This window comes from Miscanthus floridulus, chromosome 19, assembly GCF_019320115.1.
Source record: "Miscanthus floridulus cultivar M001 chromosome 19, ASM1932011v1, whole genome shotgun sequence".
NCBI lineage: Eukaryota > Viridiplantae > Streptophyta > Magnoliopsida > Poales > Poaceae > Miscanthus > Miscanthus floridulus.
Window position 1 is genome coordinate 62,785,624 of NC_089598.1, and position 144,179 is coordinate 62,929,802.

General features: G+C 45.9%; 3 protein-coding genes and 1 long non-coding RNA gene across 6 annotated transcripts; 1 reads left to right on the forward strand and 3 right to left on the reverse strand.

The window, feature by feature from the left end:
* Positions 1-40,575: 40,575 nt before the first annotated feature.
* LOC136528272 (uncharacterized) lies at positions 40,576-70,639 on the reverse strand. Its single transcript, XR_010777038.1, has 3 exons — positions 70,526-70,639; positions 41,821-41,961; positions 40,576-40,742 (listed from the first exon to the last, which is right to left on the reverse strand). It is a non-coding gene; the product is annotated as an uncharacterized lncRNA (long non-coding RNA).
* A 10,305-nt stretch (positions 70,640-80,944) lies between these two features.
* On the reverse strand, positions 80,945-104,625 carry LOC136528011 (uncharacterized). The gene is made up of 5 exons (XM_066520901.1): positions 104,342-104,625; positions 104,068-104,226; positions 83,840-84,100; positions 82,004-82,636; positions 80,945-81,312 (listed from the first exon to the last, which is right to left on the reverse strand). Exons 1-5 carry the CDS (start codon positions 104,432-104,434, stop codon positions 81,220-81,222), a joined length of 1,239 nt encoding a protein of 412 aa, XP_066376998.1. The 5' UTR covers positions 104,435-104,625; the 3' UTR covers positions 80,945-81,219.
* Positions 104,626-107,243: 2,618 nt separating this feature from the next.
* Positions 107,244-118,089, reverse strand: LOC136529248 (spermine synthase-like). 3 transcript variants are annotated; one of them, XM_066522337.1, is made up of 12 exons: positions 117,954-118,089; positions 116,640-116,857; positions 116,452-116,496; positions 116,038-116,114; positions 115,830-115,952; positions 110,365-110,469; positions 110,201-110,273; positions 109,983-110,054; positions 109,417-109,612; positions 108,684-108,810; positions 108,317-108,397; positions 107,244-107,764 (listed from the first exon to the last, which is right to left on the reverse strand). In XM_066522337.1, the coding sequence occupies exons 1-12, from the start codon at positions 118,031-118,033 to the stop codon at positions 107,687-107,689; spliced, it is 1,275 nt and encodes a 424-aa protein (XP_066378434.1). In that variant the 5' UTR covers positions 118,034-118,089; the 3' UTR covers positions 107,244-107,686. The 3 variants fall into 3 exon arrangements, with proteins under 3 accessions (XP_066378434.1, XP_066378436.1, XP_066378435.1); XM_066522339.1 differs by lacking the exon at positions 117,954-118,089 and adding an exon at positions 117,475-117,859; XM_066522338.1 differs by lacking the exon at positions 117,954-118,089 and adding an exon at positions 117,409-117,858.
* Positions 110,857-111,809, forward strand: LOC136529249 (uncharacterized). The gene has a single exon (XM_066522340.1). The coding sequence runs from the start codon at positions 111,065-111,067 to the stop codon at positions 111,797-111,799; it is 735 nt and encodes a 244-aa protein (XP_066378437.1). The 5' UTR covers positions 110,857-111,064; the 3' UTR covers positions 111,800-111,809.
* Positions 118,090-144,179: the final 26,090 nt, after the last annotated feature.

Below are 144,179 nucleotides of genomic sequence, written 5' to 3' on the forward strand. Positions count from 1 at the left end.
TGCAGTACACATATTCTAACTTAAGCTCTATTCAAATCACTTTAACTTACCAAGTTTAGACAACCTAATATACAATTGCTCATCTTCAGTTAAGGACCTAGCACCTACACCTAAGCATTTTCTCAAGTTAGCCTATCACCTAAACAATCAACAAGAACAATGCTACAAAGCATTCACACCATCATTCATATTTTAGCAAAACTGGGAATTTACAGAAGCATAGTAAATTGACCATAACTGAAGATTTACAAATCCAAATGACATGCAACAAGACAATTTGGAAATCTTATGAAATTGCCAAAAATTCATTTTCAGACCTCAAGGCATGATTCCAACTTTTCCCAGGTCGAAATCACATAACAACAGAAATCTATCATCACAAGACAGAGAGCGGCCAAAACTAGACTCAAACTGAGAACAGCCATATCTCCTAAATACCACCAAATTTTAACACAAGCTAGTTTAGTAAGTTAACTACAACTTTAGTATTCACATGATTCCCAGAAAACCAAATTATCATGGTGAACTTTGCAAAGTTCCCAGAACTGTTCAGAAAGACATAATGCAAGAAAATAATTATTAACTTATGTTGCAAACATATAAATGGACAAAACCAACTTTACTATCTCATCACACATATCTAAAGAACACCAGAAAGTAAGGTGTTCACCACCAATTTATTTCTTTTAATGCCTTTCTTAATTTATTTAATTATTTAAGAGGAATAATAAACTCATATGAAAACTGCACCATTTAATCTACAACAATTACAGTAGGTACTACATGCTCCAGGTAGGCTACTGTAAAATTTTCACCCAAAGTTGCCAATAGAAACATCCTACACAAAAATAACAATGCAGCAAGACTGATTTTAGCCTAAATTAATAACCCTATTGAAAAGTGTCAAACAACAGAAAAAATATTTTTCTTAGCATTCTTAAGGTACCAGGACAACCTCCAATAAATTTCATGGGCATTGGATTCATAGATTAATTATTAAAATTCACACAAGGATAATCTAATTATAAAAGGGAAATTAATAACTCAAAAACTATTCATGCACTGACTCTCAAATTTTTACCAGAGCTTCTACTCATCAAGAAGAGCTCACCATACAAATTTCATAATTTTGGATCATAGGAACTCTAGATATGAGTTAAGCAAGTTTACATCCATTTAAAAACACATTTTAAGTTACAATTTAATTCTCCCAGAAACATTACTACAAGTGTTCATTTTATATTTTTCCTAAATACTACACTTCATGAGGAACACCACAAAATTTGGTTCACCAAAATTAGACCTCTAAAACTCCACTTATGATTTTCCAAAGTTGCATGAAAATCTAGAATTAAATGAACTATCTTCAGTCCTTAAGCCACTGACAGCCGGGGTCCATGCCTCAGGCGGGCCCGCATGTCAGCGACGGTGAAAACAGAGCACGGCGCGGGACGACGTAATGTCACCGACGGCGAGACTCTCCGGCGACGTCACCGGCATGACCATGATCCCCAAGTCCTCCTGAACCTATTGAGCTACCAAGCTAGACCTATCGCTGGAGCCAACGATGACGACGACGTCAATGGCAGCACGATGGTGCGGATCAACGGCGAGACGCCGGCGCTGGTCATGATAGCTCGATCTACTGCTACGTCGAGCTTCTACATACTACTATGAAACTAATGCACCCACTGTCACGGCTAGAGGCGGTCGGAGACGTCCCGGCCACGGCATCGTGGCACGGCGGCAAAACTCCGGTGAGGCCGTGCACGACGCTGAGACCTTACCAAGCGTAGCTAGCGAGCAATGCAGGCACGGTGTTGTGGTAGGAGTATGACGACGCTGCTGTGGTGGTGAAGGAACGATGAGACGCGAGCTGGCACCGGTAATGGTGACGACGGCGAGCTGCGCTGCTGCTACGGTGAGCGAAGGAGGCGAAGGAGAAGGCAGAGAAGGGAAATGCGAGCGCGGACGGTCATGGGTGAGTGCGGGGCTTGAGTTGGCGCTCCACGGCCCGACGTGGCCTGACCGAGCACGCCGACAGTGACGCGTGGCCTCCACGTGGCGCTAAAACTTTGAACCGGTTGGTTACTGTAGCATGCCATTAGAGCCTCGATTCTAGCCTGACAGCGTGAATTGGTGACCTTCAATCTCCTAATCCGTGATGATCTAGGTTGAGGTGTAGTTGACAAAGTTGTAGTACCAAGTGAGATATTCAACTTTGCCAATTAGAGCTCAAGCTAGTTCGGCTTGGTTAGGGAGATACAAGGCTCCAAACATCGATACTTGAAACTAAAAATTAGTTCTCAGACTTAGAAAATTTCTATGTCTCCAAATAGCCCCCAAAACTGACTTGTAGGCCTTTTTTGAGCATGTTCTGCACATTTTCATGAGATGGTCATAAAATAACTTTTGTTCCTTATAAAAATTCCTACAACTTTACTTAAGGGTACACAGCCATGCAAACACGCTAAGCTGTACTTTTTAAATAGTCAAACAAAAGAGCTCTAGGGGTCAACACAAGTCAAACTATTACTTGGAAGCATAATTAGGCAATATGGTCAACATGAACATTATTCCTAATGACATTCTAAGTGTAGCTAAGTTGTTTAAGAGGACATTTTACACACATTTGCATAGACCACACACAAATGCTAGCATAAAACCAAGCAATTCAAATAGAAACACACATGAAATGATAACATTCATCATGGTATGATTCTTATGAATGAGATGATGATGCACATGCTCATGTGATGCAAGTGTTTTAGTGCAACCATAACACTGAGGTGTTACACTTAGCACAAACTTCTTTCGAAGTTCTGTTTTTGCCAAAATTTCCAAAGATCACACCTCATATTATTTGTAGTTGTTAATTCTCACAATTTGATTTCCTTCAAATTTTACCTTTACTTAAAATAGATTTGCTAAGTAGGGCAACTTTTATTGGGGTTTTTTACAACAAAAAAAATATATTAGCAGCATGAAGCTGACAGTATGGTTATAGGCATGTTTACAGAACTTAGTGCAGCCAATAGCGGGCATTGATGATGGTGATGCAAATAAGAGCACGCGGGCTCAAAAGTGGAACCCGAAGTAGAGAGAGCCTGTCTAGCCAGGCTATCCGCAGTTGAGTTTAGGTTCCTACTAATCTTGAACATCTGTGCATGATTCCGAGTGGAGCAGTTGTTGAATAGTTGAGTGTAGTACTTGATTCTCCAATCTGGAGGGTGAGTGTGGTCATTTTGGTTGAGGAAGTCCACCGACTGCTGACAATCTGATAAGAATGTCGTATTGGCGAAGTTGAGGGCTTCATTCAAAACTATAGCCAGGCCTAAAGCAGCTGCCTTAGCCATAAGTACAGAATGGGTCCCTGACATTTTTGCCTTGATGTAGATCGTGTGCGCCGGCTGTGCCTGCGTGTTAACAAAGAAGATTCACTATTAGAAATATCCACTTCTATGATGAAAATCTTAATGATGAATCCAAAACTGTCATAGAAGATCGCTATCTATGATGAATATTTATGTTTTGTCATAGATCAATGGTGACGATCCTCTAGCCCTCCCTATCTATGATGAAATCAGGCACCGTCACACAAAACCATCATAGAACAGCACAGGGTTCACAAAAAAAACCCTCGAGTGACTGTTCCTACTCATCTATGACGATCCTCTTTATAACTGTAATGACTAGGGCTTCGTCATTGAACTAATTACACGTTTGTGATGAAGTTTTCGATCTGTAACGAACGACACTTCGTCATAAATCTCCACACGGTCCTACGTGTACTTGTGGGACCTGCAGTTACTCATCCGTGACACTTGCAATTCATCATAAAAGTCTCCGCTCGGTCCTTTCTCCATTCGACGTGTACCTTGGGGACCCTTCTGCATCCGACCTATGGGACTAGACGTCTGATGTGCATCCGACCTGTGGGGTTAGATGTCCAAAGTGTACCTATGGGACCTGCAGTTACTCATCCATAACGCTTGGAATTCATCATAAAAGTCTCTGCTCGGTCCTTTCTCCATCCGACGTGTACCTGCGGGCCCCTTCTGCATCCGACCTCTGGGACCCGATGGCTTACATGTCACGTCTACCTATGGGACCTTTCTCCATCTCCATTTGACCTATGGCACCCGACGCTTGCGTGTCACTTGTACCATATGTGTTGTTGGGGTTTAATAATTTCTCAAAAAAAGATCTGATACCTGGGAGTTGAACCCAAGATCTGGACCAAGGAATGGAACGTCTTTACCATTAGGCTAGACGTCTGGCTATGCTCTCTTTGAAGTCGCTATAGAATCCTATTGGCTATGCGGATGCCCTATAGGTTTGACCTAAATTGGATATTCCTTGCAAGTGGAAACAAATCTATGCCCGCTGGTCTTGTGGCGGCTGTAACACCCTAGGTGTTAGTCATGAGTTAAGCAGTGAAATTGGACTTAAGTAGGATATGTCAAGCAATGATTATGATCTCTAGTTTATAATTTTGAAGTGATGATGAAGGTGTTGAGGTCCAATCTATGAAATTGAGTCCCAACCATAATTAGCCATGTAGCCCGAGCCTGTCGGCCCGACCCAAGCATGGCCCGGCAAGGAGGCTAGTGGGCCTAGGCTGGACTAGTCCAGAGCAGCAGGCCGTGCCTGGGCCTAACCCTAGGCACGTGGGCTAGCACGACACGGCCTGCTATAGAGCAGCCGGCCCGCTAGCGGCCTGACCTGCCAGCACGCCCCCGGGCCCCCCGCGCCGCGCCCTACCCCCACCCTCGCATATAAGCGAGCAAGCGGCTCCCCCTAGCCCCCATCACCTCGCCTCCTTAGTCAGTTAGTCCTCACCTCTCCTCGCCCGCTCCGCAGTCAGCAGTCGCCTTGCCAGCTCGCCTCCTCGTCCGCTCCGCTCTCTGCTCCAAACCCTAACCCTAATCCCTAGTTCCCCACTCGCTCACTGCCGCGCAGCTAGGCCCCACTCGCCTAGTCGCCTCGGCCTCACCAGCAACCAGCTCCGTAGTCTACTCCCAACCCTAACCCTAATCCCCACTCGCTCACCAGCTCGCCGCGGCGCAATCTCTGCTCTCTCTCGCCCACATTGGCCGCATCCACGATCTGGTGAATCTGAGCTCTCTCTCGTGATCTACTAATCTTGTCTGTTGTCCCCAACTCCGGTGACCTTGATCTGCCTCTCCTTTCTTCTCCCTCTCTCCTCCCTTCTCCCTCTCTCTTCTCTCGCTCTCGGTGAACTATGTGAGTTTGTGACCGTGTTCCCGTCCGTCCCTCCTCCGCCATTCTCCATTGTTTCTAATCGGTCTCTCTCCTCTAGGTGGCCCTCGTCATCTTCGACACCGGGCTCTGGTTGCATAGGTACTTCGCTAACCCTAACCCTAACCCTAAACCTAGATCTATCTTCTCCACTTCTTGTGTCTCTTCCACTGACTCTAGATTCATGAAGAATAAAAAAAGTGGAGAGGGAGTCAAGTTCTGTCCGCTTTACTTTAACTCGCTCCATCTACAATAATAAAAAAATGACACATGCATTTCATCAAACACCATACATTCATGAAGAATAAAAAAAGAGGAGATTGCAGACGGCCTTACTGTGCTGAGGCAAGAAGGCAATCTATCGATCTCGGCCGGCTTGCTCGTAGGAGGAGTGGCATGCTGACAGATGGCGGCGTGGTAGATCGCCATGGCTTAGTAGATCCCCACGGTGCGGAAGGATCTAGGCAAGAGGTTTCGTTGTGTGGGGGGAGGGGGATGGGGGAGGGGGGAGGCGGCGTAGGGTGGGTGGCGCTAGACGGGGTGAACGGCAATGGAAATGGCGCGCAAAAGAGGAAAAGTTACTAAGAGAATGCGTTTAGCGGCGGACTTTCCCACGTGCCGCGTAATTGCATCACTAACACATAAACGGTGTCAAGGAGTCACCGTCCACCGAAACATTGGGGGTCCACCGAAACTTGGGGATTAATATTGGTCATCCGACGGTTAATACACATAGTAATGTATTATATATCATCATCATTATCATTATATATAAAATTCGGTCTCTGCTCACTAGACGGGGCGGTGATCTACCCGAGCAAAATTTTGATTTTGGGCAAAAATGAAATCCCCGCGCCCAGCAGTGCCGCCAACATGCACCTAAAAATTAGATCTCTCTCTCTCTTTTGCCCTCCACACAAAAATTGGTTTACCACGCCATCGATTTTAGACAAGGGTATTTGTGGTATTGTGATGGACACATAAAAGCGCAAGGAGTTGCCATCTCCGCCTCCATCACCATTCTCTCCTCCTGCTCTAGATCCTAGCCCCCTATACCACCCTGATCCAAACCCTAGCTAGGCGCATCGGCACAACAACTTGACTCCCTCTCCACTCTCCAGCCACACCATCTCTCATACCTTTTCAAACCCTAGCTGGAGCTAGAGCTGAAGCCAGATCTGAGCCCCTTCATCGATAGTAGGTTCACTGATGGTAGAAGGACTATCGTCAGGGGCAGTATAGGCTAGACATAGATGCCCTACATTGGCACCTATCACAATCGAGCCGCAACATCATCATTGATGACCGCCACACTAGATCTATTACCCCTTCATCGACGCCGACTCACCACTTCCATGACCAGTATGACAAGAGGGTCATGCCAATGACGTAGCGTAGCTAGGAAAAGGAAGAGATACCCAAATTCCTTTTAGGCATTGTTTGGATGCATGTGTATCCACTTCAATCCACATGTGTTGGAGTGGATTGGAATGGAACTTAGTTTAATTCCACTCTAATCCACTTCAACACTGTGGATCAAGATGAATACATGCACATCCAAACAATGCCTTATGACATGTGTTGTACTCTAGTGGTTGAACATGGGACATGTAGATAGTGATGGGGTTACATGTTTCTTAGTTGATTGTAGTTCACATGTGCTTTACTCGAGTAATAGCTTCCATATAAGATGTAGTTCACCTATGCTTTATTCAAGTAATGGCTTCCGTATAAGTTGTAGTTTAGGTGACTAATTTGCATGCTCTTGCTCTGTTTTGTTGACATTTGCCTTTGTAATCTACATGTTGACATCCAGAATATCTCCCTGAAGTAGGGGAGCGTGTTTAGGGATATGGTGATACATATACAGATTCAGAAGAGTCAGTACTCCTTGCAATTGAGGTGCTTGTTCTATCTTGTCAGGTTGGGATGGGAGGGGGGTTGGTTTAGGTAGTAGCACAATTTAATTCTTTGCTATTTGGATAGCAATGCAATTTTTACATGCTTGTCGCTTAAGTTTGTTTCTTTGATTTCAGGCTATGGGTTGAACAAGCTATAAAGAAGTCCCTGCCAGTAGGTCAAAAGGTAGCACCAATATGGGTCCTGGGGGATGGCAATCCAAGAGAGTGAAGCCAACTAGTCTAGCAGAGTTGCAGCATCTTGGAGTTCTAACTAGGTCCAAAAGTGAGCTTGCACAGGGCGAACAAAGCCCTATGAGGGACTGGTCATGTGAAGATGACCTTAGCCATGCTGAAGAGGAGACTCCACCTCCCCACCCACAGAATGACCGAACTTGCGAAGGTTGGTATTACCTTAGACGTGTCTATAAATCAAGTCACACTATTTGATATCCATGTTACTTTTCTAACAATCTGAATGTATGAAAACTATGTAGTACCATTGCAGAGAAGAGCGAGGAAGTTGAGGCAAGCAACTAAGCAAGTTTGGCTTGACAAAACCACTCAATCAATAGGAACAAGGATGCCCATCTCAATTGTCAAGTGGAATAGAAGGCCACATGATCCATTGCAAGCTGCCAAGTTTGCCTCAAAGGTAGGCGTAGTAGTCAGGTCTCTATTGGTATTTGTTAACATAAATAGAGAAATTCGTAAGCGCACAGATACTATTGTAGCTTTCACCCAGGAGTATTCTAGGGTATTGTATTTATCCTCAAGGAAACAATGGTTAAAGAAGTTCCATCATGTATCTACTACCTAGTATACCGACTAGACTGATGTGGGGGTAAGTGATAAAGATAGTAGTTTTTATATGAAGACACACAGAGGAGAACTCTATGGTAAGATAAAAGAGCAGTTAAGCTCAGTTAGGAGGACAATGGGGGATCATAAGGTTCCTTTATACTTCTCTATTCCTATGGTTCTATTCTAGAGCAAACCAAAGGGATTAACTAAACAAAGGGTAAAGCATAGTGATCACACCACAACACTTCGGAGCAGTAGTTCTTTTCCTATCTCAAAAAGACTAGGAAGGGGTGATCAGGGTTAGGCTACCAAAAGCTCTACGAAAACACCAACCCGAACATGGTGGACTACAAAGGCCTGGTCAAAGCTGACACCTCTAGGGCTACCACAACTATCCATGAGGTTAGGCGCAAACTCAGGTAACCTATAGTCTAGACACCATGTCTACACTATCGATTACTACTCTAGTCTCACGTAAAAATTGGAGCACTCAATCGAGTGGAGATCCCATGCCAAGGTGTAAACCACTATACTAACCATGCTTAGCTAAACCACTAAGGCAAGAACTAGATAATCATGAACGATATTTAAGTAATTAGAGAAGATAAGTATAAAGTACTTGAGTCTTACAAAGAACTGATACAAGATTTACCGGACCTTTGAGGGCTCTTCCAAAACTTGCACATCTCTCCATAACTCCTATCTTTGAAAATAGAGTGAAGAGACTGCTTGTGGTGAGTGTTACAAGTGAAGGAGAGAGGCTTTATTTATAGTTTGTCACTGGTGGAAATCAATCCTAGCTAATCAATATGGTACTAAACATGTGTTAGCTACTTCTCATTCTCCCACACCGACCCATCCAGCGGGCCGACCACCACCCTAAACCTAACCAGCAACACTAAGCGGCCGCGGGAGCAGTGGGGACTCATAGGAGAGTGCAGCCATGGCACGCAACCGCCCATGATGGTGACGCAGCCACTCCAGCGACATAAGACCACTATGAGATCAACCATCCAGCGCATGAGCACCAGGAACTTACTATGGACCTAGTCATAGGTTCAGTTGAAACGGAGGAAGGCTATGATGGGCCGGCCACGAACGACCGAACGGTCACGGTGGCGCTCTGCAGCGAGCACGACCACGACAGCGGCGTGGGGCAGCAACAATGGTTGAGTGGGAGTGCGCGCTGCGAAGGGGGTGCTAATGTGGTGCTAGTGGCATAACTGGAAGAACCGAGGAGGCTGCGTTGAAGGAATAATTTGGGGCGACCCCAAATCGGCCATAATATGGTCGGAGAAGGGGAAAGCTCCGATTTAGCTTGGTGGCTTCCCGAATCAAGGCGAGACACGACTGGGCGGATTGAGGACTTCAAGGTGATGTTAGAGGAGACAGGCAATAGGTAGAGGTGACCTCACCCTACTGAATGGTTGTGGCATCGCGATGGCGAGTGCGACAAAGGAATTGGAAAGGAGGGGTGGCTCGTCTCGACACGATGTGAGTAAAGGCGGGTGGTTGGGGGAGCTGCAACTAGGCGATGGCGCGGTGCACGCAGAAGCGCAATAGCAGCCAACATGGCCTTGTGCCATCGCAGTGAGGGCACACATGCATTCGTGGCAATGCCCACAGACCGATGGACATGATGGCAATGAGTAGCCGCGCATGCAGCATTGGCCAGAGCTGCAGCGGTGGGTGTGGCACGGAGGCAGAGGCAGCAGCAGCATCATAGCGAGGGAAGAGGGCGATAGGGCACGCACAGTGCAGTGGTGGCTAGGGCTAGCCCAGCTAGTGGCCACTAGCAAGCAGCTACGGCCGGCTGGCCAGCGGTAGCAGCTGGCCACGGTCGGCCAAAGCCAGGCCAAGCAGGCCCAAAGCTACTATGCACGAAATTTAAAGCGTGTATAAAAACTAACCTAACTCAATTTAGGTTTCCCCCATCCAAACCATGACATAGGTGATCTATAGGGCTATCAACTAATGCCAAAACATGGTACCCTCTTTTAGCCAAATTAACATGAATTAACTCTCAAAGATAGCATTGCCTTTACATTACTAGATAGAGAAATTCTAGAGTTTGAAGCTAGATTTAATTTCGAATTCAATTTCCAAACTATTACCAATACTAGCTAGAAGTATTATTTTTCTAAAGCAAGAGTTGCATTATCATCTACAAAGTTTGTACCTCAACTTTATTAAGGTGCCACACATATGTTTTATAATATTTTTGCTCAATAAAAATTGGTTTACAACCCTACTTGATAATTACGTGAATCATGGAACGACTTTCCGATTAACATTCTATTGATCCTTCTACGTTATGACACTTCATCTACTCATTTCACCACATGCATTAACACACAAATATGATGCTCATGGCATGTTTTAGTAGATGCTTTATGGTGTAACACCAAGGGTGTTACAAAAAGAGAGGCATACTTGCATCACATAATATTTCTAAGTCAAAAACCAGATCCAAGGAGATGCAAGCCATACACTTTAATCAAGAAGTGCAAGTGTGTGGAAATTAAACTCATTTTAGTGTAGACTCCTTTTTCATGACCCTCTCCCTCTTTGCTTTTTTCATTTTAGAAACATGGGCTATCTTTTCTTCTCTTTTCTTCTTTTTTTCTCTCTCATGCCTTTTGGCATGGATATTATTTGTCTCTTTTTTCCTCACATGCTTTTTTAGCATGGTTTTCTCTTCATGCTTTTTTTAAGCATGACTTTTTTTTCTCTATTTGCATAGCCCACATTTTCTTTGGCAAAGGAGGATTTTTGAGACAGAGGGTCGTTGTTGATGGTCACTAATATCAATTATAAACCACCAACATAACCAGCATTTATATTTAATTTCATCACCAAACATGGGTATAGGGGTTTGAACTAGTGAATTAAATGACCTTTGGTAAATATTTGTATGTAGGAGGATTTATCCTGAAAATAGCTCTCGAGACCACTGTCATACACTCCAATCAAGCAAATTGACTACAACAAGTGATTCAACCCACGAAAATTACGAAAGACAACTCTAGAGAAGGTTCCAGAAGACACCACACCAAAGCTTGGGCCAAACGGCCATGAAAGTGGGCCAGCCGGCCCAGTCCATAGGCCAGCCGGCCTACCACAGAGCCTGCTCACCCTCCACCGCATCATACTCCTTCCTACGATCTACACCATTGATTTTAAGGCAGTTTTAGGTCGGTTTATCCAACGGTGGTCGAGAGAGTTGACATGGATTGATGATTTGGCGATTCCTTGCCCCCTACTCCACCTCAATTCCTTGTCCCCAACTCCACCTCGGCCTATATATAGCAGCCCCTACCCCCTCCCTAGGAGCTATCTTGGAAACCCTAATTCTTATCTCTCATTCAGATCAACACACACCAGGAGGATTAGATCTAGAGCTCTCCAATGTAGTAGATTAGTAGCTCGGCAAAACCTTGTATCTTCACTTCTACATCTTGTAAGACTTATTATCAATTTATCATATTCCTATCTATATGGCTATGCTTACTTTGAATATATATCTTGATTAGTTGAGGTTATCTTCACTTTTGTGTGCGAGTTCATAGAGCGCTTAGCCTGCTAGTTTATCGTTTGGGCTAAGTAGCCGAGCCTCGTGTAAGCATGGTGCTTATACGATGCTCTACCTATGAGTACACCCTATTCTCTGGTTGTGTGGTAGGACCAGGAGGTGACAACCCCATCTATCTTTTGTAGTCCATGCTGAATTGAACATGGTCTTAAATTGTAGGACCATAGTCGTGTCAGTAGAGTTATCTTTTGCGGTGCTCCACCGTCTAAGCGGCGACCCAAAGTGCACAAGAGTAGAGTGAGTCTTAACTATAGTTAGGTATATATATATATATACTATGATCCTATAATAAGAATACCATAGGAATCTATCTCACCCTTTGTTATCCTGAGTTAACTAGTTTACATTATATTAATGATCTATCCCCTGAGTGTCATTATTCTTAATTCCTATCATTACCTTTATCCCTTGCTCTAGCTATGATGGTATGTTGACTGATAGATACTCCTTTGATATTCAATAATATTTACTCCATTGTTTCCTTGTGGTAAAATATAAATAACAATACCTAAAAATACTCCTAGTAAAATGCTACAATGGTATTCTGTGTGCTTACGAAATCATTCATATTCTATTTGTGTTCATATACAATGGTATTCTATGTGCGCTACAAGCATTTTTGGCACCGTTGCCGGGGAACAATTGGCGTAAAGATTTAGATCATTAACATACCACTAGCTTTAGTAGGATTACCCCTGTACTGTTGAATTGTGAAATATGACAGGACAACAGATGTCGCTTCGACCTTCCGGCAAGCTTCCACAAGAAAACAAGAAATATTGAAGAACCCTAAGGTGCCTGAACATTCAAAGATCCATCAACACTAGAACTCTGCCATCTCACAGGTTTGTATAGACATATATATATTCTCTAACCATGTGTAGATTGGAGAAAAGGTCGACGTCACAAGAATTCAAATCATATCTCAAGTGACGAATACAAATGTTGCACTACTCATAAATTCCATCATGTGAGTCATAGTAAGTATGATCAAGAAAGGTGAGATAGTCTTGCTCATGGACTTAAAACTTAATGAGTAGTTATTTTTTAAACTTTTTGCATTCCATTGCATGTTTACTTTGAATAATCCATGCATCCACTCTGTTTAGTCTAGATTTTCCCATATCAAATCCACAACATGTTTAGTTCCGTTCAATATATCCATCCCACTTGCATCTTTATTAAATAAAGAAAAAAATATAGACACATGAAGGTCCAAGTATAAAAAAGGGAAAAATGTGAGCACATGAAGGCTCATGCTTGGTAAAAAAGTCTCTAACCATGATCATGCTCTTTTATCTCTATTTCTATAATGCTTTCATTCGACCTTTGTTTGCTATAGTATGTTTAGGTTTGCAAGTATATTTATACATCTTTTAAAGTAAGCATGGTGCTTAGTTTAAATCAAGAGGTGTGTGATCTTATTTCCAAAGGCTTTTTAAATTAAGCATGGTGCTTAGGTTAAAATGCCTTCCTTAATCAAATTAGACATGGAGTTTAGTTTGGTTATTGAACTAAAACTTGTTGAAGTAGATACTAGTTATTTTGTTGGACTAACCCCTATAGAAAACTCTCAAACTCAAATTAGGAAAGTCCTAAGATAAATTCACACCGGAGATGAAGCAAGGCATATGATGAATCCAAATAGCTTTGCGCAAAGAAGATCCAGCTCATTCTTCATGGAAGGAAGAATTATGATTATCAAGGTTTATTCACTTATCTTTTGTTGCAAGTTATCTTTACCTTAAACCATGCTAGAGTGCATCAAACACATAAACCATGATAAACAAGATCTATGCTAAGGTAATAATAGAAACTATTTTTTTCATTAGCATAGATGAAAATCACAAAAATTATGGACAACGACCCGTGTTTGAAATTCATTGTATTCCCTCGAGTATGTCTCCAATAATATTTTGCAGGAAGAATCAATAGAAGCTATGCATCTTCATAGTTTGGTATGAACCTGCAAAACCAAACCAAACTGCCACTTTAGAAATGGAACAAAAAGGAAGAAGAAGAGTGCCATAAAAGGCACTCATGCATAGGAAGTGGATAGAAAAATCAACGGGCGATGAGTAACATCAAATACAACTTAGCTTTGAGCCTTCCTAAGACTCAAGCTAGGATGCTGATGAGAAACAGGATGCAACTCACCTTTTATTAGCCAAAATATGCCTATTTTCATCATCTTTGAAAAGACTGGCTCGCACATCCATAGTAAGGACTAGGATGACAAATGCCACTACCTCATGGCATTCATCCTCATATCAATAGACTTCAGTAATCAAGGGTGGTCTACCGATAGTATCTTGTGGAATCATGAACAACAATGGGCACAAGAAGACATCCTTAAGTCATTAGAGATGAAGCTTCATGGAAGTTCCAATGAAGTTCCTTCCTTGACCATCAAGACAGCTAGCGTAACAAAGAAGAACAACTCTCTGCCACACGTTAGACAATCAAGGAAGAACTTGAGTTTGCATCTCCAATAAACCCCAACTCGTCCACCAAGAATTAATAGAAATCCAAAAAGGTTGATGGAAGAAGAGCATGCAATGGTCTATATCCTCATCTCTAGGATCAGATGGTGCAAAGAAAAGATAAAAGGAAAGATCCTGCTCAATAGACCACAAGCCCTTACTGATGTGTAAATCGGGCCTCCTTCAAGAATACAATAATGAATGGAGCAGAAGGTCCAAACAAAATGCCAAGATTCACAAAAGAAAGAATAAAAAGATGGCATGATAAAAAGATGAGAAAGGAGTGTGATATAGGAGACAAGATGCTCATAAACAGTGAATTGCCCAAGCAAGAAATGCTTCAAGCAGGAAGAAAAGAACCACCACAAGTCATCTACTCTTCATCACATGGTGTCATCATACTCCAATGATGAAGGTAACATCTTAAGGTAAGTGGTCTTTAGTTAAAAGCTTTCCTTTGATCTTGTTATTTACACAAATGAAGAAACAAACATGTTTGAGTTACAACTTTGCTTGATCTAACCTGATTAACTCAACATGTCTTGTTCCTTAAGTTTGTTCATAGCACCACTTTCTTGATCTTAGTCTTAACCAAATGAGCTAAAATGCTGCTTAATTTATCCTTGGAAGATAGTTATAGTCATGTAAAGTTTGATTCATTATGGACAGTTCTTCCATAGGTTAAGCAACTCAACTCTTTTTGTCTAATGTATTCAAATGCCACATTCATACTCATCCTTTTGATCTTATCACCCATGTTATAAGAATGAACAATGCACATAACATCAACCTTAACATAATTTGATGTGCCTAAGGTTAGAGAAGAATAAATGAAGTTTTTCGACCAACAGAGCCCATGCACTTGATCTCTACCTTGTCTTTATGAATAGAACACACTTTGAGCAAAGTGTAGGGGAATCAATCCCTCAAATTCCACAAGTTCTGAACCGGCAATAACGATGCACACAAGATGTTGCTAGCTTCTCTATTGATGATTGAATGTGAAACACTGAACAAGGAGGAAGAACAAGCTAAGAAGGATGAACGTATCAAACCAAAATCAAATTCAAACCCAAAATGGATTTGGCAGAAGAAGGTAGCACTACCACTAGAAGCACCACTACTGGAGGCACCACCACAAGAGTCCTCATCCTCAAGAGCGAACCAAGGTACTTGATCAATAAACAAGACTAGAGAGAAGTCCTATCTGGAGAACTCAAAAATCCGAACCCTCATCGGGAGGTAACATCGGTAGTTATCCATATTTACTTTCTCGCATTGCATGGATTCTTTTTCACTTTAACATATTTACTTTTCTACATCTGCATTGCATTAATGAAAGAAAAGAAAATAAAAATTCCATCATTACATTATAAAAATACTAAAGCCCCATGTGAAAAAACATTCACTGTGGTGGCATAAAAAATAAATAAATACCATGCATATATTTATTTCATTTCCTACATGCATCACAAAAATAGAAAATCTAAAAATATTAGATAGACATCCTATTAAAATTGTGCCAATAGAAAAATTTGTCTAAACCCACCGGAGCAACTAATCTCCCGATGGCTGACCACTAACCCCTTATGTTAATCCGTTCCACGAGTTTTGGTGTTCTTGTTGGTATTTTGCAGGATGGTACACAAAAGATCAAGAGTTAGTTCACCCGATAGTGTTCATCTTGCTCCATCCATGGCTAATAAGGACATCCACTGGCAAAACTGCTCTGAGAAGGATCACTCAACTTCAACATTCGACCACGACAACATCCAGCTTGGGGAAGAAGGGCATCCCCCATGTATCTAGATAAGTATTTCTTTCCCTTTTGTTTTATTATTAGTGAGTTTGCTTCATGATAGTTAAAAAAAGAAAAGATGCATAACAAACTAAAACAAAACAAAAAGAGTGTGTCTTGTTTGTTTTCATTTATATTTAAGAGCTGTATAAAATAAAGAGGAATCAGAATAATCTCTTGAATGGAAATAATGAATAGTTGCTCTGTTGTAATTCCTTTCAAGTACCTAGTTTTCAGCCTTAAATTCTCCTGAGTTTTGGATAAGATTGTTTTGATATAAAGATTTACTCTGAACTTAAAACTCGGGGTAGCAAATGCTTGATCTAAGTCTAGGTAATTGACAGATATGATATGAGAAGGTCTGAGCTACTGTTTATCTTGTTCCTAGTAACACTAAAGTTCTAGAGATTTACTTGTTGAAAAAACACATAAATACTACATGATGAGTTCCTATATGACAAAGCTTGAATTCCTACCAAAGACATACATGTTATTTAGGCTAGGAAAACTTCCACATATATGTTACTTGATTGTGCATTGAGTTTTATCAAGCTTTGTTGACCCTTATGAGAGGTTTGTCATGCTTTTAAAATGAAGATCACATATACACCACCCACATATGCACTACTCCTACATTGGGAGTAGGCGCAAAAACATGCCATTCCACCTAGATCCACTTAAAAATGTTTTACTCCTACACTAGGGGTGAACACAAAAACATGTTTGTTAGGTTTTCCATCCACCAAATAAATGCTCTAGTTCTTGTTGCTATCTCTCAAAAGTTCTGTTGCAAAAAAGAGACATGGGGCTATGCAAAAGTTATTCATAAAAAAAGAAAAAAGGAGTTGAGAAAAAATGGAAAGTGTCTGAGATATTTAAAACAATGGGTACTTAGATGCCCACCTGAAAAGAAAAAAAGAGATAAATAAGATAGCCCCTGTTCTCTCGCAAAAATATTTCCAAGTTTCAAGAGAGAGATATGTTTTCAAGGAGCATAGTAGAATTAGGTTAGCCACCACATATATCCACCCCATACATCCACACACATGCATATCTTGATTTAATTGTATGACTCATTTCTCTTTGGATCCGAGGTTTGACTTTACAATATATGCATTGCAAGTATGCTCTAGCTTTCTCCCTACCTATGAACTCCACATAAGCTTTAGTTGTAGGAAGAGAAAGGCACAACATCTTTATTGCCTTGGTGAGGATCCACAAATACCACATATATTGAGAGGCTTGAGAGTGTCATACATAGGAATCCCTAAGTTTTAGTTTGAAAATTTATAAAAACTCTAGAACAATGGTGGAACAAAGAACTTGAGACATAGTGCTTGACTTGATCGATTTGTCTTTCAATTGCTCAAGACCCAAGTAAAGGCTAAGATGCCCCATGGTTGAACATAATATGGGTATGTTTGAAAGTCAGATCACTTTATTCTAATCCGGAGGAGAATTCTTGATTGAACGCATGTGTACTTTTGAGGTGTGAAAACATTGTTGCAACTCATGATCCATTGCTGAGTTTAGCTTTGCTCAGGGACTGGCAAAGGTTAAGCTTGGGGGAGCTTGTTGACAGTCAATAATATCAATTATAAACCATCAACATAACCTACATTTATATTTAATTCCATCACCAAACATAGGTATAGGGGTTTAAACTAATGAATTCTACGAGCTTTGGTAAATATTTGTATGTAGGAGGATTTATCCAAAAAATAGCTCTTGGGACCACTGTCATACACTCCAAACAAGCAAATCAACGACAACAAGTGATTCAACCCGCGAAAACTACAAAAGACAACTCTAGAAGGTTCTAGAAGATACCACGACGAAGCTTGGGCCAAATGGCCATGAAAGTGGGCTAGCCGGCCTGCCACGGAGCATGCTCGCCCTTTGCTGCCATGTACTCCTTTCTACGATCTACACCATTGATTTTAAGGCAGTTTTAGGTCGGTTTATCCAATGGTGGTCGAGAGAGTTGACGTAGATCGATAATGTGGTGATTCCTTGCCCCCTACTCCACCTTAATATCTTGCCCCCTACTCCACCTCGGAGTATATATAGCAGCCCCTACCCTCTCCCTAGGAGCCATCTTGGAAACCCTAATTCATATCTCTCATTTAGATCAACACACACCAGGGGATTAGATCTAGAGCTCTCCAATGTAGTAGATTAGTAGCTCGGGAATGAGGGTCGAGTTGAGATCATGCTCAAGTTCCGGATCTAGTCTTGGAGGCTCGGCAAAGCCTTGTATCTTCACTTCTACATCTTGTAAGACTTATTATCAATTTATCATATTCCTATCTACATGGCTATGCTTACTTCGAATATATATCTTGCTTAGTTGAGGTTATCTTCACTTTTATGTGCCGATGCATAGAGTGCTTAGCTTTCTAGATAATCGATTGGGATAAGTAGCCGAGCCTCGTGTATGCATGGTGTTTATACAATGCTCTGCCTATGAGTATACCCTATTCTCTGGTTGTATGGTAGCAGCAGGAGGTGATAGCCCCATCTATCCTTTGTAGTCCACGCCAAATTGAACAAGGTCTTAAATTGTAGGACTATAGTCGCGTTAGTAGAGTTATCCTTTGTGATGCTCCACCGTCTAAGCGGCGTCTCAAAGTGCACAAGAGTAGAGTGAGTCTTAACTATAGTTGGGTATATATATACTATGATCCTATAATAAGAATATCATAGGAATCTACCTCACCCTTTGTTGTCCTGAGTTAACTAGTTTACATTATGTTAATGATCTATCCCCTGAGTGTCATTATCCTTAATTCCTATCATTACCTTTACCCCTTGCTCTAGCTATGATGGTGTGTTGACTGATAGATACTCCTTTGATATTCAATAATATTTCCTCCATTATTTCCCTGTGGTAAATTATAAATAATGATACCTGGAATACTCCCAATAAAATGCTACAATGGTATTCTATGCGCTTGCAGAATCCTTCATATTCTATTTACGTTAATAAATACCAATAGTCATGACATGAATGGAGTTTTTTATATATATTTGGTGGATGAATGGCATGTTTTTGCACAACTCTCAGTGTAAGAGTCAGCATATTATATCTAGGTGTACGTGAATCTTGATCATGGGTGCATGACGAGAATCTCTCAAGGGTCACAACAATTTGACAAAGCTCAACTTGATAACAAGCAGCATATGTTTCAAGGTTTTTGCAAAGTGTAATATCATATGGCTTTAGTAGGATATTTCACCATTGAGGATAAGTAGTGTTATAAATTTTGAAGTTATAGCAAAAACAGAAATTCTCCAAGAGCTTACATAGAAAAGATAGGGTTTCTTTAGTCTTTGCCATATCACACTTCACAACAACTTAATTGACATGTTTTCCTAACAGAGATGTATCCACAAGTAACAAGTATATGAACTAGGAATAAAGTTTATGCTGGCCAACCTTTATAAAGTCAAGTTCATAGTTTGGCATGATTTTATTTCTCATTTTAAGTCTGATTGGCATATTTGAATTTTTTGGAAATAATCAAATTTATAGGATCATGGGTGAAAAAATAGAGTGCAAATCAGCATGCCCAAGAGGTTGCATGGACTACTACAAATTGACTTATCACTATCGCCACTTTCACTGCCGTAGCAATAGAAGCGACTGTGTTTTACTTCCACCACCGGTTGGACCGATAGCGAGGCCTCCTAATGAAGGAAACTGAGAGTTGAAACTTCTACCACCCATGGGTTAATAGTAGATGTGATAGTGGTATTTTCTCCATCTCATGAAAAGTCAAGCCGACTGGATAGGCATTCTAGCCACTGGCCCTACAGCGTGAGTTATTTCCCCATTTCCCAACTACCCACAACACAGTTGCATCACCATTTCACTTCTCCACCTTCAAGGTTAGTGCATTGTTCCTCTCTCCATTGCATGCCTTGTGTCGCGCCACCGCCACCTCCAGCACGGCTAGTGCATTGTTCCTCTCGCAATTTGTGTTAACCATTGAACACCTCACGCCACGCCATCGCCAGATCCAAAGGCAAGGGTATGCTTTCGCACTTCATTAATGGATCTTTATCGGATTATTTTCCTCTTTAGTGATCTCATTACTAAGGAAGCTCTCATCCTACTGCACAATGACGATCGTAGGCTCTTTGAAATGGAGGCGACCCCCAACAATAGGAACACGCTGGCTAGCCTCATAGAGGATCTTGTTGTAGAGATCCTCTGCTACCTCCCTACCTGCTCCTTGTTCTCTAGCAAATGTGTCTATCGCTCCTGAAAGCGCCTCATCTCCACAAACATTAGGTGTTGCCCCAGACTATGGCTGGCTTCTTCTACGATAGTGAGAATGGCAATCAAAACTTCACCAGCGTCTCTGGTGTATGCCTCCGCTCCTTTGAATTCTTGCCCTTCAACCCTGGCATGTAGCTATCTCAGATTGTTGCAATGGCCTCATCCTATGCTGGTGCCTTGGGGCTGATGGATACCACTATGTCGTCTATAATCCAATGACCTAGAAGTTTAATATACTACCGCCTAGCATCCATGATGTTAGCCATTCTATTGGTGAGGCTCACTTGGGATTCGATCTAATAGCCTCCTCACACTTCCATGTGATTGAGTATGTGGATATTGACGGTTTGTGCACAGGTGTGGAGATCTACTCATCTAAAACTACAACATGCATCTATAAGGAATCTGAATGGAGCAAGGATATTGATGTGACATTTTATAGACAACCAAGTGTGTTTCTTAATGGTTGTCTGCACATTATGGGGCACTCTGGGGGTACTCTATGATACTTGTTGTGGATATGGAGGGAAACACATAGAGGAAAATTGATAGACCTAGTGGTCTTCAACACTCCATGCATCAAGCTCAAGGTCACTTGTGTGTATGTACTGTTGCTGGTTCTAGTGATTTCAAGCTTTCAATCTGGATCCTTGAAGACTTTGGTACTAATAATTGGACATTGAAGCATACAGTCAGCACGTGGATCCAATTTGGAAGGATTAATATTAGATTTATTTTTGTGGATTGGGTTGCCGAGTACACTGTGATTATAGTTCACCCAGAATGGAATATGATCTTCTTTGTTGGGGAGGATGGAACAGTTATCGCATATGACATGGACCGTAGAAGAGTTCATGTCATCCCTACCCGTGTCTTTTAGTATGTTAGACGTAGCATCAAAAAAGAGTTCAACTGCAAACCATTCTATCTTCCTTATGTTCCCTTGTTCTTAGAATCATTAGCAGAGCAGTAAATAAAGCTACATTTGATGTATCTCTTTATCATGCATTTTAAATGGACCAATGTTGTTTGCTTGTCAATGGAGATGTTAGTTTCCTCAATGATGGATGTTGTCATTATTTCAGATAAACTAGTCTGTCATCTTTGTTTTGTTTGTAAATTGAATTATTTATTTGGTGCACACATGCGTTATGGTGGTGTTACAATAACATTTCAACACCAATGGCTCCACTGCTTGACTTTTAATAGACGGACATGGTCACGTGTACTATCTTTTGCTTGGCTTTTAATTTAATTCCTCACAAAAATGTGACGTGAGACTTGATCGGATGAACTCTGCTATGCGATGAATATAGAATTAGACATCAATTCTCCGTGGTGTGATAGCTCCCGTTGCCATTTCATACGGTGATTCAGCGTTAGTAGCGCGAAGAGTACTGTAGTAGAACACTTATATTGAATTATAGAGTACTTTTCTAACTAATTCATAGTAGAACACTTATATATTGAATTATAGAGTACTGTAGTAGAACGCTTATATTAAAGAGTATTGTAGTAGATCACTTATACATAAAATCAAAACCTAACTAATAATTTACTATTGCATGTAAAGAGTGAATTAGTTTTCTATTCCAATTGCATTTTTGAACAAAATAATTTTGTGGTGAAGCCTACAGCCCTCGCTGCAAAACAGAGTCCTTTGTTCCCATCCTTTTGGAATACCGCAGTTGCCGCCTGGGCATGGAAGATTGCCGCGCACCTATGTCGGTGGCGACGGTGGCCACTTGTTACGCCACCACGTCGTTTCATGGATCACGTTCGTGGCCACCTCGTGGCACATCTGACACCCCTTGTTGCTTAGCCACCTACTTCTTGGTCCGCCGCCGCCACCACCCTTGATTCTTCCTCGCCCTTGACCTATCTTATGTACCACCTTGTAGTGTTGTCGTTGTTGGCACCACCATTGTACCTATAGAGGAATATGGCAACCAGATAGGCCACCACATTATGCCCGCCATTGGTGGCGTGGGTGAGATAGTCGAGGCATGGCCGGGGGCTATGGTTTTCCATGAATATGGTTTGTATCCCAGTGAGCAAGCAAGCCTCTAGGTTGGTGACTTGGGTCAGCCTAGCAAGGATGGCGAAGTAGTTGATATGGTCATTTGACGACCTTGCCCCGTGTCTGCACCAATCCACTATCATGCACCGACCGATGGCGAGGTCACTGTAGATGCGGCGCATGGACGAGCACATCACCCATAGGCTACAGAGATTGTCCAAGGGCCGCTCTGAGCTCACAGCGAGGCGGCCGGCGATCTCAATTTGCACCTCGGCAGGGAGCGCCATCAGCGACGTGGGGTGCCGCTTCGCCACCATGATTGCCAGTGTGGATGGAGGTACGACGTGTGGATGCGTGCAACGTAAATTGATTGAGGAGGATTTTTTGGTGGGCAATTTGTTTGAGGAGGAGTTATTGTGATGAAACTTTGTTTCCCGGTTATTTAAAGAGTATCGTCTAGCCATATAGTGCATTGTGCCACTTGATCTTGGATGTTGGACGCGATCTCGATGGCACGTAGCCCACAACATCGTTGTTGGGTACGACGTGTTCTTACATGTGAATCACACTCCTAATTAATGACCATTGTGGTAGTTCCTTTTCCAATGTTTTGGAACGCTTTGGGTACGCTGCCAGGACAAACGACATGAAATACATGCCTTGGGAACTTGACACTGCCATGTGAATGGTTGCCATTGAATGGACGCATTGGGTATGCCGCCAGGTGAGGCGATAGGAAATATGCGCCTAGGGAAGTCGACGTTGCCATGTGAATCATCGCCATTGCTTCGTATAAGAAGGGGGTGTGATGTGTTGCTTTCTCTATCTGAACTTGCAAAATTTTGTAGTTGATCTTTCTCTTTCTTTCTTCCACTTCCTGCACTAGCATGGCAGGCCATAGTGACTCCGAGAGCGAAAACTCAGATTCAGACAAGGCTGAATTCAAAGAGAAGGAGAGCGAGATCCTACTCGGCCTCTCCAATGGAGGCATCAGGTTTCATGGTCATGGCGAGGGCACCTTTTTGTGTCCTTTTTACTATGGCAAGAAAGTGCCATCATGGAGTCTTCACGAGTTGCTACAACACACCAATGGGAAGTCTCATAGAGGCGAGGGGATCTCTAGGCCAGAGCATAGTGCTATGGCCAAGTAATCCTGAGCAACAACGCCATGGCCTATGGCCGCGCTTGGTGGAGTTGGGGACTGTGGCGTCAATGAGGCAGTGAAGGCTAGCAGGGACCAGCGCCACGCAGCCAATAGGGCTGACAAGGAAGCGCACAAGGAGAAGGTACTAAAGAAATAAGTCTATGTGATGATATTTTTTGTGATCGACCTTCTTTCAATTTTTTATAAGTTACTATGTAGTTCCTATCACCAATCAAAACTAACTATATATATTTTAATTAACACAGTGGACCACGCGTTGCATGGGAAAGGGCCCCTACTACAATCCTGGCAGAAGGCCCGATGGACGGTCATCCACATCCCGCTAAAGCTAGTTTTGTAGTAGAATTTTATTTTATGTACTAAATTTTTAGGGTAGAATATGTATGTTTTATTTACATGAAATATGAAATGTTCTTAACTTATGTATTTTTGGGATCTTCCTTATCTTTGCTGTGATGTTTATTTTGTGTGATGCTGAAGCGGTCTTCTACGACCGGTAGTGTGATGGTAGCCCCTGAGCACCTTAGATTTCACGACCGTATGTCACGTTCGTCGTTAGGTGATATTCATAACACGCAACCACCATCGCTGGCATACATTACCGCCACTTCCAGATGGTCAGGATGGCACCGCTATCGTCAATTTCCATGCCTACCCAAGTCTCCCATGCGTATTTACAAAGTTTCTCTCAAATTTGCATTGCCACTGCCCTAACTTTAGCTTACAAAGACCGCTTCCCCATCTTATCTGCCTCCTCCTTAGTTCTACTATTCCCCATCATCGTTGCTCACCACCAACAATCTAGTGCTCCACGCCATGGTGCTGGTATGCCTCACCGCCCTGCACAGATAAACCGGTGACCCAAGGTGGTACTCATCACCATGCCCGCTCGAGCTCAATACTACAAGATCCAAACGCAAGGATAATGCTTTCACACTTCCCTTATCCATGTTTCTTGGATTTTTATTCCCCACTTCACTCTGTCGCTCTAGTAGATCCTTGTCAAGATGTAGGAGGTCCCCAACAAGATGAAAGGAGTGGGCATCCTAACAGACCATGTCTTGGTCCTCATCCTCTGCCGCCTCACCACCAGCTACAAGTGTGTCTGCCGCTCCTAGGACCACCTCATCTTGGACACTGAGTACCGAAAGGAGCTACCCTAGATTGTTGTTGGATTATTCTATCACACCTGAAAAGGCAAACACCACTTCACTAGTGTCACTGATGAACACCCCTCCTTATGCTTCTTACCCTTCCCCATTCATGATGTCATCGTCTCAGATTGCCGTAGCGGCCTCATCCTCTGCTGGTGTTTTGGGTGAAGCTATGTTGTCTGCAATCCAACGACTAACAAATGGTTGCTACTGCTGGATAACCTCTGTTCTTGTGGAGAGGCTTGCTTGGGGTTCGATCCGATAGTCTCCTCGCACTTCCATGTGTTTGAATATGGGAAGATAAGGGAGGGTGAGTCTGTAGGTGTGAGCATCTACTCATCTAAGAGTGTAGCTTGGATCTTTAAAGAATCTGAATGGGGCAATGGTATTATAGTATCCACATATGCGAGAAGTGTGTTTCTTAATGGTTTTATGCACTAGCTCGAGTTCTCCTAGATCGTTGCTATTGATTTGGACAGAAAGACATGGACAAAAATATAGAAGCCACATGGTGATGCAATCTCCATCCATGAAGCCTAGGGTTAGTTTTGTTTATGTACTGCTGATATTTACACTATGACTCAGCTTTCAATCTAAATCCTTGAATACTATGATAGTAATAGATGGACATTGAAGCATACGGTGACCACGCTGGAGATATTTGGATAGAACAATATTGAATTAGGTTATGAGGTTTGTGATGCGGAGTACAGAGTGCTTGAGTTCACCTTGAATGGAATTTGATTTTCCTTGTTGGGGAGGATAGAGTTCTGCTTGCATATGACATGAACCACAGAAAAGTTCGTGTCCTCCCTACATGGGTCATCCGCTATCCTAGACCTACCTAGAGTCTATGTATCAATGGACCTCACTATCTTTGTTATGTTCCCTAGTTCATGTAGTCATATGTAGAGCAGTAAAGGTGCATATGTGGTATTGTTGTTAGGACATGTCTTTGTTCAGGTAGGGAGTAGTTTTGAGTCTAAATATAGTCCAATTTTGGCTTGGTAACTAAACCAATGGTATGTTGAATATTATTAATTCTGCTGCTTTGCATTGTGTAGGTTTTGGAGTCTCAGTGCTTTTGAACAATTTTCCTGCAATGGATATGGGAGGAAGAAGAGGGGTTCCATCATGCATTGGCTGCCAAGCTGATCAAGGAGTGCCAATCTGAAGGAGCGGAGAACATCTACCTTACGTAAGTCTATAGGGAGCAGAACCTTTATTTTGCTATTTATGTACCGCTTGTGTTAATTCATCAGTTGACATAGTTGTTATGTTAATGTAGAGCATTGTTATTATAATAAGTACACTTCATTGTGGATATGATGAATGATGTGTAATGATTATATCTGTATGGTGTGTGTTTAGTAAGTTATTAAGGCCCAGCGGAACTAGTAAATACATTGTGAAAACTAGAAGCAATTCTGTCACCGTCGGATGTACGGGTTGTTGGTTGTTTTGTCATCACTGTTGGCGTTTCTTAGCGTCGCCACCAGGATTGTATCCCTGGCAATGGCGCAAAAATCCTTGTTGATGGTTCGTATGTGTGTATATAGGAAAGGGGATTCTGCAAGCGCACAGAATTATCATGTAGCGCTTTGCTTGGTAAGTACCAAGTGTCGAATTTATATTTCCCAAAGAATGGTGGGAGGACGTGTTGGGAACTATGGTTAGGTAGACTAGGTAGGTAGGTTTAGAAATACAAGGGTGATGAGGGTAGTGTCGGGTATCAGTATTAGGGATACCTAATAGAAGGAGGCTGATGGCTGTGAACACTAACTCACCCGGATGGTCAAGAGCGTATTTTGGTCTCGTTCAACCCTGAGGGTACGAGCTCCATCTTGCCTGACCCCAAAGGTATGGGCTTCGTGTCACCTAATCCCAAGGGCACAGGCTTTGTCTCAGGAGACCCCTTAGGCATGGGCTCCATCTCGCCTGACCCCGAGGGCATGGGCTCCATCTATCTAGACCCGTCGGGCGCGGTCTTCACCTCTCCTGGCCCTGAGGGCATGGGCTCCTTATTACCCGACCCTGAGGGTGCGGACTCTATCATGCCCGACTCTGAGGGTGTGGGCTCCATCTTGCCTGACCCCTCGGGCATAGACCTCGCCTCGCTAGACCCCTCGAAGGGGGTTTCCGCCTCTCCCGACAGGGGTCCATACCGTCTCCAACCACTACAGGTATAAGAGTATGAACCCAGAGTCAAACTTCTGACATCAGAAAAGGAGTGGGCGCATCTTGATGTGACCCACGGCCATGATGGGCCATACCTAAGGACTCACTTCACCAATAGTGTCAGGCGTGCCGACGCTGTGCTACCTAATCCTCACATGACTTCCGTCAGAGATACCTATTGACCATGTTGCCCGTTGGGATGGAATGGGGCGCCATGACCAGCTAACGATGCCTGCATGTTGCACTAGTGGCAAATAGGGTCATGACATGGAGCCATCCCTATCATCATCCATAGGACCAGCGGGACCCATGTGAAGGACATGAAGGGCACCACGACTCCGGAGGCCTTCTTCTCCCTTGTTTTTCTGCTCTTTCTCTCATGTAACCTGCGCCTTCCCCTTCATCTATAAAAGGGGAAGCAGGATGCCCCATGAAGGCAACGAAAAAAATGGCTCAATGAGTTTGACTAGACCCAACTCCATTCAATCCTTCCATCAGAGACTTGGGACCTTCTCCCTGTCTCGCCCGTTTGTAACCCCTACTACAAACAAGTGTCGGTAACACGAGTAGCCTAAAACTAGACGTAAGGTCATTCCGCCTGAACCAGTATAAACCCTTGTGTCCTCCAAGCACACCATCCAGGCCAGACATGCAAACACAAAATTACTAGTCGGTGATTCAAAACACCGAGGGTTGGCACGCTAGGTAGGGACCTTTTGCGTGTCTCGTCATCCACAATAGGCCATGCATGGCTAGCCACAACATTGGCTGGGTCCTGGGTGCGCACGTGCGCTTGGAGAGCCTAGATTTCTTTGTCACCACGGAGGGAGAGCTGGCATGGGATCCCACCCCTATCCAACTTCTTTGCCCCACCAGCCTCGACACAACCATTGAGGCCCTCGAAGAGCTATAGCTGCACGCTTCGGAGACCCATGCCCCTGGCAGCGACCAGCTCCTTGGCTTCGATTATGGGAGGCTAGAGTACCAGCTTAGTGCCTTCCTAGGACCCCAACCATCCAAGGAGGACCTATGCTGCCTCACCTTTTCATTCACCAATTTCATGATGTAGCTTGCCAGAGGGGAACCGCTCTCCCCGGAATACCTCACCTAGAGCGCTTCGACAGCATTCCCGTTTGGTCTGCGCAACGCTGCAATGACCATTGGTCACCTTGCAGCATAGCGCATGCACCCGTCCCCCACGAATGATGAATTCATGGGGATGATAGACTACGTCATGGAATCTTTCCATGACCTTCTCATAGGAGATTCAGAGACGATCTCCTACTCTAACTCCAGCAGGCGAAGCCATCACCCCTCACAAGAATGCTTCATGGTAGGCACCCCTAAGGGACGTGTTGAAAGCATCCACAAGGGAGGGATTACTCTTACGGATGACCCTGATGATGAGGTCGAGGGAGATGTCAGGGCCCCGCCTTGCTTGCGGGTGGAGTAGCTAAGGGCATGGCATTAGGAGATTGAGGATGCACGACTCCAGCTGGAGTAGGACCATGTGGAGCTCGAGCGTGAGATCGAACGCCATGGAGACGGTGGTCGTGCGTGCACCATCGCCCATGACATAAACCAAAGGATCAACGGTGACGGCGGAGGCCTCCCACACTTCATCCGGACAAGCCAAAACATAGCTACCATGGTGGCCTTGCTCTGAGGGCTCCCGAAACCCATGACACCAGAAGATCATTGGGTCCATCGCGAGATCTGCAAGCTACTATAGTGCGCGGCGATGCAGCAGGCGGAAAACTCGCTGTCTTGATGACACGAGCTTGATGCCAGTCAGCGCATGTCTTGGGGATGACATGGTCAGGATGTACCCATCCACTAGGCATCTCACGACTGTGGAGGGCTTGCCATGGTCCTAGTGCATGAGTGTCTTGGCCCCAACTGTGATGCACATAACACCCTAGATGCCCGTAGGTGTGGATGGGGGGAACAACAGAGAGGAGGCCAGCCACGACTATCACCCTCATTGTGGCGAACGCTACGATAGTGGCGAGGACTGGAGCCTAAGCCATGATTTGCTGGGGACCCAGGCTTTTGTCCAGCACATCCTCAATGCGCCTTTCCTGCCGTGGTATCGACCACCAACCAACATCCCAAAATACTCCTGGGAAATGAACCCTGGCCTGTGGTTCGAGGATTACCGGCTTTCTTGTCAAGCCGGTGGTGCAAATAGTGATTACTTCATTATCTGCAACCTCCCCTTGTTCCTGGCCGACTCAGCACGGACATGGCTAGAGCACCTTCCGCCCAACTAGATTCAAAGCTAGGCGGACCTAAAGGAGATCTTTGTGGAAAATTTCCAGGGCACCTACACATGCCGTAGGAACCCCTGGGATCTGAAGAATTGCCAACATAAGTCCAGGGAAACTCTCCACGGGAACATCTGACTCTTCTCCAGGCAATGCAACGAGTTGCCCGATGTCACCGATGCCGACGTCATTAGAGCCTTCCTGTCCGGGACCACCTACAAGTCCCTAGTCCACAAGCTAGGATGTAGGGGCCCTTGGACAACTAAGGAGCTCCTCCACATCTTGACTAGCCACGCCTTAGGTGAGGAGGCGATCAAAGCTATTTTTTACTGCCCCAAGAGCAATGTTAAGCGAGACGAGGACACCAGCGAGGGTGCCTCCAACCGCTAAATAAGAAGAAGAACAGGTAGCGACACAGGGTGTCACAGAACCGACCAATTTATAAGAGCACAAGTACAAAAAAACAATCACCGAAACGATCAAATTCTCGCACTTGAGCCCATATAAACCCAATAGTCAACTGAAACCACAAAGGATTTCAAACCAACTTGCATACAACCAAGATCACAGTAATTCAACATATCACATCACACGTTACAATATTTCACAAATAGTTTGCAGATAGATTACAACACATCAGAGTCATAGTTATTACAAACCAAGTCTTGTAAAGTAGAGGAAGCAAATAGTTTAACTCACACACATGAGTTCAAATACAAGTACCAGCTGGACAACCACATCCCACAAAAGCATTCAGATAAGATAAACAGAGATCATGCCCGTGATCTAGTCTTCGTCACCCGCCAGGTGGAGACAAAACTTACAGAAGCCCTGATAAAGAAGGTCATCTGCAAAAAGAGGGAATAAACCCTGAGTACGAGAATGTACTTAGCTAGACTTACTTGTCGGAAACCAAAATAAATGACACCAAGGATCATGCATAGCTTAATTTTGTGGATCTGGCTGACACTTCCTTTTTGGCGGAAAAGCATAGGAAATAATGATTAACTTTTAACCTAAGCTAGCAGTGACTTTAAGCCATTAACATGTCATCTATATTAGCACCTGTACTAAGCAATCACTTGAGTAAGATGCAAACATTATGAACCATAGCAGGTATAGATCGTGGCAACATTATCATCATTAACTATTTAACCATATCGTTAAATTAATTGAATCTACGTTGCCGTTGCTCAGTCAAGTTCTCACTATCCGGGAGAGATGACGATTCGAATCGATTCCTATCCAGCTGGAGGGGTATTCCTAAACACAAACCCTGCTTCCCTCATCAGGGTCTCAATCAAATCACCTTTGGCACAATTCAGGAGTCGTGAGTCCGAACAGATCGGCATTCTTAAAGAACCACTCTGCCAAGGGTAACTGGGACTCTAACCCACCTTGGGCTTACCCCAATGGTTCTCTGCACATCCTTACTACCTCTAGAATGCGCACCACTGCTCACGTTCCCGTCCTGAGTCGAGCTACTAGGCTTTGTGGTCAGAATGAGTTATCTGGCCAGCTAAGTGTTAGGTTGTGTTCAACATGACATGAGGACGTACAGCGTATCGGTCCTTAAACGACACAGACGGAGTCACTATGTCCAACCCTACACAAGACTCCGCCCGGTCTTCATTCATTATTAACATGGTTCTTTTCCACGATAGCAAATATAGCCAACCATGATCCACCTGATCCTAAAGCTCGCAAGTGATAGGAAATCACCTGACTTCTACCGCACTAAGCATGGCTAAGCATTTAACCCATTCCTGAACTTAAATAGGATTCAAGTGCGATATCTGGACAAGGATAGATCTATAATGCAACAATTGGTTCCAACCAATTCCTATACTTAATGCATCATCAATAATAAAAGATACTCAAGATATTTGTAAAAACATGGGAGACTTAGAATGCTCTAGGGCTTGCCTTTCAGGAAAGAGGATGGGCGGTGGTCAGGGCACTTGGGCAACTCCTCCTCGGCGGCTGCTTCGTCGATTGCCTAAACCTCGGGCTCCTCCTCCTGGCTCGCTCCCTCAAACTCCAGAAGCGTCACTCCCTCCGGCACACCTATTGCATGTATGCACAAGATAAATATCATGGATGCACATAAACGAAGTTAGGAATGCTTGGGGAATGCACATGCTTACTGCAGTCTGCATATACTAACTTAAGCTCTATTCAAAACACTTTAACTTACCAAGTTTATATAACCTAATGTACAATTGCTCATCTTCAGTTAAGGACCTAGCACCTGTACCTAAGCATGTTCTCAAGTTAGGCTAGCACCTAAACAATCCACAAGAACATTTCAACAAAGCATACACACAAACATTCGTATTTCAGCAAAATAGGAACTATGCAGTGGTACAGTAAACTGATCATAACTGGAGATCTACAAATCAGAATGATAGGAAACAAGACAATTTAGAAAGCTTATGAAATTGCCTACAATTCATTTTCAGACCTCAAGGCATGATTCCAACCTTTACCAGGTCGAATTTACAGAACCACATAATCAGGTCCAAACAAGACAGAGAGCAAGCAAAACTGTGATCCAACTTTGAATGACTATAGCTCCTAAACTACTAGGCCAAATGCCACCAAATTTTGATAGGAGCTAGATACATAAGTTATCTACAACTTTTGTATTTACCACTTTCCCAGCAAACCAAATTTTCATGGTGAACTTTGTAAAGTTCCGAGAACTGTCCAGAAAGACGTAATGCAAGAAAATATTTATTAACTTATGTTGCAAACTTATAATTGGACAAAACCAACTTTACTCACTTATCACACATATCACAAGAACACCAGAAAGTAAAGTGTTCACCACCAACTCATTTCTTTTAATGCCTTTCTTAATTTATTTAATTATTTAAGAGGAATGATAAACATATATGAAAACTGCACCATTTAATCTACAAACATTACAGTAGGTACTACATGCTCCAAGTAGGCTACTGTAAAAATTTCACATCATTTGAACAAGCATAACATTCTACACAAAAATGACAAGGCATAAAGGCTTAAAATGACATAAATAGGAAACCCTAGTGAAACATGTCAAGCAATAGATTTTATATTTTTCTTAGCATCCTTAAGGTACTAGGACAACCTCCAATAAATTTCATGAGCATTGAACTCATAGATTAATTACTAAAATTCACACAAGGATCACCTAATTATAAAAGGAAAATCTATAACTCAAAAACTATACATGCACTGATTCTCAAATTTTTACCAGAGCTTCTACTCATCAATAAAAGCTCACCATCAAAGTTTCATAATTTTTGGAGTAAAGGAACTCAAGATATAAATTAAACAAGTTTGCATTCATTTAGAAACACATTTCAAGTTTCAATTTAATTCTTCCAGAAATTCTACTGCAAGTGTTCATGTTATATTTTTCCTAAATACTACACTTCACCATGATCCTAGCAAAATTGGAACTACCCAATTTGGATCTACAAAACTAGAGATACAATTTTTACAAAACAACACTCAAATCTGAACAAATGAACTATCCTTCAAATTTTAAGTCCCTGACAGGCGGGACCCGTTGGTTAGTAGGGCCCGCATGTCATCGGCACCAAAATAGGGGAGGCGGCTCGGGATGGTGCGGAATCGGCAGAGCTCGACGACGGCGGCGTCTCCGGCGACGAGGAGGGTACCTCCGTGTTCACCATGATCTCCCGAACCGATTGACATCCTAACCCTAAATCCTACTAGCCTCTAGGTGTGTCGGCCATGGCGCACGGTGGTGCTCTGGCGAACCCCAGTGCTAGGTGCCCGAACAAGGTGTGCATTAGCTTCTAGGGACCAAGGCAGACCTTCCTACGCTACTGCTACTGGCTGTGGTGAAGCGGTCGAGCGTGGCCGCGTGAGGTCACCGGCAGCGGCCATGGCACGGCGGTGCGCGGCCATGTTCCAGCTCGGCTGGACCGGCAATGTTAGTAGCATCATCACCAGAGCATCTACACATGATGTGGAAGACAAGACGAGATCTAGGGAAGGAAGAGAGGTGGCTGTGCTGGCCATGGTGGACCGCGAGCGTGGCGGCGCTCTAGTGAGATTTTGCCGGGGCAGAGTCGGCAATGCCACTTACCTAGGGCTTGGCTGGCTCAACAAGAACATCACAGAGGTCCGTGAGGTGCTAGCGGAGCTATGTGAGGGGTAGCACCAGCTATGGTGCAGCGGCGAGCTCGGCGGAGCAATGGCAACGGCGGTGCTGCTGTTGCGGGTGCTGCGCTAAGGTAAAGGAGAAGCGAAATGAACTGGGGCGCTGGGAGGCTCACGGGCACGTGCTGGGGCTTGACGTGGCACGCGATAGCCCATCATGGCCTGACTGAGCAGGCCAATGGTGACGCACGGCGCCACGCGGCGTTCAAGCTCTGAACGCGGTCGGGTACTGTAGCGCCGATTCAGAACTTCGATCGGTCGACTGACAGCAAGACTTGGCGATGAAAATTCTCCAAATCCGTTGATCATTAGTGAAAACAATCTAAATGAAAGTTGTACACCTACATACTAGCTACAAGTTATATTAAAGGATCAAAGTCTAACTCTTAATGGATGCAGAGTAAAATCACGCCAAAGTGGAGTACATGAAACTAAAATTTGCTTTGTGACTTAGAAATTTTTTAGAGTCTCCAATTAGACCTCAAAACTGACTTGTGGGCCCTTGTTGAGCATGTTCTGCACATTTTCATGAGATGGTCATAAAATAACTTTTGTTCCTTATAAAATTTGCTACAACTTTGCTTTAGGTTGCTCAGACATACAAACAATCTAAGCTATACTTTTTAAATAGTCAAACAAAAGAGTTCTAGTGGTCAACACTAGTCAAACTATTACTTGAAAGCATAATTAGGCAATATGGTCAACATGAACATTGTTCCTAATGACATTCTAAGTGTATCTAAGTTGTTTAAGAGGATAATTAGCCACACCACACATTGATCACACAAAAATCAAGCATCACATGCATTGAAACAAGGAAAAACAAGTGAATTGCTACTTTTGTTTCAAAGCCATGTTTCATATGTTTCATGAGTTTGTTGCGTGGTACTAGCTAACCATGTTTCACTAAACTGAGTTGCACATGTTGCACTTGAGTGTTGCACACTAGTCATTTCCTAAAACAAACCCACATAGAATATAACAATATGTTGCAAGTTTCAAAAGCATGTTTCATACAATCTAAGCTCATGAATGGATGAATGATGCTCATGTTTATGAAACGCAAGTGCAAATGTGGAAGCCAAACACCTAGGGTGTTACAGCCCTCCCCCTTATAAAAATCTCGTCCTGAGATTTGACAAGCGTACCATTGTTGATAGAATTCCTTATAACCTTCCCTCAAATAATCTTCTCTTTCCCATGTTGCATCGCGTTCACTGTCTTGATTACTCCACATGACCTTGTAAAACTTGACCACCCAACTCCAAGTCACTTGCTCACGAGTGTCAATTACTTGAACCAGTTTTTCTTCAAAAGTCAAATCAGATTTTAACTCGATATCCCCCAGTGGAACTCTCTCTTCAAGGACGCGAAGACATTTCTTCAACCGAGATACGTGAAAAACATTGAAGATAGCACTCATCTCAGGAGGTAATTGGATCTTGTATGCTACCTTACCACTTTGTCCAATGATTTGAAATGGACTGACATATCACCAAAGCGTTGGACACTTTTCATGGGTGAGACTTTCAGATAAAGGAAGTCTCCAACTTCGAACTCGATAGGTTTTCTACGATGATCAGCATAACTTTTCTGCCTAGCTTGAGTTGCGGCCATATGATATGGGTTTGGATAGTATGGACTTGTTCTTCGGCTTCTTGAACAAAATCAATTCCATAATATCTCCTTACCGGCTTCAACCCAATTCAACGGGGTTCTACACTTCCGGCCGTACAAAGCTTCAAACAGTGACATCTTGATACTCTCTTGATAACTATTATTATAAGAGAATTCAGCTAGGGGCAACCACTTTTCCCACAAACCCTTAGATGAGATGACACATGCTCTCAACATATCTTCTAAGATTTGATTCACTCGCTCAGTTTGCCCATTGGTTTGCGGATGATAGGCAGAGCTTCTTACTAACTTAGTTCCCAATAATCCATGTAAGTGCTCCCAAAAGCGAGTCATGAACTGTGGTCCTCTATCAGAGACAATAGTGCAAGGTATCCCATGGAGTCGGACTATCTGATTGAAGTACAACTCTGCATAGTCAGTTGGACAGAAATCTAAGCGGACATGAATGAAGTGTGCAGACTTGGTTAGACGGTCTACAATCACCCAAATAGAGTTAAAATTCCTCTGAGTAGTAGGGAGTCCAACAATAAAATCCATACTTATCTCCTCCCATTTCCAACTTGGAATAGAGAGTGGCCGAAGCAATCTAGCCTTCATGTGTACAGCTTTAACTCGACAACAAGTGTCACACCTAGCCACATAAGCGGCTATCTCTATCTTCATCTTGGTCCACCAAAACTGAGGCTTCAAATCATGATACATTTTGCTACTACCAGGATTAATAGATAATTTTGAGGAATGTGCTTCGGATATGATTTGATTTCTAAGCTCTCTATCCTTCAGAACCACTAACCTATTCTTGAATCATAACACATCATTCTTATCTACCCGAAAATGCTTGGTTTCTTGCTCTTTCATCTTGCGCTTGATGTGGAACACACCTAGATCTATCTTCTATAGCTCAATAATTCGACTCTGTAGAGTACAACTGACAGTGATGTTGTGAAGGATGGCAGGATGTAGGAGTTTTGACAAATGGAGATCACTTTCAATCAAAGAGTGGCAATGAGATTTTCTGCTTAAGGCATCCGCAACGACGTTTGCCTTGCCAGGATGATAGTGCACTTGGAGGTTATAATCCTTGATCAACTCGAGCCATCTTCTCTGACGCATATTCAACTCAGGTTGAGTGAAGATGTACTTAAGACTTTTATGATCAGTGTAGATGTTGCACACATTGCCAAGCAAATAATGTCTCCAGGCCTTCAAAGCATGAACAACTGCAGTGAGTTCTAAGTCATGCGTCGGATAGTTCACCTCATGCTTCCAAAGTTGGCGAGAGGTATAAGCAATGACTCTACCCTCCTACATAAGAACACCTCCTAAACATGTGCCTGATGCATCACAAAACACATCAAAACACATCAAAAGGTTTCTCGATATCTGGTTGCGCTAGAACCGGAGTCCAAAAGACATAACAAGATACTCATACAGACCGTATCTTGTAGAGAATGCAGTTTTTGGAACATCCTTAGGCCAAATTTTGATTTGATGATAACCAGATCTCAAATCAATCTTGGAAAAGACTTTTGCTTTAGACAACTAATCAAATAAGATATCTATGCATGGCAGAGGGTACTTATTCTTGATTGTGACTACATTCAAAGGCCTATAATCTATACACATGCGTAGTGATTAATCCTTCTTCTTCACAAAGATAGCTGGACACCCCCATAGAGATGAACTAGGATGGATAAGGCCTTTCTTTAGAAGTTCATTCAACTAGGTCTTAAGTTTGGCTAGTTCATTGGGAGGCATTCTATAAGGCCTTCTAGAGATGGCCGCTGTACCAAGTAGCAATTCTATCTTGAACTCCATGTCCTGATCCAGGGGCAACCCTGGCAAATCATCGGGAAAAACATCTGGAAAATCACACACTACAGGGATATCTGCCATAACCTTTGCTTGCACCGTATTAGTCGCACAAGAAAGATTGATGTCCCTAGGTAGCTACACTAGAAAACCTTCCTGATTACAAGGATCTCTAAGCATGACTACTCTAGTCGATGTATTAATAAGCACCCCATGACTGCTCATCCAGTTCATTCCCAATATCACGTCGATACCCAGCCCTAATAAAACTACCAGATCAACCTGATAACTTCGTCCCTCTATCTCAAGTTGCACGTCCCCGACTATGAGCTTGGTTGGGATAGTACCACTATTAGTCCTAATACAATAACCTTCACCCTCAACAATGTATGTTTTCTACATAAACTTGGATGCAAATGCGGGACTAATAAAAGAATGTGAAGCACCCGAATCAAATAGTACAACTGTAGGGTGTTGATCAACCAAAAACTTACCAGTAGTTACTACCTCGCCTGAAGGAATATTAGCAATATTAGTGTGGTTCACCTGCCCCTGACGGCCACCTTGGTAGTTATTCTTCTTAGGGTAAGGACACTCCCTTGTCCAGTGACCTGTCTTGTTGCAGTTCCATCATGGCATGTTGCTTGGAGGAACCTTGGAGCTGCCTTGACTAGTAGTGCCCTTTGGAAGAGCAACTGTAAAAGCCTTGCGAAATCTAGTCATGCCTGGATTCTTCTTCTGCGGTGGGCAAAACTTAGCAGCTGATACTGGAGGATGGAATGGAGCCTTATGTGTGACTAGAGCCTTGGATTGTGAGGCACCCGCCTCATAGGCTCTCTTGTGATTCTTTGAAGCAGCATATACAGCATTGTTGTTCTCTTGAGATAAAGCATCACTAACAAACTCATTAAAATGAGCACACTTACAATTCCCATAGTCTTCATCAATTTGGGGCTAAGTCCCCGCTTGAAACTAGCGATCTTCTTGGCATCAATGTCCACAAACTCAGTAGCATACCTTGCAAGGTTATTGAAAGCTTGCATGTATTCATTCAAGCTCCTGTTCGCCTATGTTAGCTTCATGAACTCCGTATGCTTGATTGCCATATGACCAAGAGGAATATAATTTCTCCTGAAAGCAGACTTGAACTGATCCCAAGTGATTTGGGCATTAGCGGGCATAGTGGACCGATAATGACTCCACCAAATACCAGCTGGCCCATGCAGTTGGTGAGAAGCATATTCAGTCTTCAGCACTTCTGTCAAGCGAAGTAGATAGAATTTCTGCTCCAGAGTGTTTAGCCACTCATCAGCTTGGAGGTGCTCTTCAGCCTCCTTAAAGATTGGTGGTTTAGTGTCAAGGAAATCTTTGAAGTCGCTATACTAATTTGGTTCTGGTCCTTGGCGTGCACCACGACCATCACGATTTGCAATCGTGCAGAGAGCCTCAGCCATAGTGCGCTATCCTTCAGCAAGAATTGCTATCAATTCTGCTGGTGTGGGTGGTGGTGGCGGTGGAAGATCATCATCATCACCAGCCACACCAGTGGAACGAGTGCGAGGCATCTGCACAATGCGCAACCAGCAATTATTGGTGATGTTAGCACATTGGAGAGGAACAATATAATTATGCCAAACTGAATTTACTAAAGAGAATGTAAAATTCACACAATAAACAGAGGCAATAATTCATTCTCCAATCACCACATCATCAATTAGATTACTAGCGCCATACGCAGTGCATTCCAACATGACAAGTTTTAAAATTCACCAACTAAGATAAGCATCCCAAAGGGAGCGGATTAAGGTACATTACATGCCAAGTTCGAATTAAAAGGTACATCCAACATCTACCACAGTACTTAGTCCATTACACAATTGGCTGCAAAAGCTTAAACTAGTGAGACTTGCTAGCTAACTACTCATTGGAGTGGTCACTGTCCACATCAGAGATGCCCTAGACTTCTTCAGGATCTTCCTCTTCATTTGCAGGTTCAGCTGCATTGACATCCATCTGCACATCCTCTTCTTCATCAGCCTCAATCACTTGAGGTCCACCCACATTAGGATACCTTGGAATGGGGTGAGGAATAGGAAACAGACGGTTGTTCAGTTGATGGTACTCAACATGAAGCTCCTCTAGCTGCTCTTGGAGCTCATTCTCCCTTTGAAAAGCATTGTGGTTAGCTATGATCCACCCCGGACGTCTTTCTTCTGCCAACTCTAAGGCTGCATCTCTATGACAGGTCACACGATCCAACTCTTGTACAGCCTCATCTCTCTCTATGGTGAGGTTCATAAGCTGGTTATGAAGATCATCTCTCTCGCTTGCTGCTTGCCCCCACTACTACAGGCGATAATTTGCAATGCCCTGAATCTCATCTACTTCTAGCTAAACTTGCCCACATGCCTCCGCCCTATGGTGATACTTACGGGCACGTAACCTAAACTTGTGCTAGGCTGCCATTGCCTTGCCAGCTTCTTCTAACACACTACAGAGGGTGTCCTACCTGACTTGACAAAGCTTCAAGACGGCCATCATAGCACTCATTCCTACATTGTCGCTCTGAACATGTTTACCATGGCCTCGAACCAAGGCCTAGCCAGCTTCTTGAGTCCACTCAGCATCTGTAGGAGCCACTCGGGGAATGGATGAAGATGGTCCACTCACTATTTCATCTCTAAAACTCTGTGTTATGTCCATAAGCACATCAAGGGTAGCAACTTGTGTGGCTTCCCATGGGCTTTGCTCATCAGACTCGGTGCTCCACCCACGCCACAACGGTCTCATGGGGTTCTGTGGCACCACTAAGGTCACATTGTACCATGGCACCTCTCCAAATGGCACCGTCTGCACCCACGTGTAACAGGGCACCTCCGGGTACCCAACCGAGCTTAGCACCCTCTAGAGCAAGGTAGGCGTACCAAACTAGTCCAAAAAGGTGCTACTACTAGGAGGAAACATGGGCGTGGCCATCTATATCAAAAGGGATGCAACTCTCATGAGAGGATTATTTTGTTAAGAGATGGAACTTAATATTTGGGATAAGCAATTATAAGGGAGGGAGTAATGCAATATGAATGACATGAGTGAATATGATGCATGCACGTTCCATATGTCCTCACAAACCTAAGAAAAGTTAAGTTCTAGCGGAATATACAGTGGCATACACATGTTCTCTCGAATAGCGGTAACTAGTCGATCTACACGGTGCGTTGTTAGCGTACCTGTAGAAAATTTCATTGCAGCCCAACCTAATAAGATATAATGCTAACAATGAAAGTAGTAAACTAAGATACTCTCCATATATACATCCTCAGATATATATACTTTGGTATCCAAAACTACCCGACAGATATACCTACAATTAAGTACCTTCATATGTACATGTATGCAACATGTAAATATTCCAGTAACCACAACTAACTCTCCCCTAGACCGACAGTTGGATGGTCATGCTCTCACAACTCACACTTACCTTGGCGTAGAGGCAATTGATCCATACATTACCATTCAAGCAAATGGCACCCATGCAATAGCACGCCGCATGGATGACAAAAATAGAAACAATCACTTTCCCCCAAGTTAGTAATTATATAAGCCACCTAAAAGTCCTTATGTGGGTTATAAGGGATGTGATCACCGGCACACTATATAGAATTTTAGATTTTTGAACACTTATATATAACTACAAGTTGGAAAACCATTTTCACAACAAAAGCTTTTGTTTTTAAATACCTGTATGACATGTTTAGTGTTGAATCTGGCTCTGATACCAGCTATCATAGAACCGACCAATTTATAAGAGCACAAGTAAAAAAAACAATCGACGAAACGATTAAATTCTCGCACTTGAGCCCATATAAACCTGGTAGTCAACTGAAACCACGAAGGATTTCAAACCAACTTGCATACAACCAAGATCACAGTAATTCAACATAACACATCACACGTTACAACATTTCACAAACAGTTTGTAGATAGATTACAACACATCAGAGTCATAGTTATTACAAACCAAGTCTTGTAAAGTAGCGGAAGCAAATAGTTTAACTCACACACATGAGTTCAAATACAAGTACCAGCTGGCCGACCACATTCCACAAAAGCATTCAGATAAGATAAACAGAGATCATACCCGTGATCTAGTCTTCGTCACCCGCCGGGTGGAGACAATACTTACAGAAGCCCTGATAAAGAAGGCCATCTGCAACAAGAGGGAATAAACCCTGAGTACAAGAATGTACTCAGCTAGACTTACCCGTCGGAAACCAAAATAAATGACACCAAGGATCATGCATAGCTTAATTTTGTGGATCTGCCTGACACTTCCTTTTTGGTGGAAAAGCATAGGTAATAATGATTAACTTTTAACCTGAGCTAGCAGTGACTTTAAGCCATTAACCTGTCATCTATATTAGCACCTGTACTAAGCAATCACTTGAGTAAGATGCAAACATTATTAACCATAGCAGGTATAGATCGTGGCAACATTATCATCATTATCCATTTAACCATATCGTTAAATTAATTGAATCTACGTTGCCGCTGCTCAGTCAAGTTCTCACTATCCGGGAGAGACGGAGATTTGAATCGATTCCTATCCAGCTGGAGGGGTATTCCTAAACACAAACCCTGTTTCCCCCGTTAGGGTCGCAATCAAGTCACCTTTGGCACAATTTAGGAGTCGCGAGTCCGAACAGATCGGCATTCTCAGAGAACCACTCTGCCAAGGGTGATCGGGACTCTAACCCGCCTTGGGCTTATGCCAATGGTTCTCCACACATCCTTACTACCTCCAGAATGCGCGCCACTGCTCGCGTTCCTAGCCTGAGTCGAGCTACTAGGCTTTGCAGTCAGAACGAGTTATCCGACCAGCTAAGTATTAGGCTACGTTCAATATGACATGAGGACGTACAGCGTATCAATCCTTAAATGACACAGACAGAGTCACTATGTCCAACCCAACATAAGACTCCACCCGGTCTTCATTCATTATTAACATGGTTCTTTTCCATGACAGCAAATATAGCCAACCATGATCCACCTGATCCTAAAGCTCGCAGGTGATAGGAAATCACCTGACTTCTACTGCACTAAGCATGACTAAGCATTTAACCCGTTCATGAACTTAAATAGGATTCAAGTGCGATATCTGGACAAGGATAGATCTATAATGCAACAATTGGTTCCAACCAATTCCTATACTTAATGCATCATCAACAATAAAAGATACTCAAGATATTTGTAAAAACATGGGAGACTTAGAATGCTCTAGGGCTTGCCTTTCAGGAAAGAGGATGGGCGATGGTCAGGGCACTCGGGCAACTCCTCCTTGGTGGCTGCTTCATCGATTGCCTGAACCTCGGGCTCCTCCTCCTGGCTCGCTCCTTTGAACTCCAGAAGCGTCACTCCCTCCGTCACACCTATTGCATGTATGCGCAAGATAAATATCATGGATGCACATGAACGAAGTTAGGAATGCTCGGGGAATGCACATGCTTACTGCAGTCCGCATATACTAACTTAAGCTCTATTCAAAACACTTTAACTTGCCAAGTTTATACAACCTAATGTACAATTGCTCATCTTCAGTTAAGGACCTAGCACCTGCACCTAAGCATGTTCTCAAGTTAGGCTAGCACCTAAATAATCCACAAGAACATTGCAACAAAGCATACACACAAACATTAGTATTTCTGCAAAACAGGAACTATATAGTGGTACAGTAAACTGATCATAACTGGAGATCTACAAATCGAAATGATTGGCAACAAGACAATTTGGAAAGCTTATGAAATTTCCTACAATTCATTTTCAGACCTCAAGGCATGATTCCAATCTTTACCAGGTCGAATATACAGAACCACATAATCAGGTCCAAATAAGACAGAGAGCAAGCAAAACTGTGATCCAACTTTGAACAACTGTAGCTCCTAAACTACTGGGCCAAATGCCACCAAATTTTGATAGGAGCTAGATACATAAGTTATCTACAAGTTTTGTATTCACCACTTTCCCAGAAAACCAAATTATCATGGTGAACTTTGTAAAGTTCCGTGAACTGTCCAGAAAGACATAATGCAAGAAAATATTTTTTAACTTATATTGTAAACTTATAATTGGACAAAACCAACTTTACTCACTTATCACACATATCACAAGAACACCAGAAAGTAAAGTGTTCACCACCAACTCATTTCTTTTAATGCCTTTCTTAATTTATTTAATTATTTAAGAGTAATGATAAACATATATGAAAACTGCACCATTTAATGTACAAACATTACAGTAGATACTACATGCTCCAAGTAGGCTACTGTAAAAATTTCACATCATTTGAACAAGCATAACATCGTACACAAAAATGGCAAGGCATAAAGGCTTAAAATGACATAAATAAGAAACCCTAGTGAAAAGTGTCAAGCAACAGATTTTATATTTTTCTTAGCATCCTTAAGGTACTAGGACAACCTCCAATAAATTTCATGAGCATTGGACTCATAGATTAATTACTAAAATTCACACAAGGATCACCTAATTATAAAAGGAAAATCTATAACTCAAAAACTATACATGCACTGATTCTCAAATTTTTACCAGAGCTTCTACTCATCAATAAAAGCTCACCATCAAAGTTTCATAATTTTTGGAGCAAAGGAACTCAAGATATAAATTAAACAAATTTGCATTCATTTAGAAACACATTTCAAGTTTCAATGTAATTCTTCCAGAAATTCTACTGCAAGTGTTCATGTTATATTTTTCCTAAATACTACACTTCACCGTGATCCTAACAAAATTGGAACCACCCAATTCGGATCTACAAAACTGGAGATACAATTTTTACAAAACAACACTCAAATCTGAACAAATGAACTATCCTTCAAATTTTAAGTCACTGACAGGCGGGACCCATCGGTTAGTAGGTCCCGCATGTCATCGGCACCAAAATAGGGGAGGCGGCTCGAGACGGCGCGGAACCGGTGGAGCTCGCCGACGGCGGCATCTCCGGCGACGAGGAGGGTACCTCCATGTTCACCATGATCTCCCGAACCGATTGACATCCTAACCCTAAACCCTACCAGCCTCTAGGTGCGTCGGCCATGGTGCACGACGGCTCGGCCATGGCACATGGCGGTGCTCCGGCGAACCCCGGTGCTAGGTGATCGGACAAGGTGCACATCAGCTTCTAGGGACCAAGGTGGACCTTCCTACGCTACTGCTACTGGCTGTGGTGAAGCGGTCGAGCATGGCCGCGTGAGGTCACTGGCGGCGGCCATGGCGCGGTGATGCGCGGCCATGTTTTGGCTCGGCTGGACTGGCCATGTTAGTAGTGTCATCACCAGAGCATCTACACATGATGTGGAAGATGAGATGAGAGCTTGGGAAGGAAGAGAGGTGGCGTGCTGTGCTGGCCACGGTGGACCGTTGTGGTGAGATTTCGTCGGGGCAGAGTCAGTAATGCCACTTACCTAGGGCTTGGCTGGCTCAGCGAGAATGTCGCAGAGGTCCGTGAGGTGCTAGCGGAGCTGTGTGAGGGCTAGCGCCAGCTGTGGTGCAACGGTGAGCTCGTGTGAGCTCGGCGGCGCAATGGCAACGGCGGTGCTGCTGTTGCGGGTGCTGCGCTAAGGCAAAGGAGAAGTGGAATGAACTGAGGCGCTGGGAGGCTCACGGGCGCGTGCTGGGGCTTGATGTGGTGCGCGATAGCCCGTCATGGCCTGACTGAGTAGGCCAGTGGTGACGCGCGGTGCCACACGGCGTTCAAGCTCTGAACGCGGTCGGGTACTGTAGCGCCGATTCAGAACTTCCATCGGTCGACTGACAGCAAGACTTGGCGATGAAAATTCTCCAAATTCGTTGATCATTAGTGAAAACAATCTAAATGAAAGTTGTACACCTACATACTAGCTACAAGTTATATTAAAGGATCAAAGTCTAACTCTTAACAGATGTAGAGTAAAATCATGCCAAAGTGGAGTACATGAAACTAAAATTTGCTTTGTGACTTAGAAATTTTTTAGAGTCTCCAATTAGACCTCAAAACTAACTTGTGGGCCCTTTTTGAGCATGTTTTGCACATTTTCATGAGATGGTCCTAAAATAACTTTTGTTCCTTATAAAATTTGCTACAACTTTTCTTTAGGTTGCTCAGACATGCAAACAATCTAAGCTATACTTTTTAAATAGTCAAAAAAAAGAGTTCTAGTGGTCAACACTAGTCAAACTATTACTTGAAAGCATAATTAGGCAATATGGTCAACATGAACATTGTTCCTAATGACATTCTAAGTGTATCTAAGTTGTTTAAGAGGATAATTAGCCACACCACACATTGATCACACAAAAATCAAGCATCACATGCATTGAAACAAGGAAAAACAAGTGAATTGCTACTTTTGTTTCAAAGCCATGTTTCATGAGTTTGTTGCGTGGTACTAGCTAACCCCATGTTTCACTAAACTGAGTTGCACATGTTGCACTTGAGTGTTGTACACTAGTCATTCCCTAAAACAAACCCACATAGAATATAACAATATGTTGCAATGTTTCAAAAGCATGTTTCATACAATCTAAGTTCATGAATGGATGAATGATGCTCATGTTTATGAAATGCAAGTGCAAATGTGGAAGCCAAACACCTGGGGTGTTACACGGGGGCTCGCTCATGGCTGCTACCGAGCAAAAAGGTGGCCGAGTGCCCACCGAGGGCGCTCCCGACCACTTCGAGATGCTACTCAAGGGGCCGTGCCCGAACAACACCTTCCCCGTCAAGCACCTGTACAAGGATTGAGCCCTCGTGAAGCATTTCCTGTCTAGCAGCTCCAAACAAGGGGACTAGAGGAAGAAGCTTGAGCTGGTGGTAGACAACGTTGTGGGGAAGGATGGTGTCTTTTTGATGCTAGACAGCTGCCTCATGATCTTCAGTGGGGTGGTGGCTTACGACTCCAAGCACCGCCGAAAGCTCACGCGTTGCGAGGTCTACACAACTGAGCCAGCCACGCCATGTTTCCTCTAGTGATCAGAGTCCAGCATCACCTTTGACCAATCCAACCACCTAGAGAGCGTCCCACAGCGAGGAAGGTACCCGCTTGTGGTCGACCCAATCATCGGCATGAAGCGGCTCACCAAGGCACTAATGGATGGGGCAGCGGCCTCAACATCATGTATGTCGAGACGCTTGATGCCATGGGCATCGACCGATCGTGCATCCAACCAACTGGGGCACCTTTCCATAGTGTCATCCTAGGGAAGCAAGCCATACTGCTTGGGCAGATCAACCTGCCTGTCACCTTTGGGGATCCGGCCAACTATAGGATGGAGACCCTCACCTACCATGTCATCCTAGGATGACCATGCTATGTGAAGTTTATGGCCATCCCCAACTACACTTACCTAAAGCTCAAGATGCCAGGCCTACGTGGGGTCATCACCATCGGCACCTCCTTCTAGTGCACCTATGAGTGTGTGGTTGAGTGCTGTGAGCATGCCTCAATGATTATTGCCTCTATGGAGCTAACGGTAATCAAGGATGGGACTGCCGAGGAAGCACCTGACTCCAAGTGGTCGGTCAAATCTTTTGAGTCCATGGAGGGCATCAAGGAGGTCCTCATAGACCCTAGCAACTTCAAGGACAAAGTGGTGTGCATCAGCACCACGCTTTCCTCCAAATAGGAAAGCGCACTCGTCGACTTCCTCCGCGCCAACACTTCCTCTACGCCAACAGAGATATCTTCATGTGGAAACCCTCAGACATGCCAAGCATTTTGAGGGAAGTCGCTGAGCATGCCTTGAAGATTAGGCCAGGCTCTAAGCTAGTAAAGTAGCACCGGATTCATCAAGGAAGTGTATCATCCCAAGTGGTTAGCTAATTCTGTCCTTGTACGAAAAAAGAATGGGAAATGGAGAATATGTGTTGACTACACAAGTCTCAACAAGGCATGTCCAAAGGATCCATTTTATTTGCCATGTATAGACCAAGTAGTTGACTCAACCTCAGGGTGCGAAACCCTCTACTTCCTTGATGCATACTCTAGGTACCATCAGATCGCGATGAAAGAATCTGACTAGCTCATGACTTCTTTCATCACCCCATTTGGATCATTTTGCTATATCACGATGTCATTCGATCTAAAAAACATAGAGGCTACATACCAGCATTGCATGCTCAAGTGTTTTGGTGACCTCATCAGGTGAACCAATGAGGCTTATGTAGATGACATCATGGTCAAGTCCAAACAGGCTAACCAACTTATAGCAAACATGGAGCAAACCTTCGCAAAACTCTAAACAAACAGCATCAAACTCAACCCTAAGAAATGCACTTTTAGGGTCCCAAGGGGTATGCTACTTGGAAGCCAAGCGGCATCGAAGCCAACCTAGAGAAGATCTCAGCCATCATGAGGATGGACCCAATTCAGAATCTAAAGGGAGTACAGCGAGTTACGGTGTGCCTCGCTGCGCTTAGCCATTTATTCCATGCCTCGGTGACTGAGGCCTCCCCCTACACTGGCTTCTGAAGAAAACTAACTGATTTGCATGGATGCTCGAGGCTCAGGAGGCACTTGACAAGGTCAAGGAAATCCTAACGAAAGCCCCAATTCTGGTCCTACTGATAGATGGGGAATCACTCCTGCTTTACCTTGTGGCCACCACACAAGAGGTCAGCGCTGCCCTAGTGGTGGAACAGGAAGAAGAGGGATGCGCCCTCAAGGTGCAGTGTCCCATATACTTCATTAGCGAAGTCTTGTCTGAATCCAAAACTCGCTACCCCCAAATCTAGAAGCTCTTGTACGCTATCCTGATCACCAAGAGGAAGCTACGTCACTACTTCGAGTCACACCTAGTGATGGTCATGACGTCCTTCCCTCTTGGCAAGGTCATCCAAAACTAGGACGCCGCAGGGAGAATGATGAAGTGGGCACTCGAGCTAATGGGTCAGGGCATTTCATATGCCCCTTGGACGACCATCAAGTCCCAACCACTGGCCTATTTTGTCATAGAATGGACCAAGGTCCAGATGCCGCCAGTAGCCATCGACCAAGAGTACTAGACGATATACTTCAACAGATCACTGACGAAGAAAGGCATCAACATGGGGGTGGTCTTTGTTTCACCCCTTGGAGTTTGCATGAGGTACATGGTTCGCATTCACTTCTTTGCCTCCAACAATGTGGCCAAATACAAGGCACTCATCAACGGCCTACGTGTCATCGTCGAGTTGGGCATCCAACGGCTTAACGTCTGAGGTGACTCGTAGCTAGTCATCGATCAAGTCATGAAGGAGTCAAGCTACCATAGCACCAAGATGGTTGTATACTGCCAAGAAGACCGCTAGCTAGAGGACAAGTTCAATGGCCTTGAACTCAACCACATCCCGAGGCAGCTCAATGAGGCATCCGACACGCTAGCAAAAATGGTGTTCAGTCCTAAGCCAGTGCCGATAGGCATCTTCAATGGCAATCAATACAAGCCCTCGATCTTCTATGAGGAGCAAGAATAGACTAGTGATAGGCCGCCTGCCCTGGGCTCTAGGGTTGACCAACCATCAGCTCCTTCCGACCCTAAAGTCATGGAGCTTGACGAAGATCCAATGGTAGAGCCCAACACTCTAGCTGACTATAGGACACCTTACCTTGATTACCTCCTCCATGAGGTGCTCCCGATGGTCAAAACAGAGGCCAGGCATCTCACATGCCATGCCAAGCCCTTCGTCATTATTGAGGGGGAGCTCTACAAGTGCAGCCACACCAAGATCCTATAGCATTGCATCCCCATCGCACAAGGGAGGCTACTACTAAAGGACATCCATGGTCAGGTCTACGGGCATCGTGCCACACCCAGAACATTGGTTAGAAACATGTTCTGATAGGGCTTCTACTAGCCAACTACGATGGCCAATGCCGAGCAAATTGTGTGCACCTACGAAGGGTGTCAATACTACCCTCGTCAAACTCACCTACCAGCCCAAGCACTCCAAATGATCCCTATCACATGGTCATTCATGGTCTGGGGGCTTGATCTGGTCGGACCCCTCAAAAGAGCGCCCGGGGGCTACACGCATTTGCTTGTTGCCATGGACAAGTTCACAAAGTGGATAAGGGCTCGGCTGATTTCCGTGATCAAATTTGAGCAAGCCGTGTAATTCTTCCTCAACATCATCTACCGCTTTGGAGTCCCAAACTCCATCATCACGAGCAACATCGTGCAGTTCACTGGGAAAAATTCCTCCAATTTTGTGATGACTGCCACATCCATGTCGATTGGGCCGCCATGGTGCACCCCGCACAAACAGGCTGGTTAAGCGCACAAATGGCATGGTCCTACAAGGCCTCAAGCCTAGAATCTTCAACTGATTAAACAAATTCAATGGACGATGGGCTATGGAACTTCCTATGGTACTCTAGAGCTTGAGGATGACCCCTAGCCAAGTGACCGACTACACACCTTTCTTCATAGTCTAAGGTTCCAAAGCGGTCCTCCCGACCGACCTTGACTACTAAGCGCCAAGGGTTAGGGCATACAATGAGCAGGGAGTCGAGACGTCCCTCAAGGACACCATGGATCAGCTTGACGAAGCACGCGACATTGCCCTCCTCTGCTTGGCCAAGTACCAGCAAGCGTTATGCTGGTACCACAGCCGTTGTGTGTAGGGCCAAGCCTTCAACATCGGGGGCCTAGTGCTTAGCCTCGTCCAGAGCAACGAGAGCCACCATAAGCTCTCTCCACCATAGGAGGGACCGTACATCATTGTGGAGGTGCTCTGACTAGGCACCTACAAGCTCAAGTCCATCAAGGGCAAAGTCTTCACCAACACCTAGAACATCAAGCAACTACATCGCTTTTACCCCTAGTCTATGCATGTACTTATGAAAATTGAGAATGATATTTCTAAAATGGAAAGATGCTTTCTCTTATCAATTTCGCTATCGTTTCCTCGATCTTTAGTGACACCTGTCCCCAGCAACGGCAAGGGGTCAGGCCTCACTCAGGGGTTGATAAGATGACAATATATCTATTCAGAAACATTCTTTGCACCTGACCCCTCCTTACGTTAAGATCTAGAAGCAAGAGTTGCGGATACAAACGCTAAGTAAAATTGGTTGGACCGCAAGAAACCTACGCCCCAGTGGCTATGGTGTTTCTACTCACTAGCATGATTAGAGTTTTTTAGCCTGCACCTCGAGCTTTACAACCTTAACATCAGAAGGGGTCAGATCGCATCAACCTTTTTATACAAAAAAGGGGAGAAGAACCAAAAGTTTGTTTAGCCATAACAAAAGTTAAAAATTTGTCTACTTATTATAAGTTTGCCGCCTGGCATATCTAACTAACTAACCCCTTGGGGGAATGACCTCATCCTCAATCTTGACAGATAGGTCCTACGCTAGGGGGGCCACTGACTTCTCGATCTCCTCTAGCTCAGCCTTGGAGTAATTGGGTGTGAAGCCCTAGCTCATCATTGCCAGATCAATGCTCTCGTAGTGAGAACAAGCGATTGCAAATGACCGAGGAATGCCAAAGTGAAGCATGTTCCTCGTGGCATCCCTTGTCAACTCACACGCTTGACCTATAATCTAGACGGTGTGGACCATAGATGAGCTCATCTCCTACTCTAGGGCTAGCTCAAGGTCATCGTAGACCAGCTGGACGGCGACATGTAGGGTGTCATGCTCATCGCTCTCCTTCAGGAGGGAGGCCTTCACCTTGTCGAGCTCCTTCTCTAGGCCATGGCTCTTTGTCACCTCCACCCTAAGCTTGTCATTGAGACCTATCTGAGTCACATATCGACTGTGTTAAAAAGGCCTACCATGGATTCTAGGGAGAAAGACAACAAGGGGAACTAGAGGATTACCGTCCATGTCCATCCAAAGCTTGCGTGCCTCTAGGCTCTGGATCTCTTCCTGGCGCTGGCTGACCTATGTGGTGAGTCTGGTGGCCACGCCCTTAGACGCAACCTTTAGGTCCCTCTCCCCCTCAAGCTCACCCTCGAGGAGGTCAATCCGCTACTGGGCATCGGCGTGCTCCTAGCGAGCCAAGTCGTGCTCTGTGCGGAGTTCCTCTATGGCCCAGAGCAAATCATCCTGCTCTTTCCATAGCCGCTCGGATTCTATGACATCCGCGCATGCCCTATCAATCAGGGCCACAAGTATCTCCTCGGCCTCATGGGCATGATCACGAGCATTCGCCTCCCTGGCTCGAAGGTCGGCTAGCTCCTGGCCAGTGGGGGCAAGCACAGCCACCTCCTGATGGGCGGCAGCGAGCTATGTGGCCCCTCTGGCGGTAGAGGGGGCAGGTGACATGGACGTGGATGCCTGCCCCATCGCCACATCCACTAAGGATGCCTCGGGTGCAATCTCTCCTGTCTACCCCACCATAGATGTGGCCACCTACATGGATGATGGCTCTGGTCATGCCATCTCTACCTATGATGTCGTGCCGCACCCGGCCATACCATGTCCACCATGAAAGCCTTGGTGCATCCTCCTCCATCTGTCCCACCATAGATGTAGCCACCTACATGGATGATGGCTCCAGTTGCACCGTTTCTGCCTATGATGTTGTGGCCACCCACATAGATAACGACCCCAGCTACGTCATTCCCGCTATGATGTCATGGCCTCACCCGGCCATGCCACATTCTCCACGGGCACCCTAGACGCACCCTCCTCCATCTGCTCCCTCACAGATGTAGCCACCAGCTATGCCCCTCCAGTCAACATCATGGCCCCCTAGCGCCGCTCCTGCTCACCTCTAACACGACGCCAGCCGGCTCCTGGCACGTCTGCCAAAGGGTGAGGCTCTTCTTCGATGTTAGCCTCAGGAGAGTCCCACCTCTATCAACACTACAAAAGACACAACGATCAGTCTACGATAAAATCCGTTAACAGTGAAGGAGTGAAGAAGTTTTTTCATCACCTCGACACCACCGGACAGTGACATTTTGGGGCCAGCCCACCCAACCCTGGCCACGCCTCATTGGTGCATTGATGTTTCGAACCTTCCCTCTCCTCAGAAGGCCCAGACGAAGTGGGCTGGCTTGATTCCGCTGGCTCTGGGTGCATCCTCCCCCTCCTACCCTAGGGCATGCCATGCGAAGGATCCCTCCTATGGCAAAGATGGGTCCTTGTCCCATCCTCCTAGCCCATCCCATTGGATGGGCGACCCAGAACCATCGCCCTCTTCTTCCTCTTCCTCTTTTGAACCTTGTTGTTGCCTTCCTCAGTCTAGCCCCACCCGCTGCTTTGCCTTCTCCCCATCTTTCTTCTTCTTCCTCTTTTTGTCTATGGTGTAGTTCGCTGCCCCATGGCCACATGCTCTAGCAGCGGCATGACAGAGGCCCAAAAGCCCAACTCTGCTAGTAGCTCGTTGAAGCCCACGTCTAGCCGCATCACAGGATGTCCTAGGATTGGGAACATGACATCGGACTCCTCCGTCGCTTCCTTGATGTGTTGCGTGACCTCACTGTCATGAAGCGACCCCTAGGCAAGCACTGTCCCACCGAGCTACACACCGGGCGTCATCCCGTATAGCGGGAGGGCACGCGCCATCAGTGGTGCCACCCTCCTCGCTTGATATGCCCTGATGACACCTACCCCGCAGAGACCATGGTTCTTTAGGAGTGCGATGGTGTCTAGGAGGTCACGGAGCCATTCCTTTTAATTCTAGGGGGGTCCCCACCCCCACACTAGCGGTGCCTCTTCGATTAGGCGTCTAGTGAAATCTGGCAAGGGGGCGGCGGTGGCGTTCTTGACATAGAACCAAAGCGTGTGCCATCCTTTGTTGGACCTTGATAGCGGACATGTCATGTACTTGGTGGACCGGTGGCCTCAGAGGTGGATACCTACACATCCCATCAGCACCAATAGGTCCCCGCTTCTCTCCCTTTTCTTGTGCAGGGAGACAGAGAAGAAGTACCTCCATAGCTCGAAGTGGGGTTTGATCCCCAGATACCTTCGCACAACGCAATGAAGGCCATGATGTGCTAGATCCCAATGGGATTCAAGTGCTACAACTCGATCTGGTAGTGTGTAACACCCTTGGTGTTACGAGCTTATTTAGCACCGAGGTTTAGGCCTAAGAAATTTTTTTGAAATGAGTTTATCAGGTTTTTAGTTTAAATCATATTTGAGGTGATAAGCGAGTCCGGTGTGCTTTAGTTTTGTGGACTCAAATAAACACTTAACTTAAATCACGTCGTGTCCTCGCTCTACCGTGTAGCGCCGAGTAACCACTCCTTTGGTGTCCCATCTAACTGCTAACCTTGTCGCGCTGCCTCGGTCTCTGATTGTGTTTGCTTGCCCCGCATGTCCCTTCTCTGATTGGCATTGCTGTTGTACTAGACGCGTAGTAAGCCATGGGTGCCTGCTTTCATATGACTTTGTTCGGAGCGCCTTAATGGGATTTGCCGAGTTGCTGGCCGCTCTGCTTCCTTGCTTCTATGGCCTGCTTTGCTTGTATCTGCCTGCTCCATCGCTTCATTCAGTATCTTTATCTGCCTTTGATTGTCCTTGATGCCTGCGTTGTTGTCGTCTCGGTACCAAGGTCAAGCTGCTGCGGCCATCGCATATTGTTCCTTGCGTCTTTTTCTCTGAGTGCTTTAATGAAGTTTGGCTAGACTACTGGAGCATCGTCCCTCCTTCACCCACTACTTGCCCATTTCCTTGCTCCACCGCATGTTTTCCTCTACTTGTTCGCACCGCCATTTCCCATTCCCCACGCCGTGCCCTGTGGAGCTCCTCGGCCGCGACGACCGTGCTCTGCTCAGTGGCCGCACACCACGCCCCTGTCGTGCCTCGCCGAGCCTTACGCAGCTCCACTGCCAAGCTGTAGTAGCTTTCCTCGCGTAGCGCGTCAGAGCCCTGTTCATGCCAGTACTCGGCCCCGGTGTCCACGCCTCTCGTGTGGCCATGCCATGGCCGCTGCTCCGGACGTCCGTTCCCACACCACACAAGCATAGGTGTCCCGCTACCGTAGTACCACGCCGCATCCATGACCCGCACCCAAACCATCGTGGCCGCGCCACCGCCAGGCCGACGCACCGCATCAGTGTGCCCGCGTTCCTATCCTCACTGTGTCCGGTGCATGGTCGCCTGAGCCTCCAACGCCGGTGCCCTCCCTCTGCTGGCTTTGCCAAGCCCTCGGCATGCCCGGTCAGACCGCAGCATTGGACCACGGTAGCCATGGCTGCACCGCTATCCGCGCGCGTGAGCTTCTGTGCCCAAGCCGCCTCTCTAGCTGCGGCCCCTGCCCTAGGTCTATGTCGTGCGGCATGTACAGCCAGTCCGCTGTGCCCCGCCACTACGCCGTTTAGCCTCCTCATCATCGTCAATGAGCGCACGGCCGGGTTTCACCACCGGCCGATGGCTCTGCTCCGTGCGCTCTATTCTGAGATTGAAGAAGCAAGGTGAGGAGGGCATATATCCAAGCTAAAGAATTATACAAGTCCTTTTTGCTAAATACATGACTCGACTTAATAGTGTTCGTGGGCCTTGAGCGGAATAGAGGTAAACATAGGGATGTTTTTGCATAATCGCTAGCCGGTTTGGGCAAAACCTGGTGCTGGGCCGGCCTGTTGCTGGCTACTGAGCTTGCTGGGCCGCGCCACTGTGCACCTAGGCCGTCTGGGCCACTGCCTATGCCTGGGCCGGCCTGGTGCCTCTTGGGCCACTGTCGCGCGCCCGCTGGCCGGCCGCAGGCCGCACTGCTGGGCCGGCTGGTGCTGCCACCTGGGCTGCTTGCTCGCTGGGCTTGGCCAAGCTAGGCCGTTTTAATGACTGACGGCCTTCTTTAGTTTGTAGAGTATTTGATAATTTAGCTTATAAAGTAAGCTTGTAAAATTCGTAGAAAATCATAGAAAAATCATAAAAATGCCAAACCAGTTTTGTTAGTCTCCTAAAATCATGATCTACCTATTAGTATAGTTGGTTCACATAGTGTGATATTATTCTTGGAGGCTATATAATTAATTTAAGATACTTAATATTGTAAAATATAAACTTGTAGGGATTTCCATGGTAAATTGGTAATAGCGTTGGATCTGAAATTTCTACAGTAGATCCCTAGCAATATTAGTTACTCACCGTAAATTTTGTAGCTCCGGAATAACTATTTGCTAATTAGATAATAATGGCTTATTGCGAATAAGGATTAAATCGATAGAATGAAATAAAGAAACACCTTGGTTTATATAACTAAAAACAGTGTTGGGAAATAACGCCTTATCCAACAATGTGTATATGTAGCCTAAGTACGGTCATCGTTAGAACTAGCTAGTTAACGCGAGAGGCATACGTCGTATTTTATGAGTCACGATTGCAGTTGATTAATTACATCTTTGTATTGCATCACATGCATATCATATAGGTACGATGATGGATCCACAGATCGATCAAAGGATGATTAGGGACCCGAAGATGGTGTAATGGTATTCTCTCCAGAAGATGATGCAATGGGCTTTCTATCCAGATGATTGTGGATGATCTGAAGATGCAGATATTAACTTTTAAATATATCTTACCCAGGCAAGCCCCGGTGCATAACCCCTACTTTTCTATAGTTTAAATTATATTTGTGCATTAAGTTTTTAGGAGTTGAATGAAACCCACTTGCATATATATATATATCTTTATCCTATGAGTCTTACTAGTATGACAGGATCATGTAGATTGCTATGCTACAGGACTCTGGTAGAAGTCGAGTGATTGACTATCACTCGCGAGATATAGGAAATATGTTACTATATGATTATCACTTGGAATATATAAAATGGTGGAAAGGAAAATGGTGACCGGGCAGGGATATGGTTTGGGTATTAGTGGGTGTAAGAAGTTGTGTCGCCACGGAGGCGGGTCATAGCTTGGTTACATCATTTTTCCCTGTCTGGTCGGTTCAAGACCGATTGTTGCATATGACTCTAGGCAGGTCACAGACTTATTATCCCGAGCACATACTTGTGTATGGGCGCTTGGAAGACTTGTTGCTCTCTTGTCGCGGATCTGGCTCTTTCTGGACCGACTGTTAGGGTTTGTTTTTGGTGGAGAAGGTCCTTGCACCGCACTAAGTCCGGGACTCAGGGGCGGGGGCTTGGAGTCCTAGTTTGGACGGGGACCTAGACACCTGGGACAGGAGAGTGATGGGTTGGTCCTACTCGTGCCTGGGGTACAAGCGGGGCGTGTGTTTTTAGGGTACCTAGCTAGGGGCATTGATTCACAAATCGCCGGGCGATCCGGTACGGCTTGTCTACAGTTTAGCATCGTAGTAAGAACTGAAAGATGAAAGATGGAGAAAGGAAATCTGATTGCTTACCACCTGCTTGAAAGTAGCTCAGGTGCTTACCTAGAATGGTTAGTTACTGAACCAATGCAGCTATTAATAAAAATCAAATGTAAGGACGCACGCTCAGTAATGCTTTCTGCAAATGCAACCCATAAGCCAGATAGCCTTGCATATCCTTGGAGTCTTTTCTTTTCTCCTATCGGGTAAGTCTTGCTAAGTATAATTGAGTACTCAGGGTTTTATTTCCCCTGTTGCAGGTGATAGGTGGATGCTAAAGCTGACTCTTGTGTGTGGATTCCTCCTGGTGGGCTCAGCAAGGATTCCTTTACGCTACGATCGTAGTTTTTATTTATAACTCTCAATAAATGATTTTATAAATGAAAGTTTCATAATCTGTTGTCGTAGTTTATATTTCAATACTTCCTCATGTCATGTTTAGATATTTATTTCTGCTGTAACTCTATTCACATGTTTATATTCTGCTGTTTAATTGAATGATTCATAACTTTGATAATATGATTACATTCCGCTGTTGTAATAATAAATATTATACTCTAACATTGTATTAAAAGTGATGTAAGAACTGGTTAAATGATGTAAGCTTTATTCTCTCATTTGTGATCGTGATGGCAAAAATATGGATTTTCGGGTTCTCCCCTGGGGTGTGCCCAATGGACCCGAGTAATTTAGTGTTCTCCCTTGAGTGCTTAGTGTCTAATGGAAGACAAGCACTCCTGTAAGGCATTAGATTAGGCGGTTCTACCACAGGTGGTATCAGAGCATAAATGAGGAAATAAAGCTTCCAAAACTTTTCTAAACAAAAATTTGACAACTTATTTTTGCAAAAAGTTAGGGCGTTTGTATGCGAAGTTATATAAGTAGCCCTATTACTATGGTTATGTATCTATGATAGATGGCACTCTGCTGACCTAGATAGGATTAATCAAGTTTCTGCAGGTACACTGACTCGAGCATAGTTCGATAGTATCGACTAGTTACAGGGAGAGAACGTTGTGCCAGAAATTTGAGAACAGTTGCCCTATATGTTGGTAGCAGTGAAAGGACATATAGGACGTGCATTCATGCATATCCTGTTTGTGCATTGTAGCACTTGTATTGCTGGTAGATACGCCATCCATAGGTGTCACGCGCGTCGTATTATGCATGACTAACTCGTTCCTATTCTAGAGTTAGGTCTGCACTATGGCTTCGTGTTTCGCGTTCATCCATGGTTCGTGCTGGTCGTGACCCACGTCTCCTCATACCCCTTTCTGCACTCTTGTTGGACCCTTGCCCTACAGTCATACTAGTCAGTAATGGCATCGCACGTTGCTCGCCTCAAACACGTGGAAATTGGTCGATTCGTCGTAGTGACCCCGTGCGGGAACCCTGGTGAACCAAGCTAGGACCACTCAACGCTCCGCCTTTATAAGCAGAGCCTAACTTAGCCATTGGTACCACCACTCGGTGCACTTTAGCTCACTTAGCTTTTCCTTGAGACAGCTTTTCGCTCAGCCTTCCTTGCAACCACCACCAGAGATGGCAGGAGCCTGGGTTAGTACCTACTGCCTGAACGTTGAGGGTTTTCCCAGAATCCTGCATGCCACTATGCAAAAGCTCAGAGTTAGAGATCGTCCTGAGTATGAGGGCCGTGAGTATGAGGAGCATGGCACCGAGCGGTGTGAGGTTACCGTCTACATCGGGAAGAGTGAAGAGTTCCCTAACATCACTGAAGCCTGGAGTGTGACCCAACCAGGTTTTGCTTCATCAACACCTACTAGGTTGTGGCCCACAAAGCTTTGCAGTACCTCTGCCAGATCTATGAGGAGCCCATTGCCCGAACCCCCATGCGGTTCTTTCCTCCTTTGGACAAGAATCGACGGGCATGGAAGGCTCGGATGGAGGCTTTGCAAGGGTGGGATGCGCATGAAGACAGTCCCATCATGGTGCACTTGACCACGTACCTGCTCGCTCTAGATGAGCAGTACGACCGCCAAGCCTTGGAACCAGGGGCATGCCTTCAGCGCACCGAGGAAGCTGAGGTCTTCAACCGGATGCTCCAGGTGTAGCTCGCCGAAGCACATGCCAGCGCTGCAGCTGCTGAGAGCCAAGAGGCTACCATGGAGGAAGCTCAAAAGGAGGCCGAAGATCAGCATGTTCATCAGCTGCGGGTGGCCTATCTTGTCACCAAGGCTGAGCAAAGGATGTTGGTTGCTGAAAGGCAGGATGCCCCAATTTTGGAAGGGATCCCTATCCACCCGCCAGAAAGAAGAAGAACAAGTGTTGCAGCACCGCCCGCACCTCCACCCTCGGAAGTGTCCGAAGATGAACCCTTGATTCCTCTCGCTTAGCCGTTGCCCTGTGAGGATGTAGGCTAGTTGCCTTGGGACGTTGTACCCATAGTAGTAGTGTTTTTTGTTGCTGTCCCTGGTATTGTACTCTTACCATTGTTGTCGTCCGTAGTTGTTGAGCTCGTTCGACCATAGGTGAATGCTATGTCATGAATGGGAGCCTGAATGCCTATATGATGTACCCATATAGGACCATTGGAACCTGCATTTTATCTAGTTCACTGTGTTTATTGCGTTCATCTACCTTAAAGTTTCGTTAGATGTGCTTAAAGTTTTCAAGGGCGATATTAAGCGGGTTGCAAGAAAAGTTGCCATTCAGATGCCAGTAGATCAGCTGTGATTGGATGTTATTGGACCCTGTATCAACTAATTGTGGATGCCCCAGCAGAACACTTGAATTTCTTTAAAACAAATCTATCGTTGGATTTGAATTCCTTGTCCCTTGTTGTGAAGGGAACTTTTATTGTTTGAATTTTCCCTTGCAATACTCCCCTTACTCTATGGTCTATGACCCCACTGCCTTCATGGCATGTATGTTGGTAATAGTTGCCTGGTTAATAACTTATGGTGCCGTGACGACACCGAGGGCTCCCTATGGAACAGCTGCCACATGGTGACGCTGCTCGGCACATGCTGGTATCAAGGTTGTTGACCAAGTACCTTTACCAAGTTACACCGCCATACCATTTTGTTTTAAAAATTTTCTCCTTAGAAATGTTCAGGTGTTCAAACAGGAAATCCATAATGGGGTGATGCAGAAGTGTTCTCTCAAGGTACACAAGAGATGGTTTGGAGAAAGAAAGTATGACATGATCTGGGTTTACAGAAAAGACGGATGTGGTCAAGGAAGGAAAGCAAAAGAAGAGTAGTAAAGGAAGGTTAGCAGTGGATAGTCGGGAGTAATTGCCAAAGTCAGAGTGGACATCTTGTCCCAAGCCCTGTGCTTAGTTGACCGCGCTACACATGCTGGGTCATTTCGCTGCATGCCCTGCAAACGCCGCCTGTGTCAGGATCTATAGCATCCCGTTTTCACGTGGCCGCGGCATCATGCAGTGCTCGCTGCCTTTGTGCACTTGCGCTCCTCCTTTTCCCAGCATCCGATTGGCTCTCAACTCTCACGCCCCATCGTTCCCCGTACCAGACCCCCCCCCCATTTCCCCTTCCCTTTCCTTCTTTTGGTAACATGACCACCCGCATGCCTGCCTCGTCGAGCGAACCCCCCCCCTCTCCTCTCCTTTATTTCCCCCTCCGCCGCTCATGCAGGGAGCGCAACATGTCCAATCTTATCTCCACTACCGGTGTGTTGTGCCCCTCTCCGTTTGCCTCTATAAATACCCTTGGTCCTTGCTCTTCTTCTTCATCCCCATTCCTCTCGCATTCACAGCAGAGCTACGAAATCCAGTTATCGTTGTGAAGCTAGGTTCGGTAGTCTAAGGTGATAGTGTGATCTGAGAAGAAGGAAGGATCTGGTTCAGTGAAGAAGTTCAAGTTCCCTTTTGGTGGTCAATCTTAGGGTTCATGATGTTTTACTTCTCAGTCGACTATTTCTGGATCTGTTGGTGCTACGCCATGTTTTGGATAATCATCTTCTTGTCAATTCTCCATTGTCCTCGTCTATCCTGATTTTTGGATTAAGTTTCGGTTGAACCAGGTTGCTCTTAACCATGTATCCCTAGATTCCCATGTGGTTTAGTATTCAAAGTCATGTAATCTTTCGTGTAATCCCTAAGCTACGAAATGTAATCACGTTTCCCCTTTATGTTTCGAGCTTCTAATGTTGGGACGAGATTCTTTTTAAGGGGGGTTGGTTGTAACACCCTTGGTGTTATGAGCTTATTTAACACCAAGGTTTAGGCCTAAGAAAATTTTTCAAAATGAGTTTATCAGGTTTTTAGTTTAAATCGTATTTGAGGCGATAAGCGAGTCTGGTGTGCTTTAGTTTTGTGGACTCAAATAAACGCTTAACTTAAATCACGCCGTGTCCTCGCTCTACCATACAGCGTCGAGTAACCACTGCCTTTGGTGTCCCGTCTAACTGCTAACCTTGTCACATTGCCTCGGCCTCTGATTGTGTTTGCTTGCCCCGCGTGTCCCTTCTCTGATTGGCACTGCTGTTGTACTAGACGCGTAGTAAGCCACGGGTGCCTGCTTTCATACGACTTTGTTCGAAGTGCCTTAATGGGATTTGCTGAGTCATTGGCCGCTCTGCTTCCTTGCTTTTGTGGCCTGCTTTGCTTGTATCTGCCTGCTCCATCACTTCATTCAGTGTCTCTGTCTGCCTTTGATTGTCCTTGATGCCTGCGCCGTTGTCGTCTCGGTACCAAGGTCAAGCTGCTGCAGTCGTCGTGTACTGTTCCTTGCGTCTTTTTCTCTGAGTGCTTTAATGAAGTTTGGCCAGACTACTAGAGCACCGTCCCTCCTTCACCCATTGCTTGCCCATTTCCTGGCTCCACCGCATGTTTTCCTCTGCTTGTTCGCACCACCATTTCTCGTTCCCCACGCCGTGCCCCGTGAAGCTCCTCAGCCGCGACGACCGTGATCTGCCCGGTGGCCTCACACCGTGCCCCTGTCGTGCCTCGTCGGGCCTTGCGTAGCTCCACTGCCAAGCCGTCATCGCACCCGTGTGCCTTGCAGCACTGGCTAGGCCACGCCTACCGTCGTCCAGCTTTCCTCGCGCAGCACGTCAGAGCCTACGCTATCCCGTGCCCCATTCGCGCTGGTACTCTGCCCCCGACGTCCACACCTCTCATGTGGCCATGCCGTGGCCGCTGCTTCGGATGTCCGTTCCCATGCCGCGTGAGCACAGGTGTCCCGCTACCGCAGTACCACGCCGCATCCACGACCCACGCCCAAACCATCGTGGCCACGCCACCGCCGGGCCAACACGCCGCGTCAGTGTGCTCATGTTCCCGTCCTCGCCGTGTCCGGTCCATGGTCATCTGAGCCTCCAGTGCTGGTGCCCTCCCTCTGCTGGCTTTGCCAAGCCCTCGGCGTGCCCAGCCGGACCGCAACGTTGGACCATGGTGGCCATGGCTGCGTCGCCATCCGCACACGTGAGCTTCCGTGCCCATGTTCCTGAGCCACCTCTCCAGTCGAGGCCCCTGCCCTAGGTCTGCGCCATGCGGCGTGTATGGCCAGTCCGCTGTGCCCCACCACTACGCTGTTTAGCCTCCTCGTTGTCATCAACGAGTGTGCGGCCGGGTTTCGCCACCAGTCGGTGGCTCTACTCCGTGCGCTCTGTTCTGAGATTGAAGAAGCAAGGTGAGGAGGGCATATATCCAAGCAAAAGAATTATATGGGGTCCTTTTGTCTAAATACATGACTCGACTTAATAGTGTCTATGGGCCTTGAGCGGAATAGAGGTAAACGTAGGGATGTTTTTGCATAATCGTTGGCCGGTTTGGGCAAAACCCGATGCTGGGCCGGCCTGTTGCTGGCTTCTGAGCTTGCTGGGCCGTGCCACTATGCACCTGGGCCATCCAGGCCACTGCCTGTGCCTAGGCCGGCCTAGTGCCTCTTGGGCCACTACCGCGCGCCCGCTGGCCGGCCGTGGGCCGCACTGCTGGGTCGGCTGGTGCTACTGCCTGGGCTGCTTTCTCGCTGGGCCAGGCCGAGCTTGGCCATTTTAATGACTGACGGCCTTCTTTAGTTTGTAGAGTATTCGATAATTTAGCTTATAAAGTAAGCTTGTAAAATTCATAGAAAATCATAGAAAAATCATAAAAATGCCAAACCAGTTTTGTTAGTCTCCTAAAATCATGATCTACCTATTAGTATAGTTGGTTCACATAGTGTGATATTATTCTTGGAGGCTATATAATTAATTTAAGATACTTAATGTTGTAAAATATAAACTTGTAGGGATTTCTGTGGTAAATTGGTAATAGCGTTGGATCTGAAATTTCTACAGTAGATCCCTAGCAATATTAGTTACTCATCGTAAATTTTGTAGCTCCAGAATAACTAGTTGCTAATTAGATAATAATGGCTTATTGCGAAATAAAGAAACACCTTGGTTTATATAACTAAAAATAGTGTTGGGAAATAACGCCTTATCCGACAACGTGTATATGTAGCCTAAGTATGGTCATCGTTAGAACTAGCTAGTAAACACGAGAGGCGTATGTTGTATTTTATGAGTCACGATTGTAGTTGATTAATTACATCTTTGCATTGCACCATATGCATATCATATAGGTACAATGATGGATCCACGGATCAATCAAAGGATGATTGGGGACCCGAAGATGGTGTAATGGTATTCTCTCCAGAAGATGATGCAATGGGCTTTCTATCTAGATGATTGTGGATGATCTGAAGATGCAGATACTAACTTTTAAATATATTTTACCCAGGCAAGCCCCGGTGCATAACCCCTACTTTTATGTAGTTTAAATTATATTTGTGCATTAAGTTTTCAGGAGTTGAATGAACCCCACTTGCATATATATCTTTATCCTATGAGTCTTACTAGTATGACAGGATCGTGTAGATTGCTATGCTACAGGACTCCGGTAGAAGTCGAGTGATTGTCTGTCACTTGCGTGATATAGGAAATATGTTACTATATGATTATCACTTGGAATATATAAAATGGTGGAAAGGGAAATGGTGACTAGGCTGGGATATGGTTTGGGTATTGGTGGGTGTAAGAAGTTGTGTCGCCGTGGAGGCGGGTCATAGCTTGGTTACACCATTTTTCCCTGTCTGGTCAGTTAAGGACCGATCATTGCATATGACTCTAGGCAGGTCACAGACTTATTATCCTGAGCACATACTTGTGTATGGGCGCTTGGAAGACTTGTTGCTCTCTTGTCGTGGATCCGGCTCTTTTCGAACCGACTGTTAGGGTTTGTTTTTGGTGGAGGAGGTCCTTGCACTGCACTGAGTCTAGGACTCAGGGGCGGGGGCTTAGAGTCCCAGTTTGGACGGGGACCTAGACACCCAGGATAGGAGAGTGATGGGTTGGTCCTGTTCATGCCTGGGGTACAAGCGGGGCATGTGCTTTCGGGGTACTCAGCTAGGGGCATTGATTCGCGAATCGCCGGACAATCTAGTATGGCTTGTCTGCGGTTTAGCATCATAGTAAGAACTGAAAGATGAAAGATGGAAGATGGAGAAAGGAAATCTAATTGCTTACCTCCTGCTTGAAAGTAGCTCAGGTGCTTACCTAGAATGGTTAGTTACTGAACCAATGCGGCTATTAATAAAAATTGAATGTAAGGATGCATGCTTAGTAATGCTTCCTGCAAATGCAACCCACAAGCCAGATAGCCTTGCATATCCTTGGAGTCTTTTTTTTCTCCTATCGGGTAAGTCTTGCTGAGTACAATTGAGTACTCAGGGTTTTATTCCCCCTGTTGCAGGTGACAGGTGCATGCTAAAGCTGACTCTTGTGTGTGGATTCCTCCTGGTGGGCTCAGCGAGGATTCCTTTACGCTACGATCGTAGTTTTTATTTATAACTCACTAAATGCTTTTATAAACGAAAGTTTCATAATCTGTTGTCGTAGTTTATATTTCAATACTTCCTCATGTCATGTTTAGATATTTATTTCCACTATAACTCTATTCACATGTTTATATTCCGCTGTTTAATTGAATGATTCATAACTCTGATAATATGATTACATTCCACTGTTGTAATAATAAATAGTATACTCTGATATTGTATTAAAAGTGATGTAAGAAATGGTTAAATGATGTAAGCTTTATTCTCTCATTTGTGATCCTGATGGCAAAAATGTGGATTTTCGGGTTCTCCCCTGGGGTCTGCCCGACGGATCCGAGTAGTTTAGTGTTGTCCCTTGAGTGCTTAGTATCTAATGGAAGACAAGCACTCCTATGAGGCATTAGATTAGGCGGTTCTGCCACATAGTGGTGCAGCAGTCCCTAGAGAAATGAGTGGGGAGGAATCGTGAATTCATGCTCATGGAAGGGCACGAAGGACATGACATAGCCATCGGGTGACGATGGCACCTCCTCATGATCAGGCATGAGCCACTCCACCACCTCGGTTCTCCCATGGAGAAGACCATGCTTGACAAGGCCATCCACGCATGCATGGGTGATGTCAGAGCAATACCATGACTCCATGGGAAGCAAGAGTGGAAGAACAAGAACTTTGTTGGCGGCAGAAGAGCGAGGATAAGAAATCCGGGTGCTGGTGGCGGAGAAGTGGAGAAGACGAGGCTATGGTTAAGCATACCAGAGATGAAGGGAAAGGCCCCTATTTATAGGGGAAGGTGGAGCGAGAGGTGAACTGTCCACCTCGGTCGATGCGCCTATCGTGTCTCATCACTTCACCTCTCTGGGAGTCATGCACATGCCACCCCCAGCCACCCCCTCGAAGGGCACGCTGGATGATGGTTCGCCCCCTCAATGGGCCAAAAACCGCCGTAGCTAAGGAGGGATACGGAGCTAAAAATGCTCCCACGGCCCATTAAGGCCCGGGAGTTTGAAAGTTGGCCCACCGATGGGTTCACAACTACTCTAGGGCACCTTTAGAGTGAGGGGTCATTAAGGATGGGCCCGCTAGCGGCCAGCACCTAGGCACATGAGCGCCACGGTAATCTTGACCCATGTTCGAGTCTTGGCCAGTGCACAGTCCATGGTTTTTTCCCAAAGAAAGGCAACGAGCCCTTGGGACCGGTCGAACGGGCTTGAGAACTATATGGACTCGCCGTTAGGAACCTAGAGTTAGTCACTAGCTGACCCATGCCAAACCCCGTGAATGGGAAGCTAGGGCCCCACTCGGACTAGCCCATTAATAGCTCACCGAGCACCATGATTCATCCATCGAGGAAAACATGGCAAGGCTTAGCCCCTCCATTTTTATCAAAAAAACGCTTGAGGCAGGACAACCACAAGATGAGCTAACCCCTCGACCAGACCCCTACTATGCGCGGGGGCTTAAGGGAAGTTGGACTCATCAGGAGACCGAATACGCGGTCACATGACAATGGTGGATCGATCGGATCCTAGGGGGATCGAAATCAAGAGAGATCTTTTCCAACCCCCCATATAGCATGCTCCTGAAGAGTTCAAACATGATGGAAAGGAATTGTGACCCTACCAAGACATCCTGAGGCCTACAAAGGGAGATCAAGACCCTCATAGTCCTTCCACCTGAAAAAACCTTCAAAGGAGTATTCTACTCCTCCATAGCCTCAAGGGCTACTGTCGGGTATTAAGGAGGCTGGTGGCCATGAATGCTAACTCACCTAGATGGTCAAGAGCATATTTTCATCTCACCCGACTCTAAGGGTACAAGCTTCGTCTAGCCCAACCCCGACGGTACGGGCTCCGTGTCTCCCAATCTTGAGGGTGCGAGCTCTGTTTCACCAGACCCCTCGGGCATGGGCTCATCTAGCTAGACCCCTCGAGCACGATCTTTGCCTCGCCTAGCCCCAACTACGTGGGCTCCATGTCACCCCACCCTGAGGGCATGGACTCCATCACGCCCGACCCTGAGGGTGCGGGATCCATCTCGTCTGACCCCATGAGCATGGACATCGCCTCACTAGACCCCTTGAAGGGGGATTCTGCCTTGCCCGATGGGGGTCCATACCGCCACCAACCACTATGGGTCTAAGAGTATGAACCTAGGGTCAAACTTTTGACATCAGAAAAGGAGTGGGCACGTCTTCCATCAGAGATACCTGTTGAGCATGCTGCCCACCAGGATGGAATGGGGCACCATGACCGGCTGACCATGCCCGCGTGTGGCACTAGTGGCGAATAGGGTCATGATGTGGAGCCATCCCCATCATCATCCATAGGACCGACGGACCCGTGTGAAGGAATGAAGGGCACCATGACTCCGGAGGCCTTCTTCTCCCTCACTTTTCTGCTCTTTCTCTTTCTCTCATGTAACATGCGCCTTCCCCTTCATCTATAAAAGGGGAAGCAGGACGCCCCACGAAGGCAACAGGAAAAATGGCTCAAGGGCTCAATGGCTCAACGAGTTCGACTAGACTCAACTCCATTCGACCCTTCCATCACAGACTTAGGACCTTCTCCCTCTCTTGCCCGTTTGTAACCCCTACTACCAACAAGTGCAGGTAACACAAGCAGCCTAAAACTAGACGTAGAGACATTCCGCCCGAACCAGTATAAATCCTTGTGTCCTCCGAGCGCACCATCCGGGCCAGATGCGTAAACACAAATTTACTAGTTGGCGGTTCGAAACACCGACAGGTAGTATGGATGATGGACAGAAAAAGATAAAAGAGGGTTCATCACACAAACAGAGGTAACTAGAAGTGTAGTGTAGCAGAGTGTAAGAAGTAGAATATGTAATCTTAAAGCAACAAAAGAGACTAATGATAGTGAGAACGTTCTTAGTACGAGGGGTGTACTTGTGTTGGATTTAACCTAACATGAAGCACAACGAGCCCTATGTTTTAATAACTAGGCCCAATGTGGTGGAATACAGAGAAAGGACAGGGCTATCACCACCTGCCAACTACCACAATCTATTAGGAGATCTAGTCATACCTACAGGCAAGATATAGCCTAAGCACCACACTTAATCTATAAACTCGTTGTTTCAATCCAAGCTCCGGTGAAATAAGATCGAAACACCCTAACTAGATGGTAGAACAAGTACTAACGATGAACGAACTAAACACTAAGATAATAATGATGTAGATGCCAGAGAATAAGCACCTAGGCTCACTAATGATATACAAGAGCAAGACAGGACTTGAACTAAGCAAAGTTATATTACTGAATAGAGTACTTGACAAAGTAAAGTACTAAATAAAGTAAATGCTAAAAAAGATTACAAAGGAGCTATACCAGACTAGAAGACTCTTCCAAACTCTAAGGCGAGCTCTGCTCTACTCTTATCACTACTAGCTAGCTACTACTCTTGGAGAGCTTCTGAGAGCTTGGAACACTTGGAATGCTTGAGAGCTACTGAGTGTTGATCTCCACCAAGCACCACAACCCCTTTTATAGTGTGTAGAGGGCATGGGGTAGTTGTAGGCGAAGATGAGGTGGTTTGGGGTGACTTGGCCATCGAGCGACGCCAAGGGGCGTCGGCCGACCTCCATCCCACCACCTTGCCATCCAATAGTGCTAGATGGCTCCTAGATGGCGGTTGCATGGCTGGTAAGTCACTTTCCCAGCTAGTGAGGTGATTTGGAGGTCAGTTTTGGTCTTCTAGGTCTATGACAGTGGGCCCATGGATCCAAGGCAGCTCAACATGCACCTTTGGATTAAACCGCCATGGATCAACGCTAGAGAAGTAGTGAGGAGGCCATCCCATGGATCAATGATGTGGCAGGGGCTAGGGTGGCATCACCCAATGCCACATGGCATTAGTCGATGTGGCACTGTGGGCCCTCAGCCCCTTGCCACGTCCACTTGTCTCCTATGCTTCTTATTTGTCCAATTTTGAGATTTTTCCTGCATACAAATATTTTTTTCCAAGTACAAGTGGAACTAGGTGAATTATAAACATAATATAGCACAGGTGATGTTGTTTTACCTTGGTTTGGGTGGAATGTTGATGGTCAAATTGGGTGTTTAGTGACCATCAACAATCACCAATGCACCACTCGCCATTAGTGAAGCAGACGGCCATCACCGCCACTATTTGTCTGATGCGGTAGGGGTCAATAGTGTATCACGGGTGGATCATACTACAACGCGACGGTGATGATGCCCTATGACTAGGCGGTTTATTCGTTGAAGCGACGGTGATGTTTGCCTTGACATAGGCGGGTCGTGCTCCAATACAACGGAAACAAGGACCTAATCACGGATGGATCATAAGCCAACACAGCGGTGTTAGTGTACACCTACACAGGCGGGTCAGGCCTTAATGCGACGGAATAAGGATCTGATAACGGACGGATCGTAAGTCATGCGGCGGTGTTAGTGCATATCGACACAAGCAAGCCATGCTCTAATGCGATGGAAGTAAGGACCTTATCACAGACAAATGATAAGCCAAAATAGCGGTGTAATGAACATCACAGTCAGTCTAGATGGCGACGGCGATGGCTATGACTATCACTACCGACACTTACTGTCGAGGCCAAAATCGGACTGCGATAGGGGTTATGACGTGGCTGTGAAAGGTATGAGTGTAGTAGTGATGGAAGGGTCAGGTCCCCCACACTTGGACTTTTATGTCCTTCGACATTAAAAGCCAAGTGTGAATGTTGGAGCATCTCCTTAATGTGTATTGCAGCACCCATGTTCCTAGACATCGTTCATCCTTCATTCCTGTGATTGTTAGTGACAAAGCATAGCCGAAGGGAACTTGTCTAGCACCAAATTTTTGTTTATTGTGGGAGAAAGGGAGGTCATTGCTTTATTCGTAAAAATATGAATCCAAGTTAAAAATTAGTTTATTATGCAAAGCTAATTTTTTTATTATTGTTATTATTGGGGGAAAAATCTAATAACTAAAAAGTGATTTTTTTTAATATAAAATTATTTTGATTCTTTTTAAAATTTTTGGACAACTACCGATTTACCTTCGGCTAGGGCTCACCATTTTAAGTCAGTTGAGCAAGACTTCTCCATTGAATTCAGCTTATCCAATCCTGGAGATGAGGATATGGATAATGCCCCTCTTGTTTTTCGCCATGCCATCTTGATCTTCGTGTGGTTTTGGCTTTGGTGGGCATGTGATTCATTTTTTTCTTTTGATCAAGGTTTTGTCCGAAGTTCACCAAATGAACTTTGATTTACCTCTATTATGAATTTATCTCAAAGACTTACCCTCATGGATTTGAGAATTTCCTGCGAGGGTTAGTCCATGCATGCAACCAAAGTCTACACTAGCAGTTTTGGTTCAAAAATCAAACTAGACTCCATGTCCAATTTGATTTAGGTAGGCTAATTAACCTAAGCACCCTGCTTAATTTAAAAAGCCTATGGAAGTATGATCATCGCGATTGACCAAAACTCCCAAACCTAAGCATACTACAAGATTAACTCAAATAGATATATGAACATTGAATCATAAACTAGAGAACCATTTTTTATACGCAAGCAATGCAAATGGGGTGGATGAATGTGATTAAGCAAACATGCCATCGTTTTGATAACAAGGAAATTAAACGAGTGAAATGCATGAAAATCTAGGCTTTAGCCTTTTCTCATAGTGCGGACCATCTGACGATATCATACTGACTGGCAAAGCCAACATATGAATCTGATAGTCCCGTTTAACATCTGTGTACTACGAAGCTAGACTAAGAGCATCGAATAGATAGATAACAAAGAAATTTGCCATCTACCTAGACTAGGCATAGCGCTCGAATACAGTTCAAAGTCTAGGAGCCACCCAAAGAAAGCACTAGATATTTGGTGAATCAAGCAAACATGCAGTGGTAAAAATAAAAATGGAAAAGATATTTTTGGGTTGGTTCTCATACATTGATCGATCACCCACAATTTGAGATGGCATGGTGGAGGTGTTGAAGGTTCATGATTGATCGAGCACCCTAGGCTCATGATGATTTTTCTTTTTTTATACCCACAAAAGCTAGTGGTAGACTAGATTAATAGATATCAAAGTCAGTATCAAAATCCTTACGCCAATTGCTTCACCGGCAATGGCACCAAAAAGCTTATTGGTATTTGTTAACGCAAACAGAGAAATCTGTAAGCGCACGGATACTATTGTAGCTTTCACCCAGGAGTATTCCAGGGTATCGTATTTATCCTCAAGGAAACAATGGTTAAACAAGCTAATAGTTAACCATCATGTATGTACTAACTAGTATACCAACTAGACTGATGTGGGGGTAAGTGATAAAGATAGTAGTTTTTATATGAAGACACACACAAGAGAACTCCATGGTAAGATAAAAGAGCAGTAAAGCTCAGTTGGGAGGACAACGGGGGATCACAAGGTTCCTTTATACTTCTCTGTTACTATGGTTCTATTCTAGAGCAAACCAAAGGGATTAACTAAACAAAGGGGAAAGCATAGTGATCACACCATAGCACTTTGGGGCAGTAGTTCCTTTTCGATCCTCGAAAAGACTAGGAAGGGGTGATCGGGGTCAGGCTACCAAAAGCTATACGAAAACACCAACCCGAACATGGTGGACTACAAAGGCTTGGTCAGAGCTATCACCTCCGGGGCTACCACAACTATCCGTGGGGTTGGACGCAAACTCGGGTAACTTATAGTCTAGATACCACGTTTACACTATCGATTACTATTCTAGTCTCACATAAAAACTAGAGCACTCGGTCGAGCAGAGATCCTATGCCAAGGTGTAAACCATTATTCTAACCATGCTTAGCTAAACCACTAAGACAAGGACTAGATAACCATGAACGATATTTAAGTAATTAGAGAAGATAAGTATAAAGTACTTGAGTCTTACAAAGAACCGATACAAGATTTACCGAACCTCCGATGACTCTTCCAAAACTTGCACATCTCTCCCTAACTTCTAACTAGGCTATACTACAATTATATCTTAGAAAATAGAGTGGAGAGACTCTTGTAGTGTATGTTACAAGTGAAGGAGAGGGGCTCTATTTATAAGCTGTCACCGGTGGAAATCAATCCTTGCTAATCAATATGGTACTAAACATGTGTTAGCTGCTTCTCATTCTCCCACGCCTGGGCCTGTGCCGTATAGGCCTGCCACTCGTCAGGGCTGGTAGGGAATGTACCTGAGTCAGCGCTGGTTCTGCTGCTGGGCCGGCCTGGCCAATGGCGCACTCAGGCCTTCCTGGGTTGACTTGCAGGCGATGTAGTGTGTGCCAAGCGCCCTGCTATGCTGCTCCTTGTTGACCAGCGTGGTGCACTACTGGTGTGCAGCACCTGACGATGGTGAATCTTGGCTGGCTGGATGTCCCTGCATGGCATGCACTTGTGCATGCCTTGCTACTCCTGCGTACCGGTTGGCCTAAGCGCTGCTGCAGATGCATGGTTGCTGATAATAACGTGAATGCTACTAGTGCCATTTCATGCTGGTGGTGGTGGTGTGCATTGCCCGCACACAAATACATATTTATTTATTTATTTATTTTGATAACTTTGATGATTATTTCACAAAGGTGCAATGCAATTTGGCATCTGAGAATGTTTGTGGTGATGGCATATTTATATTATTTGTCACGTCCGGTTGCACCAATCTTGCGTATGTCTCGTATAGAATTGATTCCTGCATATTTTAGACATATTCTGCAAAATAATTGAAAACACCAAAACTCGTAGAACTTATTAGATAAAATAATATTATGCTCTAATGTAGCATAGAAAATATCATTTTAGATTAATTTGGCGGGCAAAATATGAATTAACAACCGCCAACAGTCTCAAGTATCAATTTTCCCGCACTAGAAAAATTACAAGCAACATATCAAACATCTCAATGAATTTGAGGCCAAGATATCTATAAGTATGTATATCCTCTGTTGACATTCAACTTTGCCTTGAGCAACTTAGTAATGGATTTAATTTGCATTCATACTTCTGCAGTTGAGGCTAGCCATTGACGACAACCAAAGAAGTATGCACGAGTATATTCCAGTCTGTTATAGGACAGACACGGTACAAGTTCAAGCGATCCTACTTCAACGGCGTCCCCACTGATCAAAACAGAAAGACCTCTCCTGTGTCTGGCATGAATGACGCATAGTGGTGTGCACTTGTCCAAAAGTGGTCAAGTTACTACACCACAACACCGAATTACCGTCAGACATCTAACGCTAAAAATTATGTTTATCGATGGATGATCAGTCGCTAAAGATAACCCACAAACGATTTGTCCCTCATTTAGCAATTTACTGGCTGTCACTATAGATAATCATATTTAACGTTCAACTGTCTATCGCTAAAAATAGGTACATCAATCTATTTGTCGCTAAAAATATGGGCCCTCATGCGCGCCTCCTCCATCCAGCTCGGTCTCAAAAAGGAGGCCCAGTTCCAGCCCGTTAGAAAGCAAACCCTAAACCCAGTCTCTCCATCCTCCCAACAGCCGCCAACACCACTCCCTCTCTGTTTCTCTCGCATCTAGCTCTCCACCACAGAGTTCGATGCCCCTCCGCCGCTCTTCCTCCGTCCTACACCTCCTCCTTGTCGCTGGTGCTACAGACGACGGTAAACGGCGCTCCCATGAGCCGCTCACGTCTTCATCGACGGAGGGCCGATGCTCGTTGGGGAGGGCTAGCGCATGTGGGGGAGGGCCGGCATAGCGGCGGTGGCGGCCAGGACGTGCTCGTGAGCCCATGTGCCTAGGGCCGGACCTGAGAAGCTTCGCAGCCCAAGAAGAGCTATAGCAGCGGCAGATCTAGAGGTTAAAGCTGAATGGAGCCACCACTACACCGCCACAGCATCCACGCCTCTCCGTCTCAGGTTTCTTTCCTTGCCGTCTGGCTAGCTCATATTTTAGTTTCCGTCTTCACTTTTGGTACTTATTAGGTAGAGTGTGTAGATCTGAACGTAATATATATACTCTGCTTGCGCATATCAGCATATGTGCTGGGGTGAAATCTTCTGTTGTTTTCTAGCACTAATTATAGAACAGAATAGAATAGATGCGAATGGGTTTGGATACGTGCTCTGCTGTTCTTGATTTCTCCCATCGCTGCTCTGCTTTGCAACCCAAAACTTAAACTTTTTGCTCCGTGGATAGCTAGACCAGTGCAGAGCTCTTAATTAAGCATATGAGAAGGGATTATAATCCAATCCAATATAAAAAGGCTTCTACATTGAACCGGAGAATGATAGAAAATAATATAAACTATTGTAGTGTTTTGTTGGAAGTTTATGTGCAGTCAATTTATATATAGTTTTTTGGTGCAGGTTCTTGCACTTGTGCAGTCCTGCTTGACTTTAGTTGCAATAAGCTTTTCACTGCAAACGAACTGCTACTAGATAAGTAGTTCCAATAAGCTATTCAACTGCTACTAGATAAGTTGGAGAATGACGTGTCATTGTTGCTGGATCAGGGTGTCGAATCTATTCTCATGGCCCATCCTCATCGTCTCAAGCAATTGCAGTTGACTGTTTTTGTATGTAGAAGAGTTGGGAAGTTGTGCTCCTTTTGCTTGCATTATCTCAAAGCACTACCAGCAGATAACATGGTAAGCTTTTTCAGAATTACTAAACTAAAAAAGTCATTATGTGCTTACAAAGGGCTAATGTACTTCCTATATTTGTGGGATGATAATGTGCACACTGAATTGGCCCTTGCAATCATACATTAAATATGACTGAATACTAAGATTAGTGCCATTGTCCTACATGCATTTTTTTTCCTGTAGCTTGTAGTTAACCTTTTTTATAGCCGCTTCTAAAATTTTCAGTTGAAATTTAACAGCTGCATATGTACAGGAAAATTTGATGAAAAAAATAGGTAGGGGCCTCCCCTGTTGTTCCCTCAAAAAAAATATCAGCTGCACATTAATGATCATCTATCTATAAAACTCTCTAAACAGTTGTATATTTACTCTTCTATGGTTTGTGCAAAGGAATCGATGAATCTCATCAGTAAATAATTATTGTTCCTCTCCATGTTTTGATCAGCTAGGTTATTTTGCTCTTGCCTATACAGTACTAAGATCTGGGATCATTTCCTTTTATATATATGGACACCAACTTTTCTTTTCTCCGGTCATATTGAAACAAAAAAAAAGTTCAATAGCCATGACCATAACATAGTAACAGGTGAACTCTCTACTTGATAATTTTATATGAGACTATTATATTTCTTATAAAATACTACATTCTCTGTTGTTTCTCTACCCTTTTGTATGGTGGGTAACCTTCCACCTCAATTACATGGAGGTTTCAGGAACTTACTGGATTATGTGTTGTCTTACAGGAAACCCCTACCTATTCAATGTTGATTGTTTGGTTCAAAAAAAACATAATGCGAGTGGTTCCGAAACTCTCTTAACTGGTGTTTTGATTTTGTGATCTGCAGCCACTGCGCTCATAGAGTGTAAGAGCTGAACAAGGAGTTGCCTGAGCCCTCAAAGAGCCAAGGTATTGTTGGTGTCAAATCATACACATAGTGTAGTTCACCCTATAATTGTATGATTGTTTTCTCAAGTCGGTTTCTTTATTAGTAGACATAGTATTATGCTGCAAAATATTTTGTATTTTTTTTCTAAAAGATTCAGTGTAGTTCACCCTATTATTACTTCTATAAGTTATCCCATTGGAATGCTTTTACCTTACCATTTATTCCTTCCGCTGAAAAGATGAAGTGGAAGAGGTAGATGATTGCGTTCATCGCGTCTCTGCTGGCGGTACTCATCAAAGTCCGCATGTATCTTCTCAATTTGCTCCTTGCCCGCCTTACGAGCGCTCTCGGCTTCCTCCGCCTATTTTTTGGTAGCCTCTAGCTCTTGCTCAAGGGCCTAGATCCTATAGGCCCTATTCGCCAGCTCCTTCTCAAGGTTCTGGCGAACGACCTGCCCTTGCTGGCGAAGCCCTCGAGCCAGGAGCATGGCCTGCAACAAGCGAAGAGTGAAAAACTAAGAAAACATCAAGAGAAAGAACACGACACTGGTGGGCGAAAAAGGAGAACAGATTCTTACGCTGACAGAATGAAAATTTATCGCCTCGGCAAGAGACGAATCCATCACCTTTAGGAGGTCCCTCTCCACCTCTTGGGCAACAAACGAACCCGCACAGGCATTAGCGAATTCCACCGCTGCCTTGCCGAGCAACAGATCGATGGTGTGCAATCACTCATGAGCTTGAAGCATCCCCAAAAGAATGAGCAATACAATAAGTTTCTTCCTTCGTAACACTCATTTCATCGGAAGAGCTTGACGCCGAATAGACCCGCATGAAGAGCTTGACGCCGAATAGACCCGCATCTTGCCATAGTCTTTAGGCTGGGAACTTAGCCGCAGCTCCCTATGACTAAACACTGCCCGCGGACCAGGCTGTCGGTTAACCGAATAGACTCCGCATAGAATCTAGACTTACCCTACAATTGAGATAGCGAAGCGTTAGGCGACGCAGCAGGGGTGGAAGCAGGGTGAACAGATGAGGGCTCCTCAGCGGAGGACACCTTCGCCCTCTTTGACCTAGTATCCTTCGGTGGGTCATCAGATTTGCGAAAGCTCTTCCTTTGTTTCTCGCGAAAAACATAACTAACCGACATGGTGTCAGCCGCACCAAACGCGTCAGATATGTCAGCAACTTTCCCCGGCTGCCCATTCCATCAAAGCTACTGGCAGCCTATAGCACAAAGGACAACAAAATGTCAAAACACGAGGTCAAAAGCAAGAAGGCTTAGGGACAAAAACACCAAGCAAAATAAAGTTCGAAGCAAATAAGATAAAACTACCATTTCGGTCCAGACTTGGCCAAAACGGCGAGTCTATTCAATTATTGCTTTCTTGATGTTGCCCACCTTGCTAGCGATCTCCCTTCCAATTTGAATATCAGCCGACTTAGCAAGGCCCCATCCCCGGTCACTGTGTTTGCGCTTGCACGACTCTAGGACCACGGTATTCGCCCCATGCCTCACCATTGCCTTCCTTCCTCTACATCTTCGACTGCCAGTCCCGCGACCATGCGGGGCAGCATCTTTGATCGGAGGATTCGTTGATGGACCATCGTGGTCGGCATAACATAGACCCATCGCGTTGAATACATGATTCAAGCACCTTTTTCCTCCCAAGCACTGGCACCTTCCCCTGTGCTCCTTATCTCCATATAACCCGATGATCTGTTTGGCCTTATGTTCGATATAGTTCACGAAATCAAATTCAGTAAAAAAGGCATCAGATCAAGTGACTCCAAGGTTTGGGTAAACATATCCATCCCTTTGCTTGAACTCGAAGAAACGGGTTTCGCCGCTTAGAGGCGGGCTCTCGCAGGCAAGCCACTCCTCAACCAAATCCTAGCTAATCTGCCATCGAGATATTAAGGTGAAGGCGTCCACGACTGCGATAGTTTCTCTCCTATCCATCTAGAATTTAGCCAAATGAAGGCCCTCCATAGGGACCATCTGAGAGACCAAGATATGAGCTTTCGGCAAGTCATTCGCCAAAGCTTCAGCAACATCTTCGTCAGAACACACGTGATGATAGAACCAATAGTCCGTCCAGCGCGACCACTTGTTGCGATAAGCTAGCACTATGGACACCGTGCCTCTTCTCTTCTTTGGTATGAAGTTGTAAGACCCATAGTGGGCTATCATCTCAGACTTCGTCCATTTGTCCTTAACAGTCTTCTTATGCAACTAGGTCTCATAGTAGCAAGCAAACTTGTCCACACAAAGAGCACTTATGGTCATCTTCAGTACCATAGCCGAGCGAAGGCATTCGGAGTCAGTTGATGAATTTGTAATTTAAAACGTTGCAACACCTTACCCAAGAAATCTTCACAAGGAAATCATAGCCCGGCCTCGTAAAAATCACGAAAGACAACAACATCATAGTGGATTAGGCACCTCCTCATGACCCAGAGTGTGACACAAACTATGAAGGGTACCCTTGATAAGACCGCACTAAACATATTCGTCTAGATCATCCTCCATCACGCGCTACCGGCCTACCCGACAAGTGGCCAGAAAAGGATCCAGCCACCCTTTCACCATAGATGGCGTAGGCTCCGTAGTCTCGGCCTCTTCACCCTCCTCCACTATCTCAACATCAACATCAGTCTCTTTGATCGTCAGATCAGATGAATTGGCCTGATCATCTATAGTGGGATGCTCTAGCATCAGGTTGTCTCTTCGTCCTTGCAGAGAGTCGGTCAATATCTAATCCATTTGGCTCTACGAATGAGTACGTGACTTGGAACTAGAACCACCAGATGAGCTCCCGCTGGGCAAGCTTTCACCATACGATGACTCACTTGACATCTATTCGCGCACATATCATAACAAAGGTACAAGCAAAAATAGTAAAGAAACGAAGAAAGCCAAGAAATAACATCAATGAGAAATGAAAGCGAACTAAACCAAATCAAAGTAAGGCAAAACTTAACTATGGACAACTTGCGAAGAGCGGAGTCCTGCGACCAGCGAACGAAGCGAAAAGCCAAAGCAAGCGAAGGACAAAAGAGCGAATAGGCGCCTTCGATCGGGAGCTGAGTAAGGAAGGGAGTGCATGGCTCTCCCACCCCTAAGGGGAGGCTTTATATAGCCACCTAGGGGTTAACATGCGCACCGAGAAACCATTGTGGCAGTTCACCTGGCCATCGCAACGGTTCAGCGACCACGAAACAGTAATTGCAGCGCGCAAACCAAAAGAAAAACGGAATCAGTTAGCTATCTTCTCCTAAAAAACTCAATCAGGTTAAATCAGTCCTCCACTCTTCACAGGGGACGGTGTCCAAGATCTATGGCAGGGTTGCTCGTCTGACGGCCATGACATCCGCTCGAGCAATGCCGAGGGGCTAATGTTGGGAGCACACCAAGCCTTTGGGCACCCCCACGGGGCTCGTGCAATCACCACCCCTTGTGCAACCACCATTTCACTAGAACGAAATGACTCATAATGCACGGAGATGAAGGCGGAGCCCAGAGCATGGCCCACGTATCGCCTATCATTTCGCCAAGGCGAAAAGGCGGCCTAACGATTACACGGGGGCCTGTTGCCTTTTCGCCAAGGCAAAGAGGCTAGACCCATGTGCAGTGGGGATCGTGGTCTTTTCGCCTAGGCAAAAAGACGACACTGAATCGAGCAGAGACTGTCGTCATTTTGCCAAGGTGAGATGTTGGTCGCGCATTTTGGGTCTAGGTGCGTGGTCCACTCCTTTCGCTTGGATGAAGAGGCGCGAGCGAATTGGTAGGAATGGTAGTCGTCTGGGCCATTTCGCCAAGTCGAATACTTGGTGCTTGTCTGTGTATCTGACCTTGCAGGTGTTTGCCCAGAGGAGAGCTTGCCAAGGGACAGGGTGCCGACAACCCTGATCTATCGGGGGCCACTCAACCGGCAAAAGGGCGACACAGCGCGGGGACCAGAGGGCCAGCGCTACCTGAGATGGGCAATACCTCCAAAATGGCGAACAAGTCCCAGGCGGATGAGAATATTTCTCGATTATGTGGCAGGTAGAAGGGTAGTTCCATCCATAAAAAGCCTACTGGCGTGTATAAATGGCCCTTGAGGCAGAAATTGTAAGAGAGAAGACCATTTTACTATGTATACATTTGCCGCATTTCCACCACCTTGTATTCGCTTCGGCGTCAGGTTCGCTTGATCTGCTCGCGCTGTGACCTGGTGTTCAAAAGGCTAAGGCCTAGAACAACATATATCATGTTTTTGGTAAATATAACAACAAAGGACAACATATGATATATCGAGTTTACATTTGTACAAATCTGAATTCTCCTTTGATTGTGCAAAATTATGATCAATTAGAGGACTATACAATCAATAATGTTGTCATGCCATATTCTTCTAGTCTTGCTTTATGGACACAAGTTAAATCCAAAGAACGAGAGCATATGTTTCTTGCTAGTACTAATATTTTGTAGGATGATATTGACAAAGATCGTGTGCATTTCAATCGAGGAGACTACATGTTTGTAGGAAAAGACATGCTGCAAATTTGGACATTTGGTCATATTCTTTCTCACAACATTGTCCATTCCTATTATTTTGGCAATCTTGTTTGTCCTCATGTTCTGCAGGATTGACTTCAAGCAAAATCGACGCCGAGGATGGCTTTTCGTCAAGAAAGGGTCCTTGATGTAGATATGGCCCAATCTTCCGATAGGTATGATAGTGTCGATTGGTGGAGACTCGACATTCATGATCTAGGCTTCGAACCAAGACTGATTCGGACCCCACAGCCATTACACCACTGCTCCGTTGGTTATTAACCATGCGAACGCGATTGACCTCGCCAAGAAGGCTTTTCTGCAAGCGAATCGAGGACACAAGCAAGAACAGGTAAACGCAATCTGAAATTGCAAATAAATATGAGGCTTCTGAATATGAAGAGGAGTTCTAGTCTTTATTCGAAATGACTAATCGTCACAGGTGAACAAGATCAAGAATAGGGGCCTTGGTTTAACAGCAAACGATCTTGGCGATACAGTTGCAGCAAACAATGTCTGTTTCACGTGCAAAACAAGAACGCAACAAAACCCCAATCCCTAATGAGAGCGGCGGCGGCTAATTATAGTCTTGGGCGTCACCCCTCCTGGACGCGCCCCCTAACAGGCTCTAAGACGATACACGGCCCAACAGACCAAAAGATGGTGTTGCAGCATCCAGGCAGATTATGGACGTTGACTTGTTTTAATGATTCCCTTTGACTCTAGATGATTTTTGATGTGAAACCAAAGCCATTGGTTAGCTTATCAAATTATCTTTCCATCCATATGTGGATCATTGAAAACGGAGTCCGTATGCGTCCTAGACGTTGATTTTACTCGGGACTGCTCCTGTAATCCGAGATGGACTCGAATTTGATTTGGGCCTCCACCTTAGTGACTCGAACCGGATGAGCTTCGGGTCTTCTTCTCGGTTAGGACACCCTTGCTGATCTCCTCAACCTCTATCTCCAAGCATGGTCATATGCATCGTGGTCATGTCCTCATCAGGGGGCGCAGGCACATGTCTCCCCTGCCTCCCCTTCCGCGACGGGCGAGGTGGATGGGGCGCGTCGCGGGCGCACGAAGCAGCGCAAGGAGGTGCCTGGTGCATCATTTTGCTTGTGTGATTTGAGGTTCATATATATCACCAGGGGCGGATCCAGCGGTGGGGCGGGGGGGGGGGGGCTACCCAAACTGAATCAGTGCAAATTACTGTAGAGCCCCTATGAATTTTTAGGCAAAGTTCTATAGTGTAGGGGGGCTGAGACTTAAGATTGAGCAACAGTGTTGTTCAGTCCCCCCTAAAATATTTCCTGGATCCGTCGCTGTATATCACTTTTGTTTGGGAGTTGGCTACGGGGTTTGGGAATGTTTTAAAACCTCTGGTTCTACTTGGGACAGCAGTTACTTGTTGTCACTTTGGTTATGCATAAATAATTTGGTTTTTAGAGACAAAAAAACAATCTTATCCTTTGTGGATTTTATATATTGTTGGTTATACACTAGCTCCGTTCAGAAGTTTACTCACAGGATTTAGTTACAGTGGCATAGCAACGGTTGGTGAAGGTAGCAAGGTATTTTCTTCCTTGCCATGTCACGATCTACTCTTAGGACCAATTGTCATTAAAAGTCAGGTTCCTTTTTCTTTTTCTAGGCTGTTTTTGCTTTTGCAGAGACCAAAATAGGTTCAAGGTTATTGGCCTTGTTCATTTCTCTTATAATCCGTATTTTTCAACTTATTTATTTTAGACGGAACAGTGTTTTTCTCTCACAACAAATCAGTCAGAACACTGTTTCGGCTTATTTTTTCAGCGAAGCGAATGGCTTGTATTGTATCAATTAATTCGATAAAATCATGTTGAATTAATAAAAAATCACTTTATTCAAAAAAAAAAAAAGGGAGACCACTGGTGTCTATATGTCCCTTGCAGATATACTGCTCTCGGTGATGCCCAGCACGGCGCAAGATGGTGAATCCAACGCCATTGGCTATTGAAGTCCAGATTTTTTTCTGAGTTATTAGTTCGCCCGAAAAAAGATCAACCGGGTGGCCGGGTATCAGCTAACCACAACTGAATGTGCAGTGCAGGGAGCTGCAAGACGTCGGAGGACGGCGAAGCCTGCGGCCATCCAGTTATCGGTCTATCGACCCAGAAGCACGAGAATGCTAGCATTCAGGGATAACTACCATAGCGACGCGAATGGACAGCCATCATACTCTAGCAGAACCTAGTTCAGCCCTAATACAAGTTGCAACTGCATTAGGCTCGTAAGGATAAAAGCACGGTGGTAACACTATATTATCACCTAACAGGATTGAGATTCAGGAAGCAAACGGGTTATTGGCAGCTTGAGCCATCGGAATCTACTGCAAGCAACTTCGGTGCATTAAACATTAGTGTTCCTGCTAGAATTCCACATTACTGGCAAGTCTAGTACCACCTAATAAGATAACATTACATTTACTCGGGATGTCCTAAAGATACCCAACAACTAGGACCTCTGTCCAGCAGAACGATTGCCTCATGTGGGGTCTGATGCGGCACAAGCTAAGATAACCTCTGTTTCTTCTTCTTAGCAAGATTCTCGAAAACAAAGCGTATATCTTCAGATGTTATTGGTTTCGATGTATCGCGGGACTCCTGCTCAAAGTATCAGACAAAGCAAAAACACCAATGAGATGACTGAATAAAATCAGATGCCAACATATAACATGTTATAAAACATAGAAACATGGAAGCTAAATTGAAAAGTAAATTCAGCAAACAAAATCAAGCTGCATACAGTCTAACACACTAGGAAAACATGAAAACAGAATTGAAGGCCACAAGCAACCCACGCTGTCTTGGACCTCACTTATCTAATGCTGACCGACAGGAAAATGCATCATTTCCAACACATTTCACACATGAACAATTACCCAATAACCACAGCAGGGCAACCTAGCTTCATAATCATTAATTATCCATAACGTTAGCAGGTGCAGACTAACCCAGTACATGATGCAAAGCATGAGTTACACAAATTAGGTCTTATGTTCAAGGCAGGTGTTGTCACATTGCACAGACTGCTTGCCAGGTGTTTGGAGTACCTCTTTGAGTAGGGTTTTAAAACATGCAGGTTCACTTCTTTGAATGGTTGTCATGTGTTTAAGAAAGAAATATCAGGTAACAATTTTCTCAAATCTCGTACAGTTGTCAAAACATGTTTACTTCTTCGTACGATTGTCCTGTGTTTTAGCAAGAAGCATTAAGTAACAATTTTTCTCCAATCTCATCCAACTACCAAAACGTTTTTTACCTACTCATCAATCAAATAAGAGAAGATTGTTACCAGAAAGGACTGAAACTCATTCTTCATGTCATTGATGCCACTCAACATCTCTATCTTCTGAACATGATTAAGTGAATTCAGAAAATTTGTCGCAGCTCCTTGCTGCTGCTCCAGTTTCTTCTCCCTCTTCTGCTTGGCAATCTTCTCATATTCCTCAATAGAATCCTCCTTGTCAATAAGATATGCAATACCTCGTTGTGCATAGAAGTTGCTGCATGTTTCACACCTGCATAGTGCCTCCCTCCAACCTTTAGACATGAAAAAAGGCTCACTTTTATCTGTAACAGCTGGCATTGTATTTACATCCATTCCTAGCTTGCAGTTGCTGCCAGAACTGTTACCCAAATTGTCCTCCTCAGGAACTGCGATAGCTTTTGTAGAATCATTTCCAATGGAGGTCTTTTCGCCAACCGTATGATCAACAAGAGCACCATTTTCATGCTTCTCAGTGTTAGCATGACCTGAAGGTTTTTCCATCACATTTGGATCACTTCCATCAGTTTGCACTGCCAGATTCTGCTTACCAGAAGCCCAAATTGTATCTGGATACAATTTCAAGAAATGGCAAACAGGTGAACATTTGTGGCATATAAATTCCTCATAGAGTGGCTCCCCTTCCTCATCTCTTGGTATCTGCAACACAAGTCATTAAGCACACTAACATTTTGTATGTGCTAGGAAACTGAACAGAAGATGCTACATTTTATCCTGAGGACTCTATTCAAGAAAGATATGTGACTCTCCTGCATGTTAAAAAAACATTTTATCCTATGGACATCTAAAAAGGCCTCAACTGACCAAACAAAAGGATATGATAAAGATGCAAGCAACTTGCAGTTGCGGCCTGATAAAGCATAGAAGTAATTCTATTAACGAAATGATGTACAGCTCTCATGAGTGTTGCAGAAAGAAAAAAAAAATGAAGTATAAAATAAAATTTAGTTAATGTGTCAACTTAGTAGTGCTGATCAGTAAGAGATTCTTAGTCAGCGTAATTACTGTAATTTTCCAATTTTGTACATTGTTAAATCAATGTATAAGCTGAGCAGCGCTGATCAGTAAGAGATTCTTAGTCCCAATAGCATAAGTATTGAAAGAGCAATTTTCTAATTTTACGGACGCTCTGATAAGGTATAGTAAGTTAAACATTGTTGAATCAACGTATAAGCTTAGTTAGTAGTTTGACTAATCATTAAGGCACTGTTTGGTTCCCAAAAATTGAGAGGAATTGGAAAGTAATCTAATAATGAAATGAGAAGCACTTTCTAGATATTTGTTTCAATTCATGGGATCCAAACAAGCCCTAAGAGATTCTTGGTCCCAGATAGCATAAATATTCACGAGCAATTGCCTTTTTGAGAAAGACAAGGTAAAAGCTTACAACCAAAACCTCTAGCTAAGCAATGCATTTGCTTCTAGTTTCAAGCAAGAGGACAGAGTAATAATGGACTACAACAATAGTACATTGCATCACAATGATGTAATTCCTTAAGTCTAAGGTTAATAAACAATCTAGAAGAAGAAAAGTATCGGCATAAGAAGAAATATATGAATACTACTGGCATTGGTATCAGTATTGCAAAAGGACAGTAATAATGGACTACAACAATAGTACCTTGCACCAGAGTAATGTAATTCCTTAGGTCTAAGGCCAGAATAAAAATCTAGAAGAAGAAATGACATGAGCATAAGAAAAAATTATGAACACTACTAGCAAGTAGCAAGATATCAGTATTGCAGATACAGGTGATGCAACCAGGCAAACACACACGAATCAGAACACGAAAAGCACTTAACAGATGATCCCATTTAAGAAGGTACTGGAAAGTAGAATACCTCTTCAATAGAGTTCAGACCAATATGATCCCCATGAAACCAGTCCTCACATATACAGCATTGTATCATTTCAACTTGCTCCTTAGCTTCTGGGTCAGGATAAGGCCACCCACATGTGCAATAGGAACCTTTGAAGTTATGGTTATAAGCATTTGCTGAATTCTCAGAATCTTTCTCAGGGCAAAGTTTGCAAAGGTGACCTCCAAACTTTGAGTTGCCACAATCACAACGAAACTTCCGCTTTGTCCAAAGTTCAACAACCTTAAAAGAAAAGAAAAAGGAAAGTCAAGTATCAGCAGTGTGCAAGCACAAACAAAAAACAATAAAATAGAGCAGATTGGGAGGTAGCAAAGAGTACATATGATAATGCATTTTAGATATTCTTTTGATGTAAATGAGTCAGCTAATCTGAATCTGAATAGAATAAAATGCTAAAACAAAATTGAAACAAATAGTGACGACTGACAAACGATCACATGAATTACATCCACCAAGCAATTGTGTCACTTTGCCACAGATGTCAGAGCATGCTAACAAACTTTAGACAGTCAGATGCAAACTCCAGATATACTACACTATCTGCCACATGCCAGATCACTAAGGAGCGTTATGACCCTGCAACCATCCTTCATGGTATGGTGTATAAAGCTATAGAACGAATTGTCTAAAGCACGCATATATAAAAACACAATTTCCCTCCTTAGATAAAGACAATTGCATCATGGGTGCCAAAACTCGCAGGGTAGGTGCAATCTTATAACAGAACTTGAAAATGGTGCAAAACAGTCACTAATATTGTTTCTTTGGTCTGGTGAAATTAGGTCATTAATACACCAGTTCAAGCCAATCAAGTCCATATGGTGCTGACCAGGCATCCAGCATTGCAGTGAAAGGCATTGACTGCATGTAGGTCTGCATGTGAGTTTCTTGTGCTGGTTACTGCTAAACAAAGAGCTTTCATTCCATTCATCATCAAGCAGTTGGTGAAGGGACAGGCAAAGAAAGCACCCATCGACGAAAAAGTAAGTGTAACTAGAGGGCTTCACAGCAGGCTGGAACAAGAAACTAGAACCACAGGGGTTGACAACAATGGGTAGGATAGGGCTGCCAGCCGAGAATGCTGCAGTGTTGCTGCATTATACTGATGTTACTTATAAGCCCCTTATAGCAGGTATATTAGATGAAATGCTCAAATGGCCTCACTAACATGTACATTTAGTTCAACATACAAGTTTACATACTTAAACCAGTTCTATGTTACTCACCATATTGATGTGGTGTTTCTTTAATCAGTAAGAAAGAGGCATGGCCTCATCCTGGTAAATGTATTGTTAGATGTAGATTCTTGAGCCTTAGAGTTTAAACAGCCCAAACTGCAACTGATGCATAGTTTCTTATACAACACATAATGCCTCTTCAATTTTGCTGAATGTAGGAAAAAAACTGAGGGATGGATGTGCCCTGGCCTCTAATGGCCTGTCTACCCTGTAACCACTTGTTTCACTAACCATACTTGTTCTCTAGTACAATGCACCCTCCATTTCAGTATGTTTGTCCATGGCATCAATACAAAAATGCTTCACCGTGTTTGTCCACTAAGGATATCAACGCTCTAGTTATTGCAATATTTCCACTACCTACCCTAATTAAATGCTCCGATGGAAGGGAAATAGTTGCATTGTGATTTCATATTGGTTTTTTATTGGAATTAGTACTTTCTTGGTCTGTGTGGTGTGCGCAGTGTGTGATGCAGATAAATACAGTGAAACAGAAGCTGTATCCAAAACACAGCTTGCATCCTTATTTTCACTGCAATGGCAGCCTTCTTGTCCCTGTCAGCCATGCATGTTCTCAGACTAGCAAACAAAGGATAAAACAAATTAAAGGGATCATTCTGTTCGAATGTAAAAGGCTTTGTTGTTGTTGTATTCTCTTCGAATGTAATTAGCATGCAACTTGCAAGGGTGTTTTACAATGAAAATCATGGGACCAACACCTCCGACAACATGCCACCAACCATGTTAACAATGCAGTCAGCACCTTGTGTATGTGATTGCTCAAGCCGATGCAACGATGACCTAACTTCATCCCCATAACGAGATTAGTGACAAGTTCACACCGTTTTCAAGTTATGTGACAAGATTGCACCCACCACACAAGTTTTGGTACCCACGGTGCAATTTATTCTTAAATACATCTCCTAGTTATGTAAAGTGCCATTCAACAACAACAACAACAACAAAGCCTTAAGTTGTGGTTGTTCTCACATGGTGCAGCTGTATATGGGAGGGGCAAGGGTTTGGGGGTTTTCTCAACCTGCGTGAGAAGGTCATCTTCTTAATGCAATGCCCGGGGGCCGTCTTATCCACCGCAGGTCGAGTTTTTAGAACTATAGAGTGCACTGAGTCCTATCCTAACAAAGAGATGCCAAGATTCCAAGAGATACAACCAAGCCCATCAAAAAGGTATGTTTGGCATTTCCTTAGAGAAGAAATTATTTTTGCTTGGATACAGACACATACACATACACAGATCTCTTAGTCCAACCAAGATTATGGTAAAGAGAAGATATGGAAAACTTAACTAGGATATAGTACCATGGACACAGTTGCTGGAATCCAACTAAGGTTCCAGAGTCTAATATTGGCAAAAAGAATTACTCGGATGCACAACTAATCCTCAAGGAGATGGTTGTAACTAATTAGTCTAGATAATACTTATCATCAAAAGTGAGTTGCATGTACACTGCAGTAGTAAAAATGCACAAGTCCACACAGAGAAGCCCACTGGAGTGTTATATTTATTCTCTCAATCCTTTGAAGAAAGCAGCAACAGATGACGAAGTCACAGAATTATAAAATAGGCAAGCCAACTCCATCCATGCATCCAAAGTTCCAAACAGAAAAGCAATTATTTTCTCTTTCAAACGCGCTTGATCTAAATAAATATATATATCAAAGAAAAGCTTAGCTTCTTTATTTTGTTTTAAAGGCTTACTTTCAATTTAATGGGTGAAGTAGCATCGCTCCCACATTATCCAACTTTCAAACAAATTATGTCAGAGAAGGCTTGCTGTTCAAGTACTGAAATTCTTGACCTAGTAATTCACATTTTTTTTAAGAAAAAAGGAAATTGTTCCAGCCTCTGCAACCACACACAATTCAGAGAGAACACGTGGAAATATTTCAGGTGCAGCCCTTTTAGTACAACATCGTTGCAACCATGTTTTTAAACCCTTCTATTCAACAGATACCATCCATGTATTCGTCCTGAGTTGTACCAGAATTGTACATAGATGGTTGATCAGGTAGCGCTGGTCATATTTCTTCTACTTTGCAGCCATAAACCCTCTGGAAGCAAGAGTTAAAGGCAAATTCTAGCAATTCGCCAGTAAGGATTTGACAGCAAAGTTCCACCCTGCTACTAAAGTCCAGGCACCAGCTCATGATCATAGAAGATATAGGGCTCGTTTGGTTACGAGCCTGGGAAGATTTTGCCTGGGCAACTAGGTGCCTGGAAGCTGCCTGTGACATGTTTGGATCAGACCCTGGTGACTTGCCTGGCCCAGGCAATCCAGTCGCTCCCAGGCGATCAAAATCAAGTGCCTGGCTCAGTTGTCTGGCCTGCACATTGATTATGGTGCTAAGCTAGTCATCTTGTTTACATTTTACTATAAAATCATAAAAGATAGTACTGCACACCTACCGCTCTTGCTGCTGTTCTACAGGCTACAGGACAAGTATAGGTGATTTCCAAACAAGTCTCTTTTTTTCTATTAAGTTATCAGTATTCCTGAAGGGCGGGCCTGGTGCAAGCGGTAGAGTCTTACCGCCTGTGACCGGAAGGTCCCGGGTTCGAGTCACGGTCTCCTCGCATTGCACAGGCGAGGGTAAGGCTTCCCATTGACACCCTTCCCCAGACCCCGCACAGAGCGGGAGCTCTCTGCACTGGGTACGCCCCTTTGTCAATATTCCTCTTTTATTTTATTTTTTATTCGTGTGAGGTTGGAGCACTGCTGCATCGAAGATGACATTAAATCAATAAGTACGCAGTTAATATTATTATTAGAAATATTTTTCCTCACAAAAGTATTTAATAATAAATTTACTAAATGTGAATAATATAATGCAACTCATTTACTTTGATAATAATGTCTTTTCTTTTATTAGATTACCAGTCATAGTAGTCTTCCAAGTAACCAAACAAACAAACATCCATCCAACTTGCCTAGCCAGGCAAAAATCATCAATTTTACAGGCAACACTTTTTGCCAGACAAATCATTCAGGGCTCCAACCAAAACAGGGCCATATAGAACATGGAAATCATTGACTTAAAAAGTAAAAGTTTTTTTTTTTTTGGGGGGGGGGGGGGGGGGGGGGGCAAATTTATACAGCTACTGTTACTTGCATAACACTATATTCGGTTTGACACGCACATGCTAGCCTGCTCAATAAACATATGCCCATGCATGCATTAGGAGTAATGAAATATATAATCAAATAGATATGTGCTAAAAATAATAGATAACAAAAAATGAAAAAAAAATGTATAATGATTAAAAGAATCCCAATTTCAATGCAACTGCTTGCAAATTAGTTTGAATTTACAAGTATTTCTATTTTGCTTAACTAAAAGCTATGAAAATCCTATACCTTTTACACATGACATACGCTGTGTCGTAAACTGGCTCATGAAACCATGTACACAAGCGAGATGTTCTGCTTTCTTTGCAACATCATGCAATTACAGTATTGACGGATGTGGTATTTTCCATATAAATAATTCTGCCTAAGTTCCTAAACAAGGTATCTATCTAATATTTTGCGCAAAAACTATGTATGTTGCCAAAAGACCATATGGCACACATTCAGGGCCTCTATTATAGCAATCACTTCCTTAAACTTAACAATGGATAACAAATTATTCTTGGGAGATGGTATCTAGTACTGCAGACATGAAAGCATAGAATAACACAAATTTCTTTTCAACTCATAAACACTCAGAAGGTCCAATACTGTATGTATATTGATCCTTTTGAGACAATTATACGTTCTCGAAGACCATTCTAATTGAAAATTAAAATACAATTCAATGGAATTTCTTTTTGTTTTTCTTTAGATCAGTGAATCTTTTTTGAAAGGTTAAAAGGGGTGTAAACCAGTTTTTATTTTCTTCGAAACTAGTACCCTCTTCCTTTGCATGTAGAAAAGTTAAAAATAAATCAAATTACAAGAAGCTTCATAAAGCGCTTCTTTAGGAGTTAAACTTCGATTCGTCCATATTTCTAGAAAAAGTATCTCGTATTTTTCATTTCCATTCCCAAAGAAAAAAAAAACTATAGTTCACATTTTGAACAGGCATGGGGATACAGCTTTTGTAGGATAACTTCCATCTCATGTTAGCTAAGGCTCCGTTTGGATGTCGATATTGGAGGGCTTGCAATTGAATTGGGTTCAATATCAAATCTGCCCTGACATTGAAATGAGTCATAATTCCAATTTTGTTGTTTGGATGACAATCAAATTGGCTTTTGGAATCCTAGGAAGCAATACAATTCAGATTCCTGTTTGGATGGACAAAGGTGAATTGAAATTTGGCCATGTGCCGGCGACGAACTCTAGCCTCCCCTATATGAACTCTGCCTCTGCTAGAACTCTGCCGCCACTAGACAGAGAGGAGGGCGCCGACAACAACGTCAAAGAGAAGGGATGGTGGTTGTACACCGGACAAAGAGAAGGGGACACCGGCCTCGAGGAAGGAGAGAAGAGTCGACGGCCCCAAGGTAGAGAAGAGAGCGCCGGCCTCGAGAAGGATGAAAACGGGGTTGCCGGCTACGAGGAAAAAGAGGAAGGGGCGCTAGCAACGATGAAGAAGAGAAAGGGGTAGAGGACAAAAACTCACACCACCATCAGATTGACTTCTTCCACAGCTAGATCAAGCCCCGCCGTCGCTGGATCGAGCCCTCCGCCGTTGAATCGACGCCCATTGTTGCCAAATCAACTTCCGGTGCAGCCGGATCGGATACAAGGGTACAAGGGGTGCCGGCCCTGAGGAAGAAGAGAAGGATCGGCGAGGAGCTCCGGCGTTATGGCCCTGAGGAAGAAGAGAAGGAGGCGGCTGGGGACTTCGTCGCATCGTCTTTGGGGAAGAAGAGTAGCTGGAGACGAGGCTTCCTGCTTTTTGTTCGGGAGAGAGCGAAGGGGTACGCCGTACGCGGCTCGGCTAAATACAACGCAAAACCGAGGCTGCACCCTCTGAATTGGTGGAGGGCATGCGCAGGTTTTACGAATACCACGCGGTATTGAGCTGCCTTTCCAATACCCAATTCCAGTGACATCCAAACAGCGAGATGATGGGATAAGTCTCTGTTGATAGTCTTTGTGGGGCTGGCTGCAGCAGCATCTTGACTGAGAGGACAACATCCTTGCAGCTAGTCTTTAGTTAGGACAGCATCTTAGAGGACAGCATATTAGCATCTTAGACTAGCATCTTGGCATATGCTTAGCTGGCTAGCAGCCTATAAATATGTATCCCCAACCCTTCAGGTGGGTATGACATTTGGAAATAAACCAGAAAATTGCCCCAACTCCTAGTGTCATTCTCTCTCGATGAGAGTAAGAATTCTACTACTAACAAGAGTAAGAATTCAACGACTAACAACTGGTATCAGAGCCGTATTATCTTGTAGCCTGAGCATCTCTTGCTCATCTTCTCTCCCAGCCCCACAACAGCAGCTGTTGGCAACAGCAGCTCCTCCGACCGCTCCTGTCCACTCCTCTCCCTCCGCGCAGACGACGTCTGAAGCAGCCCTCTCCCCACGCAGCAGCCCCCCAGTAACACGTCATGTCCGCAGGGCAGTCTCAGCGCTCGGTCGCCTCGAGCACGCGGCGTCGGCAGGAGGCCGGACTTGCCGCAGCAGAGGAACGCGAGCGAGCGGCGGCAGAGACCGCTGCGGCGGCGGCAAGGACGTCGAGGCTGGCAGCGGCGGCGGATGCAGCGCGTGCGGCGGCAGCGGAGGTCGAGACTCTGCGCAGCAGCATCCGCAGCTCCATTTCCGCTGACGACACCGCCGACGCAGGCCTCGAACTGCTAGAGAGGGAGGCAACGCGAGCGCGGGCGGCGCAATGGGCAGCCGCGCACGCCCACGAGCGTGGCAGCAGCCCAGACAAGCGCGGACGAGCTAGCGGCACTCCTGGAGGAGGCGCGCACGGCAATGGCGCTCCTGGGGCAGCCGCGCACGCCCACGAGCGTGGCGGCAGCCCAAACAGGCGCGGACGCGCTGGCGGTGCTCCTGGAGGAGGCGCGCACGGCAGTGGCGCTCCTGGAGGAGCCGCGCACGCCCACGAGCACGGCGGCAGCCCAGACAGGCGCGGACGCGCCGACGGCGCTCCTGGAGGAGGCGCGCACGACGACGGTGGCGGACGGGTCGATGGAGAGCACGACCATCATAGGCAGCGTGGCTCTCTCCCCGGATCGGTACCGTGGTTACCACGGGCTCCAGGCTGTCGTCAGGGACGTCGGCCCCGGCGGTGGGTGGCCTACCCTCACCAAGACCAACTACGTCGAGTGGGCTGCGGTGATGAGGGTAAAGCTCCAGGTGCGGCACATGTGGGAGGCAGTCCGATACGGCGACGTCGACTACAACCTAGATCGACGGGCGCTGGATGCCCTCATCGCTGCAGTCCCGCCCGAGATGCAGTTCTCGCTTACCAACAAGCGGACTGCCAAGGAGGCTTGGGACGCCATCGCTGCAGCACGCATCGGCAGCGACCGTGCCCGCAAGTCCACACTGCAGGCACTTCGCAAGGAGTGGGAGAACCTGGCCTTCAAGCCAGGTGAGGACGTTGATGACTTTGCTCTCCGTCTCAACACTCTGTTGCAGAAGATGGTGCAGTTCGGCGATGACACCTACGGCGAGGAGAGAGATGTCGAAAAGCTCTTCCGCTGCATCCCCGAGAAGTACAAGCAGATGGCTCGCTCGATCGAGTCTCTGTTGGATCTCTCCATGATGTCGATCGAGGAGGCGATAGGTCGCCTCAAGGTCGTCGACAGCGATGAGCCACAGGCTCTCTCAGGGCCCATCACCACTGGCGGGAAGCTCCTCACTCGGGAGCAGTGGCTTGCCAGTCAAGGTGACCAGAAGAAGGGGGAGCCTTCTTCCGCGACAGGCGGCCGCAAGTGTGGCAAGCCGCGCAGAGACACCCAGGCCGGGGCGCGAGGACGTGCCGAGGGTGATGCCCGCTGAGGCGCCTTGGGCGGCGCCGCCGGCAGGCACAAGCCGGCACGAGACGACGCCTGCCGCAACTGCGGCCAGCTTGGCCATTGGGAGAAGGACTGTCGACAGCCACGATGCGGCTAGGCCCACGTCGCACAGGCGGAGGAGCCGGCTCTGTTCATGGCACATGCAAGCATCGAGCTACCTCCAACAGCACCAGCCGCAGCGGCTCTCCTCCACCTTGACGAGCCAAAAGCACACGCCCTCCTCGACGACAGCTCCGGCAACAACAAGACTGACGGGTGGTGCCTCGACACCGACGCCACCCATCACATGACCTGTCGATGGGAGTTCTTCGCCGAGCTTGACTCTAGCGTCCGAGGCTCCGTCAAGTTTGGGGATGCCTCCGGCGTGGAGATCAAGGGCGTCGGCTCCGTCATCTTCACCGCCGTGTCTGGTGAGCACAGGCTGCTCACCGGAGTCTACTACATCCCCGCGTTGAGGAACTCTATCATCAGCTTGGGACAGCTGGATGAGAATGGTTCACGCATGGTGGTTGAGGATGGAGTCATGAGGATTTGGGATCGCCGTCGTCGCCTTCTTGCCAAGGTAACCAGAAACGCAAATCGACTCTACGTCCTCAACGTGCAGGTGGCACAACCCCTCTGTCTCGCTGCTCATCGGGACGACGAGGCGTGGTAGTGGCACGAGCGTTTCGGGCACCTTCACTTCGAGGCCCTGAAGCGGCTCAGTGCCACGGAGACGGTGCGAGGCCTGCCGTGCCTCGACCATGTGGAGCAGCTCTGCGACGTCTGCGTGTTGACGAAGCAGAGGCGACTCCCCTTTCCCCAGCGGGCGAGCTTTCGAGCCAAGGAGAGGCTCGAGCTTGTGCACGGGGACTTGTGTGGCCCGGTGACACCGGCCACACTGGGAGGACGACGCTACTTCCTGCTGCTCGTCGACGACCTCTCCCGCTACATGTGGGTGATGGTCCTCGGCAACAAGGGAGAGGCTGCGGACGCCATCAGACGCTCGCAGGCTGCTGCGTTGGCGGAGTGCGGCCGCAAGCTGCGCGTGCAACAAGCAAGTCGCCTACAACTATTACGTTCAGTGGGTACAAAAAACCAACAGATAGACTTACACTGATGGTTGTTCTTTCCCTACAAGTAGCTTTCACAAGCAAAGAAATAAGCTCCTCTATTTGCCTGTGGATCATCCTGCTAGCATTCGATGATGAACAGAAGTTTTATCATTCCTTCGATCGTAGACAGCTGCCATAGATCCCCCGAATCAAAAACGGATTTCTAATTATCTCCATTATTCGATTGATTACGGGTCAACCATTCTTTCCAATTTAGAGAAAATAAGATTGGCCAAAGATTAGAAGGAATAACCTGTTCCCAAATTCCTCTTGCATGAAAGCAGTCACGTATGGCATGTAAGGTTGATTCTGCGTGCGCATAAGAAAGAAAAAGGTGTACAAGTTCACTAAAAACACTGGATTTGGGTGGGCCAGGTCCCGGTAGAACTCGAGGAGGATCCTCACCTTAGAGGTTTGGTCAGAGTAGCCTATTCTATGTTGTAAGGGCCCCTCTGAGGCAATAGTAGGCTGCTGCGTTGGCGGAGTGCGGCCGCAAGCTGCGCGTGCTGCGCACCGACAACGGCGGCAAATTCACGGCGGCTGAATTCGCGTCGTACTGCGCTGATGAGGGCATTCAGCGCCACTACTCCGCGACGTACAGCCCACAGCAGAACGGCGTCGTCAAGCGGCGCAACCAGACGGTTGTGGGGATGGCTCGAGCCCTTCTCAAGCAGTGGGGGATGCCGGCTGTCTTCTAGGGAGAGGCGGTGGTGTCGGCCGTCTACATCCTCAACCGCTCGCCTACCAAGGCGCTCGACGGCAGGACGCCGTACGAGGCTTGGCATGGGCGTAAACCGGCAGTCTCCCACTTGCGGGTCTTCGACTGCCTCGCGTTCGCCAAGGAGCTTGGCCACATCAGCATGCTCGACGACAGGAGCACTCCGGGAGTGTTCATCGGCTACGCGGAGGGCTCGAAGGCCTACCACATCCTCGACCCGAAGACACAGCGTATGCGCACGGCGCGCGACGTTGTGTTCGACGAAGGGCGAGGATGGGCGTGGGACAAGGCGGTGGACGACGGCTTGGCTCCGACGTACGACAACTTCACTGTCGAGTACGTCCACTTCGAGGGAGCTGGGGGAGTAGGCAGCTCTTATTCGGCGAGCGCGTCTACCCCCGTCCCCGAGCCTCCACCGACCCCGACGCCTGTTACTCCGACAGCACCACGCTCTCCAGCCAGGACCTCGGCTGCGATGAGTCCTTCGCCGGCTCCACCGCAGCCGGCATCGCCACGCACTCCAGCACCAACAGGCACCTCTCCGGGCACGTCTACTCCAACACCAGCTCGTGTCGAGCACAGCCCGGTTGAGCTCACTACTCCGCTCTCTCACGACGAGGAGCACATCGACGCGTACCACGACAGCGAGCCGTTGCGGTACCGTACGATGGAGAACCTTCTCGGCGACCAGCCGATGCCGGGACCGGTGCCTCACGACCTGGAGGCGCAATTGCACCTTGCGTGTGACGACAGCGAGCCTCGGTCGTTTGCAGAGGCCGAAAGACACGCGACATGGCGCATCGTGATGCAGTTGGAGATGGATGCGGTCGAGAAGAACCGCACCTGGGAGCTTGCTGACCTTCGTCGTGGTCACCGCGCAATCACCCTTAAGTGGGTGTACAAGCTGAAGAGGGATGAAGCCGGCGCCATTGTCAAGCACAAGGCTCGCTTGGTGGCACGAGGTTTCGTGCAGCAGGAGGGGGTCGACTTCGACGACGCCTTTGCTCCGTGGCACGGATGGAGTCTGTGCGACTCCTTGCGCTAGCTGCCCAGGAGGGCTGGCGTGTTCATCACATGGACGTCAAATCGGCGTTCCTTAACGGCGACTTGAGGGAGGAGGTCTACGTGCACCAGCCGCCGGGATTTGCGATCCCCGGCAAGGAGGGCAAGGTGCTCCGCCTGCGCAAGGCCCTCTATGGCTTGCGGCAGGCACCGAGGGCGTGGAATGCCAAGTTGAATTCCACGCTTAAGGGGATGGGCTTCGAGCAAAGCCCGCACGAGGCGGCCATCTACCGACGGGGCAGTGGAGGAAATGCTCTGCTGGTGGGTGTCTACGTCGACGACTTGGTGATCACCGGCACCAAGAATGCGGAGGTGGCGGCATTCAAGGAAGAGATGAAGGACACCTTCCAAATGAGTGACCTGGGGCCTCTCTCCTTCTACCTAGGAATCGAGGTGCACCAGGATGACTCCGGGATCACGCTTCGACAGACCACCTACGCCAAGCGCGTCGTTGAGCTAGCTGGGCTCACCGACTACAACCCAGCTCTCACTCTGATGGAGGAGAGGTTGAAGCTAAGCCGTGACAGCACGACGGAGCAGGTGGACGCTACGCAGTACCGGCGTCTTGTGGGGAGCCTTCGCTACCTCGCCCACACACGGCCGGACTTGACATTCTCCGTCGGCTACGTTACTCGGTTCATGCAGCGACCGACGACGGAGCACCAGCAGGCTGTGAAGAGGATCATCCGCTACGTTGCGGAGACTCTCGATCACGGCCTCTACTACCCTAGGTGCCCTGGGGCGGCACACTTCGTCGGGTACAGCGACAGCGACCACGCCGGCGACATCGACACCAGCAAGAGCACGAGCGGGATTCTCTTCTTCCTCGGCAAGTGCCTCGTTAGCTGGCAGTCGATCAAGCAGTAGGTGGCGGCCCTGTCTAGCTGCGAGGCCGAGTACATAGCGGCCTCCACCGCTTCGACTCAGGCGCTCTGGCTCGCTCGACTGCTCGGTGATCTCCTCGGCAGAGACACTAGAGCGGTGGAGCTCAGGGTGGACAGCAAGTCCGCTCTAGCCCTGGCAAAGAACCCCGTGTTCCATGAACGCAGCAAGCACATCCGGGTGAGGTACCACTTCATCCGAGGCTGTTTGGAGGAAGGGAGCATCAAGGCGAGCTACATCAACACTAAGGACCAGCTTGCGGACCTGCTCACCAAGCCCCTTGGGAGGATCAAGTTCCTTGAGCTCTGCTCCAGGACCGAGATGGTTCAACTTTCCCACAAGACGACGCACAAGACTTAGGGGGAGAAGGATGGAAAAAGTCTCTGTTGGCAGTCTTTGTGGGGCTGGCTGCAGCTGGTCTTTGTGGGGCTGGCTGCAGTAGCATTTTGACCGAGAGGACAGCATCCTTGCAGCTGGTCTTTAGCTAGGACAGCATCTTAGGCCGTCCACAACGTGCAAGTGGTGCTCAGAGAAAAGCAGACGCCACGGTGGAAACGAGGCATCGCCCTAGCACAGCTGTAGTGTGGAAAGAAAAAGGCATCGCAGCCATCCGTGACTCTTTAAATAAAATAATCAGTATATCACTCTTTCTCCCTAAACAAGGTACAATGCACTGACCAATGGTTGCAGAGACCGGACCAACAAATTAGTTTTTTAGTTGTGCGGGCAGCGCAGCTTGTACATGCGTCGCTCCTTTTCTGGGCATCACTCGAATTTGGCACCACCGGTTGCAGTGGAAGGAGCGGTGCTCAAATCCTCTCCCTCCTTTCTTAGCTTCACTCCGGGAACAACACTGCGGAAGGCCTTAGAGGACAGCATATTAGGACAGCATATTAGCATCTTAGACTAGCATCTTGGCATATGCTTGGCTGGCTAGCAGTCTATAAATGTGTCCCCAACCCCTCAGGTGGGTATGGTGATGGATAAGTCTCATGTGTGGCTGGTCTTTGTGGGGTTGTGCTGCTCACATGGTCCTTGTGGCTGTTTTTCTGTTTTTAGGACAGCATCTTAGACTAGAGGACAACATCTTAGCTAGGACAGCATATTAGCATCTTAGACTAGCATCTTGGCATATGCTTGGCTAGCTAGCAGCCTATAAATATGTAACCCCAACCCTTCAGGCTGGTATGGCATTTGTGTGAGCTTGTGTGAGAAATAGACAAGAAAATTGCCCCAACTCCTAGTGTCATCCTCTCTCGATGAGAGTAAGAATTCTCCTACTACCAAGAGTGAGAATTTAGCGACTAACAACTGGTATCGGAGCCGTATTATCCTGTAGCCTGAGCATCTCTTGCTCATCTTCTCTCCCAGCCCCACAACAGCCCCAGCTGTTGGCAGCACCAGCTCCTCCGGCCGCTCCTGTTCACTCCTCCCCCGGCTCGTCTGAAGCAGCCCTCTCCCCACGCAGCAGCCCCCCGGTAGCGCGTCATGTCCGCAGGGCAGTCTCAGCGCTCGGTCGCCTCGAGCACGCGGCGTCGGCAGGAGGCCGAACTTGCCGCGGCAGAGGAACGCGAGCGAGCGGCGGCAGAGACCGCTGCGGCGGCGGCAAGGGCGTCGAGGCTGGCAGCGGCGGAGCTGGCAGCAGCCAGAGCGGAGGCGGAAGCAGCGGCGGCGGCGAATGCAGCGCGTGCGGCGGCGGCGGAGGTCGAGGCTCTGCGCGGCAGCATCGGCAGCTCCATTTCCACTGACGACACCGCCGACGCGGACCTCGAGCTGCTAGAGAGGGAGGCAGCGCGAGCGCGGGCGGCGCAGTGGGCAGCCGCGCACGTCCACGAACGCGGCGGCAGCCCAGACAGGCGCGGACGCGCCGGCGGCGCTCCTGGAGGAGGCGCGCACGGCAACGGTGGCGGACGGGTCGATGGAGAGCGCGGCCTTCACAGGCAGCGTGGCTCTCTCTCCCCGGATCGGTACCGACGGGTCGATGGAGAGCGCGGCCTTCACAGGCAGCGTGGCTCTCTCTCCCCGGATTGGTACCGTGGTTACCACGGGCTCCAGGCTGTTGTCAGGGACGTCGGTCCCGACGGTGGGTGGCCTACCCTCACCAAGACCAACTACGTCGAGTGGGTTGCGGTGATGAGGGTAAAGCTCTAGGTGCGGCACATGTGGGAGGCAGTCCGATACGGTGACGCCGACTACGACCTAGATCGACGGGCGCTGGATGCTCTCATCGCTGCAGTCCCACCCGAGATGCAGTTCTCGCTTACCAGCAAGCGGACTGCCAAGGAGGCTTGGGACGCCATCGCTGCGGCACGCATCGACAGCGACCGCGCCCGCAAGTCCACACTGCAGGCACTTCGCAAGGAGTGGGAGAACCTGGCCTTCAAGCCAGGTGAGGACGTTGATGACTTTGCTCTCCGTCTCAACACTCTATTGCAGAAGATGGTGCAGTTCGACGACGACACCTACGGCGAGGAGAGAGCTGTCGAAAAGCTCTTCCGCTGCGTCCCCGAGAAGTACAAGCAGATGGCTCGCTCGATCGAGTCTCTGCTGGATCTCTCCACGATGTCGATCGAGGAGGCGATAGGTCGCCTCAAGGTCGTCGACAGCGATGAGCCACAGTCCCTCTCGGGGCCCATCACCACTGGCGGAAAGCTCCTTCTCACTCGGGAGCAGTGGCTTGCCAGCCAAGGTGACCGGAGGAAGGGGGAGCCTTCTTCCGCGACAGGCGGCCGCAAGCGTGGCAAGCCGCGCAAGGCGTGCAAAGACGCCCAGGCCGGGGCGCGAGAACGTGCCGAGGGTGATGCCCGCGGAGGCGCCCAGGGCGGCGCCGCCGGCAGGCACAAGCCGGCACGAGACGACGCCTGCCGCAACTGCGGCCAGCTTGGCCATTGGGCCAAGGACTGTCGACAGCCACGACACGGCCAGGCCCACGTCGCACAAGCGGAGGAGCCGGCTCTGTTCATGGCACATGCCAGCATCGAGCTACCTCCAGCGGCACCGGCCGCAGCGGCTCTCCTCCACCTTGACGAGCCAAAAGCACACGCCCTCCTCGGCGACAGCTCCGGCAATGACAAGACTGACGGGTGGTGCCTCGACACCGGCGCCACCCATCACATGACCGGTCGACGGGAGTTCTTCACCGAGCTTGACTCTAACGTCCGAGGCTCCGTCAAGTTTGGGGATGCTTCCGGCGTGGAGATCAAGGGCGTCGGCTCCATCGTCTTCACTGCCATGTCTGGTGAGCACAGGCTGCTCACCGGAGTCTACTACATCCCCGCGTTGAGGAACTCCATCATCAGCTTGGGATAGCTGGATGAGAACGGTTCGCGCGTGGTGGTTGAGGACGGAGTCATGAGGATTTGGGATCGTCGTCGTCGCCTTCTTGCCAAGGTATCCAGAAGCGCAAATCGACTCTACGTCCTTAACGTGCAGGTGGCACAACCCCTCTGTCTCACTGCTCGTCGGGACGACGAGGCATGGCAGTGGCACGAGCATTTCGGGCACCTTCACTTTGAGGCCCTGAAGCGGCTTAGTGCCACGGAGATGGTGCGAGGCCTGCCGTGCCTCGACCATGTGGAGCAGCTCTACGACGTCTGCGTATTGACGAAGCAGAGGCGACTCCCCTTTCCACAGCGGGCTAGCTTTCGAGCCAAGGAGAGGCTCGAGCTTGTGCACGGGGACTTGTGTGGCCCGGTGACACCAGCCACACCGGGAGGACGACACTACTTCCTGCTGCTCGTCGACGACCTCTCCCGCTACATGTGGGTGATGGTCCTCGGCAGCAAGGGAGAGGCTGCGGACACCATCAGGCGCGCGCAGGCTGCTGCGGAGGCGAAGTGCGGCCGCAAGCTGCGCGTGCTGCGCACCGACAACGGCGGCGAATTCACGGCGGCTGAATTCGCATCGTACTGCGCTGACGAGGGCATTCAGCGCCACTACTCCGCGCCGTACAGCCCGCAGCAGAACGGCGTCGTCGAGCGACGCAACCAGACGGTTGTGGGGATGGCTCGGGCCCTCCTCAAGCAGAGGGGGATGCCGGCTGTCTTCTGGGGAGAGGCGGTGGTGACGGCCGTCTACATCCTCAACCGCTCGCCTACCAAGGCGCTCGACGGCAGGACGCCGTACGAGGCTTGGCATGGGCACAAGCCGGCGGTCTCCCACTTGCGGGTCTTCGGCTGCCTCGCGTTCGCCAAGGAGCTTGGCCACATCAGCAAGCTCGACGACAGGAGCACTCCGGGAGTGTTCATCGGCTACGCGGAGGGCTCGAAGGCCTACCGCATCCTCGACCCGAAGACACAGCGTGTGCGCACGGCGCGCGACATTGTGTTCGACGAAGGGCGAGGATGGGCGTGGGACAAGGCGGTGGACGACGGCTCGGCTCCGACGTACGACGACTTCTCTGTCGAGTACGTCCACTTCGAGGGAGCTGGGGGAGTAGGCGGCTCTTCTTCGGAGAGCGCGTCTACCCCAGTTCCCGAGCCTCCACCGACCCCGGCGCCTGCTACTCCGACAGCACCACGCTCTCCAGCCAGGACCTCGGCTGCGATGAGTTCTTCGCCGGCTCCATCACAGCCGGCAACGCCACGCACTCCAGCACCGACAGGCACCACTCCGGGCACGTCTACTACACCACCAGCTCGTGTCGAGCACGGCCCGGTTGAGCTCGCTACTCCGCTCTCTCACGACGAGGAGCGCGTCGACGCGTACCACGACGGCGAGCCGTTGCGGTACCGCACGATGGAGAACCTTCTCGGCGACCAGCCGGTGCCGGGACCGGTGCCTCACGACCTGGAGGCGCAGTTGCACCTTGCATGTGACGACGGCGAGCCTCGGTCGTTTGCAGAGGCCGAGAGACACGCGGCATGGCGTGCCGCGATGCAGTTGGAGATGGATGCGGTTGAGAAGAACCGCACCTGGGAGCTTGCTGACCTTCCTCGTGGTCATCGCGCGATCACCCTTAAGTGGGTGTACAAGCTGAAGAGGGATGAAGCCGGTGCCATCGTCAAGCACAAGGCTCGCTTGGTGGCACGAGGTTTCGTGCAGCAGGAGGGGGTCGACTTCGACGATGCCTTTGCTCCCGTGGCACGGATGGAGTCCGTGCGACTCCTCCTTGCGCTAGCTGCCCAGGAGGGCTGGCGTGTTCATCACATGGACGTCAAGTCGGCGTTCCTTAACGGCGACTTGAAGGAGGAGGTCTACGTGCACCAGCCGCCGGGATTTGCGATCCCCGGCAAGGAGGGCAAGGTGCTCCGCCTGCGCAAGGCCCTCTATGGCTTGCGGCAGGCACCGAGGGCGTGGAATGCCAAGTTGGATTCCACGCTAAAGGGGATGGGCTTCGAGCAAAGCCCGCATGAGGCGGCCATCTACCGACGGGGCAATGGAGGAAATGCCCTGCTGGTGGGTGTCTACGTCGACGACTTGGTGATCACCGGCACCAAGGATGCGAAGGTGGCGGCATTCAAGGAAGAGATGAAGGCCACCTTCCAGATGAGTGACCTGGGGCCTCTCTCCTTCTACCTGGGAATCGAGGTGCACCAGGATGACTCTGGGATCACGCTTCGACAGACCGCCTACGCCAAGCGCGTCGTTGAGCTAGCTGGGCTCACCGACTGCAACCCAGCTCACTCCAATGGAGGAGAGGCTGAAGCTGAGCCGCGACAGCACGACGGAGGTGGACGCTACGCAGTACCGGCGTCTTGTGGGGAGCCTTCGCTACCTCGCCCACACACGGCCGGACTTGGCATTCTCCGTCGGCTACGTTAGTCGGTTCATGCAGCGACCGACGACGGAGCACCAGCACGCTGTGAAGAGGATCATCCACTACGTTGCGGGGACTCTCGACCACGGCCTCTACTACCCGAGGTGCCCTGGGGCGGCACACTTCGTCGGGTACAGCGACAACGACCACGCCGGCGACATTGACACCAGCAAGAGCACGAGCGGGATCCTCTTCTTCCTCGGCAAGTGCCTCGTTAGCTGGCAGTCGGTCAAGCAGCAGGTGGTGGCCCTGTCCAGCTGCGAGGCCGAGTACATAGCGGCCTCCACCGCTTCGACTCAGGCGCTCTGGCTCACTCGACTGCTTGGTGATCTCCTCGGCAGAGACACTAGAGCGGTGGAGCTCAGGGTGGACAGCAAGTCCGCTCTGGCCCTGGCAAAGAACCCCGTGTTCCACAAACGCAGCAAGCACATCCGGGTGAGGTACCACTTCATCCGAGGCTGTTTGGAGGAAGGGAGCATCAAGGCGAGCTACATCAACACCAAGGACCAGCTTGCGGACCTGCTCACCAAGCCCCTTAGGAGGATCAAGTTCCTTGAGCTCTGCTCCAGGACCGGGATGGTTCAACTTTCCCACAAGACGACGCACAAGACTTAGGGGGAGAATGATGGATAAGTCTCATGTGTGGCTGGTCTTTGTGGAGTTGTGCTGCTCACATGGTCCTTGTGGCTGTTTTTCTGTTTTTAGGACAGCATCTTAGACTAGAGGACAGCATCTTAGAGGACAGCATCTTAGACTAGAGGACAGCATCTTAGCTAGGACAGCATATTAGCATCTTAGACTAGCATCTTGGCATATGCTTGGCTGGCTAGCAGCCTATAAATATGTAACCCCAACCCCTCAGGTTGGTATGGCATTTGTGTGAGCTTGTGTGAGAAATAGACAAGAAAAAACAATGATGCACTAACAATGCACGTTTTCCTAGGTAAGGGATTGTTGTAAACTGAGATCGTCTTCTTTATATAATCTACTGGCCTCTTAATCCCAAGTGAGGCACTAACAATGCACGTTTTCCTAGGTAAGGGATTGTTGTAAACTGAGATCGTCTTCTTTATATAATGATGCACAGTTCCCCTATGTGTTCGAGAAAAAACAATGCACATTTTTATCAAATGATCAACTTATTCTATTTGTTTGACAAAACGATCCTACGAACGGTAATGGTTGAAAACAGAAGGATCACAGATCAATCAAACCGCATTTCGTACTTGATGGCAAAAACATATGGCCATCTCCAGCTCAATATCAATCAGCCACCATAAAAGAATAATCTCATCTTCAGCAGACTAGTACCATAAAAGCCCATGTCATACTGAATATCGTTCTCGATGAGCGTTGAACATTTGCTTTCACAAGTAGCATGCATTGATGACTAAATAAGCATGATTCAGCTCCATGCCTCCATCCACAAAAGACCATAGACTAATCACAAGCTATTCTCTGAATTCCTAGCTGTTGAAGAAGCAACTGGGGAGATTGTGGAACATCATCTGAACATTAATTCATACACGCGAAAAAGCTACTGCTAGTTAGAAATAGAGCGTGATACACTTCTACAGCAGGCACATATACTGTGGGTCCAAATTATTCATCTACTCCAGATCTAAAACTGCCCCCAAAACAATCCCCGTTTCGTTGTATTTTTCTCTCCTACCACTATTGGAGAAGAAATAATGGGTCTGATTGGTTGCCTGTACTAGGCTGAGGTTGCATAAGACCTTATGCAGCACAAGGTAAGCTGCGCCCGATAAAATTGTGTTTGTTTGTTTACATTTTATTGCATATAGTCACCTTACATGTTCTATTAGAGGTCTCATGTTTCTAGTATCGGTAGAGAATCAGAAAATATTTTATTTTTGTGTGCCCATCGTGCATTGTCTAATATCAAAAATCTGGTGTACTAGCTAATGCTGCATTAGCCTGCTTTAAGCATTGTGCAAGCCTGCATAAGAGCAACTCTAACCAAGCGCTATTTTGCTTCTCCTATTCCCTCAAATGAGAGCCCCTCATCCATGTTTCAGCCCTGACTTCTCAGCGCAGTCCAATCCATCTCCTAAATCTTCCCTATACACTTTCTATTGTCATGGACCCTGCTCATCAGCCCCACTTGTCAGCTTTGTGGGAAGAGAAAAAGGAGTAGGGGGATGATGAGGGGCTCCTACATCTGGGGTGTCAGGAGAGAGGAATGAGAGCCCCTCATCCATCGGGGGCTGAATAGGAGCTTGGTTGAAGAGCTTTTTTTTGTGTGTTTGAACTCTCAAAATGGGATGAAGGGCTCAAGTAAGATCTTGGTTGGAGTTGCTCAAAGAGCCTCTGCAGGCAACCAAACATGGGCAGACTCCACTGCAAAAGCCTGGATATATAGGCTAATGCAGGCAACCAATCAGACCCAATAGTACCACTTTGGAAGGAAAGGGGGTGAGGTGGGTCACCTCATGCCCGTCGTGGCAGGCGAGGCTGCAGGCGGTGCAGACCCCGGCGACTCCATCAGGCACGCAGGTGAGGCAGGAGAAGACGGCCTGGCGCTTGAGGTATCCGCCGGCGTAGGTGCAGTCCTTGCCATCGTCCCCGCCCAGCACCAAATCCGCCTCCTGCAGTGTTCCGGTTCCCAAAACCCGCCTTATCAGTAAGCTGAGCGTCACGCAAAAATCCACCTCAATGAACAAATCGAATCTAGCTGTCAGAGGAGGAGGGGCAAGAGGTAACCAGCTCCACGGCCTCCATGCCCTCGATGTACTCGTCGAGGGTGAACGCGGTCTCCGCCTCGTCCGGGAAGGCGTCGCGCGCCGTGTCCGCCATGTCTTCTGCCGCCGCGGCCGGGACCGGGACCCTTGTGAGTTAGGGTTAGGGTTTGGAGAGGAGGAGGAGGAGAAGGCGAGGGAACTGGGGCTTGCGTTGCGTGTGTGCACGCGCGATTGGATTGGATTGGATTGCGGAGAGGGGATGCCTTGGGAGCTGAGAACGGAGCAGCAGAACTGGAAAGGAATAATAGAGAGCGGTGATTAAGGTGGTGTTTGGACTTTTAAATTTTAGCCGTCGTCCTATCAAATAAATAGAGAGTTTACGACTAATTTACAAGATGAATCTTTTAAGCCTAATTAGTCTATGATTTGACAATGTGGTGCTACGGTAAACATGTGCTAATGACGGATTAATTAGGCTTAAAAAATTTGTCTCGTGGAGTACTGATGGATTATGTAATTTGTTTTTTATTTGTATTTGAACACCCCATGCAACATCCTCCCGACAAACCTTCTAAATTTTAGTTACTAAATCAAAACACCACCTAAGGGGGGAGAGAGAAAGAGAATGGAAGCTGAGGAGGGAGGGGAGCCGGTTGAGAGAATCAGGGGAGAGAGAAAAGAGGGAACTTTTTTTTGACCTAGATTGGAGTCTTTCTGCCTGACTGAAAAGTGGGGATGGACTGGTGAGCACCATATGGGGCCCGGCGTTAGTGGTAATATTTGAGTGCACGTAGCGATGCCCGGGTGCTTTGGATGGAGACGGGAGGCGCCACTTTTGGTTTCCTGCCGCGTGCCGGGGGAGGTAACCGGTCCCCACTCCCAGGCTACGGTCTCCACGACCAGGCCTCGCCGGCGGCGAGTGACGACGGGGAGCGCAGAGCCACCGCGACGATTTTGCGAACTCCCTCCGTCTAAGAGTAGGGTCTATGCAGCCTTCTCACCGAAACAGTAGCTAGCTCTTCACGCATAATATATAGTCCACTTGTCTCTCACAGAGTTTCTCAAGCTGGTTGTAAGCTTAGAGCCCACTTCTCCCTCTCCCCTCGCTTCTCTCCTCCACCTAAGTATTTAGCCAACTCCCTTCTCTCCTCCACCTAAACATTTAGCTAACTTACAGCATGTTATTATACTTGCTCTAAAGCTACTGATATCAAGCTACTTAAGTTTGACTAAATTTATAATAAACACTATTAATATTTATGTCTCTATGTAAATTTATTATAAAATATATTCTATAACTAATTTAATAATATTTAAATTGTCTCACGAGTATTACTACTTTTTCATATAATTTTAGTTAAAGTTTAAACCGTTGGACTCCTCGAATGTGAGAATTGTATTCTTTTATGGACGGAGCTAGTATTAGCAAGCCAGACACGGCTTTGCCACGCCCCGTACTCTTGGCGGAGGAAACCACCGCCCCGTGAATTTAGGAGCCACTTTGACAGAGTTTTGTCTGTTTTAGATTTTCTCTGAAAGCTAGTTCTATGTGAGAAGAAATTTTTTAACTGAAATTGATTACCGGTAATTTTTTTAGGATAACTCTATGCACATAGTGATTATGTGTGTGAAATAAATAAGGAGAAGTGACTTTTTCAGCTCCTAGCCCCTTAGTTAATTTTAGATAATCCCTCCATAGAATAGTAAAGAATCACTTCCTAGCAAAAAAAAAAAATGTTTGATAGAACTTCTCCTAGATTCAGACTAGAACCAACTACGGGAGCTCTGCCACACTGGCCTAAGTTAATTTCCCAAATGTGTTGTTGATGTTTGGCCACTTTCTTTTTGCTAGGCCGGCTAGTTCATTTCTAAATTTCTAAATGATCATAATGGCCGCAAAGCTTATCTCCTTTTTGATAAGGCTTAAAACTGCTAGTGCTCCTTTTGTAACAGACTGTAAGATAGGAGGGAAAAAATAGGTAAGAGTAGATCCAACCTCGGACAGGATATCAACATATTCAGTTCCTGGCTTCATTACCAACATAAGCGCCATTTCATTAAATAGCCCAAGGACATAGAGCCAAACGTAGAAAATTATGGAATCTACTAATACCTATGCAAAATTAGATGACGCCTGGCTATTAAATTAGAAGCAATGAAAAAGTTTATTTGTGAGCTCAAACAAACTGAGTATAACTATATATTTGATTAGGGTATGTAAGCAATGAAGTACTTTTGTTAACTAAGCATGGCTCTAGTAGATATAAAACTCAATCTAACAGGATCATGTTGTCCTGAACCTGCTGCTTAATTTGTAGCTCAAACTTGAACCATTTTAGGTACTGCTCAGATATTACACAGTTAGAACATCTCCAAGAGTTTGTCAAATTTTACTTGGCAAATCTTGTAATTTACCAACTCCCAAAATTATATGCCAAGTAAAAAAATAATCCATCTCCAAGAGTTTGGCATTTTTGACTTGGTAAAATAAAAAAACCCGTTAACAAAACGAAGAGGCCCGCTAAGTGAACGAAGAGCCCCGCTAAGCGAACGAAGAGCCCCGTTAAACGAACGAAGAGCCCCGCTAAGAAATGAAGAGCCCCGGATGCCAAGCCGTATACGCGCGCGTATATTTGCGCGTGCGGAGGGAAGATTTACCAAGTTGCTATTGATGTCAAGTTGTTTTACCAAACTGTTGGAGGCTATTTTTTCTTATTTTGCTAAAATTATATAGATGCCAAGTTGAGATAGCAGACTCTTGGAGATACTCTTAGAACAATAATTAGATGAACAAATTGTATCCCCGTGTTGAAGTTATAATATGCGGTACTGTCTTACAGTTCTTTCTTGGTGAGGCAACAGGTTCCAATATAAGTCCCCCAATAAAATAGTCAAAGCAAAAACTCATAAGAAATAACTAACCCTAATTTCAAAGCATGTAGTCTTATTTCGGGGGCAAAGTGCAAACAGCAGAGAGCAACTCCATTATTGACCCTCTTTTTTTTTTTTTGTACATCATGCACATCGGTTGACAATTTTTTTTTTCACACAGTCTGCGTCAGATACCGCGGACTGGTAAAAAAAAGTAATTTCTCGGCACAAACGCAAGGTCTATTGTACATCAACGGGGCGTACAAGTCACAATTTACAGGTGAAATTCTGCACAACAAACAGCACGCCCAACAAGATAGGGGAACATATTGTTCCGGCTGGCATTACATTAGTTCAATATCCACCCCTTATTCAATCGATCATCACTCAACTCACTATACTAAGGCTGCTCGTGCGGTGTCAACAAATCCAGTGACTGCTTTATTCTGTGAGAATACAACTATACCGAGCAAGATAGAGTATATATGGCTCAAGCCTAGGAAGCTGTAAGAATGGCATTGTTTGACAATATCTTTATCTTCTGCGGTTCTGACACTGATTCTTTCGGTTTCTCCTGTCATCATGTATATGAAAATAGAGGCAAAGGTTAGTACTGCTGTAGCAATTGCGAAAAAGTACTCAGTAGAACAGTCCTCAGGATGATCCTATATAGAGGTACCCAGTCATAGCAGTGTTCCAGTATGACGTCTGAACATCTCATCAATTGAAAAGAAAAACAGTGGCCTCACTATCACTACTGGATATGTTTTCAGAAAGAGCAGTGGCTTTGCCTGTTCGCTTGCTCGTATACGATCGTGGATTATAAGCTGGAACAGTATTTTCTCTCACACCAAACCAGCCAGCAGTAAATAATCCACGATCGTTTACGACGAAACGAACAGGCTGTTTGTCACTACCGGATGTGTATGCCAGTAATTGTGACGATCATAGATGGAAAGCTTTGTGAAACAACTGAACTGTGGAAGATTGTGTTCTCCCCTATTGTGAAAATTTCAACACAAAGAAACAGACAAGGTACTGCATTTGCAAAAGCTGTTCAAGATACAAAATGCATAGACACAAAGACTAACCACACCATCAACAGAGTAATTAAGAAACAACTCACGTTTTCAGCAGTACTAGGAGTGGTATATGATTCCAGTTCTCTTCTTACAAATGTTGGCAGAACAAAAGCAGCCCTATGAATCTGTGAAACAAGGAAAATTCAAGTAGAAATCTGATGTCAGGCAGAATATCTTCAAACAAAAAACAACAGAGGACCACTATGATCACAAGTACTCCAATATGGTAAGAGCTTGAACAAGAGAAATGATGAGTCAGTAGTCATTTTTGGGGGTGTTATGACAAAAACATGAACGAAATGTGTGAAATTTAAAAAAGGTACTGTGGTCTGTAGGTCAATTTCCCAGGTAATTGTGGACTAAGACTTTCACAAAGACAACAGCAAGGATAATGAAATACGCTGGACATACCTCTGAGTTGTAAAATCTGAGCTCCCTTCCAGCTTTTCCAGCTCCTATTTTCTCAATTGGATTCACAGGACTTAAGAAGTTCACTGCACGACCTTCTTTTGCACATAGCAAAAATCCAATGACACCACTAGAAATCCAAATAGCTACTTGATTAGCTGAAAATTTTTGCAAAAGTGGACACAAAAATATCTCTCCAAAATTGAACAGAAACAGCTAATTGAAATTTTGTCTATCATAATGTGGCCAGCAAATCTTCTTATTAATATAATGATGCACAGCTCTCTTGCTTGTTCGATAAAAAAAAGTGACCAGCAAATCTTTCAAAGTAGGACACCACAAACTTCTTCGGTAAGTTGGACACTTGGACAGCAGATCCTTACAGGTTCAGCTCATTCATCCACATACTTGCCAATGAGTTCAATCTTTAGTCATTTCAATCACAAGATGCTTTGCCTACTCTCTGTGTTGTATGAGCAAAACTTAAGATCATGAACTCCACAAAATTATGAGCATGGCAATATCGTATCCCAAACATAAATGATATTTTTATATGGTCGTGCTTCGCTGGTGGTCCAACGGTACATAAAGAGATATACAATGTTGTGACTCTGAACCCAATATGCCCTCTAAACCAAATATGCCAAAAAAATAGCCTTTAGAAGATAACTCAGAAAACTAGTAAAGAGAAGAAAATGCACATGCAGAGAATTGGAAAAATATTAGTGCATAATACCTGGGATATGTTGGAACACTTGTCCAGGCATAGTGCACGGCACCCTTGAATGTCTGTTGACAGATAGCAAGCATATCCTGGATTAGATGTGTGTGCAGCCACATGCTCTCAGCAAGATTACAAAGAACACCACCAGGCTTCAAAGCTCTAGCAATTGTCTGAATAAACGGTTTCTCCACGAGTGCCTGTGCTGGCCCTGTAATAATTAGTATGAAAGGAATTTAAAACAGTGTGCAAACAAAAGGTATCAATTAAGTGAACTTTACAAATGCATATTAATTTTCAAAAAAAAAAAACAGACACAGGTGTAAATCAACTAGGTATATCGAGGTTATGTTTGGAACCACCACAAAAGTTCCCTCACATGTAAATGAACAATTTCATATGAAATATTGCATTCCAAATGTGCCCATGCATACTAAACCAGCTATTGTAGATAACAGGATAACAAAAGAAATCAACAAGAAGCAACCTTATCAAGAATGACATGTGAATGAAGTGATAAACGAATGTACAAGAGAGTTCTATACTTCTTATTACTAAAATATGTGATAGCAAGAACCCACCAATTGGATCTGATGAATCGACAATAATAGCATCATATTTTCCTTCAGGAGAATTCCTCAGGAAATCAACAGCTGCAAAACAAAAGCAAGTATACTATGAACTATAAGAGATCAAGACCTGCAGAAACGATATGTCTGAGGCTATAAACAATAGTGGCATATCCTACAACCTATCACAATCATATAAAATACCACCAGGCACCAGCTTTTCAACATACCATCACCAACATGAAGTCGGACACGAGGATCTTTATATCCAATGGATAAGTTTGGAAAGAATTCTTTGCAAACCTGCACAGTTTGGAGAGAAAAATCAGAAAAAAAAATATATTCACACTATTATACCTTGAATTTTGAGCATAGGTAAAGTGGTCATTCTTACATCAATAACCAGTTGATCAATCTCACATATATCAATAGTATCCACTGAATCATGTCTGGCTATTTCCCGCAGTACACCACCATCACCACCTCCAACCACCAAAACCTGCATCAGTTAGTAAGCCTATATCATAAGGCGAACTGCCCATAAAGTTACTCATTAGAAAACGTAATGTCATGTGGGGCCAACAGTACAGCCGCCGGCCTCGAACTCGAGGTGCAGCCGGGGCAGTCCCCAAAAGGACGCATGGCCTAGAAGAACCAAAGGAGGTTTAGGCGGCTGGAGGGGCTGCAGTCTCTAAGGCAATTAAGTAGAAGTTGAAGAGATTAAGGAATTAATTAGCCAGCTAGCAGTTAATGGCTGGCGCAAGTAGCAATGGAGCAGAGCTCCTATATGTACCCCTGTACTCGTTGAAGGAAGTAACAAAGAAGTTATTCCCTAATCTTCCTCTCTCTCTGCTATTCTTAATCTCACCTCCTGCTGGGGTAGTCAGGCAAAAACCTTGGCACCTCCATTACCTGGTTCGAGTTATGAGCTGAGAAGCCAAGGGCCTCCAACTCTAGGCGCCCAGGTCCTTCACAACTTGGTATCAGCTAGCCGGCGATCTTCTTCCACCTCCGCCCCGCACTCCAACCCTGCAGCCACCTCGCCATCAACCCCTGCTTCACCCACCGCCTCAGCAGCCTCCACATCCTTGCCAATGGCTGAGCCGTCCACCGCCGACCTGGCCAAGATGATCCAGGCCCTCACCACCACCATGAACGCCTCCATCAGCGACCTTCAACAGCAGGCCGCCGCTCTTCAGCAGGCGCAGCCACAGGCATTCTCTGGCTCAGGATCGCGCGGCTCGGGCCACGGTGACCACCACGGGGACCGTCCACCTCGGTTCCAGAAGCTGGACTTTCCCAAGTTCGACGGGAAATCTGATCCGCTGGCCTTCCTTAACCGATGTGAGTCGTATTTCCATCAACAACGTATTGCAGCTGAGGAGCAAGTTTGGATGACGTCATACAACCTGGAAGACGGCGCCCAGATGTGGTTCCTCCAAGTGCAGCAGGACGAGGGTACGCCGTCTTGGCGCCGCTTCTCCGAGCTCCTCAACCTTCACTTTGGGCCGCCAATCCGCTCCAATCCCCTTGGTGAGCTGATGGCGTGCAAGCGGATGAGCTCGGTAGCAGAGTACCAGAACCGCTTCGAGGCATTGCTTTCTCGCGTCGGCACGCTCACGGAGGCACAGCGCGTACAAGCGTTTACGACCGGACTGCAGCCGCCGCTCAGCCTCGACGTGGAAGTCCACAATCCGCAGTCCCTCGTCATCGCCATGAGCCTCGCGCGCAAGCTGGAGCTGCGCGAGCAGTACTACACCACTGCTGTTCCAGCTCCGCCTGTGCCACGGCAGGACACGCGCGGCCTCTTGACGAGGCCACCACCATAGCTGGCCCTGCCAGCCCCCCATCCTGTGTAGCCGCCCCTTCCCTCACCGTCGAGGGACGCCAAGTGAAGCGGCTGTCCCAATCAGAGATGGAGGAGCGGCGCCGATTGGGCCTCTGTTTCAACTGCAACGAGAAATTTGGCAGGGGCCACAACCGCGTCTGCAAGCACATCTTCCTCCTCGATCTGGCCGAGGCCGATGACGACGACGACCCTGAGCAAACTGACGCTGCGGTTGACAGCCCGATCACCTCACTTCTAGCCATGGCAGGCGTCCGCTCCAGCGAGACCATGCAGGTCCGCATCCAGCTGGGCGGGGCGTCCTTACTGGCCCTGCTGGACTTGGGCTCCACCCACAACTTCGTGTCTGAGGAAGCAGCGGCACGCACCTCCCTCAAGCTTCAACCCCGCGGCAACATGAAGGTCACGGTGGCAAATGGGGAACGGGTGTCGTGCCCCGACGTCTATCGTATCGTTCCCTTCTCCATCGCCGGCGAACCGTTCTCCACCGACTTCTTCGCACTACCGCTGGCTGGTTATGACGTCGTCCTCGGCACCGAGTGGCTGGCCTCCCTTGGCCCGATCCTCTGGGATTTCGATGCACCCACCATGTCCTTCTAGCACCGAAATCATAGGGTGTGCTGGACAGGCATCGCTGGGGGCACCGGCCCTTCTCTACAAGCGTGCAGCGCAGCTGATCTCTTACCAGCCCTGCTGGACGAGTTCGTTGCGGCCTTCACCGAGCCGACCGGCATGCCTCCGCCTCGATCCCGAGATCACTGCATCAACCTTCTCCCGGGGTCCTCGCCGGTGGCGGTCCAGCCCTACCGCTACCCCGCTTCACACAAGGACAAGCTGGAGCGCCAATGCACCACCATGCTGGAACAGGGGCTTATCCAGCGCAGCACATCGGCGTTCTCCTCCCTGGTCTTGCTGGTCAAGAAGGCCGATGGGACGTGGCGTTTCTGCGTCGACTACCGGGCCCTCAACGCTATTACAGTCAAGGATGCCTACCCCATTCCAGTGGTCGACGAGCTCTTGGATGAGTTGAATGGCGCCCGGTTCTTCACCAAGTTAGACCTCCGCTCCGGCTATCATCAGGTTCGCATGAACCCAGCCGACGTGGAGAAGACGGCGTTCAGAACCCACGATGGGCTCTATGAGTTCCTCGTCATGTCGTTCGGGCTGTGCAACGCCCCAGCAACATTCCAAGCATTGATGAACGACGTTCTCCGCCCCTTCCTGCGCTGCTTCGTCCTCGTCTTCTTCGACGACATACTAATCTACAGTGCCTCCCTGGCTGAACACCTTCGCCATGTGCGCGCTGTCCTCACCGTGCTGCATCAACACCGACTGATCGTCAAAAGATCCAAGTGTGCCTTCGGTGTTGACTCCATCGCGTATCTGGGGCACATCATTTCAGCACAGGGGGTGGCCATGGATCCTAATAAAGTCCAGGCCGTCGCTGATTGGCCGCAGCCCCGATCGGCGCGCGCGGTCCGAGGTTTCCTTGGGCTTGCGGGGTACTACCGCAAGTTCGTCGAGGATTTTGGCGCCATAGCAGCACCCCTGACGGCCCTACTGAAGAAGGGAGGGGTTCACCTGGAATGAGGCAGCAGCCGTAGCCTTCGTCGCCCTCAAGACAGCCATCACTACAGCACCGGTACTGGCCCTGCCCGACTTCGAGCAGCCGTTCATCATGGAGTGCGATGCTTCGACACAAGGCTTTGGGGCCGTTCTCCTTCAAGATCAGCACCCCATCGCCTTCTTCAGCTGCCCTGCTGCCCCTCGACATCAATCCTTGGCGGCATATGAGCGGGAGCTGATTGGATTGGTGCTGGCCATCCGCCACTGAAGGCCGTACCTTTGGGGACGCCGCTTCCTAGTATGTACTGACCATTTCAGCCTCAAATTTCTTTTGGATCAGCGGCTGGCCACCATTCCCCAGCACCATTAGGTGGGCAAGGTGCTGGGCTTCGACTTTTCCATGGAATACAAGGCGGGCAGCACCAATACGGTAGCCGATGCCCTGTCCCGCCGTGACAGAGGAGGCAGCGATCTTGGCGCTCTCGGGACCGCGCTTTGACTTCATCGAGCGCCTGCGACAAGCTAATATTCAGGATCCCGTGCTGGTCACCATCAAGGAGGAGATCAGTTCCTCCCAGCGCGCGGCTCCCTGATCCCTCGTCGACAGGCTGGTCGCGTTCCAGGGGCGCCTCTACATCCCGCCTGGCACCCCCCTCCTCCAGGAACTCCTCACTGCCATTCACGATGACGGCCATGAAGGAGTCCAACGCACACTCCAACGCCTCGGCCGCGACTTCGACTCGCCGAACCTGCGTGCCATGGTCCAGGACTATGTGCGGGCGTGCGCCACCTGTCAACGCTACAAGTCCAAGCACCTGCACCCAGCAGGCCTTCTTCTTCTCCTGTCGGTGCCAACAGCAGTCTGGGTGGACATCGGGATCGATTTCATCGAAGCTTTGCCGCGCGTGGGAGGCAAATCCGTCATCCTCACCATTGTTGATCAGTTCAGCAAATACTGCAACTTTATTCCGCTGGCCCATCCTTACTCCGCAGAGTCCGTGGCGCAGGCTTTCTTCTCCGACATCGTGCGCCTGCACGGTATCCCGCAGTCCATTGTCTCGGACAGGGACCCCGTGTTCACCTCCATCTTGTAGAAAGAGCTGCTGCGCCTCGCCGGAGTCAAGCTACACATGACGACAGCATTCCACCCGCAGTCTGATGGCCAGACAGAGGCAGCCAACAAGGTGATCATCATGTATTTGCGCTGCCTGACTGGCGATCGCCCCCGTCAGTGGTTGCGCTGGCTGCCATGGGCGGAATACATCTACAACACCGCTTTTCAGTCCGCGCTCAAGACCGCGCCATTTCAGCTCGTCTACGGCCGTGGGCCACCCTCCATCAGCTCGTATGAGCCTGGTGAAACCAAGGTGGCTGCGGTGGCCAAGACCATGGCTGAACACGATGAAATGTTGGCTGATGCCCGGGCCCGGCTGGAGCAAGCTCAGGATGTCTACAAGCGGTTCTACGACAAGCATCACCGCGATGTTCACTACAGCGTGGGTGATTGGGTGTGGCTTCGTCTCCGCCATCGCGCCCCGGCCTCCCTCCACGGCGTCACCAAAGGGAAGCTGCGACCCCGGTACTATGGGTCGTACCGCATCTCTGCCATCATCAACGATGTCGCCTACCGCCTCGAGCTCCCTCCCCGCGCCCGGTTGCATGATGTCTTCCACATCGGGCTCCTGAAGAAGTTCGTGGATACTCCCCCGGCCACCCCCCCCACCCCCCCGGCTCTGCCTCCTATGCATCATGGCGCCACACAGCCGGTTCCAGAATGCGCCTCACGATCCAGGCTGGCCCGAGGCGTCCGCCAAGTCCAGATCCATTGGCAAGGCGAGCCCTCGGCCTCCGCTACCTGAGAGGACATTGACAGCTTCACCGAGCGTTACCCAAGCTTCCAGCTCGAGGACAAGCTGCTCGTCGAGGGAGGGAGAGATGTCATGTGGGGCCGACAGTACAGCCGCCGGCCTCGAACTCGAGGTGCAGCCGGGGCAGTCCCCAAGGGGACGCATAGCCTAGAAGAACCCAAGGAGGTTTAGGTGGCTGGAGGGGCTGCAATCTCTAAGGCAATTAAGTAGGAAGTTGAAGAGATTAAGGAATTAATTAGCCAGCTAGCAGTTAATGGCTGGCGCAAGTAGCAATGGAGCAGAGCTCCTATATGTACCCCTGTACTCGTTGAAGGAAGTAAGAAAGAAGTTATTCCCTAATCTTCCTCTCTCTCTGCTATTCTTAATCTCACCTCCTGCTGGGGTAGTCAGGCAAAAACCCTGGCACCTCCATTACCTGGTTCGAGTTATGAGCCGAGAAGCCAAGGGCCTCCAACTCTAGGCGCCCAAGTCCTCGACACGTAAGGTCAGGAGAACATCCTTCAATTCGATTTATTCAGTATATCTAGCAAGGTAGCAGCCTTTTCACAGTTTTCAGAAAAAAAAAGTCAAGAAACATACATTCTTCGGTGCTGGAATTGAGCACAGTGGAAGGTGAGTAACCATTTCCTGGTATGCGCATTCATCCTTGTCAGTCAACTGAACTATACCATCAAGCACAAGAACATTTCCATAGGTTGAAGACTGCGAACAGAAATGAAAGTGCGACTTAGTACAATGATTGACGAGTTCGGGTTTTCATGTGCAAATTTCGCAGATAAAAAATAACCTCAAAAACTAAAATTTCTTGGTAAGGCGATTTCCCTTGAAACAAAATCTTCTCCACTTTCAATGAATGAGCCTCTCCTGTAAATAAAACAAATAAAAAAAGATGTTGATCAAACTCCTGATTCCTGAATAGGTAGGACATATGGACCATTAAAAGCCTTTTAGAGGACAAATATTTTTGACATACACAAGTAGACCAATATTGAAAGTCTCCACTAGGCAGTTTTGCATATAAAATCTTTTGAAGTTATCAAACTGATAAAAATTAGGAAGGTAAGAGTGACCAAGTTTTATATCATCATACAATGATTAAATTTAACAACATATTGTAGTGAGACAGCATGTGAACCTGAACATGTTAGGAAGAAAAAAAAATGGCAAATTTCTATTAATTTTTCAGAAACAAGAGAAATACCAGGCCACATCGGGTTGTTGAAGTACTGCACTTTGCTTGTTTTACCTGCACATACATCAATTTGGTACTATATAAGTATATCAGAACTGCTGATGAAAGAATATATATTTCCCGTATGTATTGTTCCCAGATACAAACAAATGATGGTCACATAGCCCGTTAGCTACCAATCTGAATTCTGAACATACCAAAACGCGATCTGGGTTCCGTGAACCACCCTGAAACCACAGTATCATGGCACTTGGCTTCGGATTCAGGCACGCCTGCCTTGGCCTTGACGCAGCAAGGAGGGAGTGGCTTGCGGGCGGCATCATCCGCACTTCCCTTTGTCTGTGCCACTGCTGCAGAACCGTTTCTTGCGTCTCCAACCTCCATGAGTCCTATTGCTCTTTGAAGGTCCCAGTCTCTGGCTCAACAAATAACGTACGTATACAAGTCAGGCAAGAGCAGAATTTCAGACACAGAAAACAAACTGGAGCGTTCTCCATTTATCATCAGTGCTGCTTCGTATTGAAGCGAAACGTAAGCAAAAGGAAGGATTCGTAGCTAGCCATCTGGATAGGCAGAGAGAAAGCATATATCTACGCGTGACAGGTTGCTTCACCTGCACCAGACGAATAGCATAGAATAGAATAAAGTAAGAGCAGCACGAAACTGAAAAAGGAAAGATAAAAAAAGAAACGTGCACAAGAACAGAATATTTTATATTAATTAATAGTAGCAAAAAAAAGAAGGGGAAAAAAGAACCCCGTACAATCACCAACCCGCCAACCGGTACTTTGTTAGTACTATAAAAAAATTACTAATCAACATGTGCTAAAAGAAATCGCAAGCACTCATCAACTACTACTACGGAAATTCTACCAAGAAAACGCGGAAATGCCGCCAGCTCCATCGGAATGGGAAAGCACTCCCCCAACCGGAAGAATCAGATACGCAAGGCAGGGATACAAGTACCGTCGATCAGCTAGGAACTCGCCGACGGATGCAGCAATCGGAGGCACGCAAGGCTCCGCCGCTAACCTCGCGGTAAATCGAACAGGGGCAGAACCCACGACGCGACGTGAGCAAAGACTGTTTCTTGTACTCAGCCGGCCAGCCCTACCGTACCGGAGAGAAAGAAGACGAGGAGGCAGCAGCGAAACGTTTTTCAGAAATTCCCTTTGCAGAGATAGAAAACGCGAATAGGTCCCTTTTTGATTGCACAGGAGCTCCACCGACGCCCGATGGTAATCAAACAATTTTAGATAAGATAATATTTTGGCGTTTTCAGAGGGCGAAGTGGCGAGCCGCAGCTGCGACCGCGACTAGGAAAGTCCAGCGGCCGCGCGAAACGGAAATCAGAACGGCGTCCCCAAAAGTTGGGCGAGAAAAAACGGACAATTCCAACGCACGAGGATGAGATGAGAAACAAGAAACAAGAAACAAGCAAAAGGGTGTGGGCGTGATGACTTGGCACGCCGCCGAGACTTCGGGAGCTTCGAGATCCTCGTCTCGCTCACCTTGGAACGATCGGCGAGCACGAGAACGATGATGCGCCGGAATGGAGTGGAGTGGGTGAGAGTGGAGGGGAGGCCCCCATTAAATAGGTGACGGCAGGAATCCTTTGCACCTTGCCACACGTTCCTCTCCTTTTAATATTTTATATAAAATTGTTTTTTTTCCTTCCCTTCTTGGCTCCTACAAAGGAGTCATTCAGTTTGCGTTATGTTGCAGCTCCTATAGACATCTTAAGGCTCATTTTAGCAACTATATTGTGCAAAATGTTGGTTGTATGTTTGGCCAGGTGTCTAGAAACTTATTTGTGATAATCTGCAACTTTGAGAGTCTTTCTATAAAGTGCCCAAACTAGCCTAAAAGAGCTGCCTGTTTTAGGAGATGCCCGTTCTTCTCCTTTGGGGTTGAGAGAGGGAGAGAGGAGATTTGAATGGTGAGGCCTTGATCTACCAAATCCATCCATTAGAGAGTGAAATCGGAGGAGATTTGAAGCCTCCCCCAATCTTATTGGCTTTCACCTCTTGTATCTTCATCTTCATAGTGGATTGCTTGCTCGTTGCCCCCGTGGGTTTTCCCCGTAAGGGGTTTCAATGTAAATCCATGTGTCTACTTGTGATTCGGTATTTTTCTTGTCACATACTTGTTGATTGGTTCCTTTCGTGCTTGCTATTGGTATCATTTTATTCAAGTTCATTGTGTATGGATGAGATTGACATATGAGGCACACATGGGTCCTTTGATATGTTGATGGGGATTGATAAGTTAGTGGGCTGATCTTTGCAATTATACTCTTTATTATGAATTTTGGACAGCACCATGTTCGAAGAATTGATATACTATGGGGCTGTTTTGTTGTATGCACATAAGATGTTCAGTGAAATGCTGGTGAGCAAGGAAATAATGGAAATACAATACATATGACTGTATATATATTTCCCGAACCAGAAAGAAAATGTGATGTTTTTCAAATATATATCTTGGTAGTCTAGCCGTAGCGATAATCCGTGCTTGGTGCAGCTGCCTACCATGATCATGGGCATCGCCACTAACACTCGCGCCATGTAGCAAGGGGCCGCCCATCATGCATGGTGTTCAACGTCGACGATACACTCCTCTTCAACCTACCCTCTTACACTATTAGAGAAATGATTTTTGGTAAAAAGTATTCCCTAGCCCTAGTAAAACTGGCGGTTATAATATATCACCACTGGTTCGTAATGGAACCGTCATTGAAAACCGGCCTTAGTATATAACCATGAAACTCTAGCCACATGATCCCACCTACTTGTAGGGACCATGACACATAAGATGGGAGGAGATGAAATTAAGCTTAATTTCTAAAAACCATTTGGCCTCTAATTTTACTTATTAAAATCTATGCAAGATTTATCTAAATGTGCATCTACGTTTTGCTAATTAGTGTGTTGCTATCGTTATCGTAAAAGAGTTATACATAGGGTCGATCAACTAGGTATATGTGTCCCCACTCACTTGATGTTGTCGGAGTGCGCTAAGGCCACTAGAAGCTAGAGCTAAGTGACCATACACTCCATCACCCTCTCAAGTGCATATTGATCACATTCAAGGCATATAATGTGACTTAGTGTTCATGTTTGTGAGAGATAGGCTTTCTACCTTAATTGAGAGCTTGAGTGGTTAGGTCTGTGTGCTCTTGTAATCTTGGTGAATTGGAACACTTGAGGACTTGTTGACAGGGGTGAATCTATGCTAGATTATCACCGGGGTCTTGTTTGACAATAGATGGGGTCATTAGGAGCTATTAGCACTATCTGTACTAAATTTCCAATGGAATTCTCATAATCCATCTAGGTCGACTGGCCCCGGTGATAAGCTGTAGCTCTGCCCCTACTTGTTGACCTTTCAGTGATGTCAACCCTCCAAGTTTGGTGTAAAGCGGCAACAACTTGGTGTGCAGGGACGATGAGAACTCTTTCTTGGTGGAGATGCTTTGTAGTGAATGATACCAGATGATCAGAAGAGGCGAGCAACGCTATTAAGCCTGACTTACACCACTTGCCTTGGTTGTGCAAGGCTTTGTGGTGAGCTTAATATAGTTAGTTCTTAATAACCAAGGAATACGTGTTGACCAACATTAGAGCTCCAACATTGACTAGAATTTGCATCTTGGCAACTGATACATGGAAGAATCATCTCTGTCTCCAGAGGTTTGCCTTCTCTTGACTTACTCTTTACTTACCACATTTAAGTTTCTACATTATGCATGATTTGTGTGGCCTTTATTTTTCCTATATTAGCATAGGCTAGTTGATTTGGTTGGGTACTTTAAAGCGCATTAGAAAACCTTAGATGCAATCTTGCTAGTTAGTTTATAGTTTTTCTAATATAGATTAAAAGAAATCTAGATTTTACTAAGAGACGCAATTTGTTCCCTCCCCATCTTAGGTCTCCCAATATTTGGCTCTCGGATCCTTACACAAAGAAGATTATCTTAGGTCTTCCAACATTTGGCTCTCGGATGCTTACACAACGAAGATTGTTTAGCTAATTTCTGTTCTGGTTCTGTAGTTCTACTAAACCAATTCTAAAAGGTACCACCCTCTCTATCCTAAATTATAAGTTATTTTGTTTTTTTAGGTATTTAGCTTTTGTTATACAGCTAGATATACAATATGTCTAGATATATAATAAAAGTTATATACCTAGAAAAGCAAAAAATAACATATAAATTAGGACGGATAAATGTATGTATTTTGAGTTCAAGAAGGTTCCTCGTCGGCTCTGATTGACAATCGGGCTTGCTAGCGCCTGGACGCCCGCGCCTGCATTCCTTTTCCCATGCCGTTTTGTGTGCCCACATGGGGCCTGCGTCGCCCTAAACGTCATTAGCATCGATAAGATAGGGAGGAGGCAGCGGATGCCCAGTCGGTGCCAGGAAAAGGAGGAGACACTGAGGCGAGGCAACAGAGGGCGAGGAGGGAGATGCAACATCCAATCTACTTTTGAAACATTCAGATGCAACACTTGTAACATACGTCTGAAGGTAGATGAAACACTTGAAACATGCATCTGGAACACTTGCAAAAACACCTAGAAAACACTTGAAACCATTGCAAAAATATACGCAATATCCAGATAAAACACTTACAAACATATGCAACATATACAGTGAAAGGATCAAGATGCCCAAGAGGAGGGGTGAATTGGGCTAATTCTAAATTCTTTATAATAATTAAGCTCTACACTTAGCCCACTTAACCCCTTGTGCCTAGAATATATTTCTATTGTTCTACCGCACAAAAATTTAGCACCCTAAGTTCCAATCCTACTCTAGCATGTCAATTCTATGAATGTAAGGACAAGAAATAAATTGCTCGAATGCAAATGCTCAAAGTAAAGAGAGGAAAAGGAACGTGGCGATGTTTTGCCGAGGTATCAAAGAGTCGCCACTCCCCACTAGTCCTCGTTGGAGCACCCGCGCAAGGATGTAGCTCTCCCTTAATCCATGTAAGGATCAAGTGCTCTCTACGGGCTAATTATTTGACACTCCGTCGAGCTGAATCGCCCACAACCGCTCACAACTTGAATTGGGTCATCCACAAGCTCCGTCGGATGATCACCAAACTCCCAATCACCACCGAGTCATCTAGGTGATGGCGATCATCAAGAATAACAAGCACAAACTCTCACTTGACCACGACAAGCCTAATGAGAAGGGTGGATGCACACTTGCTACTCTCCTTGCACTAATGAGAACCTTAATTTTGGATTCTCAAATCTCAATCACCTCATTAGGCTCTTGCTCTCCCTTGCACTATCAAGGTGTTTCTTAGCTAAATAAATGGGCAAGAGACCTCCCTTGGATGAGTGGGGTAAGTATTTATACCCCCTCATTCAAAACATAACATTTGGAGGCTGGGTCAGCATTCTACGGGGTGACTGGATGCTCTAGTCAGGGTGACCGGATGCTTCGGTCAGTTATACCCGCAAAGAGCCGTTATGCTCTGATCGGACTCTGACCAGCGTCCGGTCAGCGCTGACTGGATACGTCCAGTCAAGAAAAACGCTCTCTGGAACCTTACTGATGTTGATCAGACGCTGGAACCCAGAGTCTAGTTACTTCGCTCTTCAGCGTCCGGTCAGTTGTCGGATCCTGACCAGCATCCGAGCAGCACCGACCGGACGCGTTCGATCAAGAAAATCCTTCTCTAGAACCTCTCTAGAGTTGATCGGACACAGGACCCCAACATCCGGTCACAACCAGACCAGCGTCCGGTCAGTCATTTGACCCTCCATTCACTTTCAACTCAAAATCCTATGTGAATGAAGTTTACCCCAATTGCTAGATTTGACAAGTGTGCACCACACCTAACCCACTAGACTCACATGGGTCAAGCTACTAGTCTATACCCCCCATAATAGTATGGTCAAAGGAAAAATAAAGTCCTAAACTACTCTAAGTTTCTCTCCAACACCAAATGACACTTAGAACTAGTCCGTCCTTAACCTTGTCATCCATCCTTTGAAAACTAAAATGATTTCCATCGTAGGGGCATAACAACCATGATTGCCAATCAATTGCATTACTATGACCTAACTCAAATTGCCTATACAAAACACACATTAGTCATAGTAATCTCGTGTTGTCATTAATCTCCAAAACCCAACTAAGGGCCTAGATATTTTCAATCTCCTCCTTTTGGTGATTGATGACAACACTACCTCGAGTATGTAGAAGAGATGAGTGAGGTTTTCAACATGCTTGGTTCATATAAGCTTTTAACAATAAGAGCAAAGGGGTTAGACATGCTTATATGACCTAAGCCAATATGGTGTACTCAATAGATATGAATTAAGCGTGAGTACATGAAGTAAAGCTCATTTGAATCAGAGTAAAACACGGAAGCAAACCAAATGAGCATAATCAAGTGACATGACATAAATATATATCAATGTAGAGAGCACACATGTCACATAAGTATCACAATCACATGTATGTAATGCAATTCATGAAAGTAAACATGAATGCATAGAGTATCACACATAGAGAACCAAAAGAAATGAATCACATGCTCCCCTAAATGTAACGCTCCCCCTAGATCTAACATACTTGCTCCCTCTCCCCCTTTGGCGTCAAGCACCAAAACCTAAGGGTCAAACGGCGGGATAGGAGCAGACGAGTCGGGCGTTGAGGTGCGATGAGAAATCTAGAACTAAGCAGCATCATCCTCTGACCTTGAGCTCTGAGCGGTCTGACTCTCTATCACTAGAATGGAAGGTGAAGCGGTCTGGGTCTACTCAGTAACAGGCATGGCCTGTGACTCTGGAAGTATCACTATAGGAAGTGGAGCCACATCTGTCGTTGTCGTTGTCGCTGAAACAACTAAAGTAACTGGCTCGGATGATGCAACAGATGACGAGAGCATCTCAGTAGTCCTGGTAATAGGAGCAGCTATGGTAGGAATAGGACTCACAACTCTGGCGGTGAATGCTGCCTTGTAAGCTCACTGAAAGTAGCACCGAGGCTCCTAGAGACTGGGGTGTCAGTCACTAGCACTGAGGAACTCTGAGGCAGAGTGAAGCCCATAACAATGGGAGTGAAATGGGGACCCTGAGCTATCATTGGTGAAGCAAACCACTATAATACCTGCTCTGTAGGTGAAGCAAACTGAGTAGCCGGCTGTCCCTGACTCTGAAGCCTGCTAGACTGTACAGCTGGAGTCACTATAGTGGTGGCAGCAGGCTAGCCTATCTAAGGTGTAGACTGCTGAGGAGCAACCCCAATAACATGAAGACATGCTGCATGAAGTCAAGTAACTACTGCTGAATCATAAGTTGCTGCCTCTAGAACTCATCCTATCGGGCCTGAACCTGAGCAAGTGCAGCTACAGTCTCCTATGCCTAGCATGCCTGATCATGTCTCATCCGCTCAAGTATAGCTAGAAGAGCTAGGTCTATCTATGGTGGCTATGGTGGAGCAAAGCTAGAGCCACTGGCCTCTCTGTCATGTGGTTGGTTGATAGTCATCATCAGAGCTATCACTCGGGTCGCTCTCAATCACATCCGCCTACTGTGCATCAAGCTGCTCCTCCTCTATCGATGCAATGCCCCTGATGATCTCACCCTGTTAGGCTACTGTCTCTGGTACCTCTAGACGACGGCTCGGCTGGCGAGGTGTCCTCACACTACTGTGACATAGCATCTGAGTCATGTTATATGGAGGAAACTTAGTAGTAACACCTATGTACTCTGCCATCGTCTCTAGGGACTTCTGTGCAACTGCCTTTCTGATGAGGAACATGATCCAGTGAGCATAAGGTAGCTAACGGTGACCTCTAAAGCCCTCTGTGAAAGGTCCTTGTGTGGTTTTGGTAACTGAGTGACAACCTAGGAGGACTAATTGTGTTTATGTGAGATACACAAGTGATTAGTCCACAGGTATATGTGTGTGAGCAACATATGCCATGAAGGTGGAAATGGCTCAGAGATGTTGCAAAGCTCACACATGTGATGATGAAGGAGCTCATTGCACATGAGACATGACATTAAGTCATGTGATCAAGGTGGAGAAGATCAAGACATGACTTGGCTTGATGGATCAGTTGCGAGCGTGAAGGGCAAGTTAGAGGCTTTGGAGCGATGGACCGCGTGGTGGTGAAGCTTGAGCAAGACTTGGCGCCGATGGACGAAGGCAATAGTAAAAAGCAAGTGAGGTCAAGGTCGATGAACCAATATGATCATGTGATGATATGAACTAGATTATATCATTGTTGATCATGTTGGTGCATGTGTTGCATCGACATTGGAGGAGATGGAATAGAATGTGCAAGGTAAAGGTATAACCTAGGGCATTTCATTTCACCGGTCATAGGTGTGTAGAGAAGTTGATGACCAAGTTTAGGATAGATGGTTGTACTATCAAGTGGGGTAAACTTGTTTTGCATATTGGTCATCTAGTGCCATTCGAGTGATCTAATTTTGCATTGTCGCTAGGATCAAGTGGCGTGGCAAATTGAGTGGCTAATCCTTTGGAAAATGATTATAAAAATGCTAACACACATACACATGGTGGTGTACACTTGGTGGTGTTGGCACATTTACAAAAGAGAAGAAGTTGGAGTTGATGTGGATCAACTCGGTGAAGAAATGGAGGCGAAAGATGATACACATTGTGTTTAGCACTTGGGAGAAAGGGTTCGAAACTTCATCGGCGGAGTGTCCGCCTGTAGAGTATAGATAGTCTGATGGTGCCACCGGTGCCCTGTACCAAAAAGATAGGGTTTCACAAAGTGCACCGAACGCTGGTCACGCAGTGACTGGACACTGGGGTCCTGCCTCTGGTCAGTGGCAACAGTGAAGGCACAGGCATCGGTCTTCGACTGGATGCTGGGTGCCTTCATGACCGGACATTGGGTGGGTGCATCCAGTCCTACTGATGTGGCAATGTAGAGAAGAGGAGAAGGATCGAACACTGATGCTGCGTTCGATCGTGACCAACCGGACGCGTTCGGTCGCAGTTGAGCATCTCTAGAACCTTACTGGAAGTGATCGAACGCTGGAGTTCTGTGTCTGGTCATACACTATGCTGCATCCGGTCACAACTTAACCATTGAGATCGGGCGCTCAGCATTTGAAGCCAGGGATGATATGGCAGCCATCCATTGATCGGACGCTGAGGTCCTACGTCTAGTCGATCTGATCGGAGCGTCTGGTCAGCCCGAAATCTGCCCAGTGAAGGAGTAACGGCTCTATTTGTACGTGGGGTTATAAATAGGAGCCTTGGTCAGCCTTTGGCCAAAAGCTTGGTAGAGCTAAGCACACTAGAGCCTTGGTGGCTTGTGTGGTAGTGCTTGGGAGCCCTCTAACTCACTCTAGCTTGATAGTGTTCATCTGATTGAGTGAGTGAGCGATTCTAGTGCGATTGCATCATGAGGTTGCATCGAGTGGCACTAGGTGATCGAGTTGCAAGCCGATGGTGCTTGTTACTCTTAGAGGTTGCCACCTCCTAGATGGCTTGGTGGTGGTCTTCATCGAAGCCCATAAAGAAGCTTGTGCTGTGCTCCAGAGAAGAGCTTTGCGAGGGGCATTGTGCTCGCCCCGCGGGAGCCATAAAGAGCAACTCTAGTTGAGCATGTCATTGAGCTACCCTCACTTTCGAGGTAGGTTCTTGCGGTGCTCGACGTGCGGGCTTGGCGGGTGATGCCAATTAGCCACCAAACCACCAAGTGAGCGGTCGACACAACGAGGACGTAGCATGTTGGCAAGCATGTGAACCTTGGGAGAAAATCATCGTTTCAACCTTATTCTTCCTATTGGTTTGCAATCCCCTTACACAAGCTTGTGGTTACTTTCATATACATTGTGCTTGTGTAGTTGCTCTTGTGATTAGTTAGCTTGTATAGCTCACTAGTTACCTTCTTGCTTGTGTAGCATAGAAGTAGCTCCCTTGCGTGGCTAATTTGGTTTGTGTAACCTTGTTAGTTACATTGCTTAGTTTGTGTAGCTAAGTATTTGCGCTCTCTAATTTGGCATTGGTTGTTTTGTTATTGAGCATTGCTAGTGAGCTTAGGTGACTTTGTGCTTTTGCTTACTAGCATATGTAGGAGCTCCCTAGTTGCTTGAAGTACTAGTGTCATAGGCTTGTGTGACCTTGCTTCTAGAATTGGATAAGTGAGCTCTAGCTAGCCCGGCACCTTTGTTGCTTAATTAGGAACTTTGCAAAGTGCTAGAGATCATAGATAGAGGGGTGTAGTCTTGGCTAGACCAATTATTTTAATTTCGTATTTATTTCGGTTAGCCGGCCCGATTAAGTTTTAGAAACGACTATTCACTTCCCTCTAGTTGCCATCTCGACCCTACACTCTGCTAGTGTGTCCTCCATCTCTGAGAGTATCATATCCTAGATATCAAAAGCAGTATGAGATACTAGGTGGTATACTAGCCATAGCTGAATGTGAGTCAGACCCTCTGTCACAGAACCGACCAATTTATAAGAGCACAAATACAATGGTAGTTCGCAAGCAGTTGCACTATCATACTTGAGCCCATATAAACCCGGTAGTCTGTCGAGTACCACGATGGGTCTCAATAAACGATTCACAACAACCAAGATCGTACATGATTCAACATACATGTCACATATTACATAAAGTTCGCAGATACATTTCCATCATCAGAGTATGAAACAAAGTTATTACAAACCAAGTTTGATAGATAATAGCAGAAGCAAATTAAGTTTGAAGGTAGCATTTGCCAACATAGTTTAATATAGTGCCAACATACGATCACAGTCCACAAAAGCATGTAGAGGGATTAATAAAGAAGCCTGCCCAAGGCATACTCCTCATCCACAGCGGGATAGAAACAACTCTTGCAATAACCATGATACACAGTGCCATCTGCAATAATGGGAAATAAAACCCTAAGTACGAGAAGGTACTCAGCTAGACTTACCCATCATAAACCAGAAATAAAATGACTCCAAGGATTATGCAAGGCTATATAAGTGGAGATAGCTTGACAACATTTTGCATAAAAAGCAATTACTCAGTTATACCGTTATAATTCTGTTATCAAATTAATCATGACTATCCATCTCTAAATTAGCAACTATCCTGTGCCAAACATGTGGTATATCATTTTAAGAGCATGCAATAGTAACCATAGCAGGTATTGTAATTCCATGTTTATCCGAACCATCATGTTCCATAATACAGTTACTACAAGGTTGGAGCAAGCCAAGTTTCTCACTATCCGGGAGAGACGGCGATTCGAATTGATTTCAACCAGCTGGGAATTTATTCCTAACACAAACCTAGGTCTACCAGCCATGGTAGCCTTAGGTCACCTTTGGTACAACTCAAGTACACATTTCGCGGGTTCGCCCAGCGCCGCATAATCAGGGACACCAAATGCCAGGATGTTCAGGCCCAGCCTACCCTTGGGCTCAGTCTGGCTCCCTGCACATCCTTACTACCATCTAGAGTGCGCACTCTTATAGAGTGGGGCCCAACCTAAGTTGAGCTACTTGGCTTCATGGTCAAAACGAGTTATCCGGCTAGCTAAGTGATAGGCATACGTTTAATCTTGTCAAAAGGTCCAACAACGGTATGGTCCTTAATCAGCACAGACGGAATCACACGAGTCATCCCACACAAAGACTATCCGACCTCAATTTACATCACCCCATGGTTCTTTTCCATGATAGCAAATATAGCCAACCATGCTTCAGTATCCACCTATATCTCGCAGGTGATAGGAAATCACCCGACTTCTATCGGTCTAAGCATGGCTAAGCATATACTCTATCCTAGACCTACATAGGGTTAAAGGTAGTATTTCTGGACAAGGAAATCATATGCATCAAGTGGTTCCAATCAACTCTTATAACCTAATGCATCGATCATAAAGGATGAAAGCTCTAGTTTAGTTTTGGTTAATTGATGAAACCCTAAGTGCTAACCTAGTTTATCAAGATGATTATGAGATAGGTAGCACTACTCCAAGTGATGAAGCAATGGCGAAGATCATGACAATGGTGATGGCATGGTGATTGTCAAATGCTTAAACTTGGAAAAGAAGAAAGAGAAAAACAAAAGGCTCAAGGCAAAGGTATAAAATGTAGGAGCCATTTTGTTTTAGTGATCAAGACACTTAGTGAGTGTGATCACATTTAGGATAGATAGCCATACTATTAAGAGGAGTGAAACTCATATCGGAATACGGTTATCAAAGTGCCACTAGATGCTCTAACTCATTGCATATACATTTAGGATCTAGTGGAGTGCTAACACCCTTGAAAATGTTTGTGAAAATATGGTAACACATGTGCACAAGGTGTTTGCAGGGTTGAGATGGGTTTGGGTCCCTCTCTCCCTCCCGCCAAGCTTGCTCAGCGAGATTCGGTGCTTTTGGAAAAATAAAATGTCTATTTTCTATTGCGCCGGATGCAAAATTCTTGGTGGTTGGCACATTTGAGCATGGGTGAAGAAGTTAGAGTTAAAATGGAGTTGGTCGAAATGATGCTGGTGTCGGTCTACTGACCGGACGCTGGATCACTTAGCGATCGGACGCTAAAAGGCTGCGTCCGGTCGAGCTATCAGACGGCACAGTGGGTAGGGTTGAGCACCAGACGCTGGTCTGCGTCTAGTCAAGGTGGACCGGACGCGTCCAGTCAAAAAAACATGCCTCGGGGAGCTTACTGGAAATGACCGGACGCTGGGGCTTCAGCGTCCGGTCAGTTTTGACCAAAGCGTCCGGTCAGCTTCATAGCCGTTGAAATCTGACGAACAGCGTTTGAAGCTGGTGACGCGTGGCGTCCATCGGGCGACCAGGCGCTGAGGGCCAGCGTCCGGTCGGTATGACCGGAGCGTCCGGTCAGAGCATGTTTTGCCCAGTGAAGGGGTACAACGGCTCTATTTGATGGGGGCTCTATTTATAGCCCCATGGCCGGCTCAAGGGATAACTCTTGTACATTTTCATTGACATAGCAACCTTGTGAGCTTAGCCAAAGCCCTCCCACTCATCTCCATCATTGATCCATCATCTTTGTGAGACTGGGAGAGAATCCAAGTGCATTGCTTGAGTGATTGCATCTAGAGGCACTTGGTATTTGTGTTGCGCTATGGATTTCGCTTGTTTCTCTTAGTGGTTGCCACCACCTAGACGGTTGGAGCAGCGGTGAAGGATCGGCACGAGTTGGTGATTGTTCGTGGCCGCCTTTGGTGATTGTGAGGGGAGTTGTACCTTCCTCGGCGGAGCGCCGAAAGGTAACTCTAGTAAATTGCTCGTGTCTTTGAGTTACCTCACTTGTGGGTCGGTTCTTGCGGTGTCCTATCGTGTGGACGAGGTTTGTGAAACACCTCTTAGCCACCGAACCACCAAGTGTTGGTCGACACAACGAGGACGTAGCGTGTTGGCAAGCACGTGAACCTCAGGAGAAAATCGATTGTCTCTTGTCTTTGGCATTCTCCCGGTGATTAGCTATATATTCATTTTGTGATTGGTTCATCCCCTACACATCGGTATAATCACTCTACTCACTCATTTACATTCTTGCAAACTAGTTGATACAAGCTCTTTAGTATAATTAGAATTGAGAGCTTGCTTTATTATTTATATTCATCTAGTTGAGCTCTTTAGAGTAGCAAGGTTGAGAGCTCTTAGTGAGTAATTACATAGCAAGTTTGTGTGCCTAAGTATTCATTGCAATTAGAATTGTTGGATAGGTGGCTTACAACCCTTATAGAGCTAGAGCAAGTTTGCATTACGCTATTTGTCATACTAATCAAATTGCTCTAGTTGATTTGTAGATTTTTAAATAGGCTATTCACCCCCCTCTAGCCATATTAGGACCTTTCAAAGGACCCGAGTAATATTTGGTAAAATACTGGAAGACTTAGAATGCTCAGAGGCTTGCCTTTTAGAAAGGAAGTGGAGCGGTGGTCAGGGCACTCCAGAAGCTCTTCTGGGGTCTGCTCCTCGCCTCTAGGAGCTGCGGCTTGAGGAATCTCCTGCTGGTCCCCTTCCTCTCCTTCGTTGAACTCCAGCAATGTTATCTCCTCTGTCGATCCTAGATGCATAAGTATGGCATAAGATATTGCGAATGCATGCATGCTGACAAGTATAGTATGATAATACATGATGAATGGATTCTTGTAAGTATTCTTAACATCATGGTGTTAAAGTAATAACAAGTGCATCTTATTTTACTGAGTATGTGCATATCTCTTCTTGATTACTTAATCAAACACTTCAACAATTATTTACTATACCACAAAATAATAGCTAACTTGTTTTACTCATAACTAAAGTTATACTTATCCAAATGCTATGATCTTAGACTTTCTAGAAATATTATAAAATCGTCTACAACTCTTATTTAATCACCAAAAGCTAATTCAGCAATCTATCTTAACCAAAACTAGACAATCAATCTAGTACTGTCTAGAAATTCCAGAGAGCGAGCATTTCGGAATACTAACTTTAAACAGCTATAACTCTTAAACCTTTGGCCTATTGTCCTAAAATTTTGACACAAGATATATGAAGAAGTTACATACAACTTTGTTATTAACCATTTTTACAGCAAACATCATTCTTACTATGCAACACACCAAATCACAGAATCTGTCCGAAAACTCTTCTCACCCGAATTATAAAGCAACGATATTTCTATTGCATATAACCATTCCAAATTTGACCTCACCAATCATACCAACAGTAGAAGGACATCAAATACACTCAAGAAAACATAATGGCCATGCCCAAACTATTTATTTAAATGCCTTTATTAATTTACTAAGATACTTAGGTTAAATAACAAATATATACCAAATGTGCCTCATAAATTCTCAGAAATTTATAGTGGCTTACTAGTGCTACCAATAGAGCTACTGTAAAAGTTTCATATAATTTTACCAAGTAAAACGTCCTATGCAAAAATGGCAAGGCATAAAGGCTTATAATAACATAAATAGGAAACCCTAGTGAAAAGTGTCAAGCAATAGATTTTATATTTTTCTTAGCATCCATATGGTACTAGGACAACCTACAATAAATTTCATGAGTATTGGATTCATAATTAATTTATAAAAATTCACACGATGATTACCTAATTATGAAAGGAAAATCTATAACTCAAAAACTATTCATGCACTGACCCTCAAATTTTTACCAGAGCTTATACTTATCAAGAAAAGCTCACCATATAAATTTCATAATTTTTGGAGCACAGGAACTCTAGATACAAATTAAACAAGTTTGTATACATTTAAAACACATTTCAAGTTTCATTTTAATTCTTCCAGAAATTCTACTACAAGTGCTAATATTACATTTTTCCTAAATACTACACTTCACTAAGATCTTAACAAAATTTGAACCACCTAATTTGGATCTACCAAACTCCAGATATAAATTTTACAAAACAGGATGAAATCTGGAATTAATTGAGCTATCTTCCTGAACTAAGTCACTGACAGACTGGACCCGCTGGTCAGTTGACCCTACGTGTCAGCGAGACAAAACAGGGCAGGCGGCGCTGCTCGATGCTACGTGGCTAGGGTTCATCGCCGGTGAGTCGTTCGGTGAAGACAAGTGGACCGACGTGTTCTACAGAGCATAATGCGTCTAGTGACCTAGGTGGTGGTAGTGTAGGTGTGGTGGAGCGTGCTCATCGTCGGCCATGGCGGCACGGCGGTGCTGCTCTACGGTGCACTGACCATCACCACCCACGGCCAAGCCAGCCGAGGAGCGCACGAGATCCATGGTGACCTAGTGACACTATTTCTACTTCCTAAGCCCGACGAAAGGGTTCGACGAGCTCTAGCCACGGCGCGGTGGCATGGAGGTGAGAGCGTGGCGGTGCGGGTCGTCGTGTTCCATGCTGGCGAGGCCACTAATGGTGGTAACACCATAACATGAGCTAACACCCATCCTAATCAAGCCCTAACGCAAATAACTGAAAGCAATGCACGCATGAGCCAAGCGGTGGCGAGTTCACCGTGGAGGGGACCATGGCGGCCGAGATCTCCGGCAAGAGGGAAATGGTGAATACGCCCTCACCGAAGCTCTTCTGATGCTACAAACACGTCGAGGTAGTGAAGGTGGATGTGGCATAGCTATGGAGGAGATGGAGGCGATGGCGGTGCGGTGGAGTGCATGCGAGGCGACGGTGGAGGTGGTGCTGTGCTTGGCGGCATTGCTTGGTTCCGCGGTGAGAGCAAGGGAGTGCGCTAGAGAGGGAGAGAGTGGGCGGGAGTGAGTGGAAATGGAGCGCGGTGCAGTGTAGATAACGGCTGCCAGCGCACGGCGTCGAGGCTAGGCGTCGACCAACGGTGGCCATGTGGTGGCCATGCTCTGTCCATGGTCGGCCATGACAGAGCGCGGCGCGGTGTCCATCAGGGTCTGAACCCGAGCCGAACAGCGGGATTTGATGGAGCTCGATCTCCTAATCCGTGGAGCATTAGCGCGCACAAGCTAAATCAAAGTTGTAGCTCTATGTACTAGCTACAATTCTTCTTAAGCAATCAAGACCCAAATCGAAATGGTTAGTGAGTAAAATCATCTCAAAGCTAGCTGCGTTGGCACTGTCAGTTAACTGACTTAGAAAATTTTGCTAAGTGTTTAAAATAGTGAATTGTTGAATCTTGTGAGCCTAATTCAAGCATGTTAGGAGCTAAACTAGTCTATGACCCAAGAATAAAAGTTGTTCCCCTTTTCAAAAACTACAACTTTGCTTTAGTGACCACATCCATGCAAGGTCTCTATCATATAGTTCAAACTTGGTCAAACCCTTCAAATGATGACTTGTACTTAAACTATGACTTAGTGACCAATTTAGCCCTAGCCATGAATACCAAAGTTGTTCATAATGACACTCTAAGCATGCTTTAAGCTATTTGTAAGGTCACACTAATCATTTCATACATTAGTTACTCATAAAGCTTTCTAGGCCAACATATATAGCATTTCTTAAGAGTTGAATCATGCAAAGTGATTTTCATGAACTATGTTCCATTAGTTATCCTAAGTATAGCTATGATGTTTTAGTGACTCACATCAACCATTTACATGTATTCACTCATGATCATATGCATATGTACAAAGAAACATAAAATAACAAGCATGTTTCATATGTTTCAATCACATGTTTCAAATGTAAAATCTTAAATATGAATGCTTGATGCTCATGCTCATGCAATGCAAGTCAATTTATGCAAGGCTAACACCTAGGGTGTTATAGCCCCTCCCCCTTATAAAAATCTCGTCCTGAAGATTTGCAAGACCTACCATTCTTGAAAAAAGGCAGGATAAACCTCTCAGTAAATAATCCTCTCATTCCCACGTTGCATCTTGTTCACTGTGATTATTCCACACCACCTTATAGAACTTAATGATCTTACTCTGTGTTACTCTTTCCATCTCTTCTAACACTTGAATTGGCTTTTCTTCATAGGTCAAATCCAATTGAAGCATAACTGCAGAATGATCGCCGACAGGAAACATACCCAGCATCACGGGCTCCCCTTCTGGAATCTCCCCGGCCTAAATATAGAAAACTCACCCCATCTTCTTTTCATCTTTGCCCTTCTGAGCATTTTGGTTGTTGTTCTTATTCTAAGCCTGACCCTGTTGTTGATTTCTAGGAGCCTTCTGAAAATTTGGATTATACTGCTTAGGATATGGACATTCCCTAGAGAAATGACTGGACTTCCCACAATTGAAACATCAGGTAATGGTGGCCTTGGGGTGTTGGAGCACGAACACCAGGAACATTTGACTGTTGAGAGTTCTGGTTAGTTGTAGCATGGACTGACATTTTATCGTTGACCTGGCTTGGAACTGCGGTGGACGATAAGGAGGACGATAGTGATTTACTGGATGATAGATTATTTTCTATCTCTTTTGATTACCACTGAAAGATCCAGATGGCACACTCTTTTTTCTTTTTAATCTCCTTATGCTGCCGATATTTCTCCTCGGATGCAATAGTAATGTTGACTGCCTCATGATATGTGACATTGGTGCAGGTAGTCATCATTGTCTGAAGTTAGTATTTAGACCCCTCATGAACCACTTCTTCTTGGCATCTGTGTTAACATGCTCAGGTGCGTACTATGAAAGGTGATTGAACTTGCCCACATACTACATGATTGTTTGATCACCTTGCTTTAAAGCAAGAAACTCATCAAGCTTCATGGCCATAACTCCCTCTAGAATATAATGGGCACTGGAAAGCAGTGCAGAACTCTGCCCAAGTTAACTGAACACCTGGCTGGTTGCATAGCCACAAGATTTACCCACCAAGCACCTGCTGCAGCCTCTAAGCTATTGAGCAGCAAAAATAGGCTTTTGAAACTCTGTGCATGGAATGAGGTCAAACTTCTGCTCCTATGGTACGAAGCCAATCATCAACTTCTAGTGGTTCGTCAGCCTTGGTGAACACTGGTGGTCCTGTATTCGGTGAAATCAACATACGTAACTTCTTGCCTGTGATGATTGCGACCACGATTCCCTTGCATCATATTTTGATTACTTTGAGCTAACTCCATGAAGCAATCGAGCATTATCGACTGGTCACATTGACTAGCGGTGCAATAGCATCAGCCAATTTGGCGGAACTGATGGCGGATCAGGAATACCATCCTTATCTTGTGAAGTACCATGGAATAGTCGAACCCCGAGTACGATGCATCTGTTCATGACAAACCAAACTTTATTCACTAAGCCTTTATTGAACTATAAACATAACTGACTTACAAACACATTACACTAGGTTTCACTTATTTAAACACAAGTTCGAAACTTAAGCTAGACTACCCAACTAAACTAGAACTCAATATATTACAACTCTACTCTTCTCCTCGATCACCTCAAACCTCATGATCGGTATCCATTCTAGAAACATCTTCGCCTTCATTATCACTTTCATCGACCATCACTAATTCTTCTAGATCTTCTTCTTCTTCCTCTTCAAGTTCATCATCATCTGCAATGATGACACCTGGGTCCATTGCATCTGCTTGAGGTTCATGATTTGGATCCAAAAGATTGTTCAACCTATGGACTTCTTCATGTAGATTGGTAGAATATTCTTCTAAGTCTTCTACATAGAACTCTAACTCATGAGCTCGGGCTCTAGCTACCTCTTCTCTATGCCAAGCTTCATTTCTTCCTTCTACCATACGAACTAACATATGCTCATAGTTCTTATGAGCGGTGGTGAGACACTTCAATTGATTCTGTAATTTGCCCACCTGGATGACATCCAAGGCCCTATCTCTAGTAGCCTGTGCTAACTCTGCTGAAAGCCTTTGTATCTCTACCTAGGGATCAGGCCTAAAGCTGCTACTGCTAGCACCATCACTCCTAGGGGCAAGCTGGTGATGAGGAACTCCTTTGGGTCCAACAGGACTTACTGGGGTGTTACCTTGGTACGAGCCATATTGTAGGAAGCAAGATTTCAAAACAGTAAGATGATCTGATAACAGTCTCAAGAGCAGCAAGGATGGATTACACAACTCAACCCAGACTCACTACCCAACCCAGACTCAGAGGTAAAGGAAGTAACAAGTGGATTAATCATGATGCATGAATCGTTCTTACGAACAAAAACATCAAAGCTCATAAACAATAATTCTTGTTATATAGGGCATAATAAGATTACTACTCCACCAAACAAAGCCTTTTTAGTCAAATAAGGAATGGCGAGAATGAAATAAGATAAGCCAGAAGCAATTTGGACCAAATTAACAGTTTAAATCTATTTGTCCCAAATCGTTTTGAAGTTTTGTAAAACCATACAACAAAAACTTTGTAATGATCGCTCTGATACCACTCTGTGGTAGAACCTCCTAAATTATAGGGCCCCCATGCACCTGTCACTATCCAATGACCTCTGACGACTATGCATATGTCCCAGTAACTTAAGAAGACTAGTCGGGTGTCCATAGGGAAACCCCGAATCATCCACTGATTTTCGAGCAAGGATCCCTATTACAGAGTCATTGCAGTATTACAATATTTATTCAAATATCTACATCAGAGTAAAATAGCGGAAGTCTTATGATAACTTAGTTTACAAACTAGTTGTTTCAAACCTTACAAACTAAGTTCGATAATTATTACAAACCATAGTAGTGGAGTGGACATTAGTTATATAATACAAACACACAATATAAGTACCCTGCCCAAGGGTCACACAGTTACTTATCATCATCGATTTGAACAAGAGTCATGCAGCACTGGTCCAAAGCAGACCTGCTCATGAGGCTCACATGCAACAAGGGTCAACGAACCCTGAGTACAAAAGTACTCAACAAGACTTAACTGGAAATAAAACTGATAAGACTCAGGAATGCAGGCTTAGGGATTCAAGGTATGGCTTTAGCAATAACAAAGTTCTTTTGCATAAAAGCTTTTTAACCAGATTCTTTTATTCAACATGTAAATCTATCCCAAAATCATATATGAGTCTGCCATGATCCGTAATGAGATCATGAACTTCATATCAAACCTGTTCTCAAAACTTCCTCAAGTTTTAGTTATTAACTACGATGATGAACAGGGAGTTGAGTCTCCATAACCGAGGAGCAACGACGATTCAAACCGATTATAACCCAGCTGGAGATTCCCAACCACACGACATATGCAGGTCCCTGACCTACATATATCAACCTACTCTCAGATCCTCTAAAACAAGAATGGGTCCACGCCACCCGAGAATACAGTACTCCACCAATCTAGCCCATTGCTACATGGGTACATGCTATTCTCGCCATCTCTCCACTCCTAGTGCGTGAGTAGCCATTCTCATAATAGAATAGCCAAGTTAAGGCTTACCGGAGTATGTGACTAGTACTACAAAGTCTCACCTCATGCAATTCAACAACAGACGTGTCTTAATCGACACAGGCAGAAAGAACCCGCTCACAAGACCTCCATGTCTTGTGGCTCCCATACACCGAGTCCACCCGGTCTAGATTTATTACTCCACATGCTCATATCTCATGATCACATAAATAACTAGTCATATCCAAGAAACCATTTATATCTCATAGGTGACCGGTAATCATCCTGACTTTCATCGTTCTAAGCATGGCTAAGCATATAGCTCGTGATTGAAACGGGTAACAAGGTTGATATTGAAAAACAAGGTTGGTAATGCACCAATTAGGTTTCACTCAACTCCTAATCACTTAATGTAGTATTGAAAAGCAAAAGCGATATAAATTTATAAAACATAAGGTAGGTTTAAATGCATCCGGAGCTTGCCTTGGTTAACGGAAAAGTCCGGTTCCGGAGACGTTCCACTAATTATCCAACCCAACCTCAACCGACGGATTAACCTCCTCCTCAACTTGATTGACTACCACATGCTCACTTTCATTCACTACACATAGTAACAATGCCATGTTTAATATGATGCGAGATATAAAACATGATGCTTGATGATGGAAACAAAAATTAATAACTCGAATACAACTTTCCTTCGCGGTATAGTTGCAAACCAACAATTAATTAAACAATTACATAAATTCAAACACTTACTTTAAATATCAAGAATTATTCTATACTAATGACCCAAGGTCATCACTCAATCCAAAATTCAAACAAAACCTAAATTATTAAGGTTTACTATTTGCTTTTATGAATTAATTATTTAATTAAAAGATATGAAATAAATCAACTTTCTCCAAATGAGCTCAAATTTTTATGAAGACTTATCCCATAGTTAACTAAGTGGCAAAACAATTTTCATAATTTTTGGATAAATAATAAAGCCTAGAAAAATCATGGAAGCTCATTTATTAATTAATTAGACTAATTTTATCACATTCAAAATGTACTAAAAATCAACATTTAATATTTTTTTCTAAATAGTTTACATCATAGAGAGGTCACACAAAATTTTTCATAATTTTTGGAGCTCTAATTAATTCTATACAAAAATAACAAATCACAGCAGTATTCATTCAATTATGCAAAAATAGGAAAAATCCATTTTCAAATAACGGTCACTGACAACGGGGTCCCACATGCCAGCGTCGTCCTCCCACGCTCAACAGCGATGACCGTGCTTGACCGGCGATTTCTCGCCATCGGCGAGGTCATTGGCGACGGCGAGGGTACCAACGCACTCCCCACAACACAACGCATCGATTGATAGTACTATCTAGACTAATTACAGCCTTGTACGAGCTCGACGCCAACCATGGCAGCCACGCCGGCGTGGCTGCGCTACGCCAGCAAAACTAGGTTAGTAGCGGTTAAATAAAAGGTCTAGGAAGCACTAGGAGCTCACCCCAAACACGCTCGAGCAAAAGGATGGACTAGAGGAGCAGCGGTGAAGCGGGACAACGATCACAGCAGCCACGGCGGCGCAAGCAATGTCGACGGCGGTGTTCTGGTGGCTGTGGTGGACAAAAGGTTCAATCAATAGGTCACAAAGCACCATGGCAACAAGGCGAAGCATGAACTACACTGAGCAAGAGCTAAGACACACCGAGGATTGCTGGCCACAGCGACGCGCACACGACGGTGGTGCTACCGGCCGCGAGGAAGAAAGGCGCGCTCTGTAGTTTCCCGGCGGAGTCAAGCTTCAAGACCTGGTCGGCTGGATGCGCGAGGAGCAAGTGGAGCTACGATGGCTTTGCTACGACTAGAAAGGCGCTACGGCGACGACATGGGCTCGTCGGAGTTGGGCGGTGGCGACAGGAAAAACAGAGGAAGGAGAAAGAGCGGCGACGAGGCGTCCCGGCCTTTATAGCGCGGCAAAGAAGCAAGGAGATGACACGCAGCAGCCTGCTCAAGCCAGTGCGAAGCCGGAGAAGGCCACGGGCACGCCTGGAAACCAGAAGGTCGTCGATGGTGAGGTGTCGCCCACGGGTACTGTTCACCGAAATTATAGAATTGCCACTCACCTAATTTCTCGAATTACTCCCAAATTTATAAAGTAACCCAAAAATATCCAAAAATAAAAGTTGTTCCAAATTCAAAGTTCTACAACTTTGCTTTAATAACCATACTCTAGTTCAGGTCTACATTTTGAAATGCAAGTTAAAAATAAAAATGGGACACTTTAAGTACATTTCGCCTTTCCAAATTACTTCAAATTTTATATAACAACTTTGAAAACTCCAAAAACAAACTTTGTACAACTTGACAAGCTCTACATTTTTGTTTTTAGGCTCAACCCCAAAATGTGCTTAGATTTTGAATTAGGTTTTTAGGGTAGAATTTAAATACTGAAAATCAGGGTTTTCGGAAATTCAATTCAATACAAAGATTTTTAACTCAAGTCAAACCATACAAGTCAACACATATAACATAAAGGTAAACTTGTTTTAGTGTATGCATATCAAAATTTTCACTAACATATGAATGATGTGTAATGCATATGATGATATGGCATATTTTAGTATTTAAACACCCGAGGTGTTACAGTACTCCATGTAGTCTCACGATGTGAGAAACATATAGTTCGGCGTATTTCACTACGCGATCAGGTTGTGTTCACCTGGTATAAAATGTGCTGACTTGGTGAGGTGATCTACAATGACCCATATAGAATCATGACCTTGCTATGTTACTTGGAAGGCCTGTGATAATGTCCATACTGATTTCTTCCCATTTCCAACCTGGAATAGACAATGACTGAAGTAATCCGACAGATTTCATTTGAACAGGCTTTTACTCTACCGTAGTTATCGCACCTAGCGACATAGGCTACGATCTCCTTCTTCATCTTAGTCCACCAAAAACAGGTCTTCAAGTCTTGATACATCTTACTACTACCCGGATGGATAGACAATTTGGACGAATGAGCTTCCTCTAAAATTTGATTTCTAAGCTCACTGGTCTTTTGGTACCACAAGTCAGGTCCTCAAACCATTGCACACCCCTTTCATCTAATCTGAAATGCTTGGTTTCTTGCTCTTGCATCTTTCTCTTGATGTGAACTATGCCTACATCTGTCTTCTATAGCTCTATGATTTTGCTCTCAAGTGAACAACTGATAGTGATATTGTGCAGTACTATAGGATGTAACAAATTAAATCCATCTTCCAACAATGCTTCCATAGTGTTGCAATGAGACTTCCAACTAAGTGCATCAGCTACAACATTGGCTTTTCCCGGATGGTAGTGCACTTCCAAATTGTAGTCCTTAATCAGCTCTAGCCATCTTCGCTGTCTCATGTTCAAGCTCTGGTTGGGTGAAGATATACTTGAGACTTTTGTGGTCAGTATATGTATGACATACATTGCCCAACAAATAATGTCTCCATATCTTTAATGCATGAACAACTGTTGCAAGTTCTAAATCATGTGTGGGGTAATTGACTTCATGTTTTCTCAACTACTGAGAAGCATATGCGATAACTCTTCCTTCTTGCATGAGCACACACCCTAAACCTATACCCTGATGCATCACAAAATACATCGAAAGGCTTCTCAATGTCAGGTTGTGCTAAAACAGGAGCTATAGTTAACAGAGTCCTAAGGGTGTGAAAAACTGCTTCACATTCTGGTGTCCAATTGTACTTCTCATCTTTCTGAAGTAGCCTAGTCATGGGCTTAGCTATTTTGGAGAAATCTGGAATGAAATGACGATAATATCCTGCTAACCCTAGAGAACTCCAAACTTCATGAACCGAAGTCGGGGCCTTCCAATCCATGACCTCTTGTACTTTCGATGGGTCTACAGAGATTCCATCTCTATATAAGATATGACCTAAGAATGGTACTTTGCTCAACTAAAATTCACACTTGCTAAACTTTACATATAGCTTATGCTCCCTCAATCTGGATAGAACAATCCTCAGATGCTCTTTATGATCTGCTTCATTCTCTGAATAAATCAATATATCATCGATAAACATGACCACGAACTTGTCGAGCTCGAGCATGAATACCAAATTCATCAGGTACATGAAGTAGGCAGGAGCATTCGTTAGTTTGAAAGACATAACCAAATACTCATATAGGCCGTACCTAGTGGAAAAAGTAGTTTTAGGTATGTCCTCTGGCCTGATCTTTATCTGATGATAGCCTGATCTCAAATCAATCTTAGAGAATACCTTTGCCTTCACCAACTAATCGAACAAGATGTCGATGCGAGGCAACGAGTACTTGTTCTTGATGGTCATAGCATTGAGTGATCTATAATCCACACACATTCTCAAGGACTTGTCCTTCTTCTTCACAAATAATGCTGGATAGCCCCATGGAGATGAACTAGGTTGAATGAGACCTTTGTCCAATAGATCTTGTAGCTGAATTTTAAGTTCTGCTAACTCATTCGGTGGCATCCTATAAGGCCTTCTTGAGATAGGTGCCATACCTGGCACTAACTCAATCTTAAATTCAACATCCCTATCAGGTGGTAAACCTGGTAACTCCTCTAGAAATACATCTAGGAACTCACAAACCACTAGGATATCACAAAGGGTAGTGGTTTGGATAGCACAAGCTAAGTGTCGGAGTTCAAAATTTTAGGAGAGTAGTACTAGAAAAGCATTTCCCCCCTTGGGTTCTCTCAACATAATAGTATGAGTGCTAGTGTTAATGAGAACACCATGATCCTTCATCCAATTCATGCCTAAGATTACACTTATGGATAACCCGGGCAATACTATCAAATCCATTGTATACTCCCTCTCTAGTATAGAGATGAGCACATTTCTGACTATCTTATTTGTAGAAATAGTAGCCCTAGCTGAACTTATATTATAACCACCCTTGCTTACTTCAATTATTTTCTGATCATGTCTAGATGCAAATGCTTGACTCATAAATGAATGAGAAGCCCCCGAATCAAATAAAACAATAGCAGGATGCTGGTTGACAAGAAACATACCAGCCATGACAACTTCTCTAGCGAGCACTTCCTCAACAGTGGTATAGTGCACGTATCCAGGACGTGCCCTCGAGTTTGCCTGTCTCTGATTGTTTTGATTTGATTGCCATTCTTTTTTGGGTGGGGGCATTCTTTGGCCCAATGATCCACTTGATTGCAGTTATAGCAAGGTTGATTACTCCTAGGCCCTGTGGAGCTTCCTTGACCTGCCATTTCCTTTAGGTAAGGCAATAGTGAATGCCTTACGGAACATTTTTTGAGGCCTGCTATTCAGAGCTTTTGGTAGGTGGAGGCCTAAACTTAGGTGCAGGTGGGTGGAATGGTGGCCTAGCTGTGATAGGAGCTCTGGACTATGAAGATCCAGAGGCACCTGCCTCAATTGCCCTCTTGCGACCCTTAGCTGTCGCATGCATGTTGTTATGGTTTTCCTGAGTTAAAGCATCACTAATAAACTCGTTATAGGTGGTGCACTTGGAATTGGCCATGGTCTTCATCAATTTTGTGCCAAGACCCCGCTTGAAGCTCTCTATCTTCTTCTCTTCGGTATCAACAAAACCTAGAGCATACCTAGATAGGTTATTGAACGCATGCATATATTCTGTAAGGGTCTTTGTCCCTTGTGTGAGCCTCATAAATTCAGCCGCCTTCATGCGCATTAGGCCTGGGGGAATGTGATGTCCCCGAAAGGCCAACTTGAACTGCTCCCATGTTACTCGCGCATTAGCAGGTAGAGAGGACAAGAAATGTGTCCACCAGATCCCTGCTGGTCCCTACAACTGATGGGACACATACTCAGTCTTTAGGTGCTCGGTGACTCTTAGCAGATGAAATTTCTGCTCAATGGTTTTGAGCCACTCGTTCACCTATAGTGGTTCCTCTACCACCTTAAAGATAGGAGGCTTTGTATCTAGAAATTCCTTGAAGGTACTATGCTAATTAGGCTCAGGCCCTTGTTGCTGTGGGTGGGCACGAGCTATGTTCTGCGTAATGAGACACAGAGCTTCCTCCATTGTCCTTTGGCTTCCCAAGAATTGGGCAAAGAACTCCTGAGCAGACGGCGGTGGCGGTGGTGGTAAGTCACCGTCATTGCCATCATGGCTGCTACTAGCTCCTGCATGGGTGCGAGTCATCTGCGAAGTTGCAATAATAAGCGATTATTGGTTGATGTCAAGAGATTGTAGATGAATTTATAATCATGCCAAACTGAAATTATTGGAGACAATCTCAAATTCACACAATAAAAATAGAGGCATAATAATTCATTCTCGCAACATGACACCACCAATTGGATCATTGATCGGACTCATAGCATGTTAACGTTCAAATCATGATCACTGATAAATGAACTGGAATTTGCATTAGCATTTAACCAAACGTGCGATAACATGCAAATACCAATATTACATGATAGTCCAATCACCAACACCAAACTCAAACTACAGGTCCATTACATAACTAGCGATGATACATCTAGTGTTTCCACTAGTACCGAGTGATCTAATCCTCATCATGATCACTATCGAGGTCAGAGATAGGATCATCTCCCTCCTCTGGCTCCCCTTCTTCCTCGTCCTCGTCTTCATCTTCCTCCATATTAGGACCATCTTCTTCCCCATCAAGGATTGGGTTTAGCTGATTGTTCAAATAATGCACCTCATGCTGAAGGTCCATCACTTGAAGCTAAGCTTATGCAAGCTGCTGACGTAAGCCCCTTTCAGTATGTCCTACGCTTTACTCATGTCGTGGTGCCTATCTCGTTCTATCCTCGCTGCAGCGGCATGGTTGTTTGCTACATCTCGCTGGCGTATAGCTGTGGATGCCTTGGCATGATTGGCCTCCAACTGCTCCCGTAGTCTTGCAAGCAATGCTTGATCATCAACTCTTGCTTCCT

Coding starts and splice junctions, on each gene's coding strand:
- LOC136529248 (XM_066522337.1), bottom strand. CDS start 118,033: ATGGGGGCCTCCCCTCCACTCTCACCCACTCCACTCCATTCCGGCGCA. Junction 116,858..117,953: donor TGCTCGCCGATCGTTCCAAG/GTGAGCGAGACG, acceptor TTGTTGAGCCAG/AGACTGGGACCTTCAAAGAG. Junction 110,470..115,829: donor CAATTCCAGCACCGAAGAAT/GTATGTTTCTTG, acceptor TAACTGATGCAG/GTTTTGGTGGTTGGAGGTGG.
- LOC136528011 (XM_066520901.1), bottom strand. CDS start 104,434: ATGGCGGACACGGCGCGCGACGCCTTCCCGGACGAGGCGGAGACCGCG. Junction 104,227..104,341: donor GCATGGAGGCCGTGGAGCTG/GTTACCTCTTGC, acceptor GGAACACTGCAG/GAGGCGGATTTGGTGCTGGG. Junction 84,101..104,067: donor CCTGCCACGACGGGCATGAG/GTGACCCACCTC, acceptor TTTTCTTTTAAG/GTTGTTGAACTTTGGACAAA.
- LOC136529249 (XM_066522340.1), top strand. CDS start 111,065: ATGGCTGAGCCGTCCACCGCCGACCTGGCCAAGATGATCCAGGCCCTC.